Genomic DNA, 138,527 nt, shown 5'->3' with positions numbered 1-138,527 from the left:
TGCCACAAACTTTATGAAACACCCTCATACCCGACAGCTTCTTGTACACACTCTCCAAACACCAGAGAGCTACTCACACAGACACACCGATGGTGTAAGCAGGACTCCACACACAGCTGTGAGTACAGCCATGTCTGGTTACAGCCACACACTCACCAATACGTGTGCATGCTTCCCACATGCGGAGTTGCACACTCACGGGGGTCCATGCCTACGTGCGCACGCACACAGCTGCCCACTGATGTACACAGTGCAACGCTGCAGCGCGAGCACAGTAGGGAAGGGAGCCCCAGGCACCAAGCAGAGGGGGACGCACAAACAGCTCCTGTCTCCTGGCCAGGGCTCCTGGTGACTGAAGGGGGTGGGGTGGGGAGCCCGCACATGGAACTGGTGCCCCCCTCCAACTAACAGCCTCCCCCCCCACCCCCCCGCACAGCTCTAGCCTGAAGCTGGGAATGGGCAGGACAGGGTCTGGCAGCCCCAGGTTAGCAGCTATTTGAGGTCTTGTTTATTTCTGGGTTGAGCCAAGTCAGGTGAGAGGGTGATTTTCGGGTCAGGAGAATGCTCACGTAGGCCCCTTGTGGCCAGCCCAGCCTGGGCCCAGTCTGGGAGACAGGAGGCCTGCCTGGAAGTGAGGACCCAGGAGAGCACACAGGGCTAGGATAGTGATGATGGTGTGATGGCAGGAACGGTTCCCCACCCCCGCACACAGGGCCAGCCCCTGGGCCAGCAGGTATGTGGGCGCAGGACTGCTCACCGAGCTCTGTGGCCAGTATGGTGAGGTTGTGCCACACACGAGCCTCGCGGTCCAGGGGCACTGCTGTGCGGATCGTGCCGTCCTCCGGCTCAATGGAGAAGCAGCGCTCAGGATCCGAGTGCGGGAGGATGGAGTACCTGGGGAGAGGAGCAGGGCTCCTAGCTCGCTAGCTCCTCTCCCTACGCTGTGCTCAGCCTCCTGGCCCGCAGCCGTGCAGAGTCTGCCCCAGGCCCCAGAGCTATCGTTCAACCTGGAGGCCTTCTTAAAAGGCAGATCTTCCTGGGAGGTCACCACCATCAGGCACCTGTCCTATGATGGGGTTTCGTGGAGATGCGAGGAGGAGAGACAGAGAGGTGGAGGGCCACCAGCACCTGCCTTTCAGACTTCGGGCTCTGTTCTGGGGACACGGGAACCTATGTGTCAGCCCTGCTCTGCTCTGGACCAGCTGTGTGACCTCAGACAAATCATTAAACCTCTGTTTACCCGCCTGCAACATGGGAACGTCACCAGCCCCTGCCTCACAGAGCACTGGTAGGGATGCCAGCTGGAGGGGTGGCAAGAGTGGCTCCTCTCAAGGCTGGCAAGGCCAGGTTCGACCCTGGATGGAGGACTTGAGTGCTCACAGCCAGCCCCCAGAACGGCTGCTGCTAACACTCACTTAATGGGGCTCTCGTGAGAAGGGAATGTCACAGACCACGGCAAAGGCAAAGCCCTTAGCAGGTTATCTGCAGGGAGCCATGGAGCAAATGGGATTCTGTTTGCTGGCACTGCTGCCTCTGGGCTGGCAACGAGTTGTGGGGTGGTCAGTCAGGGGTGCAGAACCCCCTGACACCCAGGCCTGCAGACAGCAAGACCAGCGGACAGGGAAGGCAGCTTCTTCCGGGAGGTGTGGCAGAGGTAAAGGGGATACGTCCTCAGGTGGGCATGGCCCCACGTCGCAGCTCACCTGATTGGGCTGGCTGGGGAGTCCAGGTCCGAAGCCGATACCTGGCCCACCAGGGTCCCGGGAGCCTTGTTCTCTGGCACTGCCAGGAGGTAGGCAGCCTGGGTGAAGGCAGGTGGCTCGGGGGCATCCTGCACGGCCACACGCACCGAGGCCACGTCCTTGAAGGGCCCCCGCCGCAGGTAGGCCGGGTCGATGAGTGTGTTGGTGGCCTCCACACGGAATGAGTAGGAGCGACGGGTCTCGAAGTCGAGGGGCTGTGGGCACGGGGCGGAGTGTGAAGCAGGGCAGATCCCAGGCTCACAGGAGATGGGCCGGGTCCCTTCCCCGCATGGACCTGGGGCTCAGCGCTCATGGGGAGAGGTGGCACTGGAGGGATCGTGGCCTTGGCAGGCAGGAGAGGGTGGCAGCAGGCGAGCTGGGAACTCTGGGTCTGCCCCCGCTCCCTCAGACTTGTTATGTGACCTTGAACCAATCACTTCCCCTCCCTAGGCCCCAGGGCCTCCTCTAGAGAGGTGAGATGGGGAGCTCCAGCAGGCAGGGGGCGAACCTTGCGCACAGTGAGGAGCCCATCTCGCCCCTGAGGGTCCGTGCTGATGCTGAAGGCCTCGGACCCCTCCCCATCCAGGATGCTGTAGGCCATGAGGGCGTTGTCGCCCAGGTCCGGGTCCTGGGCCTGCAGTCGACCCACCAGGGTGCCAGGCCCAGCTGTCTCCACCACGGAGAACTGGTACAGACCTGCGAGGAGCGGGGAGGGGACACACATCCTTGAGCAGTGAGGACCCCAGCCCTCCTCCTCACCCTCAGCACTGTCCTTCTCCCACGGGCTGGCTGTGGTGGGAATGGGGAGGGAAGCACCAGAGGGGTGCTGCATGTGGTGGTGGGGGGCTGGGGTCAGACCAACCCAGGCAGTGAGTGGCAGGGGGCCCTTACTCTGCGGGAACTTGGGGGGGTTGTCGTTGACATCGCTGAGGGTGACGGTCACCGTCGTGCTGCCCGACAGCCCCCCCATGTGGCCGCCCATGTCCTTGGCTTGGATCACCACCAAAAACTCCTCCTGTGTCTCCCGGTCCATGTTGGGGATGGCTGTGCGCACCACTCCTAGGGACAGAGGCCAGGTCACTGGCGGCGCCCGTGCCCAGGGCTGCCCCCAGGCTTCTGAGCGCCATCCTCACCAGTCTGGGGGTCCACAGAGAAGAAAGGCAGGCCGTCGAGCACAGTGTACACCAGCTTGGCGCTGTTCCCGTAGCTGGGGTCATCGGCGTCGTGGGCAGTCACCTGGATCACCGATGTCCCTGGGAGGGATCGCGGCACCTGCCTCAGCCCAGGGCCAGTGGGGACAGAGCCCAGGGAGGAGGTGGGGTGGGGACAGGGGTGGGGGGTGGGCTCAGGTAGGAGGGAGGCTGAGACGAAAGGGAGTTCTGGGCATTCGGCCCTGGGGGGGAAGGGGAGGCGAGGGGGCTCCGGCAGACGGGACGGGGCGCCTGCAGCGCCGGGGTGCTCACCGACGTTGGACATCTCGGGGACTGTGGCATGGTAAGGCCCGAGGGGGAAGACGGGAGGGTTGTCGTTGATGTCTTGCACTTTGATGATGAACTCTGACGGTGGCTCCAGGGGCCGGTTGGACGCTCGGTCCACCGCTTGGGCCAGCAGCACGTACTGCGCCTTCTCCTCTCGGTCCAGGCTCTTGGTGACGTGGATATTGCCCGTGGCCTCGTCAATCACAAACACGGTGCCTGCCCCCTCCCCGGTCAGCAGGTACTTGGTGCGGCCCTCACCCCTGTCCACATCCGAGTGCAGCTGGAGGGGTCAGGGAAAGACAGACGGTGCAGGGTGCAGGGCCAAGGCACTGAAGAAGCCAGGCTTGGGCGGCACGTGGGGGTGTCCTGAGGGGCCAAGGTCACTGCAGAAGTGAGGAAGCTCTAGGGCAGGGTCCCCGGGGGGGGGGGAGGGGAGCCTGGAGGTGTAGTCAGAGGAGCCCGGGGGGGAAAGGGGGGAACCTTACCTTGCCAATGAGGACTGGCTCTGGCCCGGCATATTCCTCAATGACAAAGAACTGGTTCCAGACCCAGCTCCTTCGGGTTCGCAGCAGTGCAGGCCCTGGGCGCCCTCGGGACCCTGCCCAGGCCCGGGCCGGGGCTGCCAGACGTCCCATGCAGCCCCAGCCCCCCAGCCAGGCCAGCAGAAGCCTCACCAGGCCCCACATGGTCGGGCTGCAGCCAGGGGTCCGCTCAAGGGCCCCGGGTGCTGGGGCTGGGCTGGGCCAGGCGGCCCATGTGCTGGCTGGGGTGGAGGGGCAGAGGTGTTGGGGCTACCCCATGGATCCACACCTGCAGGACAGGTAGTTGCTCAGGGTCAAGGCAGCTCAACACCCCTGACACCCGCCCACACCCCCCAGCTTTAGATGGTCAGACTGAAGCAGAGAGCAGCTGGTCTGACCCGGCCCTCCTCCCAGGCCTGCTTGCAGCCACCTCCAGCTCTCCAAGCTGCTAAACCTCTGGTCAGCCAGCTCGGAGGAGAGACGCTGGGGAGAACAGGGGAGGCTGGGAGGGCTCGGGATCCCAAATCTGGTCTCTGTCCTGCCAGGTTGGGCTCGAAGCCAGGGCACTGGAGGAGGTGGGGCAGCCAGAGAGAAGCTTAAAATTAGGGGGTTGGGATTCCCGGAGGTGTGGCCTCCAGATGTCTAGGGTTAGGCTGAGAGATGACAAGGCGTGCAGCCTAAGCCAGGGTGCAGAGCCTGGGAAAAAGTCCCTCCCCGGTGGACCCGCCTCGCCAGACCCTGCCCCCAGTCCACACTGCTACTGCAGTCCCAGAAGTGGGCTGGGGCTCGGAGCTGGAGGAGGAGGAGACCCGGCGATCAGAGACAGAGTGACTGGGGGCTAGACCAGCTGGGGGACTGTCCGGCAGAGGCAGCGACAGACAGGGAAGATCAGGGAGTCAGCCTGGGTCTCAGAGGCAGAGAGGAATCAGGTGCTAGGCTGGGCCAAGGGGCCCGAAGCAGAGGGGCATACAGCTTGGGGGTGTGCACCAGGGCAGGGGCTGGGCAGACCAGGCCTGGGCAACTTCATTCTGGAAGAGGGAGCAGCCGGGAGGAGCTGGCGGGAGGACCTTGCCCCCTGCGCTGTGCCTCCCTCTCCTCCTGGGGGGACCCTCAGGTGGCTCTGGCAGGCGGCCGCCCCTCCTCCGTCCCCCGGAGCTGACACACACCTGACAGTCAGTTTGCTCCCGAGGGAAGAGAGAAACCGAAGGGAAGCCGGGGACGGGAGAGGGAGGCGGGACGAGGAGGAGAGAAGGAAGGGGATAGCGGAGTGGAAAGCAGGGTAGCAGGGAGGGAGCGGGAAAGGGAAGAGAGAGAACAGGCGGAAAGGTAGAGGGGCAGAGGCAGAGCGGGAGAGGCGACGCGAAAAGGCAGGACAGGGGAGAGAGGGCTTGGGGAGGCAGAGGAACGGGAGAGGAGGCAGCCAGGCAGAGGAGGAAGGGGCAAGAGCTGCCGGGAGAGGGAAAAAGCGGAGAGGTGCGCGGGAAGAAGGGAAGGGGGTTAGAGCGCGGGAGAAGCGAGCCGGCAGTGGGCTTCCAGCCACGGAGCGCCCCGCGTCTTAAGACACCCGCAGGCTGCGGGCCCCCTGCTGCCCCTCCGCCGATTCCCGACCCCGGGCTGCCGGGCGGGCGGCCCTTACCTGGTGCTGCCGAGGGGCCCAGGCTGACAGGGAGCGCCCCCGCCCGCCCCCGCCGCCGGGTCCCGGGGGCGCAGCCCGGAGCCGATCAGAGCGGGCGCCGCGGCTCCGCTGCAGGTCTGAGCGGCCCCGGCGAGAACAAGGGAGCGAGACGGAGGGGGCGGGGGAAGGAGGCTCCGCCTGCGGAGGAGCGAGGCGGCTCCGCGCCGCGCGGGAGAGGAGAGCCCAGCCTCCGACCCTCCCCGGCCAGCCGGGCCCGCGCGGCGGGGGCGGGGGCGGCGCCCGGCGCCCGCCCCCTCGGCGCTCCAGGGCTGCGGGGCGCATACAGATGCGGCGCCCCTCCGGGGCCGGCCCGCAGCGCCTGGCGGGGTACTCGGGCGGGAGGACATCCAGGCCACGGCGCCTGGCCCTCTCGGAAGAGCTGGCAGGGAGGGCGCGCCCGGGAGTGCGGAGCGGCCGGCAGGTTCCCAGCGGCGGGGCGAAGGGCAAGCGCGCGGTGAGGCGGGGTATCAGCATCCCACCGCAGGAGACGGCGCCCCGCTCCTGGACCGGCGTGGGATCCCGTGTGGAGTACAGTGGTGGTCTGCTGGGGTGTTCTTAAGGGTTACACTAGGGTCCAGGGAGTCCACGAGCTGGGCCCAGGAACGTGTAGGGGACGGAGGCACGACAGCGGTGGGAGGGCGGAGGTGGGGAGTGGAGCCTTTTGGGGAAGCTCATCTACAGGGGCCCACAGAGCGAGGGGCTACCGCCCCCTGGTGGCAGTCCTGGGAAACACTGCGAAGGCGGCGAGCAGGTGACCAAATGTCTAATGTGCGGGATCAGGAATCAAGAGCAGACCTTCTAGCCCTGGCTGGGGTGCTGCCTGGAATACAGGGCGCCTCTCCTGCTCCCAAATGAAGACGGTACGCAGCTTTGGGATGGTTAGAACCAAGGCAGGGATGCAGGATGGTGGGAAGCCCTGGTTCCAGAAATGAGTGAAAATGAGCCAAAACAAGCACACGGAATGCAGGCAATGCATGCTCTAGGCTGTGGCCATCTCCTCACCCAGGCCCAATGAAAGCCACTCACACGCTATTTAAAACTAAGTCAGATTTTATTTTTTTTCCATAGACCACATCATTTAATAATAAAAAAAATAAAAATAAAAATTGAACAAAAGGAAAAGGTGGATATAAAGTGGAACCGGTCGGCAAGAGGCAAAGGCTGCAGGACAGAAGAGACTGGGAACTGCAGGGGCCCCGGGACTCAGGAGGAGACGCTGATTCAGCTCATAGGTGACCCAGTCCTGGCCCCGGCCGTTCCCGAGAGGCGGCTGTGAGTACCCAGGGGAGGCGCTGAGAAGGATGGTGGAAAAATGAGAGGTCTCAGGGCACCTGGCTGTTCCCCACCTCCCTCCCTAACCTAGCTCTTCCCTCTCACAGACTGAATGGAAATGAGAGGGAGGAAAGGGCCAAGTCCCAAGAGTTAGGTTAAGAGCAGTGGGGAGGATGGCCACTGCTCCATCTGCTCTGTGGGGACAGGTGGCAGTCAGACGTCAGCGCTGGGCAGACGGTGTGAAAGAGCCCTGGTTCCAGAGTGGTGAAGACTGTACCTATCCCTCTGTGGCCTTTAACCCCCCTCCCCGGGGCAGAGTGGCTGGTACCTGCAGCTCTCCTAGTGTTCTACCGGCTAGCGGCGCCCACCCCGGTCCCGCACAGGGGTGCTCCGACTCCGGCTTCTGCTGTGGCGCTTGGTGTCTCTGCGGTCCCGCTCCCGGCCTCTGTCTCGGTCCCTCTCCCTGTCTCGGTCCCGGTCCCCCCTGTCGCGCTCCCGCTCCCGCTCCCGCTCGCGCTCCCTCTCCCTGCTGTGCTCGCGCCTCTTCTCCCGCTCCAGCTGCCGGGTCCGCTCCCGCTCGGCTTCCTTCTCCCGCTCCTTTTGCTCCTCTTCTTCCTGCTCCTTTCGCCGTTTCTCCCGCTCCTTGGCCCGTTCAGCCCGCTCTGCCTCCTTCTGAACGATCTGCAGCCGGGCGGGAAAGGCAGAGTGTCGGCACCTCGGCCCGCGCCCGCCAGTCCCACCCTGTCTGTGCCCGGACCGCTGCGAGCCTGCTCCGGCCACTGTCAGCTCTGCTGGGAGGCAGGAAGGGCCCGGGGCCCAGCAATCACACCTGCCTCCCTCACAGCACGTTCTCCACTTTTATACACCCAGCAGGTGCTGGCACCACCCACGCCTGGTCTTTGGTGTTCCCCTAGCTATCATCAGCCTAGATGTACGCAAATCTTTTTACTTTCGTCGAACAGTCTAAGACTGAAATCCCCGAAAGGCCCATCACTCTGAAACTAAATTTAACAACAAGTGAAAACTCTAGGAGTTAGAAAGCAGAGGAACAGATGAAGCTATAAAACCGATCTCTCAGCCAACCAGCATCAAGTTCTAAGAAGCTTGGTGGGCACAGCTACAACTTCAGCTGCTGCCTGTCCATCCACCCCTCCCCACTGGGTTTGGTTGCTCTGTGGCATGCTGCTTCGTTACTTCCTGTGATGTTTAGCCATTTCCTGTGTTGCTCCTAAACCAAGACTTGGGTCCACCTGCTCTTGCAGTCCTGCGACCCTCCCCTGGCACTGACCTCCAGCCCAGATGCTGCTTGGGGCGGGCATGAAGACGGGCACTCACCTGGCTGTCAGTCAGTGGGAGCCAATAGATGCAGGGGGCCGCCTTGGTCTTACGGAAAAGGTCGTCCAGTAGCTTGGCAGGCGGCTCCTCCTGGGCTTTCTCTGAGGTGGAAGAGAGTGAGTCAGATTTGATGGCCGTGGCCTTCTGGCCCCATCTCACCTACTGGCAGGTGCTGGCCAGGTACCTTTTTTCTCACTCTTCTTCTCTTTAGATTTTGCACGTTCCTTGCGGCGGCGGTCACGGGACCGCGATCGGGAACGGGGCCCCTCCCGAACTTTGTCTCGATCCCATTCACGCTCCGATCGAGTTCGTTCCCGCCGCTCCATTTCTCGTTCCCGCTCTGCCCACTGCTCCCGCACTGCCCGCTCCTGTTCCCGCTGTTCTGCCCGGGGGTGCTGCGGTGGCTGGACTGGGGGTGGGGGAGGGGGGTGCAGGGGCCGTGGTACTCCTTGCTCCTCTGCCTTGGTTTCAGAGGGACGGTCCACCAAGAGGCCCCGGTGATAATCCAGCTGTGGGCAGAGGAGGGACAGGACAGTCAGCGAGGAGAAGCCACCACTCCCACTGAAGGTACCCACGTACCAGAGCTGCAGATATACCCAGCAGGTGGGGCGGGAGGGAAGCCCACAGAAACTCAGTGACTGCAGGCTCGCCCAGGATCTTAGCTGGAATCTCCCAGCCCGCCCACTACTCCCCTCCTTCCTTTCCTCTGGTTTCTCACCTCTTCTTGCTCAGCATAGTCAGCACAAAGAAATTTCGGATTGGACTGGGGCCATTTGACCCCATGCAGAGCTGTGCGGGTGGCAACTGCTTCCTCTACTGTTGAGTACTGGTGGAGGGAGGGAGAAGGCAGAGGATCATGGCATGTCTTCAATCCCTCCCATTGGCCACACTGCCCGGAAACCTGCCCACTCTGGTCTCCCAAGGAAACAGCATGCCATAACCCACAGCAGGGGCTTCTCCCTCACCGTGACAAAGCAGTGAGATTTGATCTTGTCAATCCAGAAGGCCTCCTCCACCAAGGTTCCTGTGCGGCCCAGTAGTTCCTTCAGCTGGCCTAGAGTGAAGGGTCGAACCTGCCGATGAAGAGACTTTCAGGGCCTTGCAGAAGGCGAGCATGACACCCACGTGCCAGTATGAAGATCGCCTATGCTGCCACCGCAGGACTGGGTCTTCAAGCCTGGGAGAGGGCAGTGCTCTGCAGAGTGGCAGCACTGACACACAGGGCAGGCGCCAGGCCCTGCCAATCCTCCACATAATCCTGCAGCAAGCAGGCCGCTTTTCCTTCCCAGTGCTGGGAGGAGGAAATAGGCTAAATAACTCAGGCGAGGTCAGCGTGTGAGTAACCAGAGGCCTAGGAGCCAGACTAGGAAACCTGGGTCAAAAGCTTAGACCCTCAGCCACTACACAAGTCTGGAACATAAGAAACGAGCGACTTACCAAATTGGAGATGTGCACAATGTTACTAATCTTGCCCCGGGGCGGGGAGGGCACCTGCGCGGTTCGGACCGGGTCATCGATAGTGATGGAAACTCCAGACTTCTGCTGGCTAATGGAGCGTCGAGTTAAGGTGTCTCCTAGAGTCACTACCGAAGAGAGCACAGGAAGAGCTTTAGAAGGGAGCAGTGTTGGCTCTTTCACCTCCAATCTGACTGCAGGGCTCCTTCCTGTCGTTCACTGCCAGGCACCTCTCACAGGCAAGGTTCGCTGCTGGGCTGAGCTCCCCAAGGTGGAGAGTTCAGAGGCGAGGCAGATTCAAACCCAGTTCTCGAGGAGTTTAGAACCTCGGAGATGACAGGGCGAACTGCCCCAGCACAAATGAAGTGCTCTGGGCTCTGGGGAGCTGCAGGCGCCTCACCCACCTTTCTTGACTTCATGCTCCACAGGCGGGGGCAAGGCCACCTCTACTGACACCTGCGGAGGCACAGGGGGCTCTGCTTCGGGCTCCTTCTCCTCTTCCTCTTCTTCCCGCTGCCCGTTCTCCTGGCCCTCTGCGGGTACTACCTGTGAGGGTGACGAGATCACAGAGGGGACTCTTAAAGACCACTTTGCCACATTCTTTTCAGTCTCTGGCTCTCTGGCGTGAGGGTGGTACAGTCCAGCTGCTGTCACCAGCGTGCACCCCTCCCCCCAGCATATTTCTTCCACTGGGGGAGAGAATTCATTATTCAGTTCACCTCCACCAGATCCTGTCAGCACCTCAAAGTGGACGCCGGGAAGACGAGGGAAAGAGCGGCAGTATCTCAGGCTTGTGAGACTGTGACCACTCAGCTCCGCTCCTCAGCACGTAAGCAGCCAGACAGGACTATGTGACCTGGGGTGGCTGCGCTCCAATAAAACTGTCCTTACAAGAGGCAGCCAGCTGGCTTTCAGAGTCTGACCCTGCCAATTAACCCAACCCTCTGCACGCACAGGAGAGTTCCCGGCCACGACTGTAGCTCAGCTCCTCGGCTGGCTGCTCCATGGGCACTGCCCCAGCCCGCCCGATGCTGGCCAGCAGGAGCCTCACCTGAGTGACAGTTCGGCATATTTTCAGTCCCTTGTCGTGGGTCCCGTCGTCGCCATTCCGCTCCGTCTCATCCTCGGAGATGCGGGAGTCATCAGCGTGAAGATCCACAACAGCCTCCTGCCCCGCCAGGGGTTTGATGTCGGGGATGAGGCTCTGGGACACAGACACCCCCCACCCCGTTACACTGGGCCCGTGTCTACTCCCACCTTAACAGGTGTCATCCTCCCTTCCGCGGCTCGCCCACCTCACCTTCAGCGATTCGGTGGTGATACTGATGGAGGGTTTCTTCTGTGTGGTGGCTGTGCTGGCTCCCCAACGTCGCTTCCGACCAGGCTGGCCCCCCTCTGTGTCACTGTTTCCAGCTGGCACCCCCTTGGTCGCTGCTGTCCCCAAGAAATAGGACCCAACAGTTAGATGGTCTCAAGTTCTCTGCTGATTCACATCATAGTACCTGTAGGTTGCCTTCGGCTGGCATTTTAGGAAGAGGTTAACTTAAGGAAACTGTACTTGGGGTCTGGGGAAACCACGGTTTTGGAGTGAACAATAAGGGCCGGAGTTCCAGACAGATGATAACTCCGTGTCTCTAAAAGCAACCAGGGAGGAATAACTAGCCTGGCAAGCAGTTTACATTTTTGGTGGTAGAGAGAAATATCTAAAGTAGTGGGATACAGAAGAAACAAGCAGACTCTGGGCCACAAAAAATCTACACAGAATTAATTTAAGATCATGACACAAGCTGGCCACGCTCTGATTTTCACACTGCAGACTGACATGTAAGTTAGGAGCACCTATGAGTGTCAGTAACACTTCTGTAGTCTAGAGTTCCTCACTGGGAGAAGGTCCAAAACGTAACCGTGCATGGGGCACTCTATTTCCACAGACGCTCTCTGGGAATGCTTTAAACATAAACGGGGAAGCAGTCTATGGGAACCCCTCAAGCTCATTCCTGGTTCTGGAAGTTATCTGGAAGAACAAAATGACCCTGAGACTAGACAGGAACGGTCTGCGATGCCCACCTCAGTACATTTCATTGACATGGGAACCAGGAGATTGGACAGCGAATGCCTAAAGCTCTGAGCTCCCAGGCCAAGAAGATGCAAACTTGCTGGGCAGAGGGAGCAGGACGGGTTGGGGGTGACCCAAGGATGCCGCTGAGAGTGCATGGGAGTCTATCTCTGTGATATTCCTGACCTTTATCAGGGATTTGGGGCTAGACTTACAGACAACGGAGATCTTCCTCTTGAATGATTTGGGCAGCGAGCTCTGTGTAGAGAAGAAAAGGGGAAAAAAGAGAAAGAGAGACACCCCACAGAGAGGGGGGGAGGAGGTTAGACGGGGCAGTCTTAGCATAGGCTCCAAAGACACAGAGAGAGACAGAGACAGAGAGAGACAGAGAGAGACAGGGACAGAGAAGGAGGGAGACAGGGACAGAGACCAAAACAGAAGCGGCAACGGCAAAAACGAAGCAGAATCAATGCAAGTTAGAGAAAAAAATAAAACCGAACATCATAGCAGGGAAGAATCATCTAGTCCATAGCACACCTGTGTGTTAGCTTAACCAGAAATAAGCTGGAAGAAGAATTCAGCAGCTACCCAGCCCTTTAAGGGTGTTGGTCATGCCCTCCCACTGTCTCCGGGACAGGAGGACACCAGGCCCAATGCGCTGTGCCCAGAACTGGGTCACCTGGTCCTCCTCCCTCCTTTCTTGCCAATTTGAGGAAAACATGAGCAAATGTGGAAAATCAACTTCGGGATGGCAACTTCGAGAAGGCATGTCCTTCTTTTCTCAATGCCAGTGTGAAGTCCACTGACAAGGGCTGAGATGTCCACACAGCCGGGATGGCCCAGACCCCATCACATGTGGGGAAGGCAGCAGCAGCTTTGCTGGAGACGAGGCTGTGGAGCCAATGGCCAGCAAGAAGAACAGGAAGTGTGTCTGGTGCGTGAGGTCCTCAGGAAGGGCAGACTGCCCCCCAGACTTTCTGACCACCACACACAGCTCCAGCAGAGTCTCCCTGTTCCCTCTCCACCCGGGGCTCAAGCCTTAGGGGCTCTGCCAAGGGCCAGCAGACAGCTTTGGAATAACCTTCTGCTCCACACATTTTGTGGGAAAAGATTACAGACAGATCAAAAACAGGGATAGAAAGAAAAGGGGAATAGAGCATTTTAGGTTTAGGTGCTTATTTCTGGAAAAACTAAGACCACCCTACCAACCTTCTAAAGGGTAGGGCAGAACCCTCTTAACGAACCCCCCGCCTCCCCACCACCCCCCAGCCCCGTTTGTGTCGTCTAACCAAGTCTCCTTGGTCTCTGTTAAGGGCCAGCCTGACCCCTAGCTGGGCCACTCTCAGTGGGTAAGTTAGTGAGAAAAAAAAAAAAAAGTCTTAATTAAAACAGGAAAACATGAACTAAAATAAATAAATCCAATAAAGAAAATCAGAAAAATAAAGAAAAATTAAAATAAAAGATTAAATAAAAAAAGAAGAAGAAAATAAAGAAGAAAATAAACTAGGAATATGACAAATGTTCCAGGTACCATCTCACACCTGGGATCTTCAGTTCAGCCAATCGCACCTCACTGTGTACTGTATCTAGTCAACCGCCGGTCCAATCAGAATGAGCCCTCCCTGCTAGGCGCTGTGCAATTGGTGGGGGGTTGGGTTGGCAAAAAAGGTGGGCGCACGGCGTGGTAGTCAGCACGGCACTGCCAGAGTCCTCCCAGGGGCGCAGGGGGGATGGGAGGGAAACGTGTGGGGGGACGCTGCCCAGTTTCCATGATGTCAAGACAGTTCACTGGCGGTGGCCGGGCTCAGCGAGGGGTAGAGGGGGGAAAGGGGCAGAGACATCAGTCCTGGCCCTGGAGGGGCATCGTCTTGCAGTCCCTGATGAGATGGCCTGTGAGGAGCAGGAATGGTCCTTGCCTTTCATCGGGAGAGGCAGGCGGGACCCTATGTCCACCAGTGGCAGCTGCAGCGGTACCACCACCCAGCACTTGGCGTCCAGGTGATGACTCCAGAGTCCCTTTCTCCTCCGCCTGTAACTGGGGAGGGGTCCTCTCTCCGAGTGGGATCATGGAGCCTCTGATGAAGATGGCCTGGGGGCAGCAGGTGCACATCCCCAGGACCTGGCACACATTCAGCAGCAAGGTCAGAATGCTCTTCTTCTGAGAGTTGTGAGTGGCATCTCCTCAGGGACTCCATCTGAGACAGCGGTTCCAGTCAGGTGGATGAACGAGCCCCTGCCTCCAGGGATGGAGGAGAAGTTGGAGCAACCAACAAGCTGCCCTTCACCATGGACAGCAGGGACCAAAGAAAAGTCCATCTGATGAGCAAGTGGTGACACATGGGCTGGGCTGCCATCAGCATTAAATCCCTGGGGCACAGACCCTACACTCCTCTGCAGGGTTCCTAGTCGTCACAGCTTAAGCCGAGGGCCCCACTCAGTATTTCATAGCATGGCACTGTGATCACAAACATTGACTCTTTAGGTGGCCTTGGTGCCCTAGATGGGGATCCCAACAGTCTGTAGCAAACAAGGCAACCCACAGTCCTCAAAAGGGCAAGGGTATGTGGGCAGGCGCCCCAGCACTGGCACAAGCTCTTCTTGGGGTGTCCCAAGTAGGGAGACGATGCAAGTCCACCCCTTTCCAAATGCTTTTTGCTTTCTCAATACAAGTCTCTCCAGAACAGTGCTCTTCTTGGCCCCCTGATGTAAGCAAGACAGGGAGGCAAAAGAGGGCCCATCACAGGAGCCCATATACATGCCCCCCTCTGGCCAAGACACCTGGATAGCAGACTCGGCTCTGATTGGGCAGCTCAGTAGCAGCGGGTGGGTCCAGAGGAAGAGGCGGCATCAGCGATTGGCCAGTTGGGCAGGGTTATATTTTACGGGCGGATTACCGTACATGAGGTGCTTGGACAAAGTTTTACGGGGAAGAAGGACCTTGTAATAAATAATATTCTGCACATCAAATCACTTTCACCGGCCCCCGCCCCCGCAACACACACCAGAGAAAGGCTACACACACAACAGTCCCTCCCACCCTGTTAACCCACTCCCAAACCCAGCTAATTCTTTCTCTAAGAACTTTAGGAGGCAAGAAGACTTCGCTGGCTCTGATCGGGGGAGCCCCCTGAATCTGGGTTCAGGACACAATTACATGCCAAAAAAGGAGCTCCAAGGTTACAGAAAGAGAAGGGGTCTCCTGGATCACCCCTCAGCAGCTCCACCTCTGAAATGAGACCACTGGGGGGCAGATAGGAACAAAAATTCCTCAGCATGGCTGGTTCTGGTGAGTCAGCAAGGCCCACTAGATGGCGCTGAGCTGCACTAGGTGTTTAAAAAGGAGGGAAAGCTAAAGGAGTTACCATGGGCAAGCTCGGCAAGATGGCAGGAAAAGCTGAGCCTGGGTCTTAGGTAAGAAACCAGGAACAGGCTTTCCAGTTGCTTACAAGTTTCTAGGAGTCTGGACTACTAATTCCCCAACAAGGAAAGGAGAACAAATGAGCCCTGTCCCCATCACAAGGGTCTCCCTTGCTAAACCAGCGAATTCTCCCCTGGCCTTGTCCTGATTCAAGTTCCTGGCTCATCCCTTCCGTAAGTTATCCCACTTTGTAAGAGGGAGCACCAGAGTGGTCTACTCTCTCCCCTAGGTGCACTCCTGACCTCCACCCACCCCAACAGGCGGCTTGGATAGTTACCTCTTTCTTCTCCTCATCTTCAGCACTGCCCTCTGGGCGGTCATCATTACTGACTTGGTCTGCAATAGGCATAGGAAGCTCCGGGACGTCATTTTCAGGTCTGCTCTCACTTGTGTCCATGGTCACTTCCTCCTTCTCCTCACTGACAGGATGGGGGGAGGTTGGGAGGGAAGGGCAGGAAAGAACCAAGGGGGAGAGAGAGAAAGACGTTAGTGTGTGGCACAGGAAACCCTCAGGCCCCTTCACTTCAGTGGAATTGGGGAGGCGTATGCTTTTGAGATCATATTAAAGACCTTATCATCATGGGAGAAACGAGAAACCATTTTCTTGGGGAAAGAGCATGGATTACAGCACCCACATCCACCCACTGCCCAGATGGGATAAAGCTGGTACGAGTGGGTTAGGACAGCTATTTTAGGTCATAACTCACCACAGTACTCTCACAGGAAAAGACGACCCTCCGCTGAAACAAAGTCCCTCAAAAACGACTCGATTTGACCACAACCCCATGGCCTCCCTGTCCCCTGGCCACAGGTATTGTCATCTAGTAAAACTGCACGAGAAACTAAGGGGAGCCTGGATTCCTTACAAAGGTGAGAAAGAACGGCCATGGCTGTGGCAAATGATCCCAACTTTGTCTTTAATCAACTCTTAATAAGTAAATGCCCGCTGACACACAGGATCTGAAGACACCAGGAGCAGAGAAAGTGGTGGGGGTGGGGACACGGGGAAAGCGCAGCCACAAGGACCCCAGCGGAAGGGTGACTGAACGTAGAGAAGCTTAGAGAAGGACCAGGCCACCTTTACCTGCTCAGGTGTAGGCACTGTTCTGATATTCGGCTTCCACCCAGTTTCTCCCACTCCCTCATTCCAACTTCCGAGAGACAGAGAGCAGGCCTCCCAGTCAGGGCACACCCTCCCCCACACCACACCACAGAGCCCCCAACACTGAACCCACCCCCAACCACACAAGTTAGCTCCCATTTCAGGCAAAGAATCCCAGAGATTCACTTCAGATAAACTCTTCCCACCTTCGTTTCCTGTCCTCCTTTCTAACTGTTCTCTCTAATCTCACCCCCTATACCACCCAAACACTGGGCCAAAAAAATCCAATCAAGATGATCAGGGAGGGGCAAGCGAGCCGCCTGAGGCCAACAATCACCACCAGAAAATTCAGCACTCCCAACAGGCTGCCTGACACTCAGAGGTCAGAACGGCGTCCCTGGAGCAGCCGGGGAGGATGCACGGGTTGGGGGGAGGGGAAAATCGGAACTATGCCCCCAGCTAACAGGGCCCCACGCAATTCAACTGCTTCAATCCAGAGAAAAGGCTTATCAGAAAAATGCCCACTTCCCACAGAGAGGGCATGTGGGGCCAACTGGAAATCGGGCAGGAAGGACAAAGGGGGAAAGCAGAATGACTGGAAACAACCAAAACGAAAGGCGGATGGAGGCTACGGGGAAGAGAAGGGGGCCGAGGTGAGCCGGCGCGGCGGGGAAGGGACACATGGAAATGTGGAGCTCTCACCCTTCTTTGCTTTCTGATAACATGATTTTTTTTCTCCCCCTGGAAGTGCTGTTTATCCCTTTCTGGAATGGAAGAAATAACAAAAACCAAACAAAAAATCCTAAAAATTAAAACAAAAACAAAAACACCTTCCTTGTCCCAAGATCCCACCACCTCCTCCCCAGCCACCCGATCCAGAGAGAGAAAATCGAGATGCAGCAACTGGGGATCCAAAAAAAATGGTAAATGGAAGGGGAGGCGGTGGTGGTGCGGGGAGGCTAAAATAGATCTGGCTTTTAAGAGATAAGCGTTAAGTCCTCACGGCAAACCCCGAGTTCGGCTGGATTGGTCTCTCTGGAGAAGGAGAAGGAAGAGGGCCAGGCTGCTGGTAGTGGCTGGCTCTATTGTATTGGCGGAGCGGCAGCGATCAGCCGGAGACATGCAGGGGAGCCATCTTGCCACTTACCCAGCAGCCTGTGTGTGCGGATGGGGGAGGGCCCTGCTGCAGCAGGGGAGGGGAAAGAAAAGAGGGAGGGAGCTGAGTGAGCAAGGTTCTTATTCTCTGGCAGGCCACAGGGGCCGACTGCTGGCTCAAGAGGCCTGGCCTTTTTCCTTCTTTTCTCAGGTTACAACAGCTCCAGAGGCCTAGGCCCATAGGGCACGGGTACTCTCTCCTGGTCTTCCCAGGGGGCGGGGAGGGGCCAGGAGGAGAGGACAAAGTTACTGCTGCTTGATTGGAAGACTCCAGAGAGTAGACGGAAGGGGAACTGCAGAGTTGGGAGTGAAAAATGATGAAAGAAAAAAAGATGAAACCGAAGTTGAAAAAAGGATGAAAGATAATCAAAGTCTCCGTTCCTCACACAGAATGGAGGAGCATGAGCGATTTTTTTTAACACCCTCTGCCCAGGAAGACAGGCATGGGACGCTGAAAAAGCAGATCTGTTCCAGGTGGGGAGGTGGGATGGGCTCGCTACTACCTAATCACTAAGGTGACCGGCGCTCACCCTCTGGCAATGAGCACGTGCTACTACTCAAACCTGTGTGCATCCCAGGGATGGAGCAGGGATTGGATAAGCAGGCTAAGGGTTACTTTTCAAACTGCCAGTAGAAGGGGCCAGGGGGGCACCTCTCTGAAGAGATGATAAACAACTTTGAGTCACAGTCTTTAAATATGGGCACCTTGCCACAGGGTCCACTAAAGCCACAAGAGACAAGGATAAACATGGCAAGGGGACCTTGGGTAGCTGAAGCGCAAAGGCCAATTCCTGGAGTGAGGACTCCAAGGTGAGGGCTCTGAAACAGATGACACTGGAAATGAAAGAAGCTGTTTTAAAACGCAAGGGTCCGCGTGGCAGAAAGTGATTGGGAACTAAGCAGAAAATATGTGGTAGCTTTGGGAAGCATCTTCCCCAGGCCTATGTGAAATGGGAAGCAGACCTGAACAGCTCACAAAAGCACTCAACAGACACTCAAAATGCAAACTTGTGACTACAAGACGTGTTTTTTGGTACCGTAGTAGAAAAGAGGTTTTAATCCTGAGGCAAGCTTCTGAGAATTTAACCAAAAGCTCAGTATCTTTGATTTTGAACACCAGAGCTTTTAGTCAGGAATGAAAATTTTCTCCTTGCCACTTAACATCTAAAACTCAGATGGTAACTGCATGCTGAAGTGGCCATGTTTATACATTACTTTAAAAGTTCCCTTTCATGCGGTGGTCCCAGTCTGTTCAGAATGAGTGAGGACTCAGACTGACTGGGGCCAAATGCTGGCTCCAGAGCCTGGCTCTACACACTTAGCTGTGTGACAGACACTAGGCAAGCCCTTAGTCTTCTCTGTGTATGTGTTTCTTAATCTGTAAAGTGGATACTAACAATACCTACCTCGTAGACAGTGTACTAAGCGTTAACTCTTGAAGAGTCTGGCTTGGTTGAGACCCCAAGTCCAGTCAAAGATAGGCACACGTCACAGGCACATTTCATGGGCCACTGTCTCACTTGATGCCCTTTCTCCCAGGCGAGGCCATTCAATGGCTGGCAGGCCAGGTTCAGCAATGCCCTTACCACTCTGTATGACAACACCTCGTCTGCTTGCCTCCCACCTCCACCTCACAGAATTACTCAAGGGAAGAAGGGACTGCACTCTCTGGCATGCAGCTCAGGACATGACACAAAAAAACACTCTATTTTTGGTTGTTACTGTAGATGCCTAGTGGACACTTACATCCTCAAAGAAATGTTTCCCGTCCATCTGTTGTCTTAAAATACTTCCAACTGCTAAAATGCCTCTCCAGAGGTGCTTAGTATCCATCACAGAAGTTCTATCTCCCTGCTCAAAATTTTTACCATGTTCTCCTTGGCCTTCTGAAGCAGCAGGAGGTTTGTGCCTTCTATTTCCTGAGAATGGGTTCTGTGGGATCCAAGATGTTTCAGAAGCTACTAAGGAATCTTTGAAAAGCATCCCCAAAGGGACTCTCTCCTCTCACAGTCCCACAGCCTTGTTAGGTGTGTCAGAGCCCCACACAGCTTTCCTTTGAAAGCTCCCCCAACATTCCCCTTAACTGGAGTTCCTAAATTCTTTGAAAACTGTAAAATTGTATGAGGAGTGGAGCTGGGATGGGAACGCTATCCACAATAAACAGCACACACAGCATTGTAGCCAAGAAAAGGACAGCACCTCACAGAGGCTAATACCATCGCAAAACAGGTTGTAAGTGACTATGAATGAGACTCAGAGAAACTAACAGAAAAGGAGATTCCCACAGGAATACTTGCACATGTTTAAACTTTAGTTAGCACAGAGAATCTGTAAGGAGCTGAGGACTTGATGTGAACAGTGAGTAATGAATAGTGGAACCTGGCACCCTCAGGGATTATGAATTCCAAGATCACCAAGGACAGTCGGACTCAGAGGGGACGTCCTGAGATGCCCAGAGAGCAAAAACGATGACAATAGGTCTGCTTCTTTGTTTTTCTTAAATTATGCCACCACTGGGGACGCTGGCATTGTAGGTCCTCTGAAGAGTATCAGTTACGCTGCCCATTGGCTTATAGAACCATTTCCTTCCTCGTACACCGGCCAAAGGACAAATATGCAGAGTACCAAGAGCCTAACGTTGCTATTGCCTGCTGAGTTTGGGTAAACAGGAGAGTTTTATTTAGAATAACTCAGGTTTGAATTAACCACTACTGAATGATACAGATGTTCATATCAGTAATTTTTGCTCCTTTCTTCCCCCTTTTTTTGGTACAAAAAGTTGAATATCATTATTTTCTGTGACAGGAGTACATTTTTGTTGTATCCAAAGCAAGTAAATACAGGATTACAGAACAGGGCTCAACTGATATAGGACTGACGGTTCACATATTCTATTCCATGCAATAAAAAAAAGATACCTTACCTCATAAATTTAGAATTCCTCAGGCACAACCAGAACCATAACGGATTTAACCAAGCACAGCAAAAACGTTAGGCAATCTCTTCCAAGTGGTGAGAGGTCCTTGAGGTGAAGTCTAACTATTTTTAAGACTTTATTGCCCTGTTTTTAAAATCATGTGACTTCATGTTGAGACAGACAGAAAAACCAAGGTTAAGCCCCAAATGGTCTTTTCCATTTAGCACTGTTGATCCCACTTTTAAAATTGGCCAGGGGTCTAGAGAGCTGCCAGGCTGAACACTACCACACCAGAGGCCAAAAGACCAGAAGGAATGTTGTCAATCAGTTGTAGCAGGGCCTCCTGAAGTGCAGGCAAACTTCTTCAGAGATTCATTTACCAAATCTAATGCCAGAACAGCCCGTGAGTTGGAGCCCTTGGGCATGTCTTTTTAGAAGGCTGCTGAACAGACCATCTGGCAAGGAGGCAGAAGCAAAGCAGGTAAGAGGGATGTGTGTAATCTATTCCTGAACGCAGACCCCATTTTTAATCTATAGGTTTCTTGAGTGTTGCCTAGGCAACAATGGACCCATCAGTATTTGCCCAAGGTGCCACATGCCTATCACCTTGTCAGAATCATGTGACTAAAATTATCTGTTATAAAATGAAGATCAAAGCCACTTTTACCTAGGGAGAAACACTTTGTACATGATTCCAAACTTCATTCATCCTGGACTTGCATGGAAAAGTCCATAAATTATAGTGCTTCATAAACACAGACTAGGATCTTATAGACAGAATTTTAAAGCTAGTAAGGAGCTTTTTAGGAAATTACTTGCTTCTCAAGGTGCAGAGAAGGCTGTTCCCCGGGCCAATTAGTAGCAGACTGTCAACACCCACTTTGAAGCTGCCATTAGACAAAGGGCATGCTGTACCTCCAAGGAATGGTGGCGGGGGCGGGGGGGGAAGGGGTAAGGTATTATGTTTGGTTGAAGGACATCGAAGGGAAGATGTCACCCCATTTCCTCATCGATGGTGTGTAGCTGGGGAATTCTGAACACCTTCCAGAATCCGCTGAGTTTTCACTTTATGGTCCTAGAAGAAAAACTCTTTTCCAAAGGATAATGGACCCATCCCAAAAGGAAAAAAAACTTTTCCAAGGAAGTAAACTTTGGGTTTCAATGGCCACAAGATGGCAGCAGAGATAAAAGTATTAGAATGGACAGCAGTATGGGATAAGGAGATCCCAGGGCAAAAGCTATACAACAAGGAGTATAAAATTATTGAAGTAACAAGGCAATGAGATAATAAATAATGTCACCTGCCCACCACCCTCCAAAAACCAGAGTTAAAAGACAGGCTAAAGCTCTGAGAGAGTGTATATGATTAGATTATTACACATAGGGAAAAATCACCCTGGTAGTAGTGGTGTTATGACAACATGAAAACAAGGATGGGGAGCTGGCACTGTGGCATAACGGGTAAAGCTGCCACCAGCAGTGCCAGCATCCCATATGGGCACCGGTTCAAGTCCTGGCTGCTCCACTTCTGATCCAACTCCCTGTTAATGTGCCTGGGAAGGCAGCGAAGGATGGCCCAAGTCTTTGGGCCCCTACACCCACGTGGGAGACCCGAAGACGCTCCAGGCTCCTGGCTTTGAATCAGCTCAGCTCCGGCCACTGCAGTCATTTGGGGAGTGAACCAGTGGATGGAGGACCTCTCTTTCTCTGTAACTCTCTGCCTCTCTGTAACTTTGCCTTTCAAATAAATAAATAAATCTTAAAAAATAAAAAAAAAAAAACAAAACAAGAAAACAAGATAGAACAACTACAGGCCAATTGTCTGCCAATTGTCTACACAGGACATTCTCCAAAGCAGTTTGGGATTTCTGATATCTAAGAGCCAAGCAATCTTATTCTCATAATGCATACCTTTCTTCATTACTCATGAGACTTTGAAGGCAGGAATTTTAGTTCAATGGCTTCATTTATAGAACACAACTCAGAATAATAATGATATAACTAATTATAAAATTAATCTAATACTATTTCTCCAGGACTTAAGGATTTAAAAATAATCTATGTTAATTACATAAATGGTAAGCTTAATCATAAGATTAATCATAGGATCTTAGGAGTTCAGGAAAGTTTCTGACTTCATGGGGACTTCCTATGTTGCTGAACTGTATGCTATAAAGAGCCAAGTTGGATATAGACTGTGGTGTTCTTCACAGACCCTCAATATTCTTTATGAAAACATGTTCCTGGGCTCCAATGGAGCTGGTCAATGTGAGTTAGGATGCCCTAAGTCAACTCCTGACACTGGTGCCTGCTCCTTAAAGGAGTTGACTACTTTGGCTGGATGATCCCAGGTATGTTTTCCTCATGCCCTGACCATCACTTCTCAGAATACCTTAAGAGTTCTGGTGGCAGGTCCTGAAGTAGTAATTAAGTCTAACCTTTGTTCAGATAAAAGCTCTGCCTTCATAATGGAAAACAGACTAGGAATGCTTAATCAAAGACCCCTAGGGAGCAGACTATCCCCTGCTTGTAGTTCTTGCTACAGCCCAGTTGAGACACAACACTTACACAGTGTGCTGAATCCTTCCTGATTCTGGCAGATGAGAGGTCTGGGTCTCTGAGGTCTGGGGCTGTGTGGCAGCTGGTGGCTCTGCCTCTTCAGCTTCACACTTCTTTGGGCTCCCCTGTCAGGTGACAGCAAACACAAACAGCAAACTACTTAAATCTGTTTGGTTCCTTTTCGTTAACCAAGAGCTGGAAAATGGCAGGGCAGCACATATTCAGTACCAGCTAGCAGCTCCACAGGCAGCCCTCTGCATCTTCACGATTTCATTTTAGAATATGGAATGGAATATGGTTTAAAGGTAGGTACCTGAAGAATCTCTATGCCAACAGTCATTTTATTAGAATTACTTTTTGAGAGAACTGAGAAAAGGCTTCCTTTTGGGCAGACAAAAGGACTTCTTAGGGAGAAGTGACCCAGAGCACCCTGAAGATGAGGACCCTGTTGCTCAGCCTCATGTACAGCTTTCTTGAACCAGGGAGTAGGAAAGGAGGTAAGCAGGAATAATAGGTATTCCCAACTCTCTCCATTTCAACTAAAGCTTGTCGACAGAACTCAGTTTTAAAGTTAAGACGAAAGAGAAAATTGTGCCTAATCCTTCATCTCCCTCGAGGGAAGGTCACAGTAGCCTACCCGCTCAGGCTGTAACCTCTGGGTCACATGCTTTTCCGCTGGCTCGGGCTGGCTCAGATGCCTCACATGGATAGAGGATGAGGGGGTGGAAGTCCTCTCCTTTGGCTCAAGGACCTGTAGTTGTGGCACTGGTGGAGTTGCAATCTCCTGACCAGAAGAGGGATCTTTGGTTTCCATGAAGCTGGTGCTGCTGTCCCTGGAGACTCCAGGGCTCAGTGACTGAAGAGATGAAACACACATAAAGGAAAATACATGGTATATATTCAGTAGATCACTGAATTTTCCAACTTCTGCTGACCCAAGAGAATACTTTGATCTTTCTGGCCCTGTGTTTTTTCCTGAGCTAGTAATCTCCCTTGCCTCACTATTATTCATTAGGTTCCAACTATATGCTGGGTACCAGTGTACACACACACAAAAGCTTGTCCACACCCTGCAGAAGTTTACATTTAGTGGAGGAGATGAATAAATAGACTCAACATTCTCTGGAATCAAAGGAACCCGCTCAGAAAGAAAAGGAACCCCATTTAGTAATCAATGAATTGAAAATTAGATTCTGAAGTTAGAGGAAAGTCAGGCTTTTCCTGTAACTGTCAGGAATCATGATAAACACTACAGGGGCTGAAAACACACTGGCGTACGGACAGAACATCAACCCGGGATTCTCTCACACTCACTTTTCTGCTGCTGCTTGATGCTGAACGGGACCGGGATCGGGACCGGGACTCTGATGTAGATCTGGAGTCCATCTTGGGTCTACCACGAGGGTTGGTGTGAACATGTGCCTGGGATACATCTCTCTGCTTGGATCTCGGAGGTGAGTGAGATGGAGAGCCTGAACTGTCAGGAGAGCGAGATCTGGACCTAGAACTGGAGGATGAAGATGAGGACGAGCGGCTAGAAGATGAGTCAGCTGACTGTTTCAATCTGTGCCCCAGGAGAAGAGGGTGAGAAGCCCTTCTGCCTTCCTTCTGTTCCAAGGACAGCTGCCTCACAGACTGCTCTGTGATTCCCTTGGCCGGTGTTAATTCCTGGATTTTTAGAGGGAGTGGCTGAGCAGATTTTTCTGACTCAGTTTCAAGACCCTTCTGGGTTGAGTACTGAGCCAGTGTGCTCCTCTGAACTGGAGGCAGGGCACTCTCCTCTGGCACTTTCTCTGCAGGAGATTCTGCTTTGGTGTCTGCAGGACTTGACAAAGGAGACAGGCTTCCCACCAACTGGACAGGATGCTGAGATACCAACAGCTCCCTGCTCTCAGCATCTGGATTAGGAGGAGATAACTGAACAAGGACAGGGGGTGCTGGGCCTTCCATGGGCTCTATTTCTTCACTCTGGAGTTGTGCATGAGGTGGTGGAGAAGATGCTTCCTTGGTAAGTAAAGGTGGGGGAGTTTCCTCCTCACTGACTGTTAGCTCTGGCTGCAGCACAAGGGGGGCTTTCTCTAGATCTTCAGTCAGTCGAGGAGGGGAAGGCGATTGGGATTTTTCCTCCAAGTTTTGTGAAGACTTTATTTCTCTTTCTTCTTCCTCAAGGGGAGATGCTGTCTTCATCTCTCTTTCCTGTTGCTGTCTGGCTAGATGACTTTTTCTGGCTTCTTCCTGGGATCTTGTAACTCTTCCTCCTCTCTCGAAACCTTCCTGTTCCTGGGACCTTACGGTTTTGTGTCTTTCATCCATTACCTCTTCTGGTTTTGCTCTGGGCATCTCTTCCCCCTCTTCTTCCTCAAACTGTTTTAAGATTGGTGCTTCCCTAGGTTTTTGTCCCTCATTATCATCATCTTCCTCTTCTTCATCTTCCTCCTCATCTTCCTCTTCTTCCTCTTCCTCCTCTGTTTTCAAATTTCGATCAGCTCTAATCCTCAGATTTCTAGAAGGTGTTTCTTGATCTTCCTCCTCAGCAGTGCACTCAGAGACTTTTGCAGCTCTTGCCTAAAAGAAAAGATACACAATGGCTCCAAACATGTTTGTTCACAATCAAAAGAGAAAAAGTATCTCATTAGACACCCCTAGGAAGAAGAAACAACCACACACATTTTCTGCAACACAGAAGATAAGTATGACTGGAGACAAGCATGAGTAATATGCTTAGGGCAACAAAAAAACCCAAGGGAAATTAAGAATGAAGTTGCTTCCAGTTAATTTCTTTCTTTCTTTTTTTAAAGGTTTATTTATTTATTTGAAAGTCGGAGTTACACAGAGAGAGAAGTAGAGAGAGAGAGAGAGAGAGAGAGAGAGAGAGAGGTTTCCATCTGATGGTTCACTCCGCAACTGGCTGCAGCGGCCGGAGCTGTGCCGATCTGAAGCCAGGAGCCAGGAGCTTCTTCCAGGTCTCCCATGTGGGTGCAGGGGCCCAAGGACTTGGGCCATCTTCTACTGCTTTCCCAGGCCACAGCAGAGAGCTGGATCGGAAGTGGAACAGCCAGGACTAGAACCGGCGCCCATATGGGATGCCGGCGCTTCAGGCAAGGGCATTAACCCACTGCACCACAACGCTGGCCCCTCAGTTAATTTCAAGTTTTTATAATAAAATATAAACAGAACATCTAAAAAGCAGGGTGAAGAACTAACCCAGTATCAGCTAGTAGGATTTTTTTTTTTTACCATTTTGGTGCTTTTTATTTTCTCATTTAACATCACATTGTACAGCTTTAATCAAATAATTACATAACATCATACCTAATAATGTGCTTTAAGAACATAGAGATCAGCCTGCTAACTTTCATATTTAAGTGGTTTTTTTTTCTTTTTTAAGAAATCATATTCACAGGCTGGCACCTGCACTGCTGGCATCCATACGGGTACCAGTTTCAATCCTGACTGCTCCATTTCCAATCCAGCTCCCTGCTAATCTGCCTGGCCCAAGTCTCTGCAGCCCTGTACCCACTTGGGAGACCTGGATGAAGCTCCTGGTCCCTGGCTTTGGCCTGGCCCAGCCCTGGCCATTGTGGCCATTTGGAGAGTGAACCAGTGGATGGAAGAGCTATCTCTCCCTCTCTCTAACCCTGCCTTTCAAATAAATAAATAAATGTTTTAAAAAATTTCATATTCATTTAGAAATCTGACAGCCAGCAAAGAAAGTTAGACTCCGTTTCTAGAAGTCTGAGGAAGAAAGGGAGCAGCAAACAGCTCAGGCATCCTTCAAATCAATGATGGAAGCTTCTGGAGAATTACCTGTCTCACCCTGGATGACCGTCTTTCTCCTTTCCTTGGTTTCTCATCATCAGATTCACCTTTCTCTTCAGAAACAGAGGAGCCTTTTCCTAGTAAATGAAAGGAAATCAAGTCAGACTCATGACAAGTATTCATCCATGGTTTTCTAAAATGGTATTTCCTAAAATCCAAGCAATCATTGCATGAGCTGGTCAGTACTTATCTTTGTTAATTTCTTTGACGTCTACACTCAAGAAAAAACTACATATAATGCTCTCAGGGTCAGGGTCTAGTGGTAATTCCTGTTGTGTATGTCTGGAATGTTTTCAATACCTGTCAATTCACATAAACTCAAATAAAAGTAAAATAACTTCTAAGGACTTCAAATTTCCAGTAGAGATGTGTAAATACAAGTACACTTAAAAAGATTTATTTTCGTTTTATTGAAAGTCAGAGTTAAGAGAGAGAAAGAGATGGTTCGTCCATCTGCTGGTTTACTCTCCAAATGGCAGCAACAGCTAGAGCTGCGCCAGGCTGAAGCTAGGAGCCCAGAGCTTCTTCTGGGTCCTCCACATGAAGGACTTGGGCCATCTTCCACTGTTTTCCCAGGCACATTAGGAGGGAGCTGGATTGGAAGTGGAGCTGCTAGGTCTGAAACCCAGCATCTGTGGGATGTAGGTGGCAGCTTAACCTGTTATGCCACAACGCCCTGCCCCAAGTACATATATGAACTTCTCTGAAGTCTTAATCTGCAATCTTAAACTCAAGATCTCACTATGTTCTATGTCTTTTTTTTTGAACGATTTTATTTATTTACTTGAGAGGTAGAGTTACAGTGAGAGGGAGAGACAGAGAGAAAGGTCTTCCCTCTGTTGGCTCACTCCCCAAATGGCCACAACAGCCGGAGCTGCGCCGATCTGAAGCCAGGAGCCACGTGCTTCCTCCTGGTCTCCCACACGGGTGCAGGGGCCCAAGCACTCGGGCCATCCTCCACTGCCTTCCCAGGTCACAGCAGAGAACTGGACTGGAAGAGGGGCAACCAGGACTACAACCGGCACCCATACAGGACGCCGGTGCCGGAGGCAGAGGATCAACCTACTGTGCCACAGCGCCAGCCCCCTATGTCCTTTTTTAACACTGCCTATTGCTACTATTTGTTTTGACCAACACTTGGTAACTAAATATAAGATTTTATTTGTACACTGACAAAATCAAGAAATAAGTACTTAGATGATTGGTTTTCAAGAGCCTAAAGTTCCCAGGAATCACTTCAAGCCACTTGGACAGGGCTTCAGAACTGCATCCTGTCAATTAGTTCTTATACATTAGAGCTCAAGGTGAGAGATTTTTTTTAAGGAAAAAAAAAAAGTTTTGTTAAAAGAACCTGAAATCCAATCATCTCAAATAACAATTCCATGTAAAACTGGAAAAAATTTTCATTCATATTCCACAAACGTAGGTAACTATGGGCAAATCACTGAAGTAATATGGGTCTCAATATCTTGACTGAGAAAAAGTGATGGAACTAGATGACTTCTAAGTTTCCTACTAGCATTAAAGTATTACATTGGAGGCCGGCAACGCGGCTCACTAGGCTAATCCTCCGCCTTGTGGCGCCGGCACACCGGGTTCTAGTCCCGGTGGGGCGCCGGATTCTGTCCCGGTTGCCCTTCTTCTAGGCCAGCTCTCTACTGTGGCCCGGGAGTGCAGAGGAGGATGGCCCAAGTCCTTGGACCCTGCACCCACATGGGAGACCAGGAGAAGCACCTGGCTCCTAGCTTCGGATCAGCATGGTGCACTGGCCACAGTGCACCGGCTGCAGTGGCCACTGGAGGGTAAACCAACGGAAAAGGAAGACCTTTCTCTCTGTCTCTCTCTCACTGTCCACTCTGCCTGTCAAAATAAATAAATAAATAAATAAATAAAATGAGCTGGCGCCATGGCTCAACAGGCTAATCCTCCACCTTGCGGCGCCGGCACACCAGGTTCTAGTCCCAGTCAGGGTGCCGGATTCTGTCCCGCTTGCCCCTCTTCCAGGCCAGCTCTCTCCTATGGCCCAGGAGTGCAGTGGAGGATGGCCCAAGTGCTTGGGCCCTGCACCCCATGGGAGACCAGGAGAAACACCTGGCTCCTGCCTTCGGATCAGCACGGTGTGCTGGCCGCAGCGCGCCAGCCGTGGCAGCCATCGGAAGGTAAACCAACGGCAAAAGGAAGACCTCTCTGTCTCTCTCTCTCACTGTCCACTCTGCCTGTCAAAAAAAAAAAAAAATAAATTAAAAAAATAAATTAATTAAATAAAATAGAAGTATTACATTTGAGCAGGCATTGTAGCAGACCAGGCTAAGCCACCATTTGGGATGCCTGTTTCCCATATAGAAGGGCCTAGGATCAAGTCCTGTCTCCCCTTGGGATCCAGCTTCCTGTTAATGTGCCTGGGAGGTAGTAGCTGATGGCCCAAGTACTTGGGTTCCTGAAACCCACATGGGAGATTCAGAGTTCCTGGCTCTGGGAGTTGGCCAGAACCAGCTCCGGCTAATATGGGCATCTGAGAAATGAACCAGTAAATGGAAAATCCCTCTCCTTCCCTCCCTTTCTCCCTCCATCACTCTGCCTTTCAAATAAAGAACTAAATTTAAAAATGCTGAGGTTCAAATTTAAAAATGTAGGAGCCAGTTAAGCCACCACTTGGGATGCCTCATCCCACATCATATCATGGTGGCCTGGGATCGATTCCCAGGTATTCCAAACTTCCTATCCCAGCTTCATGCTAATGTGCCTGGGAGGCAGCACTTGATGGTCTCATTATTATTATTATTATTTATTTACTTGAAAGACAGAGTTACAGAGAGGTAGAGAGAGGTAGAGAGAGAGAGAGAGAGAGAGAGAGAGAGAGAGAGAGAGAGGTCTTCAATCTGCTGGTTCACTTCCCAGATAGCTACAATGGCCAGAGCTGCACTGATCTGAAGCCAGGAGCCAGGAGCTTCTTCCTAGTCTCCCATGATGGTGCAGGGGCCCAAGGACTTGGGCCATCTTCTACTGCTTTCCCAGGCCATAGCAGAGAGCTGGATTGGAAGTAGAGCAGCCAGGACTCGAACCAGCGCCCATATGGGATGATGGCACTGCAGACTGGGGCTTAACTCACTGTGCCATAGCTCCGGCTCCCGATGGCCCCATTCTTATGTTCCTACCACCCACATGGGAGACCAAGATGGATCCTGGGTCCTGGCTTCAGCCTGGTCTAGTCTTGGCTGTTACAACTTTGTGGGGAGTGAAACAGTGGATGGAAAATCCTTTTGGTCTTTCTTGCTCTGTTTCTCCTGCTGTCACTCTGCTTTTCAAATACATAACAATTTTTTTTTAAAAAAAGCATAGATTATTATATTCCAGATACTTGGCTAGATTGAGCTCAATTTTAGTACAGTACAAAAAATTTAAATGATCCACAAAACCAAATAGAACATTAATAGTATTTAAGCTGGTGTAAAGCAGATGGTCAACTCTAACTCAAGATCTTCTCTCTTCTTATTTCTATATCTCAACAACCTAAAGTGAACTAGGTTTTGCTTCTGTAATTTAAAACCCCCCCCCCCAAAAAAAAACCCAACATGAAGGCCGGCGCCGCGGCTCACTAGGCTAATCCTCCGCCTTGCGGCGCCGGCACACCGGGTTCTAGTCCCAGTCGGAGCGCCGGATTCTATCCTGGTTGCCCCTCTTCCAGGCCAGCTCTCTGCTGTGGCCAGGGAGTGCAGTGGAGGATGGCCCAAGTGCTTGGGCCCTGCACCCCATGGGAGACCAGGAGAAGCACCTGGCTCCTGCCTTTGGAACAGCGTGGTGCGCCGGCCGCAGCGGCCATTGGAGGGTGAACCAACGGCAAAAGGAAGACCTCTCTGTCTCTCTCTCTCACTGTCCACTCTGCCTGTCAAAAAAAAAAAAAAAAAAAACCAACATGAAACTGGTAAATGAACTAGAAAATGACATGCATTTTGAAAAATTTTATAATCACTTGATTTACAGGTCCTCTGAATATTTTTAATATTAGTTGAGTGAATAAAGACTTGCGTTAGGGCTTATATACCAGATCTATGTATTGGGCTGGAATCCTTAACAGACATTAGTCTGAAGATAACAGACATTAGTGCAGTGGATATAATAATTTCATAATTTTTAGCGACCTGGAAGAGGTAAAACTATAAAATCAGTAAAACCTAAAGATTTGTTATATGAATTTTTAGGCAAAGTTCCTAGCAAGTACTAAGGAAAGAAGCTGCTTTATCTCAGTTTAAATGAAAAGGAAAAAAGAAGCATGTGTAAGGTTGGCTAGGGATAAGTGTGCTAAGTAAGGTCAGATGTGCTGTAATTTCAAAATGAGGGGGCAGGCATTTGATGCAGTGGTAAAGATACCACTTGAGATGCCCACATCCCATATCAGAGTGCCTGATTCAACTCTTGGCTCTGCTTCTAATTTCAGCTTCCTGCTAATATGCCACTCATGTAGGAGACCTGGATTGAGTTCTGGGCTGTTTGCTTTGGTGTGGCCCTGACCTGGTTTTGTGGCCATTTGGGAGAGTAAACTGGGTTCAAGTCCCGGCAGGTAGAAGATATCTCTTTCTTTCTCTGTTTCTCCCTTTCTCTCTTCACTCTTTCAAATAAATAAATAAACCTTTAAAAAAGAAAAATAATGGGAAAAATGCCTAGAAACTGAGCATTTTGGTTAAAGGTGGAGCCAATACTGATAATGGGCTAACAAATGTATTTAGTCAAGAAACAAGCCGGGGTGAGTTTAAGATTTCCAAGATCCCAAAGTCCAAGACCTTCAGGAGAAAGGAACAGATGCCGCCAGTCAGTACAGGATGAATTACAGTAAAAGAATGTGTAGTGGCCAAGAAGGAAAGTAGTCTCTTTATTCCACATAAATCCCTGAGCAAGATTTGTGGTACCCAAATGGGGCAGCTAAAGATCACAGTAAAGCCTGTGGCCAGAGGGTATCCTTAGATAATAAACAGCAGGAATTAAGAGAACAAAGACCTGGCAGTGAAGCCAAACCTAAATCTGACTCAGGTTAGCCCTACTAGAAGTATTCAACATTTCTCTAAAATCTCATATCCAGATTCAATATGAGTAAAGGAATGAGGGTTACATGCTCTGTAAGCCAAGGGCTGGCTAAGATCATCTGTGGCTATGTTTTTGTTATAGAATCAATATTCTGAATATCTATTATTAAACTATTTTTATATTTTCCTAGAAGAGCTCTTTTTCAAAAAGTTAACTTAGGGAGATAAGGATTTTTATACACAGTTAAGATTATAGAAGGGACTCTAAGAAAACTTCTGACAATGAGGGATGGACTGATGATTCCCAACACCTTAGAAGAAAAATTTGAAGAAAGTAGTAGGGAGATAAGCTGGGAGGCAGGGGCAGGTGTTTGGCACAGTGGTTAAGACGCTACCTGAGATATCTGCATCCCAGATCAGACTGCCTGGGTTCAAGTCCTGGCTCCATCTCTCATTTCAGCTTGCTAAAGTACATCTGGGAAGCATCAGCTAATGGTTTAAGTGATTCAGTCCTTGCCACCCATGTGGGAGACCCAGATTGAGTTCCCAGCTGCCAAAAGAGGCCAAACTTTGTAAAAATAAAGTTCATGGGAAATACATATTATAAGGAGAAAATCTGGGGCTGGCACTGCAGGTTAAGCCACAACCTGTGTGGCTGGCATCCTATATGGGCAAAAGTTTGGCGGCTGGCGCCATGGCTCAATTGGCTAATCCTCCGCCTTGCGGCGCCGGCACACCAGGTTCTAGTCCCAGTCAGGGTGCCGGATTCTGTCCCGCTTGCCCCTCTTCCAGGCCAGCTCTCTGCTATGGCCCAGGAGTGCAGTGGAGGATGGCCCAAGTGCTTGGGCCCTGCACCCCATGGGAGACCAGGAAAAGCACCTGGCCCCTGCCTTCGGATCAGCGCGGTGCGCCAGCCGCAGCACGCTGGCCAAGGCGGCCATTGGAGGGTGAACCAACGGCAAAGGAAGACCTTTCTCTCTGTCTCTCTCTCTCACTGTCCTGTCAAAAAAGAAAAAAAAAAAAAAAGTTTGAGTCTCAACTGCTCCACTTCCCATGCAGCTCCCTGCACCTGGGAAACTAGCAGAGGAAGGCCCAAGTGCTTGGCCCCCTGCACCCACATGGGAGATCTGGATGAAGCTCCTGGCTTCAGCCTGGCCCAGCCCTGTTCATTGTGTCCATTTGGAGTGCAATCAGCAGATGGAAGAACTTTGTTTCCCTCTCTCCCTCTCTGTAACTCTGCCTTTCAAATAAATAAACTTTAAAAAAAGAAATAAAGAAATTTCAAAAATTAAAAAAAGTCAACAGGGAAATTCATGGAGGGCTTCATAGAAAATTCTCCCTTTCTATTTGGGATTTTGCCTTTAGCACCTAAGTAAGAGGCTGCTGGAATAGAAACCAAAGATCCTGATGGATATAAAACTGGAGAAATATTCCTGTAGCTTGTCATCCATAAACTGAATTGGTCTATGAAACCATTCAGGAATCTTTTTAAAAATCGAGTACCAGAACTCAAGATTCCCTGAGATTTTTGGGGTAGCTCCCAGGAATTCATAAACATAATTCTCTTTTTTTCAGGCAGAGTGGACAGTGAGAGAGAGACAGAGAGAAAGGTCTTCCTTTGCCATTGGTTCACCCTCCAATGGCCACTGCAGCTGGTGCGCTGCGGCCAGTGCACCGCGCTGATCCGAAGCCAGGAGCCAGGGGCTTCTCCTGGTCTCTCGTGTGGGTTCAAGGCCCAAGAACTTGGGCCATCCTCCACTGCACTCCCAGGCCACAGCAGAGAGCTGGCCTGGAAGAGGGGCAACCGGGACAGAATCCGGCGCCCCGACCAGGACTAGAACCCGGTGTGCCGGCGCGGCAGGCGGAGGATTAGCCTATTGAGCTGTGGCGCTGGCTGAATTCATAAACATAATTTTCAAAAAAATTTCCCCAGCCAGCGCCGTGGCTTAACAGGCTAATCCTTCGCCTTGCGGCGCCGGCACACCGGGTTCTAGTCCCGGTTGGGGTGCCGGATTCTATCCCGGTTGCCCCTCTTCCAGGCCAGCTCTCTGCTATGGCCCAGGAAGGCAGTGGAGGATGGCCCAAGTGCTTGGGCCCTGCACCCGCATGGGAGACCAGGAGAAGCACCTGGCTCCTGGCTTCGGATCAGCGAGATGCGCCGGCTGCAGTGGCCATTGGAGAGTGAACCAACGGCAAAAAGGAAAGACCTTTCTCTCTGTCTCTCCCTTTCTCTATCCACTCTGCCTGTCCAAAAAAAAAAAAAAAAAAAAAAAAATTTCCTCATGTGGTACTAGTGACTAACAAAATGTCTCAAGAGATACTACTTTAATTAAAATCTTGTTATTAAAGTGAGAACACAAAACATCTATAGCCAACAACTAAGCTGCCATTGCAGTGGGTTCCTAGCCTGTGGCAGACTGACATCTGGAGATATCAGATCTCAAGGCAAACACCGGGTATTAACCCTGATCTGATTCATTACTGACAGAATTCTGTATTACCACTTCATTTAGGACCTGGAACAAATTCTGTACCACACCTACCATAAGACACATATCCCAGCCGAGATCAGAGGGAGGAAAGTTTATGGCATAAAATACAAACAGAAGAGCACTTAAGGTAACTGTTAGGTGTCCTTTACAATCTGCTACATTCATGTTTTCTAATTCGGTTTTCATTTCTCTCTTTTCTGTTTTATCTTTGGGTATTTTTTCCTCCATCAATTACAGTCACAGGTAGAATCCTGCTAATGACGGCCGGCGCCGCGGCTCACTAGGCTAATCCTCCGCCTTGCGGCGCCGGCACACCGGGTTCTAGTCCCGGTCGGGGCACCGATCCTGTCCCGGTTGCCCCTCTTCCAGGCCAGCTCTCTGCTATGGCCCAGGAAGGCAGTGGAGGATGGCCCAAGTGCTTGGGCCCTGCACCCCATGGGAGACCAGGAGAAGCACCTGGCTCCTGCCATCGGATCGGTGCGGTGCGCCGGCCGCAGCGCGCCTACCGCGGCGGCCATTGGAGGGTGAACCAACGGCAAAGGAAGACCTTTCTCTCTGTCTCTCCCTTTCTCTATCCACTCTGCCTGTCAAAAATAAAAAAATAAATTAAAAAAAAAAAAAAAAAAAGAATCCTGCTAATGACATACAGCATTGAAGAAAACTGGCTACCCTCACTCTAAATCTTGTTGCTAGGGACCAGCGCTGTGGCGCTGTGGCGTAGAGGGTAAAGCCACTGCCTACAGTTCCAGCATCCCATGTGGGTGCCAGTTTGAGTCTCAGCTGCTCCTCTTCAATTCCAGCTCTCTGCTATGGCCTGGGAAAGTAGTAGATGGCCCAAGTGCTTGGGTCCCTGCACCTTCATGGGAGACCTGGAAGAAGCTCCTGGCTTTAATTCAGTGCAGTTCTGGCTATTGCAGCCAATTGGGGAGTGAACCAGTGAATGGAAGACCTTTCTCTCTCTCTCTCTCTCTGCCTTTCCTTCTCTCTCTGTGTAACTCTTTCAAATAAAATCATGGTCCTATTAAGAATTTTCAATGGTTCCCTTATTACTTTAAATTTTTTTTTTTTAGGGCTGGCACTATGGCTCACTTGGTTAATCCTCTGCCTGCGGTGCCGGCATCCCATATGGGCGCCGAGTTCTAGTCCCGGTTGCCCCTCTTCCAATCCAGCTCTCTGTTGTGGCCTGGGAGGGCAGTGGAGGATGGCCCAAGTGCTTGGGCCCCTGTACCCACACAGGAGACCAGGAGGAAGCACCTGGCTCCTGGCTTCGGATCGGCACAGCACTGGCCATAGTGGCCATTTGGGGTGTGATCCAATGGAAGGAACACCTTTCTCTCTGTCTCTCTCACTGTCTATAACTCTACCTGTCAAATTAAAAATATATATATGTATATATACATATTTTTAAAGATTTTATTTGAGAGGTAGAGTTACAGACAGTGTGAGGAAGAGAAAGGCTTTCCACCCTCTGGTTCACTCCCCAAATGGCCACAATGGCCAGAGCTAAGCTGATCCAAAGCCAGGAGCCAGGAGCTTCTTCTGGGTCTCCCACATGGGTGCTTTCCTCCCTCTGATCTGGGCCATTTTCTACTGCTTTCCCAGGCCACAGCAGAGCTGGATTGGAAGTGGAGCAGCCGGGTCTTGAACCAGCGCCCATTTGGGATGCCAGCACTTCAAGCCAGGGCGTTAACCCACTGTGCCACAGTGCTGGCCCCCCAATCTACCTTTTAAATTCCTTCTAGGGGCCAGTGCAGTGGCAGAACAGGTTGGTTAAGCCTCTGCCTGCAGTGCCAGCATCCCATATGGGCGCCGGTTCAATTCTTGGCTGTTCCATTTCCTATCCAGCTCCCTGCTGATGCGCCTGGGAAAGCAGCGGAAGATGGCCCAAGCTCTTGGGCCCCTGCACCCATGTGAGAAAGCCACACGAAGCTCCTGGTTTGGACTGGCCCAGCTCTGACTGTTGTGGCCATTTGGGGAGAGAACCAGTGGATGGAAGATCTCTCTCTGTCTCTCCCTCTATAATTTTGCCTCTCAAATAAATAAATAAAGTCTTTTCCTAAAAATTGATTCTGAGTATTCTTAAATATGAAACACTTCACTCTAGCTAGATTAGTCTACCACTTCTCCTTTAAAAATATTACATTCACTGTAGGTGTTGTGGTACCGTGGATTAAGCCATCACTTGGGATTCCATGCTAAAGTAATAGTTCAAACAAGTCCTCGCTGCTCTGCTTATGATTCAGCTTTTGCTGATGCAACCTGGGAGGCAGCATATGATGGCTCAAGTGCTTGGGCCCCTGCCACCCAAAAGGGAGACGTGGATAGAGTTCTGGGCTCCTGGCTTCAGCCTGACCCAGCCCTGGCTCTTGTGGGCACTTGGAGAATGAACCTGTAGATGGAAGATCTCTCTGTCTCTTTCAAATAAATAAATAAATAAATAAATAAATAAATAAATAAAATTCCTTAAAAAAAAAAAATCTGTATTTTGAAGGGCCAGCATTGTGACATAGCAGGTTAAGCCACAGCCTCCAACACCAGCATCCCATATGGGTACTAGTTCAAGTCCCAGCTGCTCTACTTCCAATCTAGCTCCCTGCTAATGTGCCTAGGAAAGCAGAAGCAGATGACCCAAGTGCTTGGGCCCCTGTACCTACGTGTGAGACCAGTATGAAGCTCCTGGCTTCGGTCTGGTTCAGCCCTAGCCATTGCAGCTACTTGGTGGGTAAACTGGTGAATGAAAGATTTCTCCTTCTCTCTCTCTCTCTAATTCTGACCTTCAAATAAATAAATAAATAGATCTTTTTAAGAAAAATTAATTTTTTGGCTGTTTTTTATTTGAGAAGAAATACTGACCACTTATAGAAGAGTTTTTCTAGGATGGGTAGTTAAGTCACTACTTGGGATGTCCATATCCCATACCAGAGTACCTTGTTTAAGTCCCTGCTTTTTTGCTTCCAATTCAGCTTCCTATTAAAGCAAACCCTGGGAGGCAGCAGGTGATGGGTACTTGGGTCCCTGCCACCCACTCAGGAGACCTGGACTGAATTCCCAAAACCTGCCTTTGTCCTGGCTGTCACAGGCATTTAGAGAGTAAACTAGAGGATGAAAGATTTTTCTCTGCCATTCAAGATAGAGGTGCTTTCCTTTCTCTCCCAGCTTTACAAGTAGGGAGAAAAAGATTGCTAAGAGTAAGAAAAGAGGTCCCTAAAAAACTAATAATTCCACAGTAAGACAGTATTAATTAAAAAGTTTCTAAAAGTTTTCCTCTAGGTCCAAGACTCAGATGAAGAAACACTCTTGTACTGAGCAAACTAGGACCTTAAAATTAGACTCAAGGGTCCTCCATATGTCCTAGCCTTTCAGGAAATTTCTCTCCCACCATTCAATAGCTCCTAAAAATCTATTTTCATAAAGAAATCCTGTATTAATTATAACAGTTGGAAACTTCAAGACATTCGACAAACTGGTAAGGACAGATACTACTTATGATTTAGCCAAAAGGCTGAGAAGCGATAACACATTCTAAAAATACTGGATATAGAAGGGTGGAAGGGACTCCACTAACAATGATGATTCAGAACACTTGTTAATTTACATACTAGTTCCCTTTATCTACCTGTTGCTCACATGCCCTGAAATACACTGTCTTAGACGGTGTATCTTAGCTATCTTTATGGACTTCTGCTTGAGACACTATGCAAAATAAGATGCTTATTGTGTATTATAGTGTGAAAACGTTAACTGCTGAACCTGAACCAATCACACATACCAGGTTAGAGCTCTGAGTATTATACTCTACACTGCCTTACACAGCATTTAACACAACCGTGATTAACCATGTAATTAAGTAACATCCATCTCCTCACTGGACTTTAAGTTTCTCTGGACAGACTTATCTTTTTCTCTGATATATTCCTGGAGTCTAGCACATACCTGGTATAAAATATGCACTCAATAAACATTTGCTGAATGAATTAAGAAACTGCAGCCCTGATGCCTAATTTGGGAAGATGACGGGATGTCATCACATAATATATACAACTCGTGAAGAGATCAAAGAGAATTGTGACTGTTGCTAAACAGTTTGAAGAGGTTGAAGAAGTAAGATGAGAATCATATCACTTCACCAAATATTGAGAAGTTAACAACACAGACAGGTGAAAGCAGATTTCAAAAAAGGATATAATTTCCATGAAAAACAAATGACAAATTATCAATGCCACAGAATTTCCCTGGAACTTTCATGGAGGCTTAGCATGAAAGGAGGCCTAACTACCTCCCCCCACCAACTACGCAGGATTGACAAAACAGCGCAGTGGGGAGGGAGATACGTACTGGGTGAATGTCTGCTGAGTTCCAGCTCTGGTCTCTCCAAGCTGCTCTGAAAGTCAGGAGGCAGCAGGGAAGCCACTCCCTCAGGATGGATCATCTCGTCCTCCGACTCAGCTGAAGCTTCTGCAAAGTATAGATTGGGTCGGGGCAGGGAGGGAGTGAAGGGCTCAGCACATGGGAATATGCAGAGGCACGAAGGAAATCGGGCAGTCACAGACACAGACACACACTAAAAAGAGCACTGGATACAAAGAACAAACTCCCTAGAATTAAGCTCTACCTCATCTAACTGGCAGCTTCATTTACTTATAATGTTTCCTGTTGGCAGGAATCCTGTTCCAACAAGACAGTCAAATTAAGTGTCCTCTTTCCTGACAAAAGCAAATAGGAACTCACTTGGCACCATAAACTAACAACAAATAAGTGGCAGTCTTAGCCTGATTTATTCCTAAAATTGCCTAGTTAGGCCTCTCTACTTGGTGACTGGGAAAGAATATAGAAGTTCGCCTTAGCAGTGACAATCTGGGCTTACCTTCAAGTTCTGCAGCTTCTCGAGCTTCACGTTCCAGACGCTGCCTAAGTAGCTCCTGCTGCTTTTCCAGATACTGCTTTATGAAACTGTTCTGGCTCATTTCCTCGCCAATCTATGTAGAATAAATGGGAAAAGGTCTAGGAAGGCAAACCAGGAATACACAAGAAAGAAAATTCCATGGAGCAAAGCTCTACTCCCTTATAGCTGGACCCAAGAAAGAAAACCAAAATGCTGGAAGGTCCTTTTCTAAACTAATCCTAGTGAGGACCAAAATAAATAGCCCTGCGAGTCATAAAAGTGAAGAACTGCACATAACTTTTAAATTAAAATTTTAAATTAAAAATCACAACCAAAGATGTTGCTGTACAAATAACTTAAAAAGAAATAAAACTCCTGTAATTACACCTTCTAATTTATATACTTTTAGCTAATATAGAACATTATCTAAAGCAAATCTGAAGTCTCCTTTCAGTCACAGTACAACTGAAGGGGACAAAAAAATTGGCAACTCCTCCAAAATGTCCATCTCCACCAATGCAGGAAACATTCTGTCAAACATCTCCAAAATCCAAGCACAGTATTTAAAAATAAAATCAAGAGACTAAGAAATGAGATATCCACTCTGCATTTAAACAGAGTATAATTCGATTTCTTTGGAAGAAAAGTAACCCTTGCTAACAGTATTTAAAATCCAGAAGCTTCGACTTTTTTCTTTTCTCCCTCTGTAACACAGGTCCCACTTCATCTTCTGCCCTCCAACTTTATCTTTACAAGTCCTCCCTGGAATCATCTTATTATGTTCTACTGGAGGGCCAGAAAAAGGAAAACAAATCCTGAATAAATTCTTTCCAGATTATTATATTTCCTAAGCATACTAACTGCTTGTTTTCACCTATGGTAGAAATGGGTCTCTGGGTACTCAATGGACAGTGATGAGGCACAGGTTACACGTTTTAGAGAATATGCAAGTTTGCTGCAAATCATGAACTGAATAAATTATGCAGTCCCTTATCCTTGTTAAAGTACACAGCTAAACCTCTGAACATTGGTTAGATTATACTAACAGCTTAATAAGGTGATCACAAGGAAACAGGAAGGCTCTCTTGTTCTCCACAGTGTCCTGGGACTTCATCTGGTAATGTTTCTGCACATCACTGCATTAATAAAGACCTGGGTTTTTTCCCTAAGAGCATGGCACACTATACTGAGGAGATTCTAAAACGTAAAAAGAACCTTAGGAGATTGTGCAGGCTAAGAAATGTTTTTAACTGTAGAATGATTTCTTAAAAGAAATCTCATGCAGAACTCATGAAGTAGATAACATATCTAATCTAGTTTAAGAGGGAGTAGGAATCTTGCTTACTTGGAAAGAAGGTATCTATCTTTCCTAGGAAGCCCCCCAAAGCCTAGCTGAGCAGTTATAAAACTATGGATCTAGTTCAACATCTTCTCATATTACAGATAAGGAAACTGAGGAAACCAAGGCCTCCAAAACCTGTTTCTTGTTTGAAGTAACAGAGCTATTAGTGATATTTAAGTGTAATCATACAGAGTTGGCAGATAACACTAATAATAGTGCGTGATTTACAAAAGATTGCATTCTTGGAAAAAAAGCTGTCAAAGAATTCCTGATGAGCAAGTATTTTCCTACACTGCCCTATTGGTGAGCTACTTCATATCTCCAAAGACATCAACGACTTTTCCCAAATCAACGGCAAATAAATGACTTCTAGTTCTCAGCGACACTTAATCAGAGTGACATTTTTCTGCAAGGATCAGGAATTAACTAACAGTTCCTTTGATTCTGTCCTTTACAGGCCCTTGTGCAAAACTGGGCTTGGCTAGAACTCAACTGTCCTAGTACGAGAACATTTCCAACCAAGGGACCTTACAAAAATATTGGTAAGGACTTAAGCATCAAATGTAGAACACTATGGCCCTCCTTCCATGTGTCTGTACCTCCAAACAGCCCACTCCAGCTACCAAACCTTTCTTACCTGGGAATTTGGCTGGAATGCAGCATGGGGTGTTGAGTGTTTCTGTAAATTTTCTAGCATTAGAGCCTGGTATGGAGAAGTGCAAAAGTCAGAAACCAGGTGAAAACAACAACACAAAACTGCTACCCCTCCCACAACCTCTTCATTTAATGTGATGCCTTAAATACACACTTAAACTGCGCTCCTTTTCCAGGAACCTAAAAGCTCTTTACCAATACTGTTCTCATTCATCCTCAGAAGCCCTTCAAAGGTAGCCATGGTTACTGCTCCTAAATGCACAGACGTAAAATGCAGGCCCACAGAGACTCAGAGATCTGGCCATGTCATAAAAATCAGTGACAGTGACAGAAGCAATACTACAATCCTTACTACCCTCTGCACATTTGACTGGTGCCTCTTCTAAATCTAGCAGTGCAGGTAAAAATGACTTCAAAAGCTCAACACCAGCTTCAAATACATGAAACCAACACCAGGTGCTCGGTTGGGCTTAACTGAGTTACTTGGTCAAACTGTTGCCCAGGACTAGATCTACTGGAGTGAACCTGTATAATTTCTGGCGGAGAGACACTGAGACTTATCAAATTATAAAACTTGTCAAAGAGGCCACATGAGAAAATGAATACAGACCCTGAAAATTGTGCTTTGCCCTAATCTACACCCCCATACAAAACGGCCAGCTTCTGGATAAGCAATGGTCTGCCAATTCAACCCTCGGGCCAACCCAGCCCGAATCTGTACTACCTGCCACGTATCCTAATCAACTCTAATTAAAAGCGACACATCCTCCCCTTCCTCCGTTCCCACCAAGCCCATACACACCAGCTCTAGACAAACCCACCCTAACCTGCTCAAGCCGATCCAATGTAAACCTCACCTCTCCCACCAATATCCACCAAACTCTTATCCACCCAAATTGCTTCTGGATTCCCTGCAGACACCACTGTCTCACCACGTCCCTTCAAATCAAGGCTTCTCTTCATCTCACCTCCCTGTCTACCAGGGCAGACATTTTATCCTACCCCAACCCTGCTCCAGCAGATCCCGGGATCAACCCCATCCTCCCCTCCACCCAACTATACCCCTAACTCCGACCCAACCCAACTCGCCCCCGTCAGGCCAGCAACGCCGGTGGTTGTAGTGGGATTTAACTCCTTCTGCAGCGCATGCGCCGAAACCACAGACACAAACAAGGAGGGGGTGGGGGAAGGAGGAAGGAGCTTAAGACACTCCGGGAGAGTAGCGCGCACCCTCCCATTTTGGGCTCGCGCTGCTGCCGTTAAGGCGGGAACGGGCGCGATCTCCGTTCCAGCTCGAGCCTCACCAACCACCGTGCGCGCGGGGTTGGAAGCTCGCGCTGGCGGCCTGAGAGCTCGCGCCGAGCCCGGACACTGCGCCTGCGCCGCGGCAGAGACTCGTCTCTACCGGGTCCGCTCCCCTCCGACACCCCGGTATCGCCGACTCCTCACCCCTTTGAGCCGCTTGACCAGGGCACTCTTCTGCCCGCTCTTGGCTAGGCCTCGCTGCTCCAGTGCGGCCTTCAGGTCGGTCACCCGCAGCGCCTGAAGAGGCTTCCCGTCCAGAGTCACCTCCTCCAGCTCCGCCATCTTGCGTGAGGTACTCGGGTCCGTCCCGACGGCTTCGGGCATCTTCGGTAATTTCCGCCAACGCCCTTCGAACGTACCGACCTGGCCCCGCCCATTACCATAGTCTACGCCTCGATTACCACTCAGAACTCCCCGAGTTCTTCCGGAACTGCTCGGGTGTTTCCGCCTTCACATCGCCGCCAATTGGTTCTTTCCGTCAGTCCTGCCGCTACCCCTCCCTCGGCCTGCTTTCAGGCTCGGTTATCTCCGTCTTGCCGAGGCTTTCAATCGAATGTATTCGGAAGCCCTCGACGCTAGCATAACCGTAATCGGAGGTACTCGGCTATCTCCGGACCTGGAGCCGGGGCGCTGAGGCGCTTGGGGGTTTGGGGTTGGTCCCGTACCGGAAGTGCGTGGGCTGCCCGGCTGGCCCTAGTCAGGATTTTCAGGAAACATGGAAGCCGCGGCGGTAGCCAGCGTCTAAGGACTCGTGTGACGATCTCCGGGAAGCCTTTGCGAGGAAACGGGAGGTAAGCAAGGCAGAGGTCTCTCTCTCGGCCGGGTTAGACTCCGTGTTTGCGGGCTATTTTAGTGGGAAAAGCCTCGCTTCTTTACGGAAACGCCCCCCATCCCCTGAGTCCCTGCCACTCTGGCGAAAGGGTACGTTACGGTTTGGGGGCGTCGGAATCGCGGGCTCCCGTGGCCTCAAGACAGTAGTGTGTCTTTCGACCCAGACTCTGAACGGATTCCTCCTGAGACTGAACTTGAGCTTCCCGTGGAAGCCGGGTGGCCAGACTCTGGAAATGTTCTCCCTTTCCCGGAATGAGATAATAAAAAGTTGTTTTCGGAGGAACTACTTGTAGGACCACTGGGATAAAGGCAAACGCCCGGAATTGTTTTGGCGTTGGGATTGATGTGAATTACGTAGAGGTTCCTTTCTCTGCCACTGCAAACTTTGCAGCTTGCAGCAGAAGAAACACAGTAAGATAGTTAATAGACAGTTGAAGGTTTTCATTGGTAAGAGTCAAGCCGGGACTGAAAACTAGGATTGGCTGACTTCTCAGTTGCCCTTATGATGCAAAAAAATGTCTAGGCATCAAAGGTATCATACTAAACATTAAGGAAAATTGTTTATAGGATATGAATTGCCATACAACAATACTCCTATGCATAGATTCCAGATTTTTTTTTTTTGCGCAAAAATAAACTTACCTTTTAGTTTCATTTTCCATGGACTTTTTGGTGTGTTCTTGCCTGTTAGATCTCTAAGCCAACAAACCAGCAGGACTGTATTTTCAGGGTCTTGACTAAACACTCTGCTTCTTCTTTCTCATGGTTTTCTTTTTGTGTTAAGTGGGGCAAGACCCTTGGTCTGCTCTTACACTTTTTCCTGGTGCTGTAATTACACAAAGTATGAGGAGGTAACGGATGTTACGAAGTTTTTCTGACATTTTAGAAGCTGTGTATGCTTTGCAAAGAAGGCTCTTTTTTTATATATGATGATTTTGTGTGTGTGATTGTTCATAGCGCTGGAATGATTAGGATCCAGCCCCTAGCTAGCCTCATGTACTAAATTAAGTATGTACTTTTTCATTTTAGAGATGTATTGGAGCAGCATTACTTGTTTGCTTGTTTTTTGTTTTCTTTACCCAACCTGGAACATAGAAGTAGGCGGGATAGAATAAGCAAAAAATATGTTGGTTATTTTTAGATTCTTTAAAACAAACAGGGAGGGAGGCAGTGGTTGGGAAAGGTCATGGGTTTGAAGAAGAGTGGAAGGCTGGTAAATATGAGGATACTCTTGGTAACTTCTAGAAAGTATTCAGATAATAATGTAAATAAAAAACCTAGTTTTCTTGTAAATTAAATTGACTAAAAGTAATTTTCTCTGTAGCTGCTGATTGATAAGGTTCCTCATAGCTGGGAAGTTGTGGTCTGGTTGCTTTGTCTAGAGAGAGTATAACAGTGCTTTTATGTTTCAGGATGCCACTGGAATCACCCTCCTCTTCGATGCCACTATCCTTCCTGTCTCCCTTGCCCTCAGTACCAGATGACATTATGGGCTCTTCCCCTCCCCCAATGTCTTACATCACTTCCCAGGAGATGAAGTGTATTCTTCACTGGTTTGCCAGTTGGTCAGGTCCCCAGCGTGAGCGTTTCCTGCAGGACCTTGTAGCTAAGGCAGTACCAGGAAAGTTACAGCCATTGCTCGATGGTCTGGAGCAGCTTAGTGTTTCTGGTGCAAACCGACCACCTTGTATCTTTGAGTGCCAGCTGCGTCTTTGGGATCAGTGGTTCCGAGGCTGGGCTGAGCAGGAACGCAATGAATTTGTCAGGCAGCTGGAGATCAGTGAGCCAGACTTTGTGGCAAAGTTCTACCAAGCAGTGGCTGCTACCGCGGGAAAGGACTGATGGGCATTCAGATCAAAGAAGATAACCACAGCTAATGGAGCGGAGGCTATGACTATAGTGAGAATTCAAGTACATCACTTAAAGGGCTAGACACGGTAACCCAGCGAGCTGACTGCACCTTTCAACACAGGCCTGGTTACTTCAACACGGACATGGCAGCTGGACTCCGAGTATAATTGGATCCATCTAAGCAAATCCAGATCATGTCTGTCTTCATGGTTTGCTTCTTCCCAAGAGATGTCAAACCTTCAAGAATTTGATGGTTTCTTTTGCAACTAAAACTGAAAGGAATCTATGTGTTACAACTCAAAGCCTACTGCTAGCCCCTGGGAAAGGGCTAAGTAAGACCTGCCTTCCCCAGGAAGAGGAGAGGCTAATACGGGGTCACTCAAGTATTTTTGTGGTCTAGCTGGATTTAGATGGCTCGTTTTACCACCCTTACCAGATTCTAGGATAGTTGTATGACATCCTAGCTACTAGCTTTCTCAATGATGACTTAATAACATTATGGACAGATCAACAGAGGGGACAGTTACCTCCTCCCCTATACTGTGTGTATTTATATCCATATAATAATGACCTTTTTCTAAAGCATAGATAGTAGCCTTGGAGCTGGTAGCAGGTGTTCCTATTCTGTAAGTTTGCTGTACAACAATATGAAGATTGACACTCTTTAGAGTGAAGAGTTTATTTTTTTTGTAACAAAATAAAAAGTGGATCTTTACAGCCATAAGACTCCACCTTTTTGTGCTGTTGTTGTTGGAAGACACAGTAATAAAGGTACCTTTGGAAAGAGGCATTCCAATAAAAGTGAACTTAAGTGTACCCAGGAGATGCATCTTCTATTGACAGAAAGTTGTCTTCCAAGAAATAACCCTCCACACTATTCCTTGTCATGCTTCAGGAACCACTTCCCTTATTTCTTCAGCTGGGCTCCTTGTGCCGTGGAGCTCTTGTGGGTGGCTAGGGCTAGATGGTCCCACCTGAAGAGAAGCTCTTTTCTGCCAGGCCATGGTTCCTAGTACCCCCCCTAGAATTAGCAATGTTGAGCAGAGTCCCGTGAACAGATACAGATGGGTCATGGAGAAGTAATGATCTGAGGTAACCGGCAACCTGTGAACAGAGAAGGTAATATTTGGCCTGGAATGCTACCTAGGCTAAGGGAGTGACAAACTGTACCTTTATACGTAGGACCCACAGACTAAGCATTGCGCCAAACAGGAAATCAGTAAGAAGGGATATAGAACCCGAAAGTAGGAATAAGACCAAGATCCAAGTCTTCCAAGCAACTTAAAATTGTTAGGAGACCTGACTACTTGGCAGTGAGGTAAGTGGCTTAAGGAAAGAGGCAGACTGTGGTGGGTAGCTAAACACGATCCCTGGGTAGTACCTCCAAAAGAAGAGGCCTGGGAACCCCATGTCCTAGGGACAGGGAAACTCCACTAGGGTGTACTGGGAGACTCACGTAGTGACAGCCTTGGGATGATCGTGTTAGTTTGGGAACTTTTCTGAAATATGTAGTCCTCACTAAGATGATAGACACAGGAGTGTGATTATGATTATTATTATTATTTTTTTTTTTTGACAGGCAGAGTGGACAGTGAGAGAGACAGAGAGAAAGGTCTTCCTTTGCCGTTGGTTCACCCTCCAATGGCTGGTGTGCTGCGGCTGGCGCACCGCGCTGATCCGAAGGCAGGAGCCAGGTGCTTCTCCTGGTCTCCCATGGGGTGCAGGGCCCAAGGACTTGGACCATCCTCCACTGCACTCCCAGGCCACAGCAGAGAGCTAGCCTGGAAGAGGGGCAACTGGGACAGAATCTGGCGCCCCGACCGGGACTAGAACCCGGTGTGCCAGCGCCACAGGTGGAGGATTGGCCTGTTGAGCCGCAGCGCCGGCCAGGAGTATGCTTATTAAGTGCGGTTCCAAACATCTGGACTAGAGTGATTCAGAAGAAAATGACCTGGAATGTTATCTTACTTGCTGCATTGTGTGGTAAAGCTAGTTCCTCCATGATAGACTTCTAGAGGCTTCTTTTGGAGAGACAGGGTCAGGTCTCTGTGCAGCACATCAGCCGAAGGCCCTTGGCAGCCAGGGGGCTTCCACATGTGCACCGTGAACACCAAGCTGGTGGTAATTGATGGGCTGTGGAAATGGCACCTAAAGGAACGTTTGGATCTGTTAGTGGAGGTATAGCTCCCAGCAGAATGTGTCTGTTGAAGTAGGTGCGGGCTTAGAGAGTGGGATGAACAGTCTCCAGAGGAGAGTTCTGAAGTCAGGACTTAAACCTTCTCCATGGCCCCCTGTATAAATACTCAGCCTGAACTGTCCCCTTTACCTGCCAGTGCCACCTCTGCTCACCAGAGCCTGCAGTACTGTCTCAGCCAGCTGTTCTCGCTCTTCCTTCCCCAGGGAGTGGCCTGGGGGCCCCGCTAATCCAAAAGACAGTTGGAATAGCAGGTCTTGGGTAGAAAGTCTCACAGGTGGGGAAGTAACAGCATTGGTACTTCCGTTAGTGCGACACAGCCGACCCCGGGGGCAGAAGAGAAGACCATGGTACCCAGGTATCTACAAGGAAATATGTGGCAGGGACAGGGTAGACAACTTCAATTACAAGGAAAAATGTACATTCTATACCACAGTCCTGGACTCAGTGGGTGCTTAGTAAAAAAAAAAAAAAAAAAAAAAAAAAACATGCTGGACAGCCATTCAAGCATTTCCCAACCTTTTTGCCCAGTGCCACAATTACTCCCCTTGTAGTACTTACCTGAATAGACTTTCCTGGAAGGCAGGGGACCCAAGGTGATCCCTGAACCTGCACGTTGTATGCTCCCCTCTCTTTGCACTGATGTAAGTAGCAGCGGCCAGCAAGCGCCACTTCCCTGGGGTAGGGGATCTGGGAGGGCTGCCTGCGTTTGCCCTCAGGGAGCAGTTGTGAAGTGAGGTTGGCAAGGAAGCAGCGGCTCTCAGAATGGTAGATCTCCCCATGAGGATTCTCCACCCCAGTTGGGAATCCATTTTCCTCCTTCCAGCATTCACTCTAAGAGCAGGGCACAAGGTGACAGTGTTTGTCTAAATGGCCTAGAACTTGACTCCCAGGCCCATTCAGTTTCATTTTCTCTCTAGCCTACTCACGCCGTTGGCTAAGGGCTTGTACATCTGGCAGCCTTCCAGCATGGGGTCCGAGGAGCAACGTCCCTTGTCCAGGTGCAGGTAGTGGCAGCCCAGACCACTGTGTGGCAGGGAAAGCAGAGTGACACTGGGCTCACGGACAGCTGCACAGTCCCCAACCACTCAGCACACAAACCTGCCAGTGCAGAAGAAGTCTGAGGAGCCAGTCCCACAGGTGGTCACTAGGCCAAATTCCAGGCCAGCTCCTGCTTGAAAGAGGAAAAGAGCCCTCAACAAATGAAGCCCCAGACTCAGTTACATTTCAGTGGCAGCTGATCCCTTCCAACCCCTCTTCCCACTTGCCCCAATGCTGACTTGGATCACGAGGGCCCCTCTAAAGTTCTGTTTCTCACCTCGGCCCCACAATAGCTCCTCTGCAGCACTGTGGTTGACCTGGTACCAGCCTGAGTCTTTGAAGGCAGCGAGAGTGATGGGGTCAAGTCGAGTGCGCTGGGCACCATCAAAGGTGGCAGCCATTATAGAGCCCTGGAGTAGTCTGGCCTCCCAGTGTGAGGACAAAGGGCCCTGCTGGGGAGGGGGCAGTTAGCCTGGTCCCTACCTCGTGGCTCTCTTCCATCACTCCCCAGTGGTCTCATTCTCACCTCTTCTTCCAAGGGAACACCTGGAGAAATCCCTGGCACTCCCAAGTGTTTGGCCAGACTGTGGCTCACAGCTGGGGTGGTGAGAAGCAGCTGTCCCCACTCATCCCGCCTTGTCACTTGTTGCCTCGTGGAACAGTTCTCTGTAACTGAATGCACAAAGGGAAGAAGACAACACAAGGAGAGAATTAGGAAGCCAGGCAGCATTGGGAGCAAGGAGGTCTGGCATGTGGGTTCCCTCAGGTTGACTTTGGAAAGGCCCCTCCCTCGGTCCTCCCATTTACCATTGAGACCCAAAGGACAGTCTCGCCATTTCTTGAAGAGCTTTCCAGAGAAGCCCAAGGCATGGAGCAGTTCATGTAGTGTAGCCTAAAGACAAATGACAATTGAGTGGGGGGAGGGGCTAGATTGGTAGTGGCATTGACCATTGTAGCCCCTCTGCCCAAACAACCCCTCTAGAGTTTGGGACACCTGTTCCAGTCTCAGGGTTCTGCCTCAAAGAAAGTTGGGTGACCTGCCCCCATCCACCCTCCTTTTTGTTTCTCTCCCTGTTCATCATGCAGAAGTCACCGTGACGATGTCACTGTGGCTGAGGCTTGGGCTGGTGAGGTGGTGAGCACAGTAGACAATGGTACCAGCAACGGGCCTGTCTTCTGGGTCCAGCTGGCAGTAGGCAGCATAGGCTATGATAGAGGGCTGTGGATGGCCCAGGGCAAAGATGGGGTGGAGAGGAGGAAAGTGGGGTTACACAGAAGGAATCTTCCTGAAAATACCAAGAGGTGGCTTGGGGGGTTTTTAGACTCTACCCTAGCTTTATCAGCATGACTTGTTACCCCCAAATAAGCCTATATATATGCTTATGATATATACATATATATGTATATATATGTTTGTGTATATATATATATGTATATATATATATATATATATATATATATATATATTATGTTCCCTACCTCTCCTAAGATTTAAGATTAAGAGGGCAGGGCAGAGAAAAAGAATCTGATTTGAGCCTTACCTCTTGGTGGCACTTGGAAGTGTGGGCAACCCGCACATACAAGAGAAAATCAGTGTTTTGGACCCCAGGCCCATCGGGCTGCACCACGTGTGGGGGACCCTGCTCCGGCCACAAGGCGTAACCATGGAGGTGAGCATCAGGAATCTGGCAGGGAGTGCAGTGTAGTACCCAGCTTAGCAGATGGGCTGGGACTGTGGGAAACTGGGTACTAGGAGTAAGGGAGAGGATCCTGGGTCTGCCTTAATGTCATCTAGGCAATGGCTAGAACACAGAGCCCTGCGTTGCCCACCCCCACCCCAGGTCTGATTTAATAAGTGTCAGGGTGGTGGAATCTACAGTTAGAAGCACGGCTAGTAGTTCTGATGGGGGTGGTCTTAGAACCCTAGGACTGAGAAGCAGTTCTTACCTTTGCCCCCAGGCAAGTCTCTCCTTTGTACCCTGGGTTCAAGAGGCTGCACCTGCCAAGAATGAAGCCTGGTGGTTGGGCCGGAGTCATTGTGGGCATCAGTTCAGAAGTGCACCCACTCAGTGACATGAACTTACCTGTGGTAGTTTGGGGTACCTGGGTCTCCCCAGACAGCAAGGCAGTACTGTTCTGGGTTTCGACTCAGAAGCAGAGGTCCTTGCACTGGAGCGACTTAACAAGGCAAGAGGTCAGTGTCACCTCGAGATCTTTGAGTTGCTGTTCTTCACCTGTGTTCACCTTCCCCACCTGACCTCTCTCAGCTCTCAGCCCTCCCTGACACCTCTTCCCCCACGCACCTGCAAGCACACCCTGGATGCGTTGACTGGCCTCTTGCACTGCGTCCAGGGCTCGCAGTCTCTGCCTGGCCCCATCCCCTTCAGGATCCCAAGCTCCATCTGATGTAGGAGCCCCTAAATAGTAGGTTTGGATTCGGAGAGGTTGAGGATCACGGGAGCCAGGAGGAGAGAGGGAGGAAGGGCGGAAGTCTGGAGGAGGCTGGGAGGAAGGGGGCCTGAGCAGGCTCACAGATGTCTGGGTCTCATCATGGAGGCACCTGCTCGTGGCAGTCCCGAGTAGCAGCAGCAGCAGCGGCGGCGGCGGCGGCGGCATCTGCCTGCTGTTTTTCCCGTGGTCTGCCTGCTGCCTGTCCTCTCCTCCACGTCCCTTCTTTCTGGCTTTCAAACTCTTTACTATCTCTCCCCTCAGCGCTTGCTTGTTTTTGTCAGGATTAGAGCGTTGTCGACCAAATCTGAGCCGCAGAGGGCTGGGGGGTGGAGCTCAAGGGTGAGGCCTCCACGGATTTTTCCCAGGAGGAGCCTGCCCAATGTGTGGAGAATCCTCTCCTAACCCTCTCCGTCCTTCATCTGAACTTCCCAGTCTTTCCCAGTGGCGAAATCCTTGGAACCTTCTCAGAGCTATAAAGGCCAACCAGTCAACCAAAGGTAAACGGTGTCCACATAAGGGACAGGGTGTGTGTGGGCGAGGTGGGTATCTTTGCCTTCACTGAGTGGAGATGGGCAAACCAGGCTCCCGCCCCTCCCTGGCCCCAGCATCAAAACCGGGTGACCTCTCACTAAGCTGCTATACCTGCGGGCCCCTCCTAGATCTGGGCGGGGCTGTTAGGAGGCACTAGCAAACACGTTAGCTGATGGACACCTCCCGCTGCTGGGCGAGGTTATAAAGCTTCAGCGGATAAGGAAAATAAACTCTTAAAGTGGATGCTCTTAGGGAGCTCTTGGAAGGCTCTGTTGTCCTTGCTCAGGCTGTGTTTTCACATCCTGTTTCCCTGCTTGGCTGCCCCTCCTTCTGCCCGCCTGGCTAATCCCTACCTTTCCTGTAATTCCGTAGGAAGCCTTCCTTTAACACCTCCAGCCCAAATTCCACATCTGCCAGAGGGGCCTTCCACCAGAATACTTCCCCTGTAATTGTTGGCCCGGTGGTGGTTCTTGCACACCCAAGCTCCTTTGAAGTAAGCCAGGCTTCTTGTCCGATGTTTGTGTTCACAGCACTCAGCACATTGGGCCTACTGTTTGGTGTGTGGATGAAGGCGCAAAGCCTTGTCCCTTACTAAACTTTTGAAGAGGTGGGGGGAGGGGAGGGGTAAAGGGCTGTGTCCTACAGCAACATAGCTCATCAGTGACAGATAAGGACTGGAGTTTAGATAAGGCCTGCTGACTTCCCAGGGAGACTGGATTGTTTTTTTCTTTTCTTTTCTTTCTTTCTTTTTTTTTTGACAGGCAGAGTGGACAGAGAGAGAGAGAGAGAAAGGTCTTTCTTTGCCGTTGGTTCACCCTCCAATGGCTGCTGCAGCCGGCGCGCTGCGCTGATCCGAAGCCAGGAGCCAGGTACTTCTCCTAGTCTCCCATGAGGGTGCAGGGCCCAAGCACTTGGGCCATCCTCCACTGCACTCCCAGGCCACAGCAGAGAGCTGGCCTGGAAGAGGGGCAACTGGGACAGAATCCGGCGCCCCGACTGGGACTAGAACCCAGTGTGCCGGCGCCGCAGGCGGAGGATTAGCCTATTGAGCCGCGGTGCCAGCCGAGACTGGATTTTAGAACCACAAGTGTGGTTGGGAATACCGGCTGTGAGGCAGGCACCCAAAATCTGGAGCCAAACCCACACTGCTACATTCTGCTGTTACTTTGGCCAAGTGCCTCAGTTTTCCCATATGTGAAATGGGAGCGGTTGTACTTAGAGTGTCGTTAAAAGAAGTGAGTATTCGTAAGGCAAGGAGAAGTGACTGGTTCATGGTAAATGCTGTCAAGGGGCCAACATTGTGGTGTTGCAAGTTAAGCTGCCACCTGCGTTGCTGGCATCCCATAGGGTGCTGGTTCTCGTCTTGGCTACTGCACTTTGGATCCAGCTCTCTGCTGTGGCCTGGGAAAGCAGTAGAAGATGGCCCAAGTCCTTGGGCCCCTGTACCTGCGTGGGAGACCCAGAGGAGGCTCCTGGCTTCAGATCAGCCCAGCTCCAGCCATTGCCGCCATTTGGGGAGTGAAACAGCGAATGGAAGACCTTTCTCTCTCTCTCTGCCTTCACCTCTCTAACTCTGCCTTTCAAATAAATGAATCTTTTAAAAAATTCTAAGGCAGGCCGGCGCCACGGCTCACTAGGCTAATCCTCCGCCTTGCGGCGCCAGCACACCGGGTTCTAGTCCTGGTCGGGGCACCGATCCTGTCCCGGTTGCCCCTCTTCCAGGCCAGCTCTCTGCTGTGGCCAGGGAGTGCAGTGGAGGATGGCCCAAGTGCTTGGGCCCTGCACCCCATGGGAGACCAGGATAAACACCTGGCTCCTGCCATCGGATCAGCGCGGTGCGCTGGCTGCAGCGCGCTACCGCGGTGGCCATTGGAGGGTGAACCAACGGCAAAAAAGGAAGACCTTTCTCTCTGTCTCTCTCTCTCTGTCCACTCTGCCTGTCAAAAAAAAAAAAAAAATTCTAAGGCAAGCAAAGAATACATACTATATGTACACTTTCAACTCAGAGTACTTTTATTGATGTGTATAAATCTTTAGAAAATTCTTTGTTCTAAGACTATCTTTTCTCTAAGTGTCTGCAGCCTACTCTCCCCCACCCTGTCCCCTTCCCCACCCACCACTCCAATTCAGGTGGAGAAAACAGTCCAGGTTAGGATTTGTGCAATGAATGCCAGGGCTGTTTGCTGCAGGATTTTATGGTCCAGGTCTGCAGCCATGGGTAACGCTTTGCTGCTCCCTTGTGGTCATAGTAAGAGAGGGTGAATGCTTTTTTTTTTTTTTTTTTAAGACATTTATTTGAAAAGTGGACTGACAGAGAAGTGGACAGAGAGAGAGATCTGCCATCTGCTGATCCACGCCCTAAGTGGCCACAAGGACTGGGGCTGGTTTGGGGTGAAGCTAGAATCTCATCTGGATCTCCCACATGAGTGACAGGGCTGCAAATACCTTCTCCCACTGCCTTCCCAGGTGCTTTAGCAGGGAGCTGGATCAGAAGCAGAACATCTGGGACTTGAACTGGTGCTCCAGTATGGGTGGCAGGTGGCAGCTTAACCTACATCTACTGGTCCCAGGGATTGAGCTTCATACATTCTAGCAAAAGAATCTCGGGGACATTTCCCCCCTCCCCCACACCCCTCTAAGCAGCTACTGTGTGCCTCACAGCCCTAACACAACAGCCTCTCATAAGAAGTGTCAGTCAGTCAGCTACCTCACAAGGATGTATTTCTGAAAGCTTGTGGGAAATGGAATTAAAAGGCAAATTTCTTTTGATGCCAAGAAAAAGTGAAAGCGATACTTTTGAGGGATCTTTAAAAAAGTTCATGAAAAATACAGGGACCAGCACTGTGGCATAGTGGGTTAGGCTGCTGCCTGCGACCCAAGCATCCCATGTGGGTGCTGGTTTGTGTCCCAGCTGTCCCACTTCCAAGCCAGCTTCCTGCTGATGGCCTGGGAGGGCAGTGAAGGGTGGCCCAAGTGGTTGGGCCCCTGCCACCCATATGGGAGACCTGGAGGAAGCTTCTGGCTCCTGACTTTGGCCTGGCTTAGACCTGGCTATTTAGGCCTTTGGGGGAGTGAACCAGCAAATGAAAGATCTCTGTCTCTCCCCCCTCCCCCCCGCCAAGCTCTGCCATTCAAGTGAATAAATATTAAAAAAAAAAAAAAAAAAGAAAAGAAAAAGAAAAAAATGAGGATTTCAATTATATATTTGCACCAAAATCAGTATCTTTTAATTCCATTTTTCTATATATTTTTGAAGTACCTTTGTGTTTGTTGAGTACCTGCTGGTAGCCCAACCCAGATGGAGAAGATGCCTAAAAACACACTTCATGCTGCTTCTGCTGGAATACCCCTTTCCTGCCTTATTTATTTGTTTGAAAATCTGAGAGAGAGGGAGAGATATCTTCCATCTGCTGTTTCACTCCCCAAATGACTGCAATAGCCAGGTGTGGGCCAAACCGAAGCCAGGAGCCAGGAACTCCATCCAGGTCTCCCACATGGGTGGCAGGGGCCCAAGCACTTGGGCTGTCTGCCGCTGCTTTTCCAGGTACATTAGCTGGGAGCTGTATGAGAAGTGGAGCAGCTGGGACACAAACTGAATTGGTATTCCGATACGGGATGCTGGCGTCACAGGCAGTGGCAGCTGCTTAACCTGCTACACTTCAATGCTGGCCCCTCTTTTGGCAACTTCATTAGGTGGATGTTATTATCCCAGTTTTACAGGTGAGGCGGAGTGAAGTGCAGCAGCGTGCATGGGTGCCAGATGGCTGCGTGAGTTTGGAAGCCCCGTCGAGGGGGTCCTGAGCACAGGCTTCTGCAGTGCATGGGTGGAGGGGATAGAAAGTGGTGGTGAGAGGAAGAGAAGAAGCAGGAACAGGAGGTTGAGGAGCGAGGGCGGGGGGAAGAGGAGAGAGTGGGGGAAGGAGAGTAAGAGTTAGAGTGGCTGGGGAAGAAGGGGCGATGGAGGGTGTGGAGGTCAGAAATGAGAGATGAGAGGGCATGGTGGTGAGCAGTGGGTAGGGCGAGCAGAATGATCTCGCCCGGCAGCACCATCATCCACGTGGATGTTCCATCCAGCACTCTGGACCCTTCAAGTCCATCACTCGTTTATCTCTAGCATTTTTCTCCTGCAAGCCACTCCCAGGCTCACACCCAGGGCCTTACTGTCGCTGACAACGGCAGCACTTGTGAAATAACAGACTGCGCATCCCACTCTGATACCATCTCCTCTCCTCGAAGCTTATTTGCTCAAGTTGGCTCTTTGCAGCTGTTTGTCAAGCTCACGAAGGACCCTCTGACCCTGCCTGTCCATCTGTCCCCTCTCTCTGCCTTCTCCTCTCCTGTGAGCCCTTTCTGTCCCACCTCCCTTGCACCCAACATGTGTCTGCTCTGCTCTTGGTCCCACACAGCCAAGGGCCACTGGCAGAAGTCTACCCCAAGGACAGACTGTTGTCACTCCAAGACTGTCATCAACATCAGCACACCCCAGCTGGGAATCTCATCAGCCAGCTCTGCCTTCTGCCCTCAGCAGCTAGGAACTCACACCTCCGAATCTGCAGCCTCCCCTTTGAGTTCCCTCTTCTTTCATGATGACAGTGGAAGCCGTGAAACACCTGCTGCAAACCGAGCTGTGTTTGTGCCCTTTGCCCTCTCTTCTCTTTCTCCTTCAAAGAGAGGAAGTGCTCTTCCCTTGGGAAGTCAGTTTCCTCTGATGCTCTGAATCCCATCTGCAGGAGATGAGGCCTTAGCCTCCTCTGTGTCTCATCCCAAGCATCTGTTCCCACTCTCAGGCTAAGATGCCCCGCCCCCAGCCTTCCACCAGGGTGTGGGGAGGGTCTTCTGGGGCACCTGTACATGAACTTCTCTCTCTTCTGGGAATCTCTGCTTTTTGCCAGAGAAGTACCTACTCACGTTCCCCCTCCCAATTTATTTGAAAGGCAGAGTTACAGAGAGAAGAGACAGAGAAAGAGAGAAAGGTCATCCATCTGCTGGTTCACTCTCCCAAATGGCCGCAACAGTCAGGGCTGGACCACATCAAAGCCAGGAGCCTGGAACTCCATCTGGGTCTCACGCATGGGTGGTGGGGGAGCAAGCACTTGGGTCATCTGCTGCTGCTTTCTCAGGCTCATTATCAGGGAACTGGATCAGAACTGGAGCATTCAGGACTGGAGCCAGTGCTCATATAGGATGCCAATGTCACAGGCAGCAGCTTAACCAGCTGGACTAGAATGCTGGTCCCCTACTTTTATTTTTTTAAGATTTTATTTGAGAGGCAGAGTTACAGACAGAGAGGAGGAAACAGGAATTCCATCTGCTGATTCACTCCTCAAATGGCCGCAGTGGCTGGAGCTGGGCTGATCCAAAGCCAAGAGCCAGGAGCTGCTTCTGGGTCTCCCATGTGAGTGCAGGGGCCCAAGCATTTGGGCCATCTTTCCCAGGCCATAAGCACAGAGGTGGATCAGAAGAGGAGCAGCCAGGACACGAATTGGCACCCATATGGGATGCCAGCACCACAGGCAGAAGCTTAGCCTACTATACCACAACACTGGTGCCTGACCCCCTAGCTGTTATTATTTATTTATTTTCCAAGGGTCTTTAAACATTTTTTTTTTATATTTATTTAGTTGATAGGCAGAAAGACTTCCCATATGGTGGTTCACTCCCAAAATGCCCACAACAGCTAGGTCTTGACCATGTCAATGTTGGGAGCCAGGAACTCAGTCCAGGTCTCCCACAGGGATGGTGGGAACTCAGTCACTTGATTCACCCCCTGCTACCTCCCAGGTACACATTAAAAGATGCTGGAATTAGAAGCAAAGCCTGGATTCGAACCCAGGCACTCTGATATGGGAGACAGGCAGCCTAGTCACCCACCCCAAACTCACCTTTTAGATGTCTGCTTATGTGTTACTCCCTCTAAGAAGTCTTTCCTGGCCCTCACATTTAAATCAGGTGCCCTTGTTAATATCTCTCACCACTCAGCCCTCTACTTTTGCCGCAGAACACTGTCGATCGTTCAGAATATCTCTCTGTGGTCCTTGTTTATCTGTCCCCTTCACTAATCTGTGAGCCACATAAAGGCAGGGACCCTTCTCTGTGTTTATCCTGTGGCTCCTCTAGCAAGTGCCTGGCCTAGAGTAGGAATGAATTAAGTGCTGTTTGTGTGAATGAGTGAGTGAGTGTATGGGTTGGATGTGGGGAGGAGGCAGCAGGAGGGAGGGGGGAGTGAGCAAGGATGAGGACACAGCACAGCAGTAGAGGAAGGCAGATGGCCAGAAGCCAAGGGGAGGCTAGGGACAGAGGGAGGACCGGGGCACGAGTTAGTCGTACACTGGACTCCAGTAACCCTTCCAGATCCTGGGAGGTTGGGCTGCCAGCCCCCTGGTGGAGCTTCCAGGAGCTCTATTTCTTGGGACCCTGCTGCGTGTGAGGTTTGAAAGCAGGGCCAGAGGGTAGGGCTAGACTTTTATCTTGGGGTGCAGCCCTAACCTCAGATGGTGACAGAGCTGGCGCTCACAGGGGTTTTGCAAACCGTCCCGATTGCAGCAGGCCAGCTGTCTCGAGCGCTCATCTGGCGGGCGGGGCCTGGGCTTATCTCCTGAGTGCAGTCCTAACCTCAGATGGTGACAAAGCGGGAGCCAGCGGGCGTTTTGCAAACCGTCCCGATTGCAGCAGGGCTGGATGGCCTGGCCAGGGGTGACAGTGCTAGGTGTGGGTGGCAACAGGGGCTGGACAGTTTGGGCCCTCGGGGGAGGCTGAGCTTTGTAGGCTGTGAGTGATGGTTGCTCTGCCCACCTGAGCTGGGCTTCTTTCTCAAAGAGAAGTGGGAGGCCCCAGCTCAGTGGGAGGGTCTCCTGTCAGGAAGCCGTCCCTTCCCAGGTCCCAGGGCCCCTCCACTGCTCCCTGAAGTCAGCACTGCCGGTGCAGTCAAGTGGGAGGCATTTTCCTTGGAAAAACGCCCCACCTCTTCCCACGGGGAGAAATTCCCATATGCCACTGAGGTTCTCAGACCTGGCTGGGCCTGCTGGTAGCAGTGGCCAAAGGCCAGCCGGGAGTCCTGTCCAGGTTGGTGGGCTCCTGCTAGTCCTGAGAGGAGGCTCCTGTCTCTGGGGGCTGGTGAGGGCATACCAGGTGAGGTGCACAGGCCCTCAGCCAGCCCTGGTGTCTCCCACGCAGCCCCTTCCATCCCGTAGTCCTCACCTCGGCTTGAGGCAGGGTGGGGGGTGGAGGTGAAGAGGCCCCTTTCCACCCATAACCCCAGCCGGGATCTTGCAACATTGGGATGGGGGCCGGGGGTGTAGCAATCTGCTGGGGGGAGGTGTGCACGGGCGGGGGAGGGGCTGCTTTCACAAGCCAAGGCCGCCTGACCTTGGCAGACTCACCTTGGGCAGCTTCCGCCCGCCCTCTTCGTGGTATCTCCCCACAGCCTTCCTTCTCCTTCACAGCTTCCCTGTGGCCCAAGGTTCTGTCTCTCAGCCCAGGGCTCTCCTGCAGGTGTCAGTTCTGCTCAGGCCGGAAAAATGGGCTGAGCTGTGTGCATCCGGAGCGACAGGAATGGCTTGTGCTTGGTTTGCTGGGTTCAAGCTGCCTTTCTCCAGGCGGGGCTCTGGCCAACTGCCCTTCCCTGGGCTCCTTTCCCCAGGAGGGCAGCTCAGCCAAGCAGTGAAGGTGAGAGGAGGGGCAAGGGCAAGGAAGCCTTCTCCTCCTCCTCCTCCGCCTCCTCCCTGGGCAGCTCTGAGCTGGAGCACGTTGTTTGGTTTTCTTGCTTGTTCCTTCTTCCCAGCAGCCATGCACAGCTTCCTTTCTTTGCCTTGACCACTGGGACACCGGCCTAGGGCTTCTGCATTTGCTCTCCCCTCTGCTCATCTTTCCCTTCCACCACGCATCTGCCTCCTGGACAGTTTTTAGGTTTCAACCTAAGTGTCACGTTCTCATCCCCAGCTGAAATCACCTCCCTACCTGCTTGTGCGTTTGGTTTTCCCAGTGGGCATACTCAAAGGGAGTCATGGGTGAAGGTGTGAAGGCACAGGGTTTAGGCAAAGGGCCGGGCCGGCACTCCCGCGGGTGGCACTGCCCTCCTCGGACTGTGCTGTGAGGGCAGGGCTGCGGCAGCCTGTGAGGGGCAGTGAAAAGCATCCTTCCTTCTCCTGTCCCCCTCCCCCCATGCAGCTGGAAGCCTGCTGGTGTTGGGGGGAGGCAGCTGTCTGAGGACTGCCTGGGGGGATGAAGGGTGCAGAGAGGATGTGCCGGGGCCAAGGGAGATACTCAGCACACGTGGCCATTGGCTTTCTCTTCTTGCTCCTTCAGCTGAGCTCCTGCCCACAGGAAAGATGCTCCACAAATACTCGGTGAACGAGTTCCTTTGGTGGAAAGCAGTTGAAGTCAGCTTGAGACGCTGCTTCAGGAAGTGCGCCTCTGCCTGTATACACTCGGACAGAGGGACAGGTGTGTGCTAGGCTGCTCCACGTCACACCATGTGCGATCACAATGCGAAGACGGAGATGCGGCAGAAAGCAGCTACCAGGGCGGGTGCTGTGGCGCTGCTGGTTAAGCCGCCACTCGGAGTGTCTGCCTCGCATCTCAGACAGCCAGTCTGAGTTCTGGCTCCTCTGCTTCCAACCCAGCTCCCTGCTAATACACCTGGGGGTGCGGGACCCAGTCTGAGTTCCGGCTCCTCTGCTTCCAACCCAGCTCCCTGCTAATACACCTGGGGATGCCGGACCCAAGTGCGTAAGTTTCCCACCACCCACGTGGGAGACCCAGAAGGAGTTTCTGGCTCTTTTTTTTTTTTTTTAAGAAAAATGTATATATTTATTTGGAAGTTAGAGTTTACAGAGGTGCAGAGAGAGAGAGAGCGAGCAAGAGAGAGAGAAAGGTCTTCCATCCACTGGTTTACTCCTCAAATGGCTGCAATGGCTGGATCTGGGCCAATCTGATGCCAGGAGCCTGGAGCTTTTTCTGGGTCTCTCACACAGGTACAGAGGCCCAAGCATTTGGGCCATCTGCTACTGCTTTCCCAGGCACATTAGCAGGGAGCTGGATCAAAAGTGGAGCAACTGGGACTCGAACCGGCACCCATGTGGGATGCCTGCCCTGCAGGTGATGACTTTACCTGCTATGCCATGGCATCAACCCCATCTGACTCTGGACTTTGCCTCAGCCCAGCATTGGCTGTTATGGGCATTTGCAGAGTGAACCAGTGGAAGGAAAATTCTCTCTCTCCCTCCGGCTTTCAAATAAGTAAATAGATAAGTTTAGAAAAGAAAAGAAAGCCTCTACTATGGGCCAGGCATTCGGCCTGTGGTTAAGACACTGCTTGGAATGCCTGTATTCCACTTCAGCATCCCTGGGTTTGAGTTCTGGCTCCAGTCCTGACTCTAGCTTCCACTGTTACACACCCTGGCAGGCAGCAGGTGATGGCTCAAGTAGTTGGGTCCCTGCCACCCTCATGAGCAACTCGAGAGTTCCCAGCTGCTAGCTTTGGCCTGGCCCCATCCTAGCCGTTGTGAGCATTTGGAAAGTAAGCAGTTGGGGCCTGTGCTGTGGCATAGCTGGTAAAGCCACCGTCTGCAGTGCTGTCATCCCTTATGGGCGCCGGTTCAAGTCCCAGGTGCTCCACTTCCAATTCAGCTCCCTGCTAATGTGCCTGCGAAAGCAGAGGATGGCCCAAGTCCTTGGCCCCTGCACCCACGTGAGAGACCCAGAAGACGTTCCAGACTCCTGTCATCAGCTCAGCTCAGCTCTGGCTATGGCAGCTGTTTGGGGAGTGGACAAGTGGATAGAAGGTTCTCTCTCTCTCTCTCTCCTTCCTTCCCTCCTTCCCTCCCTCTCTGTAACTCTGCCTTTAAAATAAAATAAATAAATCTTAAAAAAGAAAGTGATGGGAGTTCTCTTTCTGCCTTTCAAATAGGTAAAAAAAATAAAGAACAGAAAAACTAGAAAAGCCTATAGCTCCCTGGTTGCTGCTGGGTGGGTGTGGGCTGGGGGCTGGGAGGAGCACAGTTCAGAGCTGCGGGAACAAGCTTGGTGTTGATGCTGAAGCAACCCGTGTCCCCCCATCCAGAACCTTGAGAATCAGCCAGGGGGCAGTGGGCTTGGACTGAGAGGAGGAAATCCGGAGGTTGAGTCACGCCGTGTTCCGTGTTCTGTGCAAACCCCCCTTATGCAACCTGTCCCCTTGGGCTGGAAGGAAGGTGCGGGATTCTCCCAGGCGCCCACAAGGGCCAGCACCTCCCCCTTCCCGACTTGGGCAGCTCCCTCAGGCCCTCTGCAGAAGAAGCACATCTGCCTGCCCAGGCCAGACCTGGGGTCGGGGCCCAGGACATGGAGGCAGGAGATATGGTTCTGAGAGGCACGGGGCAAAGGCAGGAGGGGCACTGAGTCCTGGCTGAGGGAGGCCTGGTGCCCATGGCCCCCTGAGATGTGGGAAGGGCCTGCCCCTGGGGATGTGTGTGTGTGGGGGGGAGGGGCCCGGGACAGTCCCAACCCCAGGCTGTCTGCCTCTCAGAAGCCACTCTGCTGTCTAGGTCTGGCTTCCCCAACAGTGGCCTTGGAGTCCCTGCTCTGTCCCTGCTCTGTCCCCAGGCCCTCTGACACTGTCAGGCAATCAGGATCATGTATTGAAAGGTTCACACGCCCTCCCGCTCCGTGCTGTCTGTCCTTGAGCCTCCGGAGGGACAGAGCGGGCACCAGAGCACCGTCTCTCTCCCCCCCCCCCCCGGCCCTCCCCTGCTTCACCCGTACAAGGTGGCTCATGCTGACTCGCGGGTGGTGACTTCTGGTGCTGTTTGTGGTTCTGCCTTTTAACAGTTGCGCGACTCTGGGTGAGTTCCCTCCCCCGGCCGAGGCCTCAGTCGCCTGGTCTGTAAAATGAGCCGTTTAGATGAGCCCTCACCTCTAGCAAAATGAGATCGTTGCAAAGCCTCCCGCTTACCACATGCCAGGCCCTGTGTGCTGCAAATACAACAGCATGGCCAGCTGGGTGCTGAGTGTGTGCCCATTCTGCAGATGGGGAAACAGGTACAGAGAGAAGTAAGTGGCTCAAAGCCAGACCACGAGTGAGCAGCAGACCGAGGCTCCTACGTGCTGCACAGGTGTGCCTCTTAGGCAGTGGTCCTGTGGAGAAAATGCTGTCATCCTCCCCCTGGTTACCCATGTTCTCATGCCCAGAGTAGCCCTCCAGGCCTCTCCCAGCAGATGTCTTAGGTGGACACCTGAGCTCTAGGGAAGCAGAGTGCCGGGGGAGGACGGAGGCATGGGGGTGAGAGGGTGGCTGGGAGCAGTACTCTGGGTTGTCAGTCTGGCACTGAGGCTGTGGAGCTGGAGAACGAGGGTAGGGGGTGAATGTGGCAGTCCCCGCGGGCTTTTCCCCTTGTTGTCTGGGGCTGGAGCTCACAGACCTGTGCCTTTGAGACAGGTCTGCCATCAGTGGCCTGGGCGCAGGATTGTGAGGTCTGGGACCTCTCGATTAGCCACGGATCTCTGGGAGGAAAGGGCCCAGAGACTACTCCAGGTCCCGTGTGTGTATGTGTGTGTGTGTGGTGGGGTGTGCCTTCAGCTTCTGGAAAGACAGAGAAGGGAGGGACAGGAAGGTGTGCGTGCATTGGGGAGGCAGAGTGGCCTTGCCCTGGGGCGTGGGCGACAGGTCAGCATTCCCACAAACTCATCCCAGCATGGACGCCACAAGGACCCAGCCCCAGCTACACTCATTCCCTGCTTTTTAGGCTTCTCGTGCCACACGTGCAAAACACACTCACACACGCCTCCCCTGCGTGCACACCCACACAGAACAGGCCCAGGCTCTGGGCACAGCACGCCTTTATTCAGCGGTCTCATCATCACCGTGCGGGGTCCTGCCCTGCCCTCCCTCCCCTCTGCCGTCTGTCCATGGTCAGTGTCCCAGACTCAGGCTCTGGGGCCCTGCCCGATGCCCACAGTCAGCTGCAGCCTCCGACGCCCTTGATGAGGTTGGCAGCCTCGGGGATTTGGCGGAAGAGGTTGCGCAGGGTGTCCAGCTCCTGCGTGAGCTGCTCCACGCGGCTGCGCAGCCGCTCGTTCTCCGCCATGTACTCCAGCACTTTCTGCTGTGTCTCCAGGATGCGCCGCTTGGCCTTGTCCCTGCTCTTGCGCACGGCGATGTTGTTGCGCTCCCGCCGCAGCCGGTACTCCAGGCTGTCCTTGTTCACTGCCTTCTTGCCCTTGTGCGAGGGGCCAGCCGGGGAGGGCGCCTTGAGGAGGGGGCTGCAGGGGGGCACGGTGGTGGCCAAGGGGGCCTGCAGGGGAAGGCACAGAGGGTCGGAGGGGTGAGCCCAGGGGGTAGAGTGGAGGTGGAGCAGGGGATCACCCACCCCACCACCCCCTACTGTGGCCAGGGAACCCTCGGGGAGTAGAGAGGAATATAGAATTCAGAGCCCAGGCCAAAGCAGCCATCACTCTGTGGCCCCGGGACCCAAATGCTCTGTCAGTGACCCAAACCCCTGGCACTCTGTCTCCCATCCTGCGATCAGAGGCATTTCCTCTTCTAGAAGCAGGAATTGGAGAGCAAGAGGAGGGGGCATGGTGGGGGGGCCGTCAGCAGCCACTAGGGTGGAAGGTCCGGGTGCAGAGAGCAAAGTCATGGCCCAGCGGCGAGCACCGAGGACTTGGGAGTGGCGCAGTTTCAGCGAACAGTGCTAAACACAGACTCCCCGCCCCAGCCCAAGGGAAGCAGCTCTTACCTTGAGGACGCGCAGGGGCTGGCCTGGTGCTGCCAGGGTCGGGGGCAGGTGCACGGCCGTCTGCCCGCAGTGTGCCACCTGGTACTGCAGGGGATTGTAGCCGCCCCGGCTGCCACCTCGGCTGCCCTCTGGCCCCCGGGGCTCCTCCTTCACAGCCACAGCCCTGGGGTCGTAGCTCCCTGGGCTGCTGTAGATGCCAGGTCCCAGCGCCTTCCTGTCTGGGCCGAAGGTATGTGGGGGGTAGGCGAAGGGCCTCGGGTCGGGCGGCAGGTAGTGGGGGAAGGCAGGGCTTCCCGGTCCCTTAAGGCCCCGGGCCTCAGGTGCCGGCTTCATGGCAAAGAGATCGGAGAGCAGCTGCTCCTCCCCGGGCTCAATGTAGGCAGAGAGGTCGATGGAGGCCTCATGTTCACACATGTCCCCCAGCTCCCCGGGCCCCGCTCGGCTCCCCGGGAACTCAAGTGGCTGCTGGCCGCCCCGGGGCTCGCACTCGTAGTAGGTCCCGTGGGACATGGCCGGCCCGCCCCCTGGGCTCCCCGCCCCCGCCCTGCTGCCTGGGCACCCCTCAGGATGCTTGGCCTGCCTGCCCTCTGCTACCCCCTGCCCGAGATCTGCCCCAGAGCTGTCCTCTCCGGGCTCCCGCGTGGCCTCTCTCCTCCCCACTCTGCTCTGCTTCCTTTTCCTTCCTCTGCAGTCGATGCCTCTCTTCTCTTCCCTTTTTCCCCCCCTCTCTCCCTGGGTGACTCGGGGGGGGCAGGGCGCACCCCAGGGGGAAGGATGCAGGCTTCTGAGAAAGAGGGCCCCTGGCCCAGTTAGCAGTTGGGGGCCCTCTTGGGCCAGGTGCAAGCCAGGGTTCTGGACGCGCCCAGAGCTGATGCTTCTGGGAATGGGGTCCCACTCCACCCCCGGCTGAGCCCAGGGGACTGCAGAGCCTTGCTGAGGGCAACACCTCACTCTGAGTGTCCTCCTCCCTCTGACTTCCAGAAAGTTCTGTGCAGACTGAAGTGCCAAGCCAGAGTGCACGCAGCAAGCCCTCTTCCAGTGCTGACCCCCAGCCTGCTCTGGGCTCCACCCTGGACACGCCTTCTTCAGGGTCCCCCTCAAGCTGGGCTCCACCTACCCCCAGGGGCGGTCAGTTCCTTCTCTAGCCCCGCCCCCCCCCAGAGCCCAAGGGTGTTGTTGGGGGGTTTAGGAAGTGCTGATGGGTTCTGGGAGCAAGCTGCACAGGGGGCCTGTGTCCTGGGCCCAAGAATGCTCAGTGGCTAGGATTCTGCACAGCGTCATGCAGTCACCCAGTGCCGATGATGTGTTTTCAGCCTTGGCCATAGCCTGGCACGGTTTCTGCCTGCCTGGGCCGGCCATGGGTCTTGCACCCCAGGCCCAGGCCGGCTGCGGTCCCAGGAACCGGCAGCTGTCCCGTGGGTGGCTCCGGTGCCTCTCTTCCAGCTGCTGTGTGCTGCCAGAGGCTCAGGCTGGCACTTTGCGGCCCCCACGCCCCGCCCCCGCCCTGAGGCTCTGCCTCCGTTTCCTGTGCCCTGGGCTGCTGGCCTCAGGAGCTCGCTGCAGCTCCTTTGCTGTTTTTCCTTGTGCATGGCCGCTCTCTGACCTCCGTGTGAGTCTCTTGGGTCTACTTCCTCTTGAAAGGCTTGAGGAGGCTTCTCTTTTGTCATCACCTCAGCCTCAGACCCCTTTCAGGGTCTCCTGGAGAAGCCCGCGGCTGCTTCTCTATACCCTTGATTGTTTTCAAACATTTTTGGAAAACTTTATTTTCAGGGGAGAGTGTTGTGCACAGCAGTTAAGCCACGGCTTGTGGGACTCACATTCCATGTCTCTCTCTTTCTCTCTGTCACTCTGCCTTTCAAGCAGATGAAAAAAAAAAAATAAGCATTACAAATTATTTTCAGGGGCCAGTGCTGTGGTGTAACAGGTTAAGCCGCTGCCTGCAGTGCTGACATCCCATATGAGAACCAGTTTGATTCCTGGCTACCTCTATTCCTGTCCATCTCCCTGCAAATGTGCTTGGGAAAGGAATGGAGGATGGCCCAAGTGCTTGGGACCGTGCTACCTAACTTGGAAGACCTAGAAACTCCCAGCTCCTGGCTTTGGTCCAACCCAGCTCTGGCCATTGTGGCCATCTGAGAAGTGAACCAGTGGATGGAAGATAGGTCTCTCTCTCTCTCTCTCTCTCTCTCTCTCTCTCTCTCTCTCTCTCTAACTCTGCCTTTCAAATAAAATGAGAGAGATCGAAGATCGATCTTCCATCCACTGGCCCACTCCCCAAATGGCTGCAAGAGGCTGAAGCCAGGAGTCAGGAGCTTCTTCTGGGTCTCAAGCACTCGGGCCATCTTCCACTGCTTTCCCAGGCCATTAGCAGGGAGCTGGATTGGAAATCAGGCAGCTGGGTCTTGAACCAGTGCCCATAGGAGATGCCAGCATCGCAGACGGTGGCTTAACCTGCTCTTCTACAATGCTAGCCCCTTTCATTCTTATTTGACAGGCAGAACAACACACACACACACACACACACGAAATTCCATCCACTGGTTCACTCCTCAAATGCATGAACAGCTAGTACTGGGCCAGGCTGAAGCCAGGAGTCAGAAACTCCATCTGAACCTCCCGGATGCACATTACCAGGGAGCTCGATTGGAAGTGGATCGCCAGATTATGAGACGCAGGTGTCCCGCGCAGCAGCTTACCCTCTGTGCCAAAGACCCGCCACTGCGCCCTTGATCCAGCACTGACACTCCCACTTCTGCCTGCTGTTGGAGGCACTTCTTATGGCCTTGCTTTCCCCTGTTGGATTTCCTTTCCAAACAAACAAACAAACAAACAAAAAAAACCAAAAACAAAAACTGTAGGTCCAGTGAGAAAAAAAGGACACAGAGAAATGTGTTATTGGCTCTTATCAACAGCAAATGCTATGGATGCTGTGAGGGGCTGAAGTTTTTTTTTCTTTTTTAATATTTATTTATTTGACAGAGTTACACACAGAGAGAAGGAGAGGCAGAGAGAAAGAGAGAGAGAGAGAGGTTTTCCATCCACTGGTTTACTCCCCAACTGGTCACAACAGCTGGAGCTGCGCCGATCCAAAGACAGGAGCCAGGAGCTTCTTCCAGGTCTCCCATGCGAGTACAGGGGCCCAAGGACTTGGGCCATCTTCTCTTGCTTTCCTAGGCCATAGCAGAGAGCTGGATTGGAAATGGAGCAGCCTGCATTGTAATCCATAAACTGTACTTTGGAAAATTATATTTACTAAATAAAAGTTAAAAAAAAAAAAAAAAAAAAGGAAGTGGAGCAGCCTGGACGCAAACCAGCGCCCATATGGGATGCTGGCACTTGAAGCAGTGGCTTTATCTTCTACGCTACAGTGCTGACCCTTGAAGGTTTTATAAGTCAGGCACACTGTGAGTGGGCCACAGTGGGGCAAATGTGGAGGGGTCCTTACAAGTCCAGGTCAGGCAAGTTAGCCTCCAGCACTCCCCTTCCCAATCCTTCACCTACTCTAGGGGCTTTCTGTTCACTGCTTGAAGTATGGCCAGATATGCTTTCTCCAGAAGTCCTGGCTGGCATGGCGAGATTGTGTGCAACCCAGAAACAGATCTCAGATGGGAGAGATTCTTCCATTCCATCTCAAAGGACTGCCAAGTAGATACCAAAGATGAGCTACTGAGTCTGGCAGCAATGCCTAAGTGGACCACCAGGTGGCAATATAGGCACAGAAGTCCAGCTAGGGCTGCGGTGGCCTGAAATCAGGTGGACAGCAGAGGGCAGCCTCCCACAGCCCTGGCGCTACCTAGACGCCTTGGGCCTCCGGCAGGAGAAAGGTGAAACACTGCGGGGAAGGAGGGTTGCTGCACAGTTATTGGGCAGCTGAGAGGGTTGGGGAAGACTGGGGCTAGGCCCTCATATCAGTGAGAACTTCTGTCTCTTCCCTACTTTGAAATAACAATAATGATCAAGTCTTCATTTTCTTTCTTTTTAAAAATTATTTATTTATTTGAAAGGCACAGTTACAGAGATTCAGAGGCAGAGAGAGGGAGAGAGGACTTCCATCTGCTGGTTCACTCCCCAGATGGCTGCAACGGCCAGAGCTGTGCTGATCTGAAGCCAGGAGCCAGGAACTTCTTCAGGATCTTCTTCAGGGTGCAGGAACCCAAGGACTTGGGTCATCTTCCACTGCTGGATTGGAAGTAGAGCAGCCGGGACTCGAACTGACACCCATATGGGGTGCTGGCATCCCAGGCAGTGGCTTTACCATTTGCGCCACAGTGCCAGCCCCGTAAACTAGGCTTTCTTTTTCTTCCTCCCTCCCTCCTTCTCCTTCCTTCCTTTTTCTTTCTTTTTAAGATTTATTTATTTATTTAGAAAGTCAGCATTACAGAGGAAGAGGGAGAGACAGGGAGATATCTTTCATGCCCTGGTTCACTCCCCAGATGGCTGCACTCCCACAGATGTGGGTAGGCAGGGGCCCAAGCACTTGGGCCATCTTCCACTGCTTCCCCAGGCCATAGCAGAGAGCTGGATCGGAAGTGAAGCAGCTGGGCCTCCAACTGGTGCCCATGCGGGATGTTGGCATCTGATGGTTTTACCTGCTACACCGTGACACTGGCCCCAAACTAGGCTTTTTCAATCATTGAAACATACATTTTTCTATGCTGACTGTTTCCCAGTTCGTGAAGGAGGAAGGCAGGCACGGCAGGCAGGCAGTGTTTTGTTTTGTTTTGTTTTGTTTTTTAACAGGCAGAGTGGATAGTGAGAGAGAGAGAGAGAGAAAGGTCTTCCTTTTTGCCGTTGGTTCACCCTCCAATGGCCGCTGTGGCTGGCGCATCGTGCTGATCCGAAGCCAGGAGCCAGGTGCTTCTCCTGGTCTCCCATGGGGTGCAGGGCCCAAGCACTTGGGCCATCCTCCTCTGCACTCCCGGGCCAGAGCAGAGAGCTGGCCTGGAAGAGGGGCAACCGGGATAGAATCCGGAGCCCCAGCCGGGACTAGAACCCAGTGTGTCGGCACCACCAGGCTGAGGATTAGCCTGTTAAGCCACGGTGCCGGCCTAGGCAGTGGTTTTTAATCTCTATTTTATAAGCAAGGAAAACAAGGCCAAGAGCTGAACTACCCAAGGTCACCCAGGGATGACAGGCTTGGAGCCCGGGGCCGGGGCTCCTTCCTGTAGTGGGGAAGGGGTGTCTGTGACACTCAGGGGACCGCCACCACAGAGACAGGAGGTGGGGGCAGTGGGCAGGGTGGGGAGGAAGCAGGGAAATGTGCAAACAGAGCTGGCAGGAAATGAGAAGGTGGGCAGCTTGGGCCTTGGCAGATAAGTGATCTGTGCCGCTGGCCTCCGGGCTGCTGCTGACGTGGCTGGCAGCTGACGACAGTGTCTCCCGGTAACCGAGGCGGCACCTGGTGTCCAGGCAGTGGAGGGGCTCTAACGGCGTGGGGCCAGGCTGGGGCTGGGGGACTCTTGCTCGGGAGGGGAGGCTGGGCCTCTCCATCCTCAGTGCAGGGGTCCTCCTGCCCTGCACCACCGCCGCTGCTCTTTGTATGGTCTCAGGGACTTTGTAACTGGCCTATTCCCTGTGCCACCTGCTTTGGTGAGCAGGCTTTCCCTGCAGGGAGGCGGGGAGGGAGGCTGGTGGCGAAGTGTCAGAGAGAGAGAGAGCTCGAGCGAGAGCGAAAATGAGAGCGAGCTGGGCTCATATCCGGGCTCCGCCACTCACCCGCCCCATAACAAGGGCCACTTCTTGTGAAACTACAGAGCGGGGCCTCCTCCACGGGGCTTTTGAATCCCACTTGGAATAAGATAATGTGTGTAAAGTCATCGGTCTCAGGAAATGCCAAGTCTCCCCCTCCCTTTCTCTGACCTCCCAGTGCGGGTTTTGTGAGTAGAGACGCTGCCCACTGCCTGGGGCGGTGTCTTGCTGAGTGTGCAGGCACCAGGCCCTACTCCTGGTTCGTTTGGTTCAGTCCCTGCCGCTGGACACTCGCAGCTCAGGGCAGGGGTCCACAGGCAGGAGGGAGCCACGCGGGCTGGGTGGTCTGTGAGGGAGGCCACGAGGTGCCCCCATATGTGCCACATGTCTTCATGGCTTTTTTCTCCTGGTTGACCGGTTGCCTTGCAGGGTAGGCATGGATCCTTTTTTTTTGGATTCAACTATGGGCGACCATATTTCATGAGTGAAAATGAAGGACAGGTGCACTGGTGTGTCTGAATATTTGTGGGGACAAGAGGACAAGACAATAGAGCATATTTTGAAATTTTAAATTAATTTTCACTTTATTGAAAGGCAGAGAGAGGGAGAGAGAGAGAGAGAGAGAGAGAGGAAGATCTTCCATCCACTGGTTTGTTCCCCAAATGCCTGCTGAAGCCAGGAGCCTGGAACTCCACCCAGACCATCCAGTTCTCCTATGTGGGCGGCAGGGACCCAACTACCTAAAACACCACCTGGTGCCTCCCAGGTGTGCAGTACCAAGAAGCTGGATTGGAAGCAGGAGAGTCAGAAGATTTATTTATTTAAAAGGAAGAGTTACAGAGGGGGTGGGGTGGAGAGAGAGCTCTTCTACCTATTCGTTCACTCCCCAAATGGCTGCAATGGCTGGGGCTGGGCCAGTTCAAAGCCAGGAGCCTAGAACTCCATGAGGGTCTCCCTCCCACATGACTGGCAGGGAGCCCAAGCATTTGGGCCATGTTCCACTGCTTTCCCAGGTGCATTAGCAGAGAGAGCTGCACTGTAAGTGTTTTACAGAATACTGGAGATGCAGGTGGCAGCTGGGCCAGCTGCACCACCACGCCGACCCCAAAACAGGCACTTTTGGGTGGGATGTGGGCATCCCAAACAGCACCAAATGCCTGTCTCTGGGACAAAGTGTTTGAAATCAGTGCTGGTGTGGGAAAATTAAGGAATATACGTGCCCTTCCCAGAGCACATAGCAGAGCTCTTGTATGTGTGACCGTGCATAAAATGAGCCATGATTGCAGTGATTTCCAGAAGGTTCCCAAACCCCCCAGGGTCACAGCATCCGAAGTAGTGACTAACAGGGTTAAGACAGGGTCCCAGGCCAGGTTAACAGAAAGTTCACATTGCCAGGAGGCCCACACTGGCCTCTCTGGAAAGTTGAGCAGGTGTGAAGCCTCCAGGGAGGCCTGGACATGCCTGACTGGGGCACATGGTGGAGACCTGGGCAGCCCTGGGGGAGGAAAGGTGAGGCCTGGGGGAGAAAGAGCCTCCTTTGCCTTCTTGGGATAAGCAGGAGTTGGAAGATTGGAGGAACTGTTTGAGATGAGATTAGCTCCAACTGTCTCTGGAAACTTGGAACAGGTGAGGTGAGTTGCCCACAGGCACACTGCTGTTTCAGGCTGGCCTGGGACCAGGAGCCAGGTGCCTGGTCTCACTGGGACTGGCCAGCATCCAGGTCAGGAAGAATGACAGGCACCAAGCAGGAACGTTGTGGCCTGGCCTCTCGCTGGCTGTGTCCTTGCAGTGTCAGACTGCGCAGGGTGCCATCTTCACTCACACACACACACCCCACCCCCGTCCCTCAGCAGGGCTGGGTCTGGAATGATGCTGTCCTAGGACAGGGCCCGGGAGGGCTGCCCAGAAGAGGAGGGGCCTGTAGCAAGGACTCGGGCTAATCCTATCAACTTCCTCCTGCAAGTAACCCTGACCCAGGAGGAACTTGCTCCATTGCCACTGCAGCTTCCTCCATCCCCCTAGTCCTTGTCCCGTGGTCCCTCCGGGGCCCCTGCTGGAAATCTTCCTCTGGGCAGCCCCTCAGTGCAGTGCATGAGCCTAGCCTCCCTTCCCAGGCCCTGTCTGCAAGCCCCTTGGGCCACCTCCTCCCTTCCATCAGGGCTCAGGCTGTTGGGGACAGGCACCTCTGCTGACCAGGTTGTGGGACACCTGTCCCTGTTCCCACCCCAAGGGGATGACTTCCTGTGCACAGAACCTTAATAGGTGGAATGGGGGGGCGGCGTTTGAATGCATGGTCACTGAGTTCCTGGGACAGCTGGCAGGTGCCCCATGCGAGGGCTTCCAGGAAGACCCTGGCAACCAGAACCCTGGACCAAGAAAGGCAAGAACGGGTGGCTGTTTCCGAAGGTCATTTCATTATCAACGCCACCAGCTTCATTTCCATTTCAAATTTTATTACATGAAAGGAAAATAAAAACCTCCACAAAACAAACAAGACTCTTAAGACCTAAACCAATTGAAAGACAGGAGATAATTATCAAGGTTCTAACCAGCTCCACCCCTCCCCCCAGAACCACCTTATGTTAAAAAAAAAAACCTGAAAGAAATAGAAATACCAGCTTCAAAAATATTTATCCAAAAAGTAAGGCATCCACTTTAAAAAAAAATTAAAGAGGGGAGGAGATTGGAGGAATGAGGAGGTCCCCTGATCCTCCTGGGGCCACCCCAGCCTACCTGGTGAAAGGGATCATCACTTAGGCCAAGGCCAGCATCTCACCAACTGGGGGGGGGGGCAGGCAAGCTGGGAGCCCTGAGCAGGGCCGGGGGGGCAGAGGGCTCCCTGTATTCCAGTCTTAGCAGATGCAAGGGACAGGCCTAGAGAATGGAACTCTGAGATAACAGAATTCGCAGTCTCAGGACACCAGGTGCAGGTAGCACATAGCAGGGCCCAGGGGAGATCCTCTCACTTCCCTCTGGGGCACAGGGAATGGGGTACCCGAGAAGGGGGTGCCCCTCTGCCACCACCTCCCATCCTGCCCCAAGACGGGAGAGGAACTGGGAGTGGAGCTGGCCCTCAGGAAACAGCCTGGCCCCCAGCAGCCTCCAGGGCCACAGAATGGGCTCCTTTAGGGAGGGAGAAGCGCCCTTCCTCCTGGGATAGGCATTGAATCCTAGGTCTGGCCTGCTGGGTAGAAAGAAGGAAGTAATCATAGGCCCGGTTCTTCGATGGGTGGTGACTTAAGGCTGATTTGGCTTTGATTTCGGGCCTGAAGGCCTTGGGGGTCCTTCACACATGTCCAGAGCGAAGCCCCAGAGAGGGGGTGAAGGGTATGATGGGGTGGCCACCCTGGGTGGGGCTGCACTAGCTGCAGGGACGAAAGGGAGTGTATGTGTGCGCACGTGTGTAGCCAAGCTGCTGTGCTGGCCACACTGAAAACAAGCCAGGCTCTGGCTTCAGGAAGCGTTGGCACCACGCTGGGGCAGGATGCGGGAGGCGGGGGCAGACTGAGTCTACAGCCTTTTCCAGGATGTTCCAGGGGCCTGGCGTGGCGCTGGGGGGAAGGGCAGCCCTCCCGTTGGTCCTTAGCTCAGTGGGGAGGCAGTGTCCATGGGACAGGGAGCCTAGGTTGCATGGGGGGAACTGGGGCAGGGGGCAGATCCCTTCTGAGTTTTGGGTCCCTGGCGAGTGGGGGAGGGGTCTGGGTAGAGGGGTCTGGGTCTCTCGAGCCGCCCTTTAATGGGGACAGATCTGCCAACTCCCAGTGGCTGCCTCGTGCCTCTGCACTAGGGTGTCTCCCGGCCTTAGAAGTGGGGGAAGGCAGTAGTGGGCTCAGGTTCCAGAAGAGGCACCTGAGGGCATGGGCCCGGGGGAGGGGTCCTGTAGGGCATCCTGGCCAGCTCCAGGGCCTGTTACGGGGCCTGGGGGCAGGCCGGTTCCTTGGATACAAAAGTCAGTGTCGTTGTCATCTCTCGCCACCATATCCAGGTCCTCCCGTGCTGCTGCCAGACAGCAGCAGGCAGGTGTGCGTGCGTGTATGTGTGCTGGGGACCCAGGCGGGTGAGGAGGGCAGAGAGGAGGAGCACGTGGGGGTGGCCAGCCGAGGGGACAGTGGGCCTCAGGGCGGGGACTGCTCCAGCGAGTCCTTGTCCTTGCCAGGAGAGGGCTGGCAGATGGGCTGCTGCTGCTCCTCCATGTCCTCGCGCGTCCCCTCTGTCCCCGAGCCCCCGTCCGCCTCAGGATACACAACCACGCACATCTTCTGGCTCACCAGGGTTAGCAGCTCTGCGGAAGGAGGTCACACAGGGCCAGGTCAGGGCTGAACGTCCTAGCAAGTCCATGGCCCTTCCCAGCTCTTCCGCCCCAGGTTCTAGAGCAGCCGGTGCCTTTAGAAGACCACCTCGTCTGCCTGCTGCATCTTTAGTCGGCTGATCTGCACTCAGCCAGGGCCCAGCTGCCCACCTTCCCTCAGCCCTGGGTTCCACACGCAGCCCAGAGCAGCCCCTGCCGGCCGCCTGACTATTCTTGCCGGTTCTTGTGCTTCCTAAGGCCTGCGTAGAAACGTTGGCTGCTCCCTCCTTTCCCCAGAAGTCTCCGGGAGGGCATCTGCCTCTCCTGTCCCTCCCCGAATCCATCTCCAGAGGCCTGTGGACTCAGGTGAGGGTGAGCCTAGGCCCCTCTGATCCTGGGGGGTGGGCTGGGGGGCTCCTCCATCAGACCACGCCGTCCCGGACCAGGAGGAGCCACCAGAACTCACCAATGAAGTCGTTGAAACACTTGGGTTTGTGTTGCCAGTAAACACCCAGGAAATAGACGGGCACCCCCGTGAGCATGATGGCCAGGCCGATGCCGCACACCACGGGCTCTGACCACAGGCTGAAGATCAGCAGGAAGGCCCAGAAGAGCAGGTAGATGATGGGGAACAGCAGGTTGATCTGTGGAGCAGAGGCACTGTGACTCCAGGGTCAGGGCTCCCACATCCACACAGGCACTGGCCAGGAGGCACGCAGCCGTGGCTCCCACACTGCAAGCCCTTGTGGAGGCAGGTGCTGTGTCAAGCCGGTGTTGAACTTGGGCAGGGAGATGGGAAGAAGAGGGCGGAGCTAAGGAAGGGACGCTTCTCATGGCTCATGCCTTCCCTCCTGATGGTGTGTGTGTGTGTGTGTGCGGTCAGACAAGGCCTCGTCATCCACGCCACATGCCCATGGGCAGCTAGAGAGGCCCTTGAGGACCGAGAAGCTTGCTGGAGTCCTGGGAGGAGGGGAGGGGAGGGGAGGGGAACAGGCAGACGGCTCCCTGCTCCTCACCCACCCCTGGCACAGCCCTTGTTTGGACACAATGCGGTAAGTGTACATCTGGGCTGGTGTTACAGCACAGTGGGTTAAGATGCTGCTTGGGATGCTGGCGCCCCATATCTGAGCACAGGTTTGAGTCCCGGCTGCTCCACTTTTGATCCAGCTCCCTGCTAATGTGCCTGAGAAGGCAGCAGAGGATGGCCCAAGTGCTTGGGCCCCTGCCACCCACGCGGGACACCACAATGGAGTTCCTGGCTCCCAGCTTTGGCCTGGCTCAGCCCTGGCTGTTGTGGCCATTTGGAGAGTGAACTAATGAATGTAAGATCTCTCTTGCTCTTCCCTGACAATCTACCTTTCACATAAATAAACCTTAAAGAAACAAAGAAATCCATCTCTCACGCCAGGATCAGTCCCAATCTGTTTCTCTCACACAGTTTGAGAAGACAAACCTGCAAAGACTCAGAAGTCAGGAAACCCAGCACGGCGTAAGGCAGTGTGGGGCCTGACCTCGGTCAGAAACGTCACCTCCAGGGGCTTCCCCTCTCCTCGCTGACCTCACTGGGGCATTTCCCAGAGAGCCCTTGCCCGGGGCCTGGAGGCTGCCTCACCCAGCTGCCTCTCTCCTTGTCAGCCCTTTGCAGAGATGAGGCCTGTGGCAGGGAGAAGCTCTAGCTCCCTGTTAATGCATCTGGGAAGGCAGTGGAAGTTGGCTCAAGTGCTTGGGCCCCTGCACCCATGTGGGAAACCCGGATGGAGCTCTGGGCTCTGAGCTTTGGCCTGGCCCAACTCTGGCCATTGTGGCCATTTGGGGAGTGAACCAGAAGATAGAAGTCCCCCCCGCCAACTCTGCCTTTCAAGTAAATACATAAATCTTCAAAGTAAAAACTTCTGAGCCACAGCTAGAACCAGTACAGGAGGGGAGGGGGCACTGGTGTGTGTGTGGGTGCTCTGACCTTGATGGGACGGGGGATGTCAGGCTTCTTCCAGCGAAGAACTATCTGTCCAGCAACCGTGACCCCGTAGAAGAGGTAGTTGATGAAGCCCACATAGTTGATGAGTGTGTACATGTCGCTGGTGACCAGCATCAGCAGGGTGGACAGGCACTGTAGAAGCAGAGGGGCTCATGAGTGGTCAGTGCTTGGCAGGTGTGGGCAGCTGTGGTAGCGTGGAGGGGCGGCCCCCGCCTTCAGGCCATCAATGCCACTGGACAAGGGATGACTCTGAATGCAGATCTCAGAGGCTCCCCTAGGAACCCAGCTCGCTCCCAACACCCTCATCGCCGGCACGTTCCTCCTGACTGCAATGGTGGCAATCAAGATGTGTAACTGCTGGAGGGCACAGGCCAGTCGCGAGGGACACCTGGTCTGGCCACACAGCTGTACCTGGCTCACTGTCAGCCCTGCTCTCATTTGTTTCTCCCTGGGTTCTCGCTGGAGCTAATTTCCTGTGTTTAATCCCCCGGGAAGGTTGTTAACTGGATGAAGGCTTTATTTGTGCCCTCATCCTTTTCTCCCGGCTGAGTCATCTAATCTATTCTCCTTCCTTCCTTTTCTTGTACTGCTTCCCCAGTGGATCAAGGTCATTCTTCGTGTTCAATTCAGGATCCAGAAGGAAAATAAGAACTCAGAAAACTCAGTGGGCAGGGTGTCTGCTCCTTCCTTTTGCTCCCTCTAAACCGTCTGCGTTTTTGTCTTCCTCGTTCCAAGTCTCCCTTTTTCCATCTTCAGTTTCTCATTCCTCCTCTCCTTGGGACTTTTGTTACTTATGTGCCCGTAACATGGACGTGTCTCAGAGATGTCTCCCAGGTCTGAGAGCCTTTGGATATCTGGGTTCATTGTCTTTCCTGGCTAGATTTCTCGACGTTCATAAATAAAGGCAACAAATATCATTGGTGGGATTACCCAAGGCCCAGGAAGCCAAGGAGCAAGCCAGGGCAGGGGAGCAGGGGGTGCCAGGGTGTTTGTGGCAAGGGTGAGCTCCCAGCTCAGAGCAGGCACGGTGGGGTGGGGGGAAGCTGGCTGCAGGAGGGGCCCTTACAGTGAAGAGCAGGGCTGGGATGGGGGTGCAGCGTTTCACGTGGATCATTGCCAGCACGCTGGGAAGGTGGCCTTCTCTGGCTCCAGCAAAGAACAGCCTGGCAGAGAGAAAAGCAGGTCAGCGTGCAATTGCCCACAGACACCATGCCTGGTCTCCCTTGTCTCCCCTCCAAGCAGATGCCCAGCCTGCGTGCACACCCTCTAGCTTGCTACTCACAGGACCCAGGTTCGCAAGTTTAAGTGCAAGCCAATCCAGGCAGCCCAGAGACACAAGGACAGATCCTGATGCAGGGAGGCCCTGCGCCAATCCGAAGCCAGGAGCCAGGTGCTTCTCCTGGTCTCCCATGCGGGTGCAGGGGCCCAAGCACTTGGGTCATCCTCCACTGCACTCCCGGGCCACAGCAGAGAGCTGGCCTGGAAGAGGGGCAACCGGGACAGAATCCGGTGCCCCGACCGGGACTAGAACCTGGGTGCCGGCGCCGCAAGGTGGAGGATTAGCCTAGTGAGCCGTGGTGCCGACCCGCCAAAAAATTCTTTTAACATGCCAACTGATTATGTCTGGGCAGTGTGGGATTATGAATATGAATAATTTACGAGTAACTTAAGCTTCCTCTTTTATACTTTACAGAATAACAATTTTAAAATTTTTTTATAAATTCTTAAACTTTTGAGATAATTATAGGTTCACATGCAGCTATAAATAATAAAAGTTTCTTTCTTTTTTTTTTTTTTTTTTAGTTTTCTCCCATGGTCCGTTGTGCCTGCGGAAAAAGACAGGCCACCCTGAGGCCAATCCGAGGCCCTGAGAGGGTCCTTTGCTCTCTCTTGGGTACAAAGGTCAGTTATTTTTAAAGAGAAAAAGGTGGGGGCTGGCATTTGTGATGCAGTGGGTTAAACGGCTTGCAAGCTGGCATCCTATATCAGAGTGCTGATTCAAGTCCTGGCTTCTCCACTTCCAATCCAGCTCCCTGCTAATGGCCTAGGAGAGCAGCAAAGATGGCACAGGTGTTTGGGCACCTGCCACCCGCATGGGAGACCTGGATGGAGTTCCAAGATCCTGGCTTTGACTTGGCCCAGACCTAGCCATTACAGCCATTTAGGGAGTGAACCAGTGGATGAAAACTCTCTCTTTCTCTCTCAATCCCCTGTCTCTGTGTAACTCTGCCTTTCAAACAAATGAATCAATCTTTGTTTTTTTTTGTTTTTGTTTTTTTTTGACAGGCAGAGTGGACAGTGAGAGAGAGACAGAGAGAAAGGTCTTCCTTTTGCCGTTGGTTCACCCTCCAATGGCCGCCGCGGTAGGCGCGCTGCGGCCGGCGCACCGCACTGATCCGATGGCAGGAGCCAGGTGCTTCTCCTGGTCTCCCATGGGGTGCAGGGCCCAAGCACTTGGGCCATCCTCCACTGCACTCCCTGGCCACAGCAGAGAGCTGGCCTGGAAGAGGGGCAACCGGGACAGGATCGGTGCCCCGACCGGGACTAGAACCCGGTGTGCCGGTGCCGCAAGGCGGAGGATTAGCCTAGTGAGCCGCGGCGCCGGCCTGTTTTGTTTTTTTGACAGGCAGAGTTAGACAGTGAGAGAGAGGGAGACAGAGAGAAAGGTCTTCCTTTTCCATTGGTTCACTCCCCAAATGGCTGCTACGGCCGGTGCTGTGCCGATCGGAAGCCAGGAGCCAGGTGCTTCTCCTGGTCTCCCATTCGGGTGCAGGGCCCAAGCACTTGGGCCATCCTCTACTGCACTCCCTGGCCACAGCAGAGAACTGGACTGGAAGAGGAGCAACCGGGACAGAATCTGGCACCCCAACCGGGACTAGAACCTGGAGTGCCAGCGCTGCAGACGGAGGATTAGCCTAGTGAGCCGCAGTGCCGGCATAATCTTTGAAAAAGAGGGAAAAATTTAACATCAACCATAGCCCTTCTGTTCTCTCTCCCCATAGGAAAGAGAAAACAATCAACTGTCAGCAGTCATTTACATGTTAGTGTGAATTAGACCACGTTGCCTTTTTTCTAGGGAAGGAGCACTCAAGGGATTCGAGGAGGGGGTGGTGTGATGGGACAGAGCACAGTGGGAGTTCTGAAGAGGACCTCTTGCTTTGTCATTTGTGTTTGGGGTGGAGTGGGACTAAGGCAGCTTTTGAGAAGTGTGGGACTCGACTGTGTGCCCATAAGCAGTTGCCATCATGAACCACTGAGTCCAGTGTCACTACTTTCATGCAGACACAGGCATCCCTGCCCCGCCTGCCCCTTTGCCCCATGCTACTGCCCCTCCACAGTGCCACTTCATGCACCCGACTGAGCCCTGGGTGCTCCGTGCACCTCCTCGTGCACACATAGCTGGGGTCTGCATTCACGGCCCCTCCTCGTGCACCCCGGAGCAGGCGTCACTGTCCAGGCACAACAGCACTTGCAAGCGTCCAGTGTACAGGAGACAATGCTTGCCCGGCTGGCAGACGACAGAGGAGACGATGACGTGAAGCGGAACACACACCCACACACACTCGACTCCTCAGGAAGGCTCAAACTCTCCAGATCCCAGAACCCAGAAGAGAGATGGAGAGAAGGCGAGGGCAAGGAGGGCCCAGGGAGATGGGTGGAGATGCCTGGGAGGCGCCCCTGGATCAGAGGCCGGCACACCACGCGCCACCGTCTCCTGCATGCACACACAACTGAACCGCATGCATGCAGACCGCGGCTTGGCCTGCCTCAGGGACAAACCCCACTCTAAAGCGACTGCAGCCAGTCACTGTCCTCCAAAAGATCCCAGGGAGCCTCATGGGTCACTGCTCTTCCACGGTTCGCCCTGGGCTGGGGCCTCCAGGTGGCCTCTGCTCCTGTGTAGCATGCACATGGGGTTGCTGTGGGTGAGTGCCGGGGGAGGGCCCTGGGCACCGGGGACAGTGCACATCACTCTGCTGCCCCGGGTCCTACATACATGGCACCGCCTGGCTGCTTCCCAGGGATGCTGCTGACCCTGTGAGCAGGACTGTGTCCCCGGGGCAAGGGGCTTCCTAAGAGCAATGGGCACCACCTAAGCAGTAACAGCCTCTACAGCCCATTCTGCAGACTACAGGAAGGGCTGCCCTGGAGGGGCCGGACGCCTCGATGTGTCAAGGCTGGACCTGGGGGTGCAGAGGCCTGTTTGTGCTTCTGTCTTCCCAGAGCATTCTGGGCAGGGGATAAATGCTCTCATCCCACCCATCATCACCCTTTCATGTCATACTCCCCAGGGGCGCCTCCCCCCCGCAGCACCCCTCTGTTGAGTGGGGAGGTGCCTGTGCCTTCAGGATGCCCAGAGTAATCCCACAGCACCTGCAGCCGGTTCCAGACCATTCATGGGAGGCCAGACCCAGAGAACCTTGCCCAAGTCTCCTTCCTGTGGGGCCCTTTCCGAGTAGGGCTCCTTGCTAGCCAGAGCAGCCCATGGGGTTCTCTTAAGACGGCAGCCAGGACCCCATCCTGCTGCCCACCATAGGCCCCTGCCCTGGGAGGCCGGGGGAGGGGGAGGGGAGGCTCCTCAGTCCTCTGCTCCTTGAGAAATGTGGCAGCCACTGCACACGGAACACCTGCGCCCCGGGGGCCCACACGTGGTAGGGAACCACGCAGGCAGCACACACCCTCGGCACTCACACTGACACACATGCCCTGACCGGGGTGCCCACACAGACCCTTGCGGACAGAGACAAGCCCACCATGTACACGCAGAGCAGTGTGCACAGCAGAGAGGCCCCGGCCAGGAAGGACCCAGGCCGCACTCACCGGGAGGAGGTGAAGAGAGAGCCGTTGACTCCTCCAAATGTGGACAGCGCCACGGAGATGGGCATGATCCAGGCCATGACTCCCAGGAGCTTCTCTCCAAACGTCTGAGCGAGAAGACAAGGGGGGAGGTGGAGGGGAGAGGTGACAGCTCCCTGCCCCAGGCTGCCCATCCCCCCCCGCCTGCCCCCTTGCTGACCCCCCCCCCCCCCCCGCTCCCCATAGATATAACCACACAAGGGGGCAGGCAGTGCACGCTTTGGGCCAATTTACTGCAGGAGACAGGACGTGGTGCTGTTAGTAAAAACGAGCTAACATTTTTCATTCTGCTTTCTGGATAAGGAAACTGAGGCACACAGCGATGACGCTGCTTGCCTAGGGGCGCACACCAGGGCCACGACTGGAAGCCAGGTGCTGCGAGGCAAGTCCTTGCGGACATGATCTGGTTCCTCCAGCTCAGAGAGTGGCTCAGGCTTTTGAGGCCGGCACGTCTGGGCTCGAATCCCAGCCCTCCACCTAGGAGCTCTGACCCCTCGAACACGATTTGTCGTTTCTGAGCCTCAGCTTCCTATCCGCGAAATGGGGACGGATTCCAATTCACAGAGTTGAGAACCTCTAAGCTTATAGTGGGCTTACGTGGGTGGAGGGCCAGTGAGAATCAGCAGCCACTTGGGCTGAGAAAGCAAAGGCCGTGCGGTCCTGGATCAGTCATCACACACCTGAGGGGCGGGCCATGCAGGGGGCCCGTTTGTCTCTGCTCTGAGCCAGAAAGCTAGTGCGTGCCCAGGAAGGGCTGCCTGCCAACTGTCATGTGCTGGGGAAGGCAGCGGTCGCGGGAGACTGGAGGGCCTCCTTCCCCACAGTCCTCCGAGATACGGCCAGGGACGACACCGGCCACGGCCCAGCCTGGAGCCCGGTGAGGGAGCAGCACGGCTCCCGGGTCCTTGGTTATCAAGGATCCCATGCCGCTGTGACCTGTGACTCTCGGGCCAGCACCCGCTTTACCCGCTGGGGGATGGGGCCAGCTTGTGGGCAGAGAGATGCATGTCTTGTGCGAGGTTCTAGCCTCCTGAGGAACAGCCTGTCTCCTGCACGCAACCCTCACAGTCAGAGTTTCCAGTGGGTGAAGGACTGGCAAGTGCTACCTGCCTTTAACGGGCTGGACAGCAAATGCTCCAGCCTCGCTCGCGGGCCAGCCGGTCTCTGCGGCAACCACCCAGTGCCGCCACCGGAAGCCACCCCAGGGAGGACACGTGTGTGGCTTCTGCCCTGCGCTCTCGGGATGACTTCCAGCTCCTCGAGGCCGCGCTCAGGGAACAGTAAGCGGGGCTGGGCAGGCAAGCCTACGTCAGAGCTCCTGCTTCGAGAGACCGGGAGTTGGGTTTCTTACCACAGCGACTGCGTTTGACGCCAGCAGCTCCTGGGGGGACATTGCAGTGACATACGCGACATTGGCAAAGACATACACAAATGTGACCAGTGGGATGGAGATGAAGATGGCTCTGGGAAGGTTCCTGTAGAGGGAGAGGAGGTGAGAGGAGGCCTGGCAGCTGGGGTGCCCGCCTCGCCCTGGGGTCCAGGGAGTGCTTCTGAGTCTCCGCGGGACGCCGACTAGGCAGCCTGCTCTGCTGCCCCTGGGGGCGGCTACTTTCTCAGTATGAGCAGGAGATGAAACAGCTCGAGGTGAAAATATGCTCTGCACCTGCTGGTCGCTTCTTGGCCCAAATCTGTATAATGCATCCCTCCGCTGCTCAAGACAGGACGATCAGCCTGTCTGGAAACGGGCCAGGGGCCCGGGACCTGCTCTGGGCACCCTGCATTCCCTAAGGCAGTACCACGATCACTGTGGCTGATCTGCTCTGGGGCAGTCACTGGACCCTTTTCTGCCTCCGGGCAGGGTGGATGGGAAATGAACCTGTACTTCAGGGCAGCCAGAGCACGAGTCAGAATGGGGGAGGAGGAGGAGGAAGAGGAGGAGGAGGAGGCGGTAGGTGCCACTTGTTTCCAGCAGCAGGCACTGTGGCCTCTCCAGGGAGAGGGGAAGGGTTGCAGTAGCGCCACTCACTTATAGGGATCCACAAGTTCCTCAGTCACGTAATTAAGGAAGTTCCAGCCTCCGTAGGCAAAGGAGCCCTGAAGAAAAGCCAGCGCGATGAGGCCGATGTCCGGTTCTTGGAAATTGTCAAACGCGTTCTTTGGCTCCAGCCAGAAGTACTCTCCTGTAGACACAACGGGTGGGGGCTGCTCAGAGACGGATCCGAGGCCTGGCAGCTCCTGGCCTGCCCTGTCTGGTCTCTTAGCCCTCCCTGAGGCAATGGTGCCAGCTGGCCCTCTTGCTTGTAGTGAACCAGAGTATGGGAGAAGTGGGACCAAAAGGATCATGGGAATACAGGCCCTGGACCTCCCAGAACCTGGTGACCACTGGGGATTCAGACTCAAAATACAGACCTAAATCTCCCTTAAAAAAAAAAAAAAAAAAAAAGATTCATTTCAGAGGCAAACAGATAGACAGCTGTCTGGCTCACTTGCCAAGTGCACATGATGGCCAAGTTTGGATTGGCATGAAGCGGGAAGCCAGGAACTCAATCCAGGTCTCCCTTGTGAGTGGCAGGAACTCCACTACTTGGCTACCGCAGCTGCCTCCCTCCCAGGGTCTGCGTTAGCAGGAAGCTGGAGTCAGGAGCCGGAAACAGGTATCGAACCCTGGTACGGGATGCAAGTGTCTTAACCACGAGGCCAAATGCCTGCTCCTCGAATGTTCCTTTTTTAAAAGGCAAAGTCAGTTGGAAGGAAAGGCCTGGGTAAACTGGGAGGTTTGGCTTGTTGAGCTTTGGAAATGCCGGGCTGGAGTCACTGATAGTCTCTTGACCACTTCCTTAATCTAAGTTTGTCTTCAGGAACAATGCATCAAAAACAACTAACCCTCAAACACAAGCTGTAGTAGGTCAAGCTTGTTTTGTTTGCTTTGTCAATATCCTCCTCCTATCTCTCTCTCTAAGGTATGTGTTGGTCTCCTTTTCCAGGGCACACATTCCCGGAGAACAGGGTTTTTTGTTTTTGTTTTTTAAGCAAAAGAGCCTTTGGGTTGCCATCCCAGCCCCTCGGCACAGTGTTCTGCACGTAGTGGGCCTCATAAAGGCTGCTGACGGAGCTTGTAATGCGACAGAAAAACTGTGTTTTTATGTATTCTTCTATAATCCAGCCTTTGGACAGGAAATAAGATTAGAGTGGCCAGGAGAAAGAGCTGAGAGACTCACTATCAGTGATTTCCTGGAGTCCAAATAGCTAAAAACAACACAACCTGCTAAAGGAGTTCATCCAACTGATTAAAATACTCAGACACACTATACAGCAGAAACGTGCTTCCTGGAGGCGAGTCCGGCTCCCTAGGCTGCCTTTAGGGCTAAGGGCAGGTGGGAGGCTTCTCTGTTTGTCATCTGATTTTCTCCATGGGGCTGTGAGGCTGAGCAGGGCATAGTGGTGCCACCGGTCCCATGGAAACCAAATACAGACTCGGCCTTGGAAAGGACCAAATCCAGTGGGGAATGTTGGCAGGGGTCCCAGGAATGTAGAGCTCTCCCTTGAAGAGTTTATTAGTAATTTTGAAACATATAAAAAGTCTCCTCCTTTGTCTTCCTTTAAGATAAAGGACAAGAGTCCCTGGGATATAGGAGTCCAGAGATCTGGGGTCTTTCACCAGCCCTGCTAGAGCCCAGAGTCCAGCAGGAGCCAGACCTTGGGAAACTAGAGGGTGTGTTCCCTTTCCCCAGCCACCCTGGGGGAATTGGCTCGTCCTCCCCTTTGTCACGCAAATGGAGAAGTCATCCCAGGCCAGCACAGAGAAGGCAGGATGTGCACACTTGCAATGACAGTGTGAGGGGTATGTGCATGCTGGGACAGGGAGCGAGCCCAGTCACTCACCTTTGCATATCTGCACAACCCCCATGATGATGATGAGGGCCAGGGCCAGGAGCTTCCCGGCCGTGAAGATGTCCTGGACGCGGGTGGCCCACCGCACACTGGAGCAGTTGACCCACGTCAGCAGCACTGAAATGACAGACCCCAGACACCCCCTCAGGGGCCAGCCAAGGCCGCAGACAGACCCCCTACAGCACAGAAGCTCCAGAGGTTGGGATTGGAACTTTGAGCCAAACATCCCCCAGGCTTACCCAGTGACTAGAAACTTTGGCCAGGTTAATGGGTTACAAATGGGGATTAAGTGCTCCAAATTAGAGCTTGGCCAGGGCGTGCCCTGCCTGGGGCTGCTGGCCAGAAGTAGGCATGAGAAGTGCAGGCACAGGCTTTAGGGGGAAAACTCAGCGCCCAAGCAGGGTGTGAATATAGGAGGCTTGCCTTCAAGTGGATCCTCTGTCACCTGCCTAAGCCCGATTCTGGGGGTAAGAGTTTAGAGGAACCTTCTGCTATCAAGATCTCATCAGCGCTGAGTAAAATTCACCTTTTAAGTGTGCGGTTTGATGAGCTTTGACAGCGACATTTAATCGTTTAATCACTACCACAGTCAATACACAGAACACTCGCACCACTCCCAAAAGCTCTCCAGTGTTGTGCTCCCTCACACTCAGTCACTCCTCTTCCCCTATCTCTGGAAACTACCAGTTTTGCTTTTTCCAGAAGGTTTCATAAATAGAGCATATAATCCTTAGGCTTTTGTGTCTGGTTTCTTTTTTTAGCTTATTAATTGATTTCTTATTTGAAAGGCAGAGTTACAGAGAGAGAGAGAGAGATCTTCATCCACTGGTTCACTCTCCAAATGGTCGCAATGGCAAAGGCTGGGTCAGGCTGAAGCCAGGAACCAGGAACTCCATCTGGTCTACCACGTGGGGGCAAGGGCCCAAGTACTTTGACTATTCTCTACTCCCTTCTCAGGCACAACAGCAGAGAGCTAGATTGGAAATAGGGCAGTGGGGACTCTAACCGGCACTCACATGGAATGCTGGTATCACGGAGGCAGCCTAACCCACTGTGCCACAACCCTGGCCCCGGTTTCTTTCACTTAACAAAATGCTTTGAGATCTGCCTGTGTTACTGCATATATTAGCAATTCGTTCCTTGTTATTGTCAACTCAGTTTCATTATGTGAATGCATCAGCTTGTTTCTCCATTCACCAGTTGCTGGACACTTGGTTACTCCTCCGTTGTAGGTGATTATATGAATAAAGCTGTTACAAACACAGAGACGTCTCTGCATGATTCAGAGGCTTCTGAGTTGGGATTTCATTTCTCTTGAGTAACCAGGAATAGGACTCTGAGTCATATGGTAAATATGTTTGCCTTTATAAGAAATTGTTAGGGGTCGGAGTTCTGGTGCTGCAAGTTAAGCCACTGCCAGCAATCTAAACATCCCATACTGGAGTGCTGGTGAGTCCTGGCTGCTCTGCTTCTGATCCAGCTCCCTGGTAATGCACCCAGGAAAGCAGCAGAAGATGGCCCAGGTGCTTGAGCACTGCCACCCATGTGGGAGACAGACCAGGATGGAGGTCCAGGCTCCTGGGTTTGGCCTAGCACAGCCCTGGCCTTGGTGGCCATTAGGGGATTGAACTGCTGGTTGGAAGATCTGCTAAAAGAAACTGCTAAGTTCTTTTCCGAAGTGGCTTTGCACCCCTACCTGCAGTGAGAGTTCCTGATGTTCTGTACCCGTGCCAACACTTGGTATTGTCAGTTAAAAAAAAAAAAAATCCGGTAGTATTTCAGAGGTTTCGATTTTCATTTCCCTCATGACTAGGATGCTGAGTCCACATGTGCTGGCTGGCCATCGCTCTGCACATCTGCAGCAGCGTGGGAGGTCTTTAACTCTGGCTCCTTGCCACAGAAATCCCAACAATGTGGCTAAGAGCTGAGGCTGAACACTGGGAGGGAGGCGCTCTATCTGCTCGACCAATCTTAGGCCCAGGCAGCCAGGGGGTATCCAGTTTCCTGATGGCTGTGAAAAGGTTAATAAAGGGGAACAACACAAACAACCCTTCTCCTGTCCAGCTCTCCTGAAGCAGTGACAGAGCTCAGAAGGTACACATCAGTTGGGTAGAAAGCTCGAGGCCATTTCTGCCTCCTCAAGTGACGTCAGTCCCTGTCCCACACTGTGCTCTTACCTTCCTGGTATTTCCCAACTGTACTCAGTTCTGAGAACATGTGAGCAGGGTCGGAAGCTCCTGACATTATCCTCCCTCTGTAACCTTCCTCCATGCCTGGCAGACTCCTCATCTTTCAAGATCCAGCTCAAATGTCACTGCTCTGTGAGTTGTTAAGTTTATTTACTCCTAACGACAAGCCTGCAAGGTAAGACAGATGGCCCTGTGCCTCCTCCCTATAGCAATCTAACTTTGGTATTTCTTTCTTTGTAGTCAAATGATATCCTTCATTTTTTTCCTCTCTCCTTGTAGGCTGGGAGGGCAGGGACTGTGATTTTTCCTGTGTTTCATCCTAAGGCATAAAGTTGGTGCTCAACAAACATTTAGTAAATGAGTAAAGAACATGCCCTCCAACCTCATCTCAGTTAGACATTCCACAATGCAAGCCAATCTCCCTGCTTCCCAGGAAGCGATAGGAGTTATAATCCCCCATTGGTTTCATGGAGCCAAAAGGACAACAGGAAGCTTGATTTCAAGACGAGAAACTCTTGACTCCTCGCAGAGGGGCTGTTATCCAAGATGGTGTCATATAAGGAGAATCAAAACATGTTGTCGGAGGAAGGATTTTAAGTGCCCGAACAGGGAGAACATTTTGTAAATACTTGAATGTTCCAGATGGACAGAGACATCCTGATAAATACACATTTGGTTTATCTTACTCAATTCAATAAGGACTTCAGGATCATGTGGCTGGTGACAATCCAACCCAAATCACTCTAGACAGCTGGGTCAGTGATCTCAGCCTCTCCCCTGGGCCCTGAGACATGCTGGGTACAAAGCTGGGCCCCTGTACCCCGGAATTCAGGCAGGCACAAACAATAGTGGCTGAAGGATTAGACTTGTGAAAGGAAGGAAGGTTAGAAAACAAAACCCATGTGGCTCAGAGCTGGGGAAGGATTGGAGGATGAGGAACAGGAGCTATGGACCTCCCGCCAAGGGGAGCACAGGGCAGGGTGGGCAGGGAGGGCAGGTGACTAGACAGCGCTTGAGAAAATAAGGGCAGAAAATAAGGGTACCGCAAAGAAATTCCCTCTCCCCCAAGCAGCAGGTGGAATGTGGCCACCTCCAGGTGTGCTGGGATAGGAGCGTCCACTCCTCTCTTTACAAGACGGGCCTTGTCCGGGCAGACAGAGAGGCTGCCTTGGTTGAGATGGTGAAGGACAGGGAGCAAAGCTCTGCCAAGTAACCTTGCTGCGTCTTCTGTCCCTACTGACCTTATCTCTGCAACTTCACAGCAACCCAGCCCTTGACTAATATTTAACCTCTCACCCTCACAGCCATCTTTCAGAAACAAAGAGGAATTTGGAAAATGAGGTAGATAGGCAGGCCACTTGTGATGCCTGATCTCCCTGGAAGGAGGGCTGTGCAGACCCCCGGGCTGACGCTTCCCCCACTTCCCTGGCAATCGCAGTCCTGTGATTGCAGCATGTGACAGAGGAGAAAGAAGGCTCCTGGTACCACAGGACAGCGTCTCTCCCGCGGGCTGAAACCTGAGCCTCCATCTAGAGAGGAAAGGTCAGCGAATGCAGGCACAGCTTGCAGGGTGCCTGCCAAACCCCTGCTCTGATCAGGAGACCTCATCCTGGGCCAGATTACTAGGTCCCTCTCCCCTACGCCCCTGCTCAGCTAGACCCTGAATTCTGAATGTCGGAGACCCAGCAGCCTCAGGGAGCCACATGTACATCAGGACAATTGGCCACTGCAGCTTGAAATAGGAGGGTTCTGTCCATTCATCCACCTACACACTCACCCATCTGTCCGTCCGTCCATCGTCACCTACTCAGGGCTTATAAATGACACACTCTGCTAGGTGGGGAAATTAGAAATAAGACACAAGGGGGAGCTACATGGTACAGCAGGTTAAGCTGCTGCTTGGGAACCCACATTGCATACCCAAGTACCAGTTTGAGTCCTGGCTACTCTGCTTCCAATCCAGCTCTCTGCTAATGTGCCTGGGAAGTAATAGCGGATGACTCAAGTCTTGAGTTTCTGCTACCCACATGGGAGACCCAGATGAAGTCCCCAGCTCTTGGCTTTAGCCTGGCCCAGCCCAGGCTGTTACAGTCATTTGGGAATGTGAATCAGAAGGAAGATCCCAGCCAGCGCCGTGGCTCAGTAGGCTAATCCTCTGCCTTGCAGTGCCGGCACACCGGGTTCTAGTCCCGGTCAGGGCGCTGGATTTTGTCCCGGTTGCCCCTCTTCCAGGCCAGCTCTCTGCTGTGGCCCGGGAGTGCAGTGGAGGATGGCCCAAGTGCTTGGGCCCTGCACCTGCACAGGAGACCAGGAGAGGCACCTGGCTCCTGGCTTCAGATCAGTGCGATGTGCCAGCCACAGTGGCCATTGGAGGGTGAACCAACGGCAAAAAGGAAGACCTTTCTCTGTCTCTCTCTCTCTGACTGTTCACTCTGCCTGTCAAAAAAAAAAAAAAAAAAAGGAAGCTCCCTCTCTCTGTCACTCTTTCAAAAAACAAACAAACAAAACAGGACAAGTCCTTGCCCCCAGTTAGTTGCCAGTGTAGTGCAATGAGGAAGCTGAGTGAGCTCTGAGATGTCCACAAAACAATGTGGTGATGGCAGAACTACTCATGGGAGCTGGTGGGCAACCATTAGGAGCCCCTAACTCAGCCCAGGGAAATCAGAGATACTTCCCCTGAGAGGAGGAGATCCTAGCAACATGGAGAGTTGTATTATTGTGTTCCAACTGGACAAATTGAAAAGGCAAAGACTCTGGCTCTTGGGCATTGCAATCAAGCTGTGGGAGTTCTGGGGTGTCTGCAGAGGCCCCTGTGGAATTCCAGGCTCCTCTGTATTGGGCGTTTTCTACCCTCTGTCTTTTGTTTCCTAGACTAAAAAAAATTTTATATATCTATGATGTGAAGTCTATCAAGAAGAGACTTCAAGAAGATGAAGTCAGGGATTGTTTACTTAACCTGCCTGGTACAAAGAACTCAACATCAGGTGACAGGAGAGGTGCAGAGTAAGGCAGCCAGGAGGCGGACACTCAGATCACCAATCTGGTGGCCTGCTCAGAGCCCAAGGTCTCTCACAGCCACGTAGGAGAGATGAGCTCAAGACTTCCTACCCATGGAACAGGACTGGTAGAGAGAGCAGGGTCCCTGCTGCCAACCTGGAACTTGTCTGCCCATCATGGAGGGGTGGGTAAATCCTGCCTCCTGCAGAGCAAGCCCCCTCAGGACCGACCTCCCCCACCCCTCCCAAGCCCTGACTTTCAGACTTTGATCTACAGGAATCACAGGAAGCCTGTCCTTCATTTCCTCCCTAGGACAATGACAGCAGACCTCCTGGGGTCTTGGGAAGGCAGAATAATGGCCATCCCAGAGAGGTCAACATTCTAATCTCTGCAATTTGCAAACATGATTCAGTTAAGGGTCTTGAGATGGGCAGATTCTCCTGGGTTATCCAAGAGAACCCAGTGTAACTCAGGAGTCCTTACAAGTGGGAGACAGGAGTTACCAACGGAGATGTGTGACACAGAGGTGGGAGAGCTAGAGAGGCTTGCCGATGCTATTCTACTACTATTGGCCTTGAAGGAGAAAACCTCCCAGCCAAAGAATACCGGAGGCCCCTACATGCTGGAGGAGACACGGGAACAATTCTCTCCAGAGTCGACAGAGAGAACAAAATCATTCCCACACCTGAGTTTAGGAGTTCTGACCTCCAGGTCGCCAAAATACGTAGTGATGAACTTTGCAGTAATCTGTTATGGTCACAATAGGAAAGGAACACAGGGACAGACTAGGGGCAAGACCAGAAAGCGGTGGCACACCCTTAAAGAGAAAAGCTTTCAAAGCGCAACCAGGAAGCACACGCCGAGAGGCCCAGGGGGTGTCTGTCCACAGACTCTGCAGGACTCCAGGAGGAGGGAAGCAGAGGGCCTCTCAGGAAGTGGGGAGCAAAGGCAAGGTCTCCAAGGTGCTCGTCTAGCTGGCCAACTCCTCCAGCTCCCGGCTCCAGCTGGGATCCCGTGGCAGGAGTATCGCCTCCTCTTCCTGCCCCTGGTCATTCCGCACACTCACAGACAGGCTTGCCCTTCCTAACCCTGCCCTGATTTTCCTCCCTCCTCCCTTCACAGAACTTCAGCACAAGACACACTGTCACTCCTTCATCTAATCCCAGGTTTCCCTCAGTCACCTCCATATCCTACACAACTTCAGGCACATGTACACAACCCACATACACACTTTTTTTTTTTTGACAGGTAGAGTGGACACTGAGAGAGAGAGACAGAGAGAAAGGTCTTCCTTTTCCGCTGGTTCACCCCACAATGGCTGCCACAGCCGGCACACCGCGCTGATCCGAAGCCAGGAGCCAGGTGCAGGGCCCAAGCACTTGGGCCATCCTCCACTGCACTCCCGGGCCACAGCAGAGAGCTGGCCTGGAAGAGGGGCAACCGGGACAGAATCCGGCGCCCTGACTGGGACCAGAACCCGGTGTGCCGGCGCCGCAGGCGGAGGATTAGCCCATGGAGCCGCAGTGCCGGCCCCCAGATACACACTTAAACGCAGGCCCAAGAGTTAGACTTCTCACTAGGACAGTGGACAGCCAGTATGACTGCAGATGTGATTGCTCTGTCCTTTGTCCCTGGGTTGTGTTGGTCCTCTGAGTTAACTGACCCGAAGCCATAATCAAAGGTCATAAAAGCAGCCGCGGTGGAAAGCCAAGAGGTGACCTTGAGAGTCCCGAGTCGGAGTCCTTTCTCAGGTTGGAGGGTACAGAGGGGACCTACTGTGTACCATCATGTCCTGGACAACACCAAAGACACTGTGGCAGCGCTTGCAGTGGGATTTTTCTAGGCTGGGTCAGCCCAACCTGGTTCAGTGGATAGCGAGGGATATGAGGTTAAGGGATTACACAGGTAAGAACAGGAACAACCATGGGGAGGGGCAGACTTTCACCTTAAATTAATATATTATAGGGGCCAGCGCTGCGGCGTAGCAGGTAAAGCTGCCGTCTGCAGTGCCTGCATCCCATATCGGCGCTGGTTTGAGTCCCGGCTACCCACTTTCGATCCAGCTCTCTGCTATGGCCTGGGAAAGCAGTAGAAGACGGCCCAAGTCCTTGGGCCCCTGCATCCACGTGGGAGACCCGGAAGAAGTGCCTGGCTCCTGGCTTCGGATCGGCACAGTTCTGGCTATGGCAGCCAGTTGTGGAGTGAACCAGTGGATGGAAGACCTCTCTCTCTCTCTGTGTAACTCTTTCAAATAAATAAGTAAATCTTTAAATGTATTATAGACTACAGGTAAAAAAAGTCAACTTAAAATTTGATCTCTCTTAGAGTTGGCATTGTGGTGCAGTGGGTTAAGCCTCAGCCTGCAACGCTAGCATCCCACATGGGTGCCAGTTTGAGTCCTAACTGCTCCACTTCTGATCCAGCTCCTTACTAATGTGCCTGGGAAAGCAGTGGAAAATGGTCCAAGTCCTTGGGCCTCTGCACCCATGTGAGATGGAGTTCCTGGCTCCAGCCTGGCCCAGCCTCAGTCATTGTGGCCATTTGGGGAATGAACAAGTAGATGGAAGACCTTTGCCTCTTCCTCTCTCTGAAACTCTGCTTTTCAAATAATACATCTCATAGAAAAATAAATAATCTCTATAACACCAGACAGATGAGGCAGTTGTGGAGCTACAACCATCCCAGAGGCAATGCTGGCCCACTCAGAGGCTGCTGCTGGGTCTGACTCTAAGAATTGTGGAACTTGGGGCCAGTGCCGTGGTGCACCAGGTTACACTGCCATCTGGGAGGCCCACTTCCCATAGTAGAGTGCCAGTCTGAGTCCTGGGTCCCCTGTTCATGATCCAGCTTCCTGGTGAAGTGCCTGAGAAGGCAGCAGGTGATAGCTCAAGTACACTCACACAGGGGAGACCCAGATGGAGTTCCAGGATCCTGGCTTTGGCCTGGCCTCGCCCAGCCCCAGCAGTTGCGGCCATTCAGGGAGTGAACCAGTGGATGGAAGATATTTCTCTCCTTCTCTGTCTCTCCCTCTTCCAAATGAATGAATAAATACATCTTTCCAAAGAAAATGAAAAGAATCATAGAACTTTAGAACTTGAAGAACCCGGCCTAATCATTCATCCTCAAGTAGCCTGGAACAGTTAACTCTGTGCTGCCCTTCCCTCTGTAAAAGGGAGATGAGGTGGTCCATGTTCCTCCTGTGAGAACACCTTGTGTTTTGCTGTGTAAAACACTAAGTAGTTATTTGTCTCGTTCATTGTCACTAGAACTCAAAAAAGAGGACATGATTTGCTTAGGACGGATCATGGGGTGAAGCGGAGCAGCCGGGCCAGGAAGTGGTGTGGAGGGCCCGGAGACCATTCACACATCATGCATGGCTGCATGGCTGTTTCTCCTTCCCCTAAGGAAACTCACAAAGCCCAGGTTATCCCTGCAGACCCTGGAGGATCACATTTTTTGTTTGTTTGGTTTAATATTTTACTTGAAAGGCAAAGTTACAGAGAGGCAGAGGCAGAGAGAAAGTTAGAGAGAGAGAGATCTTCCATCTGCTGGTTCATTCCCCAGATGGTTTCAATGGCTGGAGCTGTGCCAAGTGATGCCAGGAGTCTGGAGCATTGTCCAGGTATCTCATGTGGGTGCAGGGCCCGAGATTTGGGCCGTCTTCTGCTGGTTTCCCAGCTGGATTGGAAGTGGAGCAGCTGGGACTCAAACTGGCACCCATGATGGGATGCTGGCACTGCAGGTGGATGTTACCCACTATGTCACAGCGCCGGGCCCCTGGAGGACCCTTTTCAAGTGCTCCTTTGTTCCTGTTCATAGGTCTCTGGCTTTTCTCACCAAGCTGGGCCAGCAAAGGGTCATTTTGTGCCTTCCTCTGAGGGCCAGGGAATACTTTCCCGCACAGATCTCCAAACCCATCTCATCGCTTTTGCCAAGCCAGCTGCTGCTCCGTGTACCACCGTTTGGGGTTAAAAGTTGGGATGTGGCCATCTGGTCAAGGGCCAGACTGGCTGATAGGAGAACGTGCTGAGAGCGAGCCAGCTGGCAGTCTCCTTGCACCCGAGTGTTGGCCTTAGAGACAGACAATCAGTCCACTCTGGGGCAGAGCCAGGCAAGGCTGCAAAGACCCAGAACCACATCTCACACGTGAGAGAATCAAGACCCCAACTGGCCAGTGTAGCAGCTCAATAGGCTAATTTTCCGCCTATGGTGCCAGCACCCCGGGTTCTAGTCCCAGTTGGGGCGCCGGATTCTGTCCCGGTTGCTCCTCTTCCAGTCCAGCTCTCTGCTGTGGCCTGGGAAGGCAGTGGAGGATAGCCCAAGTGCTTGGGCCCTGCACCCGCATGGGAGACCAGGAGAAGCACCTGGCTCCCGGCTTCAGTTCAGTGAGGTGTGCCGGCCACAGCGGCCATTGGTGGGTGAACCAACGGAAAAGGAAGACCTTTCTCCCTGTCTCTCTCTCGCTCTCACTGTCTAACTCTGCCTGTCAAAAAAAAAAAAAAAAAAGACCCCAACTTACTAGTGTCAAAGACGAGCCTGGGATGGGTCCCTGACTCCCAGCCACCAGTTCTGCCACCCACCCAGCCCTCCTCTCATCATATACATTTGCTCGTCTTCCCTTCACCTACTCTTCTTTCATTATTATTATTATTATTATTATTATTTTGACAGGCAGAGTGGACAGTGAGAGAGAGAAAGAAAGGTCTTCCTTTGCCGTTGGTTCACCCTCCAATGACTGCCATGGCCGGCGCGCTACGGCCGGCGCATCGCACTGATCCGAAGCCAGGAGCCAGGTGCTTCTCCTGGTCTCTCATGCAAGTGCAGGGCCCAAGGACTTGGGCCATCCTCCACTGCACTCCTGGGCCACAGCAGAGAGCTGGACTGGAAGAGGGGCAACCGGGACAGAATCCGGCGCCCCGACCAGGACTAGAACCCGGGGTGCCGGCGCCGCAGGCGGAGGATTAGCCTATTGAGCCACGGTGCCGACCCCCTTCACCTACTCTTACATTCTCTCTCCGCACTCCTGTCAGTGGAACCCACGGTCACTGCTGTGGGGCCTCTTGGGGCTCTGGTCTGGCCCCAACAAGGACGGAGCCAGCACCGAAAAAGTGTTAGACGAAGAAGGCTTTCCACCAGGAACCTAAACAACTTGTTTCTCCACCTTGTGTCCCTGCCCGCCAGAGCCCTTGGCAAGGTCACCAGCATGCCTTCCCTCCAAACTCAGGGACCTGCGTTGGGATGAGGCGGGCTCACCCATGGCTCGGGAGTGAGCTGGTGGCTCCTGGGAAAGGCTTGTTTCCCTTAACAGTTCCAGAAGCAGCCTGGCCTCCTCCCGGTTTCCTCAGATAAGGGAGAGTAAGTGATAGAAAGGACAGATGGTGGGGCAGACAAGCAAAGCGCGGGAGGGGGGCAAGGGAGGCGGGCAGCAACGTGGCCGAGTGAGAAAGAGCAGAACAGAGAGAGAGAGGCGCTAGGGCAGCTAACCGGAAAGACGGAATGCACTGAGGACAGGCCTTGGAAAAGTAAGCCGTGACGCCACTTTGCAGAAATCAGGACAGCCTGTTCCTCTCCTGAACTTCAAAATAAGCACCTTGCCGGGATGCAGCGCCGCCCTCGCCAACAGCCGAAGGCTTCACCTGCAGCTCACGTCGCGGGGCGGCCAGCTCCGAGCCCGCCCCTCGGGGCCGCCCCGGTGGGTGTGGCGACGCCGGGCTCTGCGGTTGGCTGGGCCGCGCTCCTGCACCGCCTCCCCGCTCGCGCCTGGCAGGAACCGCGCACGTGTTTCTAATTGTGGAAAAGCAGCTGGCTTTGGCCCGGCTACCCGCCTTCGTTCTCAGCTCTCCCGGGTAAGCAGTTCCTGGCTGCCAGCAGGCACTGGCAGACAGCGAAAACACAGAACCCTCCGTGACTTCCACCGCATGCCACCCGAGGCTCGGAGAAGGTTCCGGGTCTGCCCGGGCAAGCCGCAGGCTGAGCGAGACCTCCGAGAAGCTTCGGGGGAAGTGGGGTGGGAGTGGGGCAGGAGGGGACGAGCCTCCTAGAAGCCTTCTAGAATCCGGCCCGGCCCCTCCCACCCCTCCCCAGACTTTCTAAACTTAGTGTGGAAAGCCACATTATCCGTCTTCAGGCACCCCGTGGACTTAAAACAAAGGTTTGTAGTATTGTACCTGTCCTATGACTCAGTGGGTGAAAGACGAATAAAAACATCAAAACAGCAACCGGAAAAAAAATATCAAAGCAGCCCTTCCTTAGAAACGCCGCTTTGATCCCCGCTTCTGGGAAGTGCACAATTGCTTTAGAAATAGATCTTGCCTACCCCATTAACGTTTTCCCTGCTCCAGCCCTTTTCATCTCAAGGCACCGACAAAGGCTCAGTCATCTCAGAGCCTCTCTAAGAGGGGAGTGCGCCCTCCTCCAAGGCAAAGCCGAGGAGCTACGGAGGCTGCGGAGGTCCCGAATCCCAAAGCTGCTCCTGCCGCTTCCAGCTAAGCCGCCTCTCCCAACCCCCGCTGCTCCTGCCTTCCCCTCCTCGCTTCCTTCGCTTCCTTCTTATCCTGTCCCCTCTGGTGCCAGCGGCTGGACCTGGCTTTTCTGCTGAATCACCACCGAGGTCGTAGTTCAGCCAAGAAGCCTGAACAGCCAGCTCAGCGTTTTCCAAAAGCTGACTAGTCCTCTTTTCAGCAGAGGCACGTGGTTCTGAGCTGGGCGGGGCTGGGGGAGAAGAGGAGAACTAGGCACCCGGAAAAGCCAGGGGTGACACAGGTGACAAGCCACATGACCTCCCGGAGCCTTGTTTTCACCCTACTCATTGCTTTTTGGGCCCTAGGGCAGGGCTGATGCCCCCAGACACGGAGCAAGGTGGATGGGGTAAGCTCTGTTGGGTGCACCCCAGCTCCTAATGCTAGCTGGGTGTGGGTCCTGGGAGATCTGGTTGGGACTGGTTGGCTATGGGCTCTGTTGGTGTTCACCAAGGGCATAAACCTGGGCCCAGGCTGCAGAGTTTCCCCAAATGGTTCAGTTATAATCCACTATTGAGGACAACCAGTGCTCAAATGGGCTATATTCCCAAATTTTGCCTTTTTTCTGCTCTAAACCTCCCAGTACTTCTAGGCCTCACTCTCATAAGTCTTTCAATTTTTTTTCTTGAGTATATGATATAAATGTGTTAACTTCTTTTTTTTTTTTTTTTTAAGATTTATTTATTTGAAAGGCAGAGCTACAGAGAGAGAGGGGGGGGGGAGAGGCAGAGAAATCCTCTGTCTGCTGGTTCACTCCCCGAATGGCCACAACAGTCAGGGCTGGGCCAGGAGCTTCATCCAGGTCTCCTACGTGGATGCAGGGCCCTAGGTGGCATCGCAGGCAGTGGCTTAACCTGTTATGTACAACACAACGCAGGCCCCAATTTGTTAGCTCTTAAAAGCTACTAAAAGCTCTTAAATTTGTTAGCTCTTAAGAGCAATTAATGGGTGACTTCATATACCCAGGGGCTGGCTCCCCTGGGAAAAACCAAGTGACCCTTTGAAGTCACCAACAAAGGGCCAGAGGAGAATGTGAGCTTCTAGGCTGGTTCAAGAAAGTAGACAAGTTGTTGTCATAACCTGGTGGAAGCTGACCTTCAGGAAACATCCTGTTTCAGGGAACCTCCGTCCTATTCATTATTCTCCCAGCAGGGGTGCACACTCTCTCAGAAACAAACCCCTCGGTCCCCCAATTCCCAGGATGTGGGCTATGGGGACTCACGCTTTGAAGAGACCTCCAGGCTGACAGTCAAAGCTGGAGGCCAGAAGAGGCCCTAGCAAAGTCAGGAAAGAGGAGGAGACCTGGAGCAGGAATTGAAGCGTACTGAAACAGAGGACTTCGACTCCTCAGCCAGTCAGGGGCAAGCACCTGGCCTGAGGGGCCGGCCTGTGGTACAGCGGGTTAAGCTACTACGTCCCTTATGGGTGCCGCCAGGTGCCAGCTGCTCCATTTCTGATCCAGGTCCCTGCTAATGCACCTGAGAAAGCACTGGAAGATGGCTCAAGTGCTTGGACCCTTGCCACCCACGTGGGAGACCCGGATGGAGTTCTAGGCTCCTGGCTTTGACTTGATTCAACACTAGCCACTGCAGCCATTTGGGGAGTGAACTAGGAGATAGAAAATCAATCTCTCTTTCTCTCTCTCTGTAACTCTGCCTTTCAAATAAATAACTCAATCTTACAAAAAAAAAAAAAAAAAAAAAAAAAAAGCCTGTCCGGAGAACAGCCAGGATTTAAACCCGGAAGTGTCTGACACCAGTGCTTCTTTAGGGAGGAAGATCTCTAAAACTCTTGAATTCTCTGGAGTATATGTAGTTGCCTATTATGCTATAGAAACTATAAAACACTGTACCAAAAGTTGTGTTGCGTATTGGAGCTCAAGACTGAGTCTGTATTCCAGAAACATAAAATGAGGATAACAGTGATAGCTCCATGCCCAGAGCTGGAGGCACAAAGAATACTTGGAGGGCTTTTAGGGCACCAAGGGGAAATGGAACTAAAAAGAATGGGCAATTATTCAGTCATTATAGCCAAGAAAATTCAAAAGTACAGGCGATGCCTTTTTCAAGTCCTAGCAATAAATCTTTTTTAAAAATTATTTTTTTGGTTTGTTACTTACTTGAAAGTCAGAGACAGAGAGACTGATCTCCCACCTGCTGGTTCATTATCCAAATGCCAACATTCAAGGCCAGGCTAGGACACAGGCAGAAGCCAAGAACTTGATCTGGGTCTCCTATCTGAGCCATCCCCTGCTGCCTCCCACGATGCCCATCAGCAGAAAACTGGAATAGAGAATGGGGCTGGAACTCAAACCCAGGCACTCTGATAAGGGATGTGGGATCTCAAGCGGTGACATAAGCACTATGCCACCGATTTGGGGAGGGTAGCAAAGGCAGAGGGGCCAACTCAACCAGTCTGAACCACACCAATGAGAAGATATTAAACTACAATCGGGGGGCTGGTGCTATGGCATGTTGGGTAAAGCCAGTGAGCACTGGTTTGAGACCTGGCTGCTCCACTTCTGATCCAGCTCCCTGCTAATGCTCCTGGGAAAGCACTAGAAGATGGCCCAAGTACGTGGGACCCTGCCATCCATGTGGGGGACCCAAATGGATCCAAGGCTCCTGGCTTCAGCCTGGCCCAGCCCCAGCTGTTGTGGCTATTTGGGGAGTGAACCAGTGGATACAAGATCTCTCCCCTCTCCGTCTCTGTAACTCTGCCTTTTAAATAAATACATAAATAAAAGCCTTTTATTTATGTATTTATTTTGAGAGGCAGAGTGGATAGAGAGAGAGAGACAGAGAGAGAAAGGTCTTCCTTTTTGCCGTTGGTTCACCCTCCAATGGCCGCTGCGGATGGCGCATCGTGCTGATCCGAAGCCAGGAGCCAGGTGCTTCTCCTGGTCTCCCGTGTGGGTGCAGGGCCCAAGCACTTGGGCCATCCTCCACTGCTTTCCCGGGCCATAGCAGAGAGCTGGCCTGAAGAGGGGCAACCGGGATAGAATCCGGCGCCCCAACCGGGACTAGAACCCGGTATGCTGGCGCCGCAAGGCGGAGGATTAGCCTGTTAAGCCACAGCGCCGGCCTAAATAAAAATCTTAAAAAGATCAGTGTTGTCCTTGATTATTTCACCTGTAGCCAACAAGAATGTGCCATTCTTTTACCCTTAATCATCAAGTCCTGCCAGCGCTACCTCCTAAGTGCCAAGTACATCTCTCTCTGCCCTGCCACTGCCCCATTGGCATTTCAGGTCATGTTGCCTCTACCCTGGATTCCTGTAGCTGCAGCACTGTAATCAGTTATCTTGCCTCTGACTTTCTCCCCTTGCCAATCAGCATGATGCTTCTAAAATACAAATATGCTAATGCCACTTCTCTGTTGGAAACCCTGCAGGGCCTTCTCATTGCTCTTCCGGGACAGCCCAGTGGTCTTTAGCATTGGCCCATAAGACCCTTCATGATGGGGACCACGCTTCTCTGCACACTTCCGACTTTGCAGCCTATGCCGTGGCTACAGTGAACCTGTAGTCCCCCAAGGGCTGTGTGTTTCCTTGTCCTCACACCTTGGCACCTGTTACCCCTCCTGCAAGAACAGTGTCCCCAGCCCATCCCACTGCACCCTCTTCTTCATGCTGGACATTGCTTGGCTATGTCCAACTGATTTTTTTAGCTTCAACTTACTTTCTTTAACATCAGTACCCTGCCTCCATTTCTCTTACAGCTAGCTCCTTAGATGTTGTTTTCCTGGGAAACTCACTCCTTTGAACCAAGATTCCAGAATTATCCATTAGACCATGAGTTCTTTAGAACAGAAATTTGTACCCCAGGCCAGCACAGTACCTGGAGCGGAACAGACACTCCAGTATTTGAGAGTGCAGACGTCGAGCTTCTCGTATCCCCTCTGCCACTACAGAGGACACACAAATAGACTGAACAGATATGAGGGTGTTTAAAAAAATTCATGGGAAAATTGAGCTACATGGTAGATTTATTTTGGTGCCAAAATGTGTTGAAATCCATGCATACGCTTTTCCTAATATGCATTTCCACAAACTTTTTGAGGACCCTGATATTTAAGAGAAGGTGTAATTTGCTGCTGCTGCTGCTGCTTTAAGTGAGAATGAGAGTTTGCTGGTTCTCTGCTATAGCCCCTGTGCCAGACTCAGTTCCTAGCACTTCCTGGGCACTTGAAAAATGTTTGTTGGATGAGCCAAGTTTATTGCTATTCTCATCGCTATAACACTTCCCAAGAGTCCCAATCTCTGAGTGATACTGCTCAGCGCCCCTCAGACTCTGGAGAGGATGTGGAAGACAGAAATAGAAGCATTCTCCTTGCTCATCATGGACACTGGAGACAGCGACGTGGAAACATATTTCATTTTGATTTGTAGACGAACTAGATATCGCCTCCTTGCCAGTCAATACATCCACATGTCCAGCTGATTCTACTCCTAAATCTTCCTTGTTTTTGTTGCCTTTCCACCCTCATTACTTCATTTCTAGTTCAGGTCACCACCACCCTGGCCTGGACAAATGCTTGTTTATTGCTCCGCTTCAAGTTTCAGTGTCTTCTTCACTCAAATGTGAACCTAATCATGTTACCGCTCTGCCCGCAACCTTTCCGTGGCTCCCGTTCCTTGGGTAACATCTGCTCTTCTCTGCATGGTGTGCACGATCCTTTGCGATCTGGCTGCTGCCCACGGCCTCAGCCTCACTTCCCCTCATGGCCCTAGGCTCCACCCACACAGAAGTACTTGCTCTTACTCCAAGACTTGCCTGAGACCTCCCTCTACCTGACTTTCCTCCTGCTTTATGTGCATCTACTCCCCTTCCGAGATGTAGCCCAACCCGGGAGCCGTTCCTAGTGCTGTCTTCCCAACTTCAACGCACCTTTCTCTGTGTTACATGTGCTTTTTCCATCACATCGTACTGTAATTACTTGTACACCAATCTTTTCCCTAGACTTTGATCTTTTCCAAGATTCTGTAATCATACCTCTTCATCACTCAGTATAGGCGTCCACATGGTGACTGGTGGATTTTCCTAGTTTCCTTTTCCCAAAGAAACCCACTTATAGAATAATTTTAGTCTTGAGGTATCATAAAAATGAAATGAGGTTTTAGTCAGATTGACCTGCATTTAGATTTTAATGCTGGCTAGTTAGAAGATGTACAGAAGTCAAATCTTGACCAGATTGTACTGTTTGAATTCCTACAGAAAAGCTGATTAGCTGCCCAAAGAGTTCTTGGGGGGAGGGGGCAAGAAGGCAATGCTGTCCAGGTATCTGGGGCAACAGGCTTAGCATTTGGAGATGGAAAGCTTGGAGCCAGAGAATATGAAGGCTCAGGGGAAAATGGAGGGTTAGAGATTTACATGCTAGGGAAGGCTGTTGAACCCTCTACTGTCAAGGGATTAATTTGCAAGAGATTTACAGAACACACAACAACGGCTCCAGGCAGTTGGGAGCTTTCTGCAGAGGAATCCCAGAGCCACTCAGGGTCAGAAGTGTAAGGTGGGGGCTGACGCTGTGGCATAGTGGGCTAAGCCTCTGCCTGCAGCGCCAGCAGCCCATATGGGTGCTGGTTCATGTCCTGGCTGCTCCTCTTCTGATCCAGCTCTCTGCTATGGCCTGGGAATGCAATAGAAGATGGCCCAAGTGCTTGGGCCTCTGCACTTGCATGGGAGACCTGGAAGAAGCTCCTGGCTTCGGATCAGACCAGCTCTAGCCATTGCAGCTATTTGGGGAGTGAACCAAAGGATGGAAGATCTTTTTCTCTCTACATCTACCTCTCTCTATCTGTAACTTTACCTCTCAAATGAATAAGTAAAATCTTAAAAAAAAAAAAAAAGTGATAGGTGAAGTTCTTCCCTTCCAAATAACTCAAGGAAGAAGGAGAAGGAGAAATATGAAGCCCTGGAAAATTAGCCTCTTAGGAATCTCAGTGGAAAGATAGAAAACAAGATAAGAAACATTTTTCCTTTGTGAAATACAATGCAGGGTACTCCTCTCTACTGGGGTGAGGAAGAAGGAGGAATTTCTTTGACGCAAGCCCTTCAGGGAGCAGAGGGGGGCTTAAATGGAAAGAAGATTCCACTTCAAATGCTGGATGTGACCCAGCTCCAGAAGAGGGGAAGGGCCTGGGGCTGTCTGAATGAAGGTGACCCCATCCCCAAGAGAAGGCACACAGCAGACAGAGAGCCCGCAGGAAAGCCCCAGTTATGGACAGGATGCATGGATGAGTCTACAAAAGGGCATTCCCCCACCGCCCACCCACACACCAGGTGCTCTCTCTGTGTCACCACAGCCATTTTGGGTATCACAAGGGTTAAGCAAAAACGACAAGAAGCCCTTGCTTTGGGCTAAGCTCAGCACTGGGTCCCAGTAGACCAGATGAAAAATCAAAATGGAGTCACTCAGGCCAAAGTTCTAGTCACCAAACTGAAACTAAAGCTTTTATCTGACCTACCAAGAGGAGATAACAGACAAATTTCTCAAATAAACCAGTTTCAATGGGTGTGATAATAAAGTCCCCACTGCTGGCTTTAATTCTCAGTGCACAAAGAAGTAACCTAAAAAAACTCAAGGTTGACTAATCAGCTATCTTCTTTCCATTCTGTTGCCCCTTACAAAGAAAGTAACTGGGAAATAACCAATCTGTTTTTTTGTTTTGTTTTGTTTTTGCTTTTTGTTTCTGCTTTCTTCGAGCCCTTCTTTGTCTGAAAAAAAAAAAAATCTTTTTTTTTCAAGTCCCTGGGACACTTACTCTATTTTATGGAATGTTGCTTGGTTCTAGAACTGAAAATAAAGCCAATTAAGATCTTTAAGCTAAGGGGCCGGCACTGTGGTTCAGCAGGTTAAAGCCCTGGCCTGAAGCGCCGGCATCCCATATGGGCACCGGTTCTAGTCCCGGCTACTACTCTTCAAATCCAGCTCTCTGCTATGGCCTGGGAAAGCAGGAGAAGATGTCCCAAGTCTTTGGGCCCCTGCACCGAGTGGGAGACTCAGAAGAAGCTCCTGGCTCCTGGCTTTGGATCAGTGGAGCTCCAGCTGTTGCAGCCATCTGGGAGTGAACCAGTGGATGGAAGACCTCTCTCTCTGTAATTCTGTCTTTCAAATAAGTAAAATAAATCTTTAAAAAAAAAATCTTTAAGCTAAACTGTTGTGATTCTGTACTCTGACACCACAAACTCAGGTACTAGGCAAAAGATCCAGCTACATGATACGAGGGCAAGGTTGTAGAAACAACCTGTCAATGCGTGTTGATCTACTCAGACATACACACTAATTTGTATCTGTCAATATGTATGATCTACCCAGACACCTACACCAATATCCACCTGTTAACATGTGTGTTGAGCTACTCAGACATACACACTAACCTATACTCATCAATATGTATGTTGATCTACCCAGACCAATCCATGCATTCAATTTACAACTGCAAGGATACCTATCCACCATTTCTGCAGCACTTTTTACTTTCTTTGTATTTTTTATCTGGATAACACAGCCCTTGGCTTAGGAAATAATAACAAAGGGACAGAAACAATGAAGCCAATCACAAAAGAAGGAATGAAAACCAAGTTCTGACACTGCCCAGTCCCCTCTTTCCTAACTCCCTCCTCCCACTCATATGCTTGCTCTGGAGAAGGGAGAAAGGCTTTTCATTTAATTAAAATGTAAAATACTTTTTTTTTTTTTTTGTACTGCCTGGTAGCCAGAGATATTCTGCTGACTCAGCAGTGAATAATCAGCTTTGACCTAAATAATAGAAGAACTCAAAGTGGCGGCTGCAGTTGCATAAGCAAGCTCCAAATGTGTAGTTCCTTCTGGCTCTCTCTCTCCCCCGCCCGCTCTGGGCTCTGGACAGGCAAGCCAGTTACAGCAGGTTCTTTCCGCCTTTCCACCCCCACCATCTGGCTCACCCCAAACTCATTTCTCATCAGATCTCTTCCAAAAAAACAGCCCCACCACAGAACCAGACTTGACCTCATCTCCTCCCTCCCACAGCAAACCCTTGCCAGGGGCTTTGCCACACCTGCTCTGCCTGCTGGGCTCTGTGCCCTGGCCTCCAGTGCCTGGCATCCTACACCAGTGACCTCCCCATCTGGGGTGGCGGCCTTTCCTCAAAAACCTCGCATGGCTCCGGGGATGCGGCCCGTCACCAGCGTGCCACAGTGAGACAGCAGAAGGCTGAGCTTCCTGTGTGGACACGTTCACACTGAACCTGTGCTCTCTCCTGCTGCTCTCTAGAGGATGGCTAGGCTGGGCCTGTTTTACGCAGCTGGCTTGCCTGGCACCTGCCAAGAGGATGGAGTGGGCAGGATGGTGGCGGTGGTGGTGGGCAGGCGCGAGGCCTGCTGGAATAACAGATGTCAGCATTTCATGAAGGACAACATCCACCAAGCCTTCCGCTGATATTAAGAGATCATTTCAAGGCCTGTAGTGCATTTTTTTTTTTTTTTTAAGTATTCAAAAAACCAGAAAGAGGATTTCAACACACAGACTCGAAGCACCTGGGAGTATCTGGACTAAAGAAGAGGTGAGGGGGCTACACCCATGGCCATGTGCACCCTGCAGGGACGCTCCACAGGGTGAGGGGTGCAGCTGCTCCCCATTGCCCCCAAGGGACATAAGAAGGAATAAGCTTGGGAATAAAAAGGGTTTCTGAAGATTTCTCTGCTTCTGCAGGTGGAAAACACTTGAACACATGTCTCAAGGACATTGGAAAATCTCTGTCCTTGAAGGACTTGGCTGACTGCCGGTGAGCTGGAGACAATTCCCTTGCAGTTTACCTAGGGGACGGAGCACAGCCAGAGGAGCTTCACGGGATCTTCGATGGCAGGAAAGGGAAGGTGGGATCTCGTTGCTTCTGTCATGGGTCAGATTTCTCCCTGGCTCGGCACTAGGCGAGGGGTAGGCTGTGGAGGGGCCTGGGCTACAGGCAGGAGAAGCTCTCATCTCCCGGGGAGGGTTCGGTGGCCATTTTGGGACATGCGGGGAGGCCATGGCCTTGGCCATGGGACAGGGTCTTTGCACAAGGTGGTCAGACCCACGGCAGGTTTGGGGAATGTGAAAGAACTGCACCCTGTGTCCTGGCTCCTCTCCTGGGGGCCCCTGCACAGCCTCAGGATAACAGCGGCCTCTCGTCTGAGACACTTCAGCAGCATCAGCAGGAAAAAGGAAGCCGTCTGTGTGCACAAGACACCAAAACAGCAGCGGCCAGCACTCCTGCGGCCGTTCCTCCCACCCCACTGCTCTGTCTGATGGCAGAACCGGCAGCCCTTTCTGCATTCCCACGCCCTCCTTCCTCCCCGGCCCCCCCTGCCCTGGACCCAGATGGGAAGCAAGGACGCAGGGCCCAGCAACTTGACACTCATGCCCACCTTCAGTGACTGACAGGACAGGACTGGGGCGCAAGTGCCCAGCTCCAGCTAAGGGGCTCATTCTGTTAGGTAGGAAGTCTGTTATGAGCTTATGTGTGAGGAGTGTGTAACATAAAGGCCTAAAGAGAAGACATCTATGTCCAGCACATGCATCAGCATCTCAAAGTCATCCTGACAATGTTTCAGGGGCAGCCTGGTATTCGCATCCTGCCTTGCCCCCTTCTACCTGATAACCTCCCTGGTGGGGTTGTCCCCACCCCTTCTGCCTTCAAGGGAAAACTCAGATAGAAGTTTTTCTATTTACATCCAAAAAGCCCTTTGTTCCAAGAGGAGCAGAGGTGGGGAAGCAAGACCCATCTCCTTAAAAACCCCAGGCCCTCTGCCTCTCTGCTGAGCAGCCCGCCTGGTCTGGCCAGGTGTAATCTCTCTAACCTCCCCCCACCCCCCTGGTCTGAGTGACTGCGCACTCTCAGGTCCTGTCTGGAAAGGTGCCCATCCGTCCTTACGGATGTCCCTACCCTAATAAACCTTGCTATTTTACCTCCCACTACTCTCTGTCTCATGCCTGAATTCTTTCTTGTGAAGACAAGAACCCTGCATTTTCTCCGGTAACAATTCCTTCCCTTGGGCAATCCTGGGGCCAGCATCCCATATGGGTGCCGGCCCTAGTCCCGGCTGCTGTCCTTTGATCCAGCTTCCTTCTAATGTGCCTGGGAAAGCAGCAGAAGATGGCCAAGTGCTTGGGTTCCTGTACCCATGTGGGAGACCTGGATGAAGCTCCTGGCTTTGGTCTGGCCCAGCTGTGGCTGTTGCAGCCAATGTAGAGTGAACTGGCAGACGGAAGATTTCTCTCTCTGTTTCTTTCTCTAACTCTGCCTTTCAAATAAATAGATTACTGATAGAGACAAAGCAGAACTTCTTTGTGGAGCCTCCCTACCTTATTCCAGAGCTCTTTTCCCTTTTTTGCAGAATTATTGCTCCAGGAGAATCCTAGCCACATGATTTGCCTATTTGTGTTTTAACTCATCCTGGGGAGTGACCACGGGCAAACTCTCCTCCAAGAGTTTAGAACGTGCAGTTTAGTAAGGCGAGGTAGAAGCAGACACGGATCCACTGCCATGGGCCACAATAATCTTCTGATCAACATCTGGCAGAAGCCAGCATGGCACATGTGCGCAGGGAGGAGGAAGAGGAATCAGGAGGCCTGGACTCTTCAGGGCCTGCCTCGCTGGGACAGTCACTTGCTTGGTTCCCTGTTTCCTTATCTGAGAAAAATGAGATAAAACTGACCCAACTGACTTGTTTTAAGGCTCAAATCAGATAATAAGTTCTGCTGGCCCCAGAATAAATTGCGGTGCTGGGGCCAGCAATGTGGAGCCGCAGCATAAGTTGTCCCCTGCAACAATGGCAGGCCATGTGAGCGGCTGATTTGAGTCCCAGCTGCTCCACTTCAGACCCAGCTCCCTGCTAATGCATCTGGGAAGGCAGTGGAAGATGGGCCCAGCCACTCACGTGGGAGACCCGGATGGAGTTGCAGGTTCCTGGTTTTGGCCTGGCCTGTACCAGGCCATTGTTGCCATCTGGGGAGTAAGCCAGCAGATGGAAGATCTCTGTCTCTCTCTGTAACTCAGCCTTTCAAATAAATAAATCTTTTTTAAAAAAGAAAGAAAACTATGTAGCAATCTTTAAATAAATAAATAATCGTGCCTCCAATGAGCTACTTAAGTTTCTTCCTCACACCAGATCATCATATGCAGGATCCATTCATCCAAAAACACAAGTGTGCGTTCACAGAAAAGGAACAGGGAAAAACATAAGGAAGGAAGGAAGGCGTATCAGAGACACGCAGACCTCCAGGCTGGAAGAGGCCATCCCGAGAGCAAGGCTTTGGAGAGACTTACACAAGCAGATGGCAGCCAGCAGTCGAAGGCCGGAGTCCGGGGGGAAGCAGGTGGGGAAGAGTGGCTGCAGCACGTAGTTGGAGAAGGTGAGGGCGATGACAGCTTGGTTGGTGGGGTAGATCACCAGCACAGCGATCCACAGCCTCAGGAACCTTGGAGGAGAATGGGGCACCGCCAACGGGCACGGTGGGGATTCAGTCCATGGGGAAAGCCTGGGCAAGTCGGGGGTGGCTGGGGCGAGGCGGGGAGCCTTAGCAGCCTTGGGCAGGTTGAACGGGCACATCCCCTATTTAGTTTTCAGGGATACTAAAGAGTCCAACCCCCCTCTCCACCCACTAAAGAGACACCCAACCCTCTGCAATGACAATACAGTGGTTTAACAATGAAGAGCTAAGTTTCAATGAGCTCTAATAAAATCTTGGCGTCCTTTCTCTCTCTACTCTGCTTCCATCATCTCTTCTCCACCATGCTGGGCCCCAGCAGCGGGTAGTGGAAAAATATAATTTGCAACCCCAGAATTTTGACAGCCATGACAGACTAAGAGTAGGGCAACTTAAACAACTTCCAGGGCAAGTACTGAGTGAGGATTTCTGGGCCCTTCACCCTGTGGCCCACAGTGAGGGTTGAGTTCTTCTATGGCAGGATTGTAGAACCTGGAAATTCAGGTCCTGACTTCAGAGGAGGCCACCACTCTTAGTAATGTGAGGAGAGGACATAGTGTATCTTAGTGATCATTCCCATTGTTCAAAATCAAAGGGTTTTGTTTTCCTGACGTGCTCTCCCTGGGTGTCTATGGTCAGTGTGATCTCTAGTTCTATTTGTTCTTACTCAGAGTCTTCCCTGCTAAGATCAACACAGGGATCAAAACCACAATCCTGGTTCCTTGGTCACTCTCAGGGTCATCAAGGGGACACACAGCCTCACTACCCAATAGAGGTGAAGGAGAAATATCCCATCCACACTGGCCCCTGAAATCCCCGGCCTCGGCATCCTCCACAAGGACTTGATTTGGGGCTGTCTCCTTCCCCGAGACCACTCAGGCTTCCAAGGGCCTCTTACCCAGCCAGTCCTCCAAAGATGTCCTTGACGTAGGAGTAGTCACCTCCCGACTTGGGGATGGTGACCCCGAGCTCAGCATAGCAGAGGGCTCCCACGGCTGTGATGAGACCTGTCACGATCCAGACGATGAGAGCAAGGCCCACAGAGCCAGCGTTCTCCAGCACGCCCTTCGGTGAGACAAAGATTCCCGAGCCGATGATGTTCCCTGCGCAAGGCACCAAGGGGCAGAGTCAGGACAGCCTTTCTCCCGGTCTTGGCTGGGATCAGATTTAAACCACGTCCATCAAACAATCCTCACAAGGGTCCAGAGACCCCCCTCATTTCCTCTCCTTTATGAAATCCTTTCATTACTTTGTTAATGCCACTCTTAGGATCATTGGTTGCTATTCTCACCCTGACTTGTATACTACAGTGTCTGTCTAAGTGTTTACAGCAGGTGATAATGGAATGAACCAAGGCCTTCAGCAACCAGGCGGTCAACCAGATGCTTCTCCATCCATACATGCCTGTCCCTGCAGAGCCCCAAGATACCCCCAGCAGGCCCCTATGTAGACAACGTCCCCAGTCAGCAGGCAGTAGCCAGAGAGACTCATCGTTGCCCCCTTTCCTATCATCAAAAGGTCAGGATGGTAGCTTTGGGATCCGCAAGGAGAGAAGGCCTATACTTCCGGGAATGGAGAGTCCCTACCCGCACTTCTGGGGAAGAAAAGTCCTTGTCAAGGTCCTCTTGGGTGCCTAAAGGTCAACCAATGAGGATCAGACCTGCCTCAACCTTTAACCCCCATGCCCTGAATCTATAAAAGGAGCTCTCCCAATCTCTGACATGCGACTTCCCTACCCGCCCCCCCCCCCCCCCCCCGGACCGGGGAATCCCAATAAAAGCTTGTGAATTAATTGATTCTTCTGCTTGGGAAGATTTGTTATGCATCAGACACCTTGCAGGATGCTCTCACTTCTGATCTGATTCTTCAGTACTTTGAGCTGTGTGGCCTCCAGAGAGATGTGTCGGGCACAAATCCTCCCTCAGGTAAGGTAAAAGGAGCAGCGCAGTGGCACATTGGCCAGGAAGCTGGCCAGGCATTCACCCATCTCACTGAAGCCTCAGGAGTCAGACCTATCATTTCTCACATTGTACAGAGGGCAAACTGGGTCTCAGTGATATTGCTCAAGTGGGCTGCCTAAGTAGTCACGGTATCACAGCTCAGGACTCCCTATCTGGGCTACACATGGTCCTATCTGTGGTCCCTGGGTCTCAGGACTGGCTGGAAAAACGACTTGTTCTCAGATCAGAGACCATTTGCCGGCTGGAGAGCTTCAGAAATGAGCCGAAGGGCAGTAGCTTTTGGCTAGATTGTGGTCACATGCCCCCCGTTAGGGGTTCTCAAGATATACAGAGTGGCAGCACACCGAAGCCAGACACAACAGCCCCGCCCTTGGTGAAGAACATGAAAGAACCCCACAAACACAGCCCTCCACTCCGGAGGGGCTTCGTAGGCGTGCCATCCGTGCAGAGCCTCAGCACCCTCCCTCCACCGTATGGGGCTCAGGGAGAGGAGGAAGGGCAGATGTTCCTCTATTTCACAAACCAAAAGACTGAGATACAGATGGGTTAAGTGGCTTTCTCCAAATTCCACAGCTACTGATGGGTAAAATTGGATCGCGGATCTCGAAGTCAGTCTCCTGATGCTTAATCCAGTGCTCTTTCCACTAATCCACCTCTGCTTCTGGCTGCAAAGGGCTGTTCTTCCCTCCGGAGGGGGTGAGGCCAGCAGGGAGGACTGAATGGTTGGCTCTCGGGTTGTTTGCTCTGGGCTGGGGAGGAGCAGGAGTGCTGGGCAGTTCCCGACATGCTTCATCCCAACTTTTCCTTTGTCCCTTTGTGGGGATTAAAGGTGGTAATCAGAGTGCACTGGGTGGGTTCTGGGAAAGCTCTCTCTTCAAGCCCAGCCCAGCTGCACCACTCCGTGCCTGAGGCAAGATGCAGAGCCCTGCAGATATGCAGAGTATGGTGCGGCCAGTTAGATGCAGCAGGGAGGGGTCTGGGACATCTCAAATCCCCATACTTTCCCCTTCAGGGCTTTGGAACCAGTAAGCTGCAGACAGTAAGGGTCTATGGCAAACATTCAGATCTCAACCATAACCCAACCTCAGCCCAGTCCTGAGACTTTAACTTCTAAATCAAAATTCAATTTTAAGTCCAGGCCCATGCACCCAATTACTGCAGTTAGAAGGGGAAGAGAAGAGGATATTCAAATTCTAAAGGCAAATAAATTCTAGCCCTCTGGGGTACAGAATATGCTGCCCCTTTCCAAGCTAAATATTTGCACACAGGGGCCGGTGCTATGGCACAGTAGGTTAATTCTCCGCCTGCAGTGCCAGCATCACTTATTGGGCACCAGTTCTAGTCCCAGCTGCTCCTCTTCTGATTCAGCTCCCTGCTGATGGCCTGGGAAAGCAGTAGAAGATGGCCCAAGTGCTTGGACCCCTGAACTCATGTGGGAAACCCAGAAGAAGCTCCTGGCTTCAGATTGGCTCAGCTTCAGCCATTGTGGCCATTTGGGGAGTGAACCAGCAAATGGAAGATCTTTCTCTTTGTCTATCCCTCTGTCTGTAACTCTGCCTCTCAAATAAATAATAAATAAAATCTTAAAAAACAAAAAAACAAACATACAAAAAAAAACTTGCACACACAACTGCAACTGAGCTGAGTCATGAGGAAAGGGGAGGGGTTCTGAAGGGCATGGAAGCCGGGATAATCAGGGACAGTCAGTGACACTGGCACACAGACTCCAGGGCAGAGGGCCAGTGCTAGACACAGACAAAAAGGAAGCACACTTCTGTCTCAAACTAGCCTTCCTTCTTCTGATGCTCACCATCTAGCCCAACCGAACAGGGCTGCTTATAGAAATGGAATGAGCAGCTAGTGGGTAAAGCCGCTGCCTTGACATCAGCATCCCGTATGGGTGTGGGTTCATGTCTTGGCTGCTCCGTGTCCGTTCCTGTTCATGGCCTCGGAAAATCAGAGGAAGACAGCCCAAGTGGGAGATCTGTATGGAGCTCTGGGCTCCTTGCGGCCATCTAGGGAGTGAACCAGTGGATGGCAGACTTCTGTCTCTCCCTCTGTAACTCTGACCTTCAAATAAATAATAAATCTTAAAAAGAAAAAAAGAAAAGAAATGGAACTAAAACAAGGGGAGGACTTTGGTACAGAGGTTAAGTCCCACTCGGGATGCCTACATCCCATGTTGGCGCTTCTGGTTCAGGTCTTGCTCCTCCACTTCCCATCTAGCTTCCTGCCAATGTGCTCCATGGGAGGCAGCAGGTTCTGGCTCAAGTACCCCCGTCACCCATATGGGAGTCCTGGATGGAGCTCCAGGCTCCTGGGCCAGACCTGGCTGTTGGAAGCATTTGGGGGAACAGATTAGTGGATAGAAGATCTCTCTCTTTTCTGTCTTTCAAATAAAATGAAATAAAAATTTAATTAAGCTATTTTGAGATAGAAACTTTGGGGGAAAAAAAAAACTAAAAGAAAAACTCCCCATCATCAAATCTGTGATATAAATATTAGGTAAAGAAAAAAATAGGAAAAGGAAATTCTGAAAATTCCGAGTGCCACTGAAGACGTTTCCCTTTCTTGTACGTTCAGGTGAAGTCCTGTGATGAGGACTGGATGTCTTTCAGTGTCCTCTCTCCTCACCCAGTCTCTGCATGAGCTTTGCTTTAGGTGTTGGGTTAGTGAAGACGAAAAGGCCTGCTTGTAGTACCCTCGCACTCAGGACACGTTCTCCTTGTCAAATGCCTCTTCACCTACCCAAACTGAAAGTGCTTCTGTTCCCTGGAAGACGCCAGGCACTGGGAAAGGAGAGAACCAGAGACACGGTTGCTAGTATTGCTGAAAGATGATAGTAAATTCCTTGCCTAGCAGGAAGTTATCGAAGGAGTGATCTTTAGGGCACGTCAGAGCCAGCCAAGAAGTGAGCAATAGAACTAGGGTTATAAAATAAACTCAAGGGGTTAGGAAAACAATCAATACCAGGAGAAAAACAAGGTTTGACTTTGGTCCTTAAAGGTACGGGGCGGGGGGGGGGGGCAGCCAGGCCTTTCCTTGAGCCAGGAATGGTGCCCCAAGGTGGAATGTAGGGGTGGGTGTTATTGAAAAGATCTGATCTTCTCAGGAATGAATAGTGTCAATGTTTCACTAAGGGTTCTTGGAAAACAAACACCCCAATGGGGATCAGTAAATCAGGCTCAGTCTGCGCTTCTCTTCTGCCCTTGCTCTGACACTTGCACAGCGTGTGTGCTCTCTCTGTTGTCCTGGGTCCCAGGAGCCAGCGGAAGATGGGACGAGCAACACCAACCGCCTGACCCACTTCTGGCCTCCACTTACTCCTGGAGGCTCCATGACCTTCCAGGGAGCTGCCAACATGATTGTCAGGGTCACAGGAGATTGACACGAGGACTTTAAAGAACTGAGCTTTTCCCATCAAAATCTTAATTTTCACTCAATGGAAACTAAAGAAAAGCTTAAAATCTGAGCCAAGCTAGACAGAGCTCTTGGGAACAGGAAGGAGAGGAATGCCTCACTCTGATTCTAGGAGGCCACACCCTAGAAAACCAGAATCTAAGGATACTTCCTCCGTTTCTAGGAACTTCTGCAGGGGGAGGAATGTCACTCCCAGCAGGCTACAGTCTGGAGCGGAAAGAAACTTTATACAACACTTGCTCAAAAGTCTTGTCTACTACACATAATTTTCAGTGTGGTTCTTTGGTTATTTATCTTCCTCACTGTGAGCGCCGTGAGAGCAGGGGCTGGGCTGCTTTCCCTCCTCTGTGAAGTGTCATCTCATAGAGGCTACACGACTGTGTACTGGATACACGATGTCTGTATTGTGGTTAAGTCGTCCTTTTGGATACCCACATCTCACATCACAGTGCTGGTTTGAGTCCCAGCTGGTCAGCCACTGATCCAGCTCCCTGCTAATGTGCCTGGGAAGGCAGCTGAAGATGGCCCAAGTGCTTGGTCCCTTGCCACCCATGTGGCTGACCTGGATGAAGTTTTCGGCTCCTGGCTTCAGCCTGGCTCAGCCCCAGCTGTTGTAGGTATTTGGAGAGTGAACCAGCAGATGGACGATCTCTCTGTTTCTACCTCTTGCTCTGTCACTCTTCAGGTCAAATAAATGAGTGAACATATATTTTAAAAAAATTATGTCTGAGGGACCAGCACTGTAGTGTAGCAGGTAAAGTCGATACTTGTGATGTCAGTATCCCACATGTGTGCTGGTTCAAGTCCCAGCCACTCCACTTCTGATGCAGCTCCCTGCTAATGTGCCTGGGGAAGCAGTGGAAGATGGCCTGAGTGCTTGGCACCCTGCCACCCACGTGGGAGACCTGGATGGAGCTCCAGGCTCCTGACTTCAGCTTGGCCCAGGCCTGACCGTTGAGGCCATTTGGGGAGTGAACCAGTGGATGGAAGCTCTCTTTTTCTGTTTGTCTGTCTCTCTTGAACTCTGCTTTTAGAATTAAAAACAACAACAACAACAAAACACTTAAACCGGATGTCTGACATCATTTATTGTATCGCCACAGAGAAAGTTAATGTTCCTTTTTTATTTTTTATTTTATTTAATTAAATTGATTAATTTATTTATTTGACGGGTAGAGTTACAGACAGTGAGAGAGAGACAGAGATAAAGGTCTTCCTTCCGTTGGTTCACTCTCCAAATGGCTGCAATGGCCGGAACTGCACTAATCCGAAGCAAGGAGCCAGGTGCTTCCTCCTGGTCTCCCATGAGGGTGCAGGGGCCCAAGCACTTGGGCCATCCTCCACTGCTATCCCAGGCCACAGCAGAGAGCTGGACTGAAAGAGGAGCAACCAGGACTAGAACCAGTGCCCATATGAGATACCGGTGCCACAGGCGGAGGATTAACCTAATGTGCCACGGCAACGGCCCCATGTTCCTTTTTTTGAAAAAAAAAAAAAAAAAGTTTATTTACTGATTTGAAAGTCAGAATTATAGAGAGTGATAAGATAGGGAGAAACAGAGATCTTCCATCCACTGGTTCACTCCCTAAATGGCTATAACAGCCAGGGCTTGGCCAGGAGGCAGGAGCTTCATCCAGGTCTCCCATGTGGGTACAGGGGCCCAAGCACTTGGGTCACCTTCTGCTGCTTTCCCAGGTGCATTAGCAAGGAAGGAAGTGGAGCATCTGGGACTCGAACCGGCACCATATAGGATGCAGGCACTGCAGACAGTATATTAACCCACTGCACCACAGTGCCAGCCCCTTAATGTTCCTTTTCATTGGAATCTCCAAACACTGTGACAATGTTGTGCCCTGTAGGCAAATGGGTAAAGCAACCCATTTATTTCCCCACTGAGGAAAGGAGATTATTATTACCATCTCCAACTCATAGGGCAAGAAAGTAGGGCAATTATTCGCCTTCTTTTCCAAATGAAGAAAATACAGGAGGGAGAGGTTATTGTCCCTGTGTTACGGAAGAGGAAACTGAGACCCAGAGAGGTCTCGGTTATTTACCTTAATCACAGGGTAAGTTAGCAGAGCTGGGTTGGAACTTAAATCTTCCATCACAGCCTCAAATGTTTCCTTAAAAGTAAAAGACGCTGGAGTCAGCCTTACATGTCCTACTGCATAAACAACGAGACTGGCTCACAAAGGCATTTACTGAGGAATGGGAACACAGACATGACTCCTTCCTCCTGGTGCGGTACCACCTTCAATAACAGTTTACAAAACGTTCCGTATTGGGGCTAGCGTCGTGGTGCGGTGAGTTAAGGAGGCGCTTGCGATGCTGGCATCCCATATGAGTGCCGGTTTAAGTTCTGGCTGCTCTGCTTTGGATCTAGCTCCCTGCCACTATGCCTGGGAAGGCAGTAGAAGACAGCTCAAGTACTTGGGTCCCTGCTACCCATGTGGGAGACCCCAGCAGAGTTCCAGTTTCTTGGCTTTGGTCTGAACCGGCCCTGGCCATTGCAGACATTTGAGGAATGAACCAGTGAATGGAAGATCTTTCTGTCTCTCCTCCTTTCTATCGCTCTTTCAAAATAAATACGTAAATATATATATATTTTTAAATCGTTACCTTCCTTGAGTCTCATAACAACTTTTTTAGGTGGTTAGGGCAACCATGAGGTCTTCAAAAAGTTCATGGAAAATGTGTATTATGAAAAACTACGCATGAATTTCATAATTTTTTTGCACCAAAATAAACGCGGCTTTTAATTCCATGTGTCCATGAACTTTTAGAAGAGCCGGCCCGCTCTCTCTCCCACTTTACCTTCGTGGAAACTGAGGCTCAATGAGACGGAGAGACTTGAGCAAAGCCAGGTCCTGCCTAAGCAGCGAGGGCTGGATGGGGCAGAGTCCTTGACCTCTGAGGCCAGGCTCTCCTCGGGGTCTAGAAACCGCACAACAGACGCTAACTGTGGGGCTTTTACACTTGGCCACTGTCCAAACGAGACCTTCCTGGGGTGACTTAGAAAAAGGAGAACTGGGGAGCGGCTTTTCTACCCTGCCTGGGAACCTTTCTTGCTGAGATGCAGGAAGACGGCTGATTATTGTGGAGATTTCCCCTCCACAGCTTTGCTCTCAGACTCATCTTCTGTGAAGCCACTGGAGGAGATGCCCAGCTGTCTGGTGTTGCCAAGGCCCTCGAGATCAGGTTTTTAGTCCTGTCCCATTCACCCCACAGTAATCATCTTACCACAAGACCTTCTTGGGTGAAAAATAGATTCTAGGATACTTGGACGATGAGGCTCGGTTTGGCTCATTTTGTCAAAAAAAAAAAAAAAAAAGTGAACAGCCCCATTAACCAGGGGCCAAGTTGTAACAGTGGGCAAGTCTTCACTAGAAAAATTACTGGAATTGACAAAATCTACATTTGCCATGAATGTGCCTAAGCTCCCCACCTATAGAGAGGCCAAAGCTCAAGTGACTCCCATTAAGACATTATTCATGCGCAGGCCTGTCTACACTAGAATGCTGGAGCCAGCCCGCTATTTCCTGGGGCAAGGCATTACAGACTTGTAATGCTCACAGACCCCCAGGCCCAAAGGCTCTGGCCTGTCTTCTCTTTCCCTGTGCTCGTCTTGAGATCCAGCCACAGCTTCTTGGGGCTTGGAGGTTCTGGCTATTTCCATGATGCCCAGAGAGCTGAGGGGGACATGCTCTGTTGCTTCTTTTATCGAGCGGCTGGGAGGACCACAGAGGTTTTTAGGACTGGGAGAACAGAGCAAGGTCTGGCACGCTTGGGCTGGGCTTTGATCCTCACAGGCCTTGCAAGCCTCCCCCCACGTGCCTCTTAGTCTGTGTAGGCTTTCGCAGCAGGACTGTACGAACAGCTACCTCTGGGGTGGGGGCAGGGCAAGACCCCCAACAGGTGCCCTGTGGAGTTACCATCTCCAGCAGAGTGGAGATGCTGTGGATTCCTTCCTGCAAAGGTGAGAAGGCAGCAGTCTCAGAGTTGGATTGGGCCACTTGGCCACCGCGGTGCCCACCAGTGAGAGTGAGCAGGCCACGTGATCTGACATTTTCTGAGAATCATAGCAGAACGGGAATCATGGCTCCTGCCCTGACTATGTCACAGGGTTGCTGTGGGGATCAAATGTACCATCTATGGAATACCAACAACTATAAAGGACGAGTACGATTTGTAGCAGGAGGGACAGAGACCAGTCCAAGAACGGACTTGGCTCCAGAACAGCCCTGCACAGCCAGGACCATGAAGCACTCTGAGTCATTCGTCTGCTGGTCTGGATATAATTTTTAGCTGCCGCAGGTGGGCGGGCAGCAGGTAATTGCACCTCAAAAAGTATTTATTGAGGGCCCATTCTGTACATGCCTGCTTTAGAAGGTAATTGGGAAGCACTTGTTCACACATGGACTTTTAATGCAATGGAGGGAGCCAACCACCACCCACCAGCCACTGAAAGACAAGCATGGTAGCCCGCGGGGCGAACAGAGCTAAGCCTTCACACATGCTCATTAGAGACTCACATCTTGCCCCCAGCACTTCCCTGGCTGACTGGGAAGCAGGCACCTGCAGTGAGATGCTTGGTCTTCCTGCCATCTTTAACCAGAGACAATTTTGCCCCCACCTCCACCCTGCCTTCGGGGGCACAGTAGTCTGGAGACTCTCTTGGTTGTCATACTTGAGTGAGGGTGCTACTGGCGCCTGGGATACAGAGGCCAGAGACATTGCAAAATACCCTACAATGAGCAGAACAGGCTTCCATAGTAAAACAACACCACTTCTCAAAGGCCTGGGGTTGAGATTGAGAAACTCTGTTGTTCCATCTTCAACTTCAACGGCACCACCTAGTTAACCCCCAAAGTCCCTTTCTGACTTGAAACTCAATGACCTTTTTTTTAAGCCTGAGCATAAAAATGTATTGCTCATGGGAACGACTAATTTTTAAACTAATGGATTCTTTTTTTTTTTTTTTTTTTGACAGGCAGAGTGGATAGTGAGAGAGAGAGACAGAGAGAAAAGTCTTCCTTTTTGCCGTTGGTTCACCCTTCAATGGCCGCTGCGGCCGGCACGTCTCGCTGATCCGAAGCCAGGAGCCAGGTGCTTCTCCTGGTCTCCCATGCGGGTGCAGGGCCCAAGCACTTGGGCCATCCTCCACTGCACTCCCGGGCCATAGCAGAGAGCTGGCCCGGAAGAGGGGCAACTGGGACAGGATCGGTGCCCCGACCAGGACTAGAACCCGGTGTGCCGGCGCCGCAAGGCGGAGGATTAGCCTGTTAAGCCATGGCGCCAGCCATAATGGATTCTTTTTATCATGGTAAAAATGCATAACAAATTTCTCATCTTCATCAGTTGTGGGTTTTTTTTTTTTTTTTTTTTTTTTTTGACAGAGTGGACAGTGAGAGAGAGAGAGAAAGGTCTTCCTTTGCTGTTGGTTCACCCTCCAATGGCTGCTGAGGCCAGCGCGCTGTGGCCGGCACACTGCACTGATTTGAAGGCAGGAGCCAGGTGCTCTCCTGGTCTCCCACACGGGTGCAGGGCCCAAGGACTCGGGCCATCCTCCACTGCACTCCCGGGCCACAGCAGAGAGCTGGCCTGGAAGAGGGGCAACCGGGATAGAATCCGGCGCCCCGACCGGGACTAGAACCCGGGGTGCCGGCACCGCAAGGCGGAGGATTAGCCTATTGAGCCGCAGCGCAGGCCCCTTCAGTTTTAAGTATGCAGTTCAGTAGTGTCAAGTACATTCACATTGTTGTGAAATGAGCTCCAGTGGATGAGTTGGTTTTGGGTGACTATTATTAGTGAACAAATAATCTGACAGCACTCACCAGGTGTGAGGCTAACTATGTGGGGATGTCCAAGTGGCAAAGGCAGTCCCTGCTCCCCGGGAATTCTGCAGAGGAGGGAACACACACGCACGCAGACACAGAACTGACACCAGGCAGAGTAGAAGTTGTGTGAGTGTGACTGCAAATGTGACAAGATGATAGGACTGGAAAGGGCCACTGGTGGGAGCTGTTCAATGAGAATCCAGAAACAGGGGAAAATAAGATGCTGATGAGTGAGTAGACTCAAATCAACAGGGAGAAAAGGAAAAGCAATTGACTGGTTGCTAAGCAGGTCGGACTTGGGCTGAATCGGCTGACTCTTCTCATCACCTCATCAACACAATCTAAATTTCTGAGCTACTCTGGGAATAAAACGTGTTGTGGCACAGCAGGACAAGCAACACCAGCATTCTGTATTAGAGGGCCAGTTCTTAGCCTCAGCTGCTCTGCTCCCTATCCTGCTTCCTGCAAATGCGCCTGGGAAGGCAGTGGAAGGCAGCCCAAGTGCTTGTGCCCCTGCTGCCCAGGTGGGAGACCAGAATGGAGTTCCTGGCTCCTGGCTTTGGCCTGGGCCACACCTGGCTGCTGCAGTTATTTGGGGAATGAACCAGCACATGGAAGATCGCTCTCTCTGTTGCTCTGTCTTCAAATCAACCAATCAATCTTTAAAGCATTTCTGAGGAGCTGGTGCTGTGGTCTAGGGGATAAAACCGCTGCCTGTGGTGCCGGCATCCTATATGGACGCTGGTTCGAGTCCCAGCTGCTCCACTTCCAACCCAGCTCTCTGCTATGGCCTGGGAAAGCAGTTGGTCCAAGTCCTTGGGCCCCTGCACGCACGTGGGAGACCTGGAAGAAGCTCCTGGCTCCTGGCTTTGGATCGGCGCAGCTCCAGCCATTGTGGCTAGTTGGGGAGTGAACCAGTGAATAGAAGACCTCTCTCTCTCTCTCTCTCTCTCTCAATTCTGTCTCTCCTTCTCTGTGTAACTCTGACTTTCAAGTAAATAAATTTTTTATTTTTTTTGACAGGCAGAGTGGACAGTGAGAGAGAGACAGAGAGAAAGGTCTTCCTTTTCCGTTGGTTCACCCCCCCAAAGGCTGCTGCATTCACTCCCCAGGAGCAACCGGGACAGAATCCAGCGCCCCGACCGGGACTAGAACCCTGTATGCCGGCGCCACAGGTGGAGGATTAGCCTATTGAGCCACAGCGCCGGCCATTATAAATAAATCTTTAAAAAAATTAAAAAAGGATTTCTGAACCAGATGAGTATGTGGGAGGGGCAGTGGGGGCCATGGCGGACAAGTTCAAGGAGAGAAAGAAACTGCCATTTACTGCACCCACACCCTAGGGTAGGAGCTCTGCTTTCCACAAGTTTCCACAAGAAACTTCCATCTGGGGCCGGTGCTGTGGCATAGACGGTAAAGCTGCTGCCTGGGATGCCAGCATCCCATATGGGTGCCAGCTCAAGTCCCAGCTGCTCCTCTTCTGATCCAGCTCTCTGGGAAGGCAGCAGAAGACGGCCAAGTGCTCAGGCCCCTGCACCTGCTTGGGAGACTCAGAAGAAACTCCTGGCTTTGGATAGGCCAAGCTCCAGCCACTGTGGCCATCCATCTGGGGAGTGAACCAGAGGATGGAAGACCTCCCTCTCTGTAACTCTACCTCTCAAATAAATAAATAAACCTTTAAAAAAATAAAAGAAACTTCCATTTTACAGCTAAGTAAACCAATGATTAACTTGTTCAAGGTTACAAAGGTTGTAAACAGGGAAGGAGTTTGCAAACCCCAGAGTATCTTCAAGGTCCCTCCTTTTCTGCCATAAGGCCAAGGGTCCTTTGCTATCTCCAACAAATTGACACAAATCACAGAAAAATTCATCTTAAGCTTTCTACTTATGGCATCGAGAACCTCTTTAAGGCTGCCTGTACCAGCTGCTGGCTAAACATCCTGTGCAGAACTGTACCCTACAGAAGCAGCTAAAGCGTTTACACATTGCATAGAGGTACAAACAGGCACACCAAAAATATGTAGATCAGAAACCTGCAGCAATGGTACCCCTGCACAATGTGCGCCTCCCTGTGAGGTTGCCTTGTGTATCTTCAGGCATACTGCGAACCCCCCCCCCCAGAAGTGACGTCACTGCTAACGCCAGAGATATTTAAAGCAGGGAGCAAGCCACTGGGAAAACTCGTGACAGTGACAAAGGATGACGGACGAGATGTGATCAATAAAGCTTTTTATCTCAAACTTCACTCGTTCTATAAATAAAACAGCTGAAAATAGACTTGAGGGAATATTTTGCTTCTTAGAAATAAAATTTACCAATGCTCAGCACAGGGCCTAGCTTAGAATGTGCTCAGTGAATGTTAAAACATGAACAATCCTTAATCCTACGAGCAGCGGTCCCCGCTCCTATCCCAGGGAGCAGCCTGCAACTTGCCAGTTCCTGATCTACAGGGAAAAGGGGGTGGGATCCTCCTCTGGCCGGGGAACTAGCTATGGTCCTTCTTGTTCTCCTCAGCAGGGAGTTAAAAGTTGGAAGGCAAGATTTTCTAGCCCTCAGGGTTCCCGGATGGTTCTTGTTTTCTGCAGTTCACAATCTATTCCTGGAATGACTTGCTCATGCCTGCTTTTCTAGATCTGCCTCCCCACCCAACTAGGAACAACAAAACAATAGCAACAACAGAAATTCCTGAGCCATTCTTTGTGGGCAGCCACGTGATAGGCCAGCCCTTAGAGGAAAGCAGAAAACCATGGCAGCATGACAAATTGGGAAGCTTCAACCAGTGTTCTCCACATCTCTACCTCCTTCAATGACATGATTCAGTTCAGAAAAATTGGCTATGTGGGGGCTGGCATTGTGGCGAAGTGGGTTAAGCTGCCACTTGTGATGCCAGTACCCCATAGGAGCGCCAGTTCGCATCCTGGCTGCTCCACTTCTGACCTCGTTCCCTGCTAATGCGCCTGGGAAAAGCAGCAGAAGATGGCCCAGGTACTTGGGTCCCCGAATCCATGTGTAAGATGCGGGTGGAGTTTCAGGCTCCTGGCTTCAGCCTGGCGTAGTCCTGGCTGTTGCAGCCATTTGGGGAATGAACCCATGGATGGAAGATCGATCTCTTTCTAAATTGCTGTCTTTCCTTCTTTCTCTGTCATTCTGCCTTTCAAGTAAATAAATCTTAAAACAAAAACAAAGCTTGGATATATGTTGTCAGCTGCCCTGAGAAGGTCTTTTCATTTGGGTACAAGATTTTTTTTTTTAAAGATTTATTTATTTATTTGAAAGGCAGAGTGACAGAGAGAGGTCTTCGATCTGCTGGTTCACACCCCACATGGCTGCAACAACTGGAGCTGGGCCAATCTGAAGCCAGGAGCCAGGAGCTTCTTCTGGGCCTCCCATGCAGGTGCAGGGGCCCAAGCACTTGGGCCATCTTTTATTGCTTTCCCAGACCATAGTAGAGAGCTAGATCAGAAGTGGAGCAGCCGGGTCTTGAACCAGTACCCATATGGGATGCCAGCGCTGCAGGTGGCAGCTTTACCTGCTTCGCCACAACACTGGCCCCAGAAGATGTTTTTATTGGGGGTAGTTCTTGGATGGATTAGATACAGTTCAGATGGACTGAAGTCTGCACTGGAGTTCCTGGGATAGCTGGGCTTGGATGCTGCTGAGCCAAGCTGCAGGTTCTGGGTTCTGACCTACTTCCCCCTCCAGGACTGCTGCAACCCTGCATGACCAGGGGTTCTGAGTTTTCTAGGACAATTCTAGCTTTATTTTCAATTAATACTTTTTGTTAAATATATCACAAAATGAGACTTTTATGCCTTTGTAAGGCCTGGACGTAAAAAATTGATGTCCAAACCAAAACCAAAACCAAAAACATGTCATTGCTGCCGTTATTTTTCTAAATAAAATGGGCTGCTGGGTTCTGTTTCTTGGATAGTTTTTTACTCGCTGGATTCCTGTTTTCTTTCCCCATTCTAAGCATTTCCTGCTGGTCACTCATTCTGCACAATTCTGTTTTTTAAGCGAACATATTGTGGCCCTGATGGTAGCAGGTTCAACCACATTGCTCCTTGAGCTGTCTGGTTCCTGGAGACAGGACCCCTGGTCCCCACCACCCTATACCCTATGCTATGCATCTGGTTCAGCCCAGTGGCTTCAGAGTCCCATGGCTAGGGTGGGAAATCACCTCTATCATCACCCAGCCACTTAGCTACTTGAACCTTTATTTCTGTAAAACTGCTTATTGCATGGGACTAGAATTTTCACAAAGTACTCATCAGGCACAATGAATCTGGTGCATAGTAAGTGCTCAGGAAAAGATAGCTACTGATTTTTATACTGCTGAGTTTGGCCTTTCCTTACTCACCAAGATGTGTTTGGAAATTCCTCCTCATTGGTTTCTGCCCCAGGGCTTTCTTTGTGAACAATGGGAGTTTTAATCATGCTTTCATCTTGAATGAACCAAATCCTAATCCCTCCATCTTTTTTTTTTTTTTTTAATTGAAATACAGTACAAACTCAAGAAGTAACTTTCATACTCCCTTCCTCGGGGCAATGTCCAATAGAAGCTGACACATGTGAGAAACCAAAACACACACTCTTCAAAGTGGAATAGATCACATGGGTTTGAAAGTTCTGGGACCTGAAATTTTTCCAGGTCAACTCAGTGCCATTTCAGTTCAGTTCTAACCACAGCCAAACATCTCTGCAGACTGACATCTTTTCTTTAAAAAGTTGCCTTTTCCAGCTTTTTTCAGCATCAGCTAGCCATGCTTTTTCCAAATTCTAATCTCAAGATTGCCTTCCTCCATGGTCAGCCTACCAACCTTCTCTCTTATGTATCAACTAAAAATGGAGAACGGGGGCCGGCATCCCATATGGGCACCAGTTTGAGTCCTGGCTTCTCTACTTCTTTTTATTTATTTATTTATTTACTTGAAAGTCAGAGTTACACAGAGAGAGGAGAGGCAGAGAGGGAGAGAGAGGTCTTCCATCCGCTGGTTCACTCCCCAGATGGCTGCAATGGCCATAGCTGTGCCGATACGAAGCCAGGAGCCAGGAGTTTCTTCTGGGCCTCCCATGTGGGTGCAGGGGTCCAAGGACTTGGGCCATTTTCTACTGCCTTCCCAGGCCACAGCAGAGAGCTGGATCGGAAGTGGAGCAGCTGGGACACAAACCGGTGCCCATATGGGATGCTGGCACTGCAGGCAGAGGCTTTACCTGCTATGCCACAGCGCTGGGCCCCTGCTCCACTTCTGATCCAGCTCCCTGCTGATGTGCCTGAGAAAGCAGCAGAAAATGGCCCAAGTGTTTGGTCCCTGTACCCACGTGGGAGACCCAGAAGAAACTCCTGGCTCCTGGCTTGCAGCCATTTGGGGAGTTAACCAGTTGTCTCTCTCTCTCCCTCTTGCTTTCTAACTCTGCCATTTAAATAAAATAAAATAAAGCTTTAAAAAATTAGGGAATGGCTAAGCCTTTAGCCTATGATGTTAGACCACCTGGTTATCAATTCTATGATCCTGGGCAAATTACTATGTGACTCAGTCTTCCCATATTTAAGATAACTGTAGTATCTTCTGCAACACAATTATGGTCAGGTGAAATAAAATAAGTAGAGAGCTATGGCACAGAACTGGCATTTAGTAAGTACTCAGTAAGAACTATTCTTGGGGCCTGGCATTGTGCCACAGTAGGTTGCCTCTGCATGCCATGCCAGTTCCAGTCCTAACTACTCTGCTTTGGACCCATCTTCCTGCATCTGTGCCTGGGAGGGCAGCCAAGGGTGGCCCAAGTAAGTACTTGGGTCCTTGAGACTTATGTGGTAGATCCAGATGGAGCTCCTGGCTCCTGGCCCAGGCCTGGCTGTTGTGGCCATTTTAGGGAGTGAACCAGTGGATGGAAGATCTGTCTCTCCCTATTTGTCTGTCATTCTGTCTTTCAAATAAACAAAAAAGTAAGCCTCAAAAATTATTTTTTTAAAAAATTCATGTTAGTTGGGAGAGAGTGATCTAACAGCTAGACCTGACTCCAGCAGCAGTTCTGCCGAGAGCACACATTGTGCTAAAACCACATTAGGAGCATTGTTCTTTAGGTTTTGTGGGCAGCTTCTCTGCTTTCAGACCTCATGTCTACACCGAAATATACAACTGGTATAAAGTTACTGAAACAGTCCTGGGTGCTGTGGAGGGCTCGCACACGCCTGGGGAGAATGTTGATCCATAAAGGAAAGGTGTGCACGAGGGAAGTGCATGGGAGCGTGGGCTGAGCAGGCCAGCTTTAATGCAAGTCTTCCCACAGCTACCTGAAGACCAGGACCTTCTCCCACTCCCAGTTGACTCCCCAGCTTCCCCTTAAACAGTAAACTCTCCTCACTGGGAGTACACTGCTAATTGCTTCATCTATAAAAGTAATAAGAGCTTCCATCTGTCTGGGAGAAAACACCCCAAATGGACACAAAAATAAACAGTGGGGAACAATGCCCCAGAGCTTGATTCCAGATTGAAACTCCAGGTCTGAATCCTGTCTGCAAGACTTTTTAGTTGAGCGACCTTTGGCAAGTTGCTTATCCTTCTGAGCCTCGACTTTATCTGTAGGAAGAGGTAATAAGTGCCTATTACACAGAGTTTATTTTGAGGAACAAACAAGATGAAGTACATTAGGTAACAGGATGAGTACCTGGTACAAAGTAAGTGCTTAGTAGCAACACCTGTGAATAGTTGGTTTGCTTTCACTAATAAGTGATTTTGGTTGTCTTTCACATCCCTTTTAGATTGGGGGTGGGGGGGACTCCACATTGACAGTGAAATCTAAGTTGGTTTGCTGCCAATAGGTTTCCTTAGCCAAATACATGGAGAGGAATAACAATGTTAGGTCAGGGCAAAGGTGATGGTAAAAAATTAAAATGGGCCAGGACCAGCATTGTGGTGCTGCGGTTAAGCCGCTACATGACACGGGCATCCTATATGGGTGCTGGTTCAAGACTCAGGTGCTCCGCTCCCCATCCAGCTCCCTGCTAATGTGCTTGGGAAAGCAGCAAGGATGGCCCAAGTCCTTGAGCCCCTGCATCCACACGGGAGACCCAAAGAAGCTCCTGGCTCCTGGCTTGAGTCTGGCACAGTTCCAGCCATTGCAGCCATTGCAGCCATTTGGGAAGTGGACCAGAGAATGGAAGAGCACCCTTGCGTGCGCTCTCTCTCCCTCTCCCTCTCACTGTAACAGACTTTGAAATAAATAAACATAAAAAAAAAAAGGACTTACAGATGTATAAGATACAACTTTTGCTCAAGGAAGTAACAGTTTAGTCCTTATCCTCTAACCTATAAAATCTCCCTGAAAGATTTTCCCTACTCCCTCTTAGCACGTATCCTTCAAGAGTCTTCTTAACCTAGTGCTTTATAAGAACCTCTCTCTCTCTTTGGGCCTCCAACCATTCACCTAACTTTGCCCTCCTTCAGTTCTTACACAGCTAAACCATATCAAGAATGTTCAATGTTCTCTAATGCACTGGAATCTTATCTCTCCAATCAGATTATAAATAACTCTAGAGCATGAATGTTCTATTAGCTCACTTTATATTCTTGTGCTGTTCTATAATCCCTACTTCTGATCATCCAGGATGATTATTAATGACATTTTATGAACTTGCAAGAAACATATAGTTTAACTTACTCACCTAACTCAGTGGGGGATGAGACATATCTGGGACAAATGCTACTCTTCCATATCATATCACCTGATTCACTGGGAAATTTTCTGCCTCTTTTTGCCTTTTAAAAAATCTTCCAGCCAGCGCCACAGCTCACTAGGCTAATCCTCCACCTGCGGTGCCGGCACTCTGGATTCTAGTCCTGGTTGGGGTGCCAGATTCTGTCCCGGTTGCCCCTCTTCCAGTCCAGCTCTCTGCTGTGGCCCAGGAATGCAGTGGAGGATGGCCCAAGTGCTTGGGCCCTGCACCCGCATGGGAGACCAGGAGGTAGCACCCGGCTCCTGGCTTCGGATCGGTGCAGTGCGCTGGCCATGGCAGCCATTTGGGGGTGAACCCACGGAAGGAAGACCTTTCTCTCTGTCTCTCTCTCACTGTCTAACTCTGCCTGTCAAAAAAAAATCTTCCTATTTATTTTCATCTACTTGAAAGGCAAAGTAAAAAGGAGAGGGGAGAGAGAGAGACAGAGGGAGAAACATCAATCTTCCATCTGCTGGTTCATTCCCCAAATGACTGCAACAATCAGGCCAAGCCTAAGCCAAGGGCCAAAAACCTATATCTGGGTCTCCCACAAGGGTGGCAGGGGTTTCAGCTACTTAAGCCATCCACTGCTGCCTTCCAGAATGCATTAGCAGGAATCCAGATTAGAAGAGCAGCCAGGAGTCAAACTGGCACTTGAACAGCGTGGGCTTTGAAAACGGTGGCTTAACCTGCTATGCCACAATGCCTACCCCTCTTTTTGCCTTTTAATTCTTTTGCTGCCATACCATTGACGTTGAGCACCAGATAACTGAATTCTGCATGGAAAATACCAGTTCTATTTTTTGCATTTTGTGCTGAAAAAACCTGAATTGCTATCATTCACTTGGAAAGCCCCCTACAGGAGGACAAGATAGCTCTCCAGCACATGTGCTACTCAACACTCAGGCACGAACGGAAGCAGAAAGCATTCTGTCCCGTGACATTGTAACAGGGAAATTTGTGTCTCCTTCTAGCTTGAATGGAAGTAGAATAGAGTTTATTAACTCTACAATGGTTCTCAGTTTTGGAAAAAATCCCAATGTCTTTAAAAGCACCCATTTAGGGGCCGGCATTGTGGCATGGAGGGGTGAGATGGGTGTAAAGCCATCACCTGCAGTGCTGGCTGCTCCACTTCCGATCCAGCTCTCTGCCTTGCCTTAGGAAACCAGTGGAAAATGGCCCAAGTCCTTGGGCCCCTGCACCTGCGTGGGAGACCTCTAAGAAGCTCCTGGCTCCTGGCTTCAGATTGGCCCAGCTTTGGCTGTTGCAGCCATCTGGGGAGTGAATCAGTAAATGGAAGACCTCTCTCTCTCTCTCTCTCTCTCTCTCTCTCTCTCTATATATATATATATATATATATGCGCCTCTCTGTAACTCTACCTTTCAAATAAATAAATCTTTTTTTAAAAAAAGAAAAAAAAATTGAAATCACCTATTTAGAATCTCCTTTCACCAAAGAACACCACTATCACGGCACCACGGGGAACTTTGGGACTATTCTCACATGGAATGAGCATCCATGAGGTCATGAACAAATCACCCCACGGGAAACTGTACTTATTAGCCCTAACACCTCATTTCTTCATAGTCTTAGAAGAAAATGCCAAAGAGACAAAAACCTAGCATATAGGAAAATACCTTCCCCTCCCGAATCCCTGCTCACGTGGAGGGGATGGGTGAGCAAGAGCGAGGCAGGAAGGAGGAGTTTTGATGCTGAGCGCAGGTGGGCCTGCGCACCTGCATATGAGGCAGGACCTTCCCAAAGGCAGAAAAACCCTTCATCATATCAGTCAAACTGGCGAAAGAGGTAACAGGCTCCAGGCTATTTATAGACCCTGAATTGGCATGTGCTGTACATAACGAGTCCTTGGCTGATCTCATTTTTTTTAGAGCAATTGAGATAAAGTAAAGGAGAGGCAAAGAAAATGTAATGAGACGTTCAGATCATGACAGTAATTTTTTTATAGCATTATCTTCTTATAACTGTGGATGCCTGGAAAAGTTCCCAGAGCCAGAGAATTAGATACAATGGGATTCCACTGGAAAAGACATTATTAGAGATAATGTCCACTGAGTCTGGGTGTAGAGGTGAAGAGGATTATCTGAATACTGGAGTGATTTTATTAGATTTCAAGGGCGTTCTCCAGTGTCACTCTTGCTCAGATGCCAAAACCTCTCTGAGCTACTGCATGGAACACGGTGTTGTGCAGGGAAACTGGTTCACAGGCCAGGGACACAGTTAGCCTCCACAAGGGAACTCTGGAAAGATGATGGAGAATTCCCTCGGGGCTTCACTGTCCTGCACCCCTTTCTGTGGGAAGAAGGGGTGCCCCTATCAAAGGTGGCTGGAGCCCTCAGCCCCTGAAGTGAGGTCAGGGAGGGGCACCTGCAGAGCTTCTGTGCAAAGAACACAGAAAAGAACAGGGTAGTCAGTCGGAGTGGTGCACAGGGACAACCGGGTCCCCCAGGATGCCCACCTTCCACGGCAGAACACACATTCCACCTGTCAGCTCTTCCTCTACCTCTAGTTAGGCAAGATTCCCTTAGACAACCTCAAAGGGTCTTCTGGGGGTGTCAAGAGACAGTTTTACAGGGTCTGCACTGTGGCACAGCAGGTTAACGCCCTGGCCTGAAGCGCCGGCATCTCACATGGGCACCGGTTCTAGTCCCAGCTGCTCCTCTTGCGATCCAGCTCTGCTATGGCATGGGAAAGCAGTGGAAGATGGCCCAAGCCCTTGGGCCCCTGTACCCACGTGGGAGACCTGGCTTCAGATGGGCACAGCTCTGGCCATTGCGGCCAATTGGGGAGCGAACCATCGGATGGAAGACCTCTCTCTCTTCCTCTCCTCTCTCTCTGTAACTCTGACTTGCAAATAAATAAATAAATCTTTAAAAATAAAAAGAGAGACAGTTTTACTCCACTAGGCCATGAGACACCAATGGCAAACTCTCCGTTTACAGAAAGGCACAATCTGTCTCCCCTTTTCTTCCTTAACTTCCTAATCTGTGAAGCGGGTACAAAATCCCAGCCATCGCACCCCACGTCACACAGCAAAAGTGCTGCGTGAGACGGCAAACGCTCCCAAGGCAAGGCACGATTCTTGCTGCTGTTGTCATTTCTAGGACACATTCCACAGTTCACATAGCATAAAACAACAAAATATCTACAAAATGTGTCCCGGAAGCCAGCCAACAGCCTCTTGAGGGTGGTAGCATAAAAGCCTGTTAAAAATTCAGGTCCCTCCGTCGCACCTTAAAGCTACTGAATCAGAACTTTCCAGTGTTCGGGTCCCAGGCAATGCGGGGCCGCATGATCAGCCAGGGCGGTGACCCTATTTGCTCCGTTCTCTGAACACGGGACACAACTGTTCAGTCCGCTTCGGAGGGAGGGATGGCTGACGTCTGTGACTTCCAATAAGGTAACAGCACAGGCGGCCGGCAATGCTTCCGTCAGGAATACAGCAAAAAAATAGTGCTTTAGAGGGGCTAAGGTCCCAACACGACGACCCCCAGAGAGGCGGAGGAGAGGCTGGGCAAAGAAATTGGACTCACCTACGATGATGCCACAAGCACTGACCAATCCGATCTCTTTCTTCAGGGCTACTCCGCCCCCTCCGGAGCCGGCCTCGGGGAAATCCTCGGATTCGCTCCCACCTGCGTGGTTCTTGTCGGTGTTGTGTCGGTGCCTGGCCCCCTTTTCCATCTTTCTCAGTAAGATTTCAACCTCCAAAAAGCGCGCTCTCTCTGTATCTCTCTCTCAGTGCGTACGAATATAAATACAGAGAGAGAGCCTTTCAAATTAAAATGACCTTTTCCCGAAATAGGGACCACTCCTACCGTCTAAAAAAGACAAGCAGAGGAAAGGCGGAAAATATCCCTACTTTGTATGGACACTTTCTCATCACTCGTGCTTACAAACCAGGAAAGTGTTGTTTTGGAAGGGGTGGGGGTGGGGAGCATATATATATATTTAAGTATAAAAATAGCCCTGCACCAGCGGCTCCCGCTGGACTGCTCCCGAAAGGGATGCGTCCACGCCCGGGTGGACCCGCTCGGCGCGTCAGCCGCCGCCGGATTTCAGACGCTTAAAAAAGAGCCAGTCTGCGCTCCCTTCAGCGCTCTTCCTAAGGGAACAGGGACCGCCTTTACCTCCCCTTAGTCTTTAAGGCTGAGGGTAAAAGTAGTTTTCATTAACCGAAGGAGCGATCCTCAGGTACTTTTCCTCTCTCCCAGAAAAACAAGCGGAGGACGGGGCCGGCTCGCGCCAGATCTGACTTCCACCTGCCGCGGGCTTCTCTTCCCCTCCCGGCCTCCGGCTTCCGCTCTCCCCAGACGTCCTCTCCCGTCTTGCCCTTGCCTGCCTCGCTCGGCTCTCGGCGCTCACGGAACAGGCTGCCCCATCGCTGCGGGTTCCAGCCGAGTGGTTCCTCCGCACGCCCAAGTGCGTCCCTGCGAGCCGCAGCTTTTATTCGCTGGGCGAGGCTCCGCCCCGTCGCCTCCGCGCCTCTCCATCCTCCGGCGCGTCTCCTCCTTCCGCTGCTATTTAAATATTGGTGCACAGCCCCTACGCGATTCCCCCTTGTCGTTGTCCCCGTCTCCGTCGTTCTGCTGGTCGCTAGGCGGGGGTGCGATCCTCGCACCCCGAGGGCGCCGGGGGAGCTCGCTAGCGAGCAGGGCGCAGCACAGCCTTTGGGGACAGTGATGCAGACGCCTCGAATGCCACCAGCAGTCAGCCTGTAGGACCGGGGCTTTGGAGGGTACAGGAGAAAGGGTGCAAGGACATCCACCCTTTTCAAGTTTTTTGGGAAGCTCGGAGGAATCTGCACGTGGGGAGAAGCCAATGGAAGGAATTAAGAAAAATGGGAGAGCTTCATGGAGTGTAACTGTGAGCCATGAAGACTAGGAAGAAAACTAAACCACCAGGAACAAGTGGTAGCTTCATTGTTCACAGCTGTTACCCAGGGCTGGTTGACACATAAAAAAAAAAAAAAAAAAAATTCAGATCCTGAATCCGCAATTTACTATAAAAGTCAGCATTTGAAAAGCAGGCGGGGGAATTATCAGCACCTCCCTGATGGCCAAGCAGCCTTGCTGACGTTAAGAGATGACTAACTTAATACCATATTGTTACCTGCTTCCCTTCCCTGGAGAAACTGCCAGAAAGCAGTTAGGTCTATCATTGATTGTAAAGTACTTTGGGAACAAAACAAAAAACCAGCGCGAAGAAATATAGCGGACAACAGTGTGAGTCTAAAATGAAGTTATTTTGAATCTTATCAAATATGCAAAATGACTTTGTTTTCAAGTGAGTCTCAAAAGTAAAGTTTCCCAAACTGGCCACTAGCTACAGGGGTTTGGCCTTGCTTTTTGGAAAATGTCCCAAAAGATTGTGCGTTGTAAGGGTTAAATAGATAGTTAATTCCTTAAAAAATGAGGTTGTTTGAGCTTTTGTGGCAAAGGCTATTTCAAACGGGTAAAGTCCATTCCCCAGGCTTTTCTTCAGTCTGTCCCTTGATAACTCAGCAAGTATTAAGAGGTTTCAAAGGTTGGAATTTCAATCCCTTCTCTTCTCCTACCAGCTCAACACACAGCAAATTGAAAGCCTCAGCAGAAAAAAGAAAAGAAGGCAGCGTAGAAAGGGTTTTCAGCCAGGCAGGGAATATATAGCACAAAACTCCGCGGGAGGGGCTGAGTCATGGGAAATGAGAAATGTTTGAACTGCCTCTGGCCTTTCCTGGCAACCCTAGGAAATAACGGAGGCAAAATTTGATGGATTTCATTTTTCAGCAAATCCGATTTGCAGGCTTTTGTTCAGATTTCAACATCAAAGGGGAAAACAAATAATCTTTCCGCTTCTCAAATGTGAGTTCTTTCATGAGTGTTTAGTTCTCATTTAAATGATGCAGACTTAACAGGGTATAAGACATGAAAGTGATTAATTTGAGTTCTCTTGCCAAAACCAGCACCAACTGACAATATGGTAAGCCTTCGCGCCCTCCGTTTATGAATTAGGAAGCTAAGGGGGGTTATGGGATCACTCACGTTCTTGGGCTACACTGGTACTAAGTCTGCCAAACTGGAAAGGAAGCACTGTTGAAGATTAGTATTTCTATGTTTTAGCACTTGGAATTCACAACTGATTTATGACTATAAATGACGCAATGTAAAAGCAAGGAAGGGCTCTCTCCTCCTTCCAAGAGCCATTCATACGAAGTCTTTCGCTTTAGGCTGGGATCTTTTTGTGATAAAAATCCTAAGTGTGTCAAAATTCTATGGGCTTATTGAACATCAGAGAGAAAGAAAAATCTTGATGCAATATGTTGAAGGAAATCTGCAAAAAATGATTACCTGAAGTCTATTAAATTATGAGCACTGAATTTTTTAATTCATTATTCTACATTGGCCTTTAATATTTTATTTACCTTCTACATTTAAATATCGCTTTACAGTCTACAAGCTGTTTGGTGAACAATACCTTGACTTTTTTTCCTCATTAAGTATCTTGTATAGATAAGGCAGTTATTTTTAAGGACTTAAAAAATTAAGCTGAGACTCACGGATGTGTCTTACCTGAGGTCAAAGACCAGACACTTAAACTATTCATGAGCAGCTTGTCCCTGCCTCAAATTCTCTCACCCAAGGAAACAAAAGACTTTCCATCAGGGCCATGCCTATGTAGCCTCCAAGCGGTGTCAAAACTGCGTTTTAGAGACCCACCTTGGGGCCAACTCATAATCTCTGTCCATTGAGACCCACAATACCTAATTTAGGCCCCACCATCTGTCATCCCTTCACACAATCCTCGGCTTGGCCATCTCCCCAGTACTTAGTCAACTGTGTTTTCAACTTCTGAATGATATTTTACATGCTTCAGATGGGAAGCAACTGGTCCCTTTAACCAGGGAAAGGGTAGGTGGAAGGGTCATTTTCTTACAAATATTGTATTTGGACTTTGGAAGGCTGTGCGTGGCTGACACCTACTGCACAGAGATGGAAATGGCACGCGAGTGCTACTTGGGGTAGACAAGAACACTCTGACGTACCAGTATTCTCTTTGGAAACATCAGGTTAAAAATGCCTGTTAGGCATGGAGGTTTGGCACAGTGGTTAAGATAATGCCCAGGACACCTGTATGCCATATCAGGATGTCTGAGTTCACGTCCCAGCTCTGCTTCCTACTAGTGCCCTGCTGATGCTGCTGGGAGACAGCAGCTGATGACCCAAGTACCGGGGTCCCTGTCGCCCTTGTGGGAGACCAGGATTGGGTTCGCTGGCTCCCACCTTCAGCCTGGCCCAGTTCTGGCTGTTGCAGGCATTTGGGGGGTGAACCAGCAGATGCAAGAGTTCTCTATCTCTGATCTTTCAAATACAATGAAAATGAATAAAGATGAAAAAGAGAAGAAGTGCCTGTGAACATGGAAGAATAGAGCACGAAGCTGATCCCCTGCATTCCTGATTCTTTTTTTCTGGATCCAACAGACAGCACGTTATTGTTGCTGTTTGCGACAGAGTGGTGAAGTCTGGGTTTACTTGGAAAGAACCCACATCTTTCCCTGGAGTCATCTCAGTGGACATGGTCTCACCCTGCTCTTCCCATACCTACATGCCCAAAGTCAGAAGGAAACCTTTCTTTTAAGTTAAAGTGAACTTTCTTCTCAGAGTGCCAGTGCCTATGGAGGCCTCCTGAGCCAGCGATTTTAGGGATCTATTATTTCATTTAAAAATGGAAAGCAGATGAAAATGAATGAGAAAAGAGAAAGGAAATAATAAAGGTCAAACAAAATAGGTCCAAAAAAAAAAAAAAAACAAAGATGAAATGAGGAGAATGAATCAATAAGCCATTTTTAGGGCATGCTCTGCTTGCCTTTGGATATAGCCAGAAGTTCAAAGGAAGCTGTGTCTTCTAGGGTTTCTATGGTCCTGAGAATCTGGATGCACAGACCTTGTTTTGTTATGACGGTGAATTAATTCATGCTCTTTTGGAGGCAATGATGAATCCTTATTCTGACACTAGAGACACACATTCCAGCAGATTACTCCTCTGTCTGCTGCACTTGGCTGGATTCCGTGGAGCCAGCCCTGTACTAGTGGGAAAGAAAGAGACACGCCCCGTGGCGGCTGTGCCTTTCACTCCTCTGCTGGGCCCAATCTGACCTGGGGCCTTACTATTCTAGGAACTTAGGTGACTCCTGTTCTGAGGAGATAAATATGGATTATTTCCATGTCCTAATTATTTTCATTATGTTTACCAAAGATGAGGGTGTGTATCTTTTAAGATCTGGAAGATAAGTTCCTGGAGTGCAGAGACCTGCCTGTTCACTGCTGTAACCATAGTTCCTAAGTGAGTGCCTGGCTCTCAATAAATGAAATTGAATGAATCAATGAATACCTGGTGATGTACACTAATGCATAATAAATACATATAATAATTACTGTGGATAGGGGCTGAGTTGTATAAAGAGAAGGAACACACAATCAAGGCTTTTTTTCTTTAAAGTTTATTTATGTATTTGAAAAGCAGAGCAAGAGAGAGAGATATCGATTTTCTATTTGCTGGTTCACTCCCCAAATGCCAACAACAGCCAGGATTGGACCAGGCCAAAGCCAGGAGCCCAGAACTTCACCTGGGTCTCTCACATGAGTGACAGGGACCCAACTACTTGAGTCATCAGCTGCTGCCTCCAGTAGAGATTTAAAAACTGATGATGCAGAGTTACTGAGAGAGGAATAATCCAGGAGCAAAGTGTGTATTAGCAGGAAGATGGATCAGAAGCAGAGATGACACTCGGTCCCAGGCACTACAGGCTGCAGGTGTCCCAAACAGCAGCTTAACCTGCTGCAGCCCGATGGCTGCTCCACAATTCAGGTTTTTTTGTTTTTTGGTTTTTTTTTTTAATATTTATTTATTTTTTTTGAAAGTCAGTTACACACAGAGAGAAGGAGAGGCAGAGAGAGAGAGAGGTCTTCCATCCGCTGGTTCACTTCCCAGTTGGCTGCAACAGCCAGAGCTGTACCGATCTGAAGCCAGGAGCCAGGAGCTTCTTCCAGGTCTCCCACGTGGGTGCAGGGGCCCAAGTACTTGGGCCATCTTCCACTGCTTCCCCAGGCCATAGCAGAGAACAGGATCAGAAGTGGAGCAGCTGGGACTCGAACTGGTGCCCACACACTGCAGGCGGTGGCTTTTACCTGCTACACCACAACAAAGGCCCCACACAATTCAGGTTTTGACTTAATTATTTCATGTAGAGCCCAGACCTCAAAGAGACCCTCAATACTACTCAGAAATCCTACCACAAACTTGCAGTCAACTGAGTTTTCCATTTATCTTCAAACCAGGACCACTTCCCAAATCATCACTTCCAGCTGACATCCTTGATGATTACTCACGGGAAGACAGGAGTAGTCAGAACTTCTGCTGAGTGCCCCACCCACTTAAGCCTGTCAATCTGCCTGTAGCTTTAACCACTTCCTTCCCCTTGAAAAGGATTGGTCTGTGCTCCTGTGTTTCTCCCCCACTGTACTCTGGTTTCCCTGTCCTACCTCCTTGCTCAGGGACTTTGCCCCTGGATTATTCCTCTCTCAGTAACTCTCTGTATCATCAGTTTTTAAATCTCTACTGGATTACTCCTATCAGCATACAAACGTGCTATCATAGTGCCCATCAAAGAAATGAAACAAACACAACTTCCTTGCCTCCTCACTCCTTTCCAGCTACCACCCAATTTCTCTGCTCCCGTACCCACTTCCTCACCTCTGTTCATGCTGGAATCCACCACACCAAAGTGTCGCCATCACTAAGCAGAAATCCTTCTTGTCCAGGCCACCAAATAGCCTCCCCAGGGTCCAATCTGGTGATCATTTCTCGGAAGCCTGTTTCTAGTTCATGTCTCGAGGGCACCCCCTTTCTTCCGCCTCTCTGGCCTCTTCTCAGGTTCCCAGCTTTATTCTTTCCTCTTCCTATCTTTTTTCTATTCTCCAGGGTGAACTCAACTAGCCCCATAGCTCTCAGTAGCATCTATATGCTGTTATTTCCAAAATGCATAAATCCAGCCCTCATCTCTCCAGTGAACTCTAGAGGTAGCTATCTGGCTAGCTGGTGTCTCTGAATGTTTAGTACGCAACCCAAACTTAGTATGTGCTCCTAACCTCCAGACCCCAGCATTTCTCTTGCTAGTAAACGGCACTAGTTGGTCAGTTCCAATGTCTTTTTTTTTTTTTTTTTTTGGATTTTGCCACATATTTTAATATTAAAGGTTATTTTTGACATGCAAGTAGAGTCAACAGTGTCCCCCATATGGGGACAGTGATTATAAAAAGATGACATAACACATGAATTAAGTGTCTTTTTTAATTGAAAAGCTAACAAACTGTCTAGTTACATTTCTCCCCACCCCCAAAACCACAAACCAGGTAGTAACTGAGTCTTCTAGGCAATATACTCAAAGCTGAGAAGATTAAAAATAAGAACAAGTCCTCAGATCCAATTAAGGGAGCCCTGCTACACACCAGCTGATCAATGCCAGTGGTATTGACTGACCGTGCAGCTGAAGGACAGCCTAATGGGCCCACTCAGAACGTTTGTGTCAAGTAGCCTCTTTCCAGTTTCCAACTCATGAATAAAGATAGTATTTTTTTAATTCTATTTCAGAAAACTTTTTGGAAGTTGTTTTATTTACAATGCCAACTTTTAAAAGATCACTCAATTTAACTGGACAATAAACCAGGCAGCAATCACTCTGCGAGAAGAGAGGAAGCCCCAAATGCCACTTTCTATCGAGAACCCACAGTTCAGTTTTATTCAGAGCAAAGTAAACAGGAACTTTCAATCATACTAGAAGAAACTCGGGTTTGGAATCTGTACTCAAACTACACATGCAGTGAGGACAATATTCTGCTAAAACAAATGATTTGCTGCTGCATTTGTCTACGTTTGCCTAATATTAACAATTATAAACAGAGCAGTGCAACTAGTATTTGGAACAATCCTTACAGTGTTACAGTGTCAGGCACAACGTTTCACTTCTCTTCACACCACTGGTTCTCTTTGCGTACCTGGGCTTCTTCTTCTTCAGTAAAGTCATTCTTAATGTTGAAGGTCTTGCGAATCTCCTCAGGAGTCTTCCCCTTGATCATATTGGCAACAGTCTTGCACGTAACGTCCAGCAAACCTTTGATGTCTAAGTAGTTTGCAGCCAGAATAAGCTCAAAAAGTGTTCCTTGGTCAACTTTCAGAAATTCCTGGTCCCAAACAGGGATATCATCCGTTCGCTTTTCCTTGTTCTCATCGTCTTCAGGAGGAGGAGGATCATCCTTGTGGTGAGTGCACCACTGAATGACCTTTTTTAATATTGCTGCATTAACATTTGGTAGAGGAACCGGGTCATCATCTCCTTCATCATCCATCCCCAAATCTTCCAACATGGTCTTGATAGTCACAGACTGTTTGGCAATTTCTACATCAACTTCAAAAATCTCTCCATCAGAACTCTGCAACTTTATTGAAGGCATGGTGTTCGGCTTTGAGGAGCCGGCGGGCCAGAGGCTGACGAGAGAGGGGCGGCGTCAACGCAAGGAGAAGAGAAAGGCGGACGCAAGGCCACTCCAGTTCCAATGTCTTGAAATCAACTTGACTTACCTTTATCTCACATACCCACGTCTGGTTCATAAGTCGACCCCATTAACTGTAGCTTTAAATCATATCTCAAAGTCAATCACTTCTTACCATCTCCACTGCCACCACCCTGGTTCATCACCATCTCACCATCAGTTACCACTTGAACCATTCCAATGGCCTCTTAATCGGTCTCCCTGTTAGTTCCCACACTTTCCTCCTACACATGTTCTCCTATAACATGTGTAGCTTCTAGAATGACCTTTCATAGTCATAAATCAGGAAATTAGGTCATGTCACTTCCTTACTCAAAACCCTCTAAT

At 51.4% G+C, this 138,527-nt stretch overlaps 7 protein-coding genes across 10 annotated transcripts in view; 1 reads left to right on the top strand and 6 right to left on the bottom strand.

Moving 5' to 3' along the window:
- Positions 1 to 5,427, bottom strand: part of CDH24 (cadherin 24) — an 8,907-nt gene extending 3,480 nt beyond the window's left edge. Inside the window, exons 1-8 of the mRNA XM_062205441.1 lie at positions 5,378 to 5,427; positions 3,706 to 4,030; positions 3,206 to 3,500; positions 2,876 to 2,995; positions 2,634 to 2,801; positions 2,251 to 2,438; positions 1,704 to 1,957; positions 758 to 894 (exon numbers count right to left, since the gene is read on the bottom strand). Of these exons, the coding sequence (XP_062061425.1) occupies positions 758 to 894; positions 1,704 to 1,957; positions 2,251 to 2,438; positions 2,634 to 2,801; positions 2,876 to 2,995; positions 3,206 to 3,500; positions 3,706 to 3,906 (1,363 nt within the window). The 5' untranslated portion in view covers positions 3,907 to 4,030; positions 5,378 to 5,427. The remainder of the gene's footprint in view (positions 1 to 757; positions 895 to 1,703; positions 1,958 to 2,250; positions 2,439 to 2,633; positions 2,802 to 2,875; positions 2,996 to 3,205; positions 3,501 to 3,705; positions 4,031 to 5,377) is intronic.
- Positions 5,428 to 6,454: 1,027 nt separating this feature from the next.
- Positions 6,455 to 42,544, bottom strand: ACIN1 (apoptotic chromatin condensation inducer 1). Of its 4 annotated transcripts, XM_062205436.1 has the most exons (19): positions 42,342 to 42,544; positions 40,876 to 40,941; positions 38,879 to 38,990; positions 38,350 to 38,469; positions 26,493 to 26,581; positions 24,000 to 25,250; positions 23,323 to 23,541; positions 22,695 to 22,810; positions 15,230 to 15,371; positions 11,750 to 11,792; positions 10,779 to 10,912; positions 10,530 to 10,646; positions 9,883 to 10,024; positions 9,461 to 9,606; positions 8,989 to 9,096; positions 8,742 to 8,849; positions 8,208 to 8,532; positions 8,024 to 8,124; positions 6,455 to 7,369 (listed from the first exon to the last, which is right to left on the bottom strand). In XM_062205436.1, exons 1-19 carry the CDS (start codon positions 42,519 to 42,521, stop codon positions 7,043 to 7,045), a joined length of 3,846 nt encoding a protein of 1,281 aa, XP_062061420.1. In that variant the 5' UTR covers positions 42,522 to 42,544; the 3' UTR covers positions 6,455 to 7,042. The 4 variants fall into 4 exon arrangements, with proteins under 4 accessions (XP_062061420.1, XP_062061419.1, XP_062061422.1 ...); XM_062205435.1 differs by lacking the exon at positions 23,323 to 23,541 and having other exon boundaries at positions 10,530 to 10,682; positions 42,342 to 42,536; XM_062205438.1 differs by lacking the exons at positions 22,695 to 22,810; positions 23,323 to 23,541; positions 24,000 to 25,250; ... (3 more) ...; positions 40,876 to 40,941; positions 42,342 to 42,544 and adding exons at positions 16,757 to 16,818; positions 17,058 to 17,141 and having other exon boundaries at positions 10,530 to 10,682.
- Positions 42,545 to 42,710: 166 nt separating this feature from the next.
- C11H14orf119 (chromosome 11 C14orf119 homolog) lies at positions 42,711 to 45,706 on the top strand. Its single transcript, XM_062205440.1, has 2 exons — positions 42,711 to 42,988; positions 44,441 to 45,706. Exon 2 carries the CDS (start codon positions 44,442 to 44,444, stop codon positions 44,868 to 44,870), a length of 429 nt encoding a protein of 142 aa, XP_062061424.1. The 5' UTR covers positions 42,711 to 42,988; position 44,441; the 3' UTR covers positions 44,871 to 45,706.
- A 57-nt stretch (positions 45,707 to 45,763) lies between these two features.
- On the bottom strand, positions 45,764 to 50,730 carry CIROP (ciliated left-right organizer metallopeptidase). Its single transcript, XM_062206588.1, has 14 exons — positions 50,418 to 50,730; positions 50,199 to 50,292; positions 50,062 to 50,113; positions 49,656 to 49,799; positions 49,208 to 49,333; positions 48,922 to 49,006; positions 48,641 to 48,786; positions 48,392 to 48,563; positions 48,175 to 48,244; positions 48,003 to 48,099; positions 47,635 to 47,907; positions 47,206 to 47,435; positions 46,848 to 47,027; positions 45,764 to 45,983 (listed from the first exon to the last, which is right to left on the bottom strand). Exons 1-14 carry the CDS (start codon positions 50,728 to 50,730, stop codon positions 45,764 to 45,766), a joined length of 2,202 nt encoding a protein of 733 aa, XP_062062572.1.
- A 12,299-nt stretch (positions 50,731 to 63,029) lies between these two features.
- Positions 63,030 to 64,319, bottom strand: CEBPE (CCAAT enhancer binding protein epsilon). Its single transcript, XM_062204648.1, has 2 exons — positions 63,810 to 64,319; positions 63,030 to 63,365 (listed from the first exon to the last, which is right to left on the bottom strand). The coding sequence occupies exons 1-2, from the start codon at positions 64,317 to 64,319 to the stop codon at positions 63,030 to 63,032; spliced, it is 846 nt and encodes a 281-aa protein (XP_062060632.1).
- A 7,661-nt stretch (positions 64,320 to 71,980) lies between these two features.
- SLC7A8 (solute carrier family 7 member 8) lies at positions 71,981 to 131,018 on the bottom strand. The gene is made up of 11 exons (XM_062205434.1): positions 130,146 to 131,018; positions 108,558 to 108,762; positions 107,499 to 107,650; positions 84,500 to 84,625; positions 82,644 to 82,797; positions 81,969 to 82,092; positions 80,582 to 80,685; positions 76,827 to 76,923; positions 75,743 to 75,892; positions 74,252 to 74,429; positions 71,981 to 73,779 (listed from the first exon to the last, which is right to left on the bottom strand). The coding sequence occupies exons 1-11, from the start codon at positions 130,294 to 130,296 to the stop codon at positions 73,613 to 73,615; spliced, it is 1,608 nt and encodes a 535-aa protein (XP_062061418.1). The 5' UTR covers positions 130,297 to 131,018; the 3' UTR covers positions 71,981 to 73,612.
- Positions 131,019 to 137,360: 6,342 nt separating this feature from the next.
- On the bottom strand, positions 137,361 to 138,147 carry LOC133769448 (S-phase kinase-associated protein 1). The gene has a single exon (XM_062204647.1). It carries the CDS (start codon positions 138,099 to 138,101, stop codon positions 137,610 to 137,612), a length of 492 nt encoding a protein of 163 aa, XP_062060631.1. The 5' UTR covers positions 138,102 to 138,147; the 3' UTR covers positions 137,361 to 137,609.
- Between the last annotated feature and the right edge of the window lie 380 nt (positions 138,148 to 138,527).

This window comes from Lepus europaeus, chromosome 11, assembly GCF_033115175.1.
Source record: "Lepus europaeus isolate LE1 chromosome 11, mLepTim1.pri, whole genome shotgun sequence".
Classification (NCBI taxonomy): Eukaryota; Metazoa; Chordata; class Mammalia; order Lagomorpha; family Leporidae; genus Lepus; species Lepus europaeus.
The sequence above is the reverse complement of the archived record's forward strand: the minus strand, read 5'-3'. Positions and strand labels throughout refer to the sequence as shown.

Bases quoted from the DNA above. Each gene is read 5' to 3' on its own strand.
- C11H14orf119 (XM_062205440.1), top strand. From the start codon at position 44,442: ATGCCACTGGAATCACCCTCCTCTTCGATGCCACTATCCTTCCTGTCT.
- CEBPE (XM_062204648.1), bottom strand. From the start codon at position 64,319: ATGTCCCACGGGACCTACTACGAGTGCGAGCCCCGGGGCGGCCAGCAG. The intron at 63,366-63,809 runs GTAAGAGCTGCT...CTTCCCCTGCAG, and splicing joins AGCCCCTGCGCGTCCTCAAG to GCCCCCTTGGCCACCACCGT.
- ACIN1 (XM_062205436.1), bottom strand. From the start codon at position 42,521: ATGCCCGAAGCCGTCGGGACGGACCCGAGTACCTCACGCAAGATGGCG. The intron at 8,125-8,207 runs GTACCTGGCCAG...CTTCCACCTCAG, and splicing joins GAAGAAGAGTGAGAAAAAAG to AGAAAGCCCAGGAGGAGCCG. The intron at 7,370-8,023 runs GTGAGTGCCCGT...GCCCGGCTGCAG, and splicing joins TCCCACTGACTGACAGCCAG to ATCGTTCAGAAGGAGGCAGA.
- LOC133769448 (XM_062204647.1), bottom strand. From the start codon at position 138,101: ATGCCTTCAATAAAGTTGCAGAGTTCTGATGGAGAGATTTTTGAAGTT.
- SLC7A8 (XM_062205434.1), bottom strand. From the start codon at position 130,296: ATGGAAAAGGGGGCCAGGCACCGACACAACACCGACAAGAACCACGCA. The intron at 108,763-130,145 runs GTGAGTCCAATT...TGCCTTGCGCAG, and splicing joins TGCTTGTGGCATCATCGTAG to GGAACATCATCGGCTCGGGA. The intron at 75,893-76,826 runs GTAAGGGCCCCT...CTGCTTCTACAG, and splicing joins TCCCAGCCCTGCTCTTCACT to TGCCTGTCCACCCTGCTGAT.
- CIROP (XM_062206588.1), bottom strand. From the start codon at position 50,730: ATGCCGCCGCCGCCGCCGCCGCTGCTGCTGCTGCTACTCGGGACTGCC. The intron at 50,293-50,417 runs GTGCGTGGGGGA...TGCCTTGTTAAG, and splicing joins CATCCAGGGTGTGCTTGCAG to TCGCTCCAGTGCAAGGACCT. The intron at 48,245-48,391 runs GTGAGAAACAGA...TCTTTCAAGCAG, and splicing joins GGAGCTATTGTGGGGCCGAG to GAGCTGGCCTGGAATTTGGC.